At 40.0% G+C, this 105,003-nt stretch overlaps 4 protein-coding genes across 4 annotated transcripts; 1 reads left to right on the top strand and 3 right to left on the bottom strand.

Annotated features, from left to right (window-relative positions):
* The first annotated feature begins 17,773 nt into the window (after nt 1–17,773).
* On the top strand, nt 17,774–20,310 carry LOC135467461 (germ cell nuclear acidic protein-like). Its single transcript, XM_064745235.1, has 3 exons — nt 17,774–17,827; nt 18,901–19,194; nt 19,372–20,310. Exons 1-3 carry the CDS (start codon nt 17,774–17,776, stop codon nt 20,308–20,310), a joined length of 1,287 nt encoding a protein of 428 aa, XP_064601305.1.
* A 6,416-nt stretch (nt 20,311–26,726) lies between these two features.
* LOC135468029 (uncharacterized) lies at nt 26,727–49,223 on the bottom strand. The gene is made up of 10 exons (XM_064746036.1): nt 49,109–49,223; nt 47,177–47,402; nt 42,478–42,683; nt 38,164–38,320; nt 33,766–33,919; nt 32,853–33,050; nt 31,069–31,183; nt 30,042–30,236; nt 29,701–29,843; nt 26,727–28,249 (listed from the first exon to the last, which is right to left on the bottom strand). The coding sequence occupies exons 1-10, from the start codon at nt 49,161–49,163 to the stop codon at nt 28,013–28,015; spliced, it is 1,686 nt and encodes a 561-aa protein (XP_064602106.1). The 5' UTR covers nt 49,164–49,223; the 3' UTR covers nt 26,727–28,012.
* A 4,707-nt stretch (nt 49,224–53,930) lies between these two features.
* LOC135467920 (uncharacterized) lies at nt 53,931–69,312 on the bottom strand. The gene is made up of 10 exons (XM_064745849.1): nt 69,141–69,312; nt 64,304–64,511; nt 60,790–60,989; nt 59,919–60,075; nt 58,669–58,822; nt 57,911–58,108; nt 57,260–57,374; nt 56,636–56,830; nt 55,921–56,063; nt 53,931–55,099 (listed from the first exon to the last, which is right to left on the bottom strand). Exons 1-10 carry the CDS (start codon nt 69,196–69,198, stop codon nt 54,890–54,892), a joined length of 1,638 nt encoding a protein of 545 aa, XP_064601919.1. The 5' UTR covers nt 69,199–69,312; the 3' UTR covers nt 53,931–54,889.
* A 7,191-nt stretch (nt 69,313–76,503) lies between these two features.
* On the bottom strand, nt 76,504–99,319 carry LOC135467752 (uncharacterized). The gene is made up of 10 exons (XM_064745587.1): nt 99,181–99,319; nt 88,674–88,926; nt 87,822–88,018; nt 85,151–85,301; nt 82,660–82,810; nt 81,261–81,461; nt 80,933–81,047; nt 79,668–79,859; nt 78,793–78,935; nt 76,504–78,419 (listed from the first exon to the last, which is right to left on the bottom strand). The coding sequence occupies exons 1-10, from the start codon at nt 99,230–99,232 to the stop codon at nt 78,231–78,233; spliced, it is 1,644 nt and encodes a 547-aa protein (XP_064601657.1). The 5' UTR covers nt 99,233–99,319; the 3' UTR covers nt 76,504–78,230.
* Nucleotides 99,320–105,003: the final 5,684 nt, after the last annotated feature.

Raw genomic sequence — 105,003 nt, 5'->3', positions numbered from 1 at the left:
AATGGAAAATAAGATTCCGGTGGACTTGGGGTAGTAAAAAGACACGTACACCGAGAAGTCTGTCATGGAGAGTTGAATCATCCAATAAGCCAAGCGGGTGGGCCCCGTGACTGAGTTGGTTAGCGCGCTAGGGCAGCGTATTGACCCAGGAGCCTCTCACCATTGCTATGAGTTCAGGTCCAGCTCATACTGGCTTCCTCTCCCCTGTGCCTGTGCCCGGTTTCCACCCACCATAATGCTGGCCGCCATCATATATGTGAAATATTCTCGAGTGCGGCGTAAAACATCAATCAAATATTTATTTATTTGAGTGGTGTTTTTTAAAAGACCTTCCCAGGTACGGCCGGAGAGGAAGCCAGCATGACCTGGACTTGAACCCCAATCAAATAAATAAATAAAATAAAGTAAGGGAAGCATTTTCTCCACCTGTCTTTAAGTAAAGCAGAGTAAACAATTCTGCATATTTGGTCGTATATAATTCTACTTCTCCAGCAAAGACATGTACATCATTCTTCTTCTTTCTCTCTAACCAAAAATGTTTATATTTTTTTAATAAAATGTTTGCTATTGCATGCCCAGAATACTTCTAACCCATTCATTTGATCAAAATGTCTACATCTTACATCGAGGGATTGATCGATTGCTTGATTGTTTGACTCAGCTTGTACGTCTGGGACGACGGGAGTCAGCCACCCGGGGTGGTGGTATCTCATGTGCTTTGCCAATTTTATCCTACCGTAAACCTAACAAACGGTGTATAAACGTGATATCCGTGAGTAAACCACCCTGCTCAGAAGAATCGGAGCATAACCTGGGAGGCTTTACAATAAAGTGACAAGTATCTTCAGCGCAACTTGTCATTGTAAGGTGTCTCGCTGACAACTGAGATAACAGCAATTCATACGATGTTTGCTTTATACCATACCGGTACTCAAGAATGTTTCACGCAAATGACCGACATTTTGATTTGTGGGAAGGATATACACAAATGTAAATCAGCGGCGGTTGGATGACTTAACCTTGTCGCGACCTGAACTAAGTTCTTTTTCGTCATCTGTGCAGCTGGCTACGGGCATGTTATATAATTTATGCTTCGGTATACGCCAATCATTCGGTAAGGCGTCTCAGTGAAGCAGCACTGTGTGAAAGAGCGCTGGAAATCCGCCCTGCAACCAGGAAGCACATTACAGGCACTTCATGGATTCTTTCGTAGTCATATGACTGGGAAATTGTTGAGTACGACTTTAAACCCCAAGCAATCCCTCACTCACCTACCGACAACCTTGAAAACAAAACGATTGAAACTGAAACAATGGGCTATTCGTGACTGTTTCAATGGTTAGGGATATCTGAATGCGCATAAATGTCAATAATGTTTTCAAAAATTTTGAAGATACATCACCGCATCTCCCGATGTCATCTGTGAATGACCTTAATTGTGTTGCTTGTTTCATGATAAGCGTAATTCATAGCATGTCTTATTTGAAATGATACCGGTACCGTATTAAACTAAGTCTCCTGCTTTGAACTAACTCAGGTTTACCATGTGAAACCTCCTATATACGTTTCCTATTTCTTTAGGACCTAACACAAAAATGCTGGAGCAATCAATAATAGAAGCAATTTTCCAAGATATTAATGTAAGATACAAGATAAGAACAAAACATTAGATCAGAAATATCAAAACATTAGATCAGAAGTCATGGCAGAGATTTTATGGAACGTATTTGACTATTACATATTTGGGGATGGATAGATATTGAGAAGTAAAAAGTATCTGTGATCAAATGTAAAGCTCGCTTCAGTAAAAGGCAAGTGAACTGTCTTGTGCTCGTTATATTGGACCCCGCTCTCCACTACTGTCTTCTCGTTGTGAATATCCTTCTACGACCACTGTAAAAATTGTCCTTTTTTTCTTTCATGTTTACTTCTAAGAAAAGCGTCTCACCGTCCGATAAAACTATAGTATATACGGGATATTGCTGGCTAGCTGTGTAATCAGTATTGCAATGATAAAATGTAGTGAAAATAAGACATAAAATAATCTACACTAGTATTAGGCTTAATACGGTTTTAGGCTTCAGTGAATCAGTTAGTCCGGCAATTTGAGCGAATGAATTTATCGTCATAGCCATTCTATGTTTGGTCCCAACAACGTATATGCAAAGTCGTCCCTGTAACACATTTCTCTGAAATAGTTGCTTTACTCTCATGAAAAATCTGTTTTGACTTTAAAATGACATGGTTAGAAAACTACGGTTACATGGTTACTAAATCTATATACATACGTAACATGACAACTGCGCAGAGGTTTGGGAAAATAATAAGCCGCTGATAACCAGGTTCCACCACCGCCACATCATCTTTGTCTTCACGGCCAGTCCCTTTGGCCTATAAGGGGTAACATCACTCCCATTTATACAGTCCCCTTATCTTTTCCTGTTGTCTCAACCAATCAAATCGCATGCACGTATGTACACCGCTTGGCACACCGCGTGGCACAGAAGAATACCCCATTTATCTAAACTTTGTAACAATGTTACAAGAGTATACTAGTTCTTCAGGGTTGTGTATGCCAAAACCATTATGGTTTCAAATGACAAATCCCTTTGTTCAGGATTAACACCTGGGAACTTCACAAATGTCGCATACAATGCAATACCTTAATACGCACACAAAATACATATACCTAATCTAATCTAAAAGAAAAATAAATGCCTCCTGTTAACCATATGTTCCTATGTGGCAGATGAATATTTTCCTTTATTATGGCAAAATAAGGTGGACCTATATTTTATACTTGTTCGAAAGTAAAATGTTTGCATCATCCACATTGAATTTAGTGGATGTTAAAAAGTCTAAATTTATGCGCCGAAACAGACATTGGTATACGAGCCGTCAATCATTACCGACTCTCCAGGTCAATAATCGCAAGGCCAATTCGCAGACTTCACATATGCTTGGCTAATATTTATCAAGGAAACAGTTATTAAACAAAGATTCGGACATATTACTGCACAATGAGTTGTCTCAGAGTGCATCCCCTGTGAGTTAGGTCCAGCTCATAACAGTGTAGGGAATAAAATGTGATTATGTATGTTGCATGTGTACTAGGGGTTTAACGTTTAAACTTTCCATGTATGACGAGGATACTGTGTCTTCCCAGAGCAGGGCGAGGTCTATGCCACCAAAGTGCTGTCGCAACATCATGCCGAAGATACCAAACAAGATACCTCACCCAGCTATATTATACTGACACCGGCCAACCAGTCATGTTCCTTGCTCTATTCTCTCAGTGCTGAACACCCAGTGAGGCAGTAGATAGTATCATCTGCAAAGTGTTTGGTATGACCTGACCAGGATTTGTTCCCTGATATCCTGATTTCGAGGCGAAAGCTCCTAAGCATTAGACCACCGATGGGGTAAATAAAATGTTGTGTAAGCGGTAATCCTAGACCATATTGTAGTGTAGAGAAATATTCATTTATTTATATGAGATATGAGCAGATATCCACGCTAAACTATGGTCAGACATACTCAAGAATATTTATACATAAGGACATCAGTTAATACAAGAATTTTCACTCAAAAAAATTAACCTTTTCATTTTAACAGGAAGTCTGTTGTCTGACTGATGCTAGAATGTATTCCTGCTATCGCAACAGATTATTCTGTTACATATAACACACCCGTTCTTTTAATTCAACATAAAAATCATGTTAGACTAACAGAATATTATGTTGACACATAATTATGTAGATCGATACGATGTAGGCAAGACAGACATTGGTATACTAGTCAAGCTAAACTGATTTCCGGATAGGTAACTACAAGATTAGTTTCCAACATAACGTTTACTACAAACCACCCAAAAAAATTTTAAAAAAGTATGTAAAGAACAATAATATAAGTTCTGCTAAAATTCTACCTAACCGTAAGATTTCTTGCGGGGTTAGCTCTCATTTCGGGACCACAGAACACAGGACATGGGGAATATTGGGGTTCATGGCCATAAGAAAAAGGAGAATATGTTTCAGTAAGAACCCACACAGTATCAAACACATTTATCAGATGTTCAACTTGCCTTTTGGGGCTACACAGCCCTCTGCCTCAGCTTTAGCTTCAATATAACAGTTATTGCCGTAGGAAGCAAATGAAAAGTGGCACTATACCAATCAATGTTTAATGTTGTTTTAGGGGGAAAGTATCCATCCTCAAGGTTGTTATTAAGTTTACTGCTTAATCAAACAACAAACTTCATTGGAAGTCTACAATTAATAATCTTTATAAGGCGTGGCCCATATTATACTGCTTAGAGCTATATATGTACAAAGGCCCAAACCGTTTTTGATTGGTGTTTTACGCCGTACTCAAGAATATTTCACTTATACGGCGGTGGTCAGCATTATGATGAAAGGAAACCGGACAGAGCACTGCTGAAACCCACGACCATCTGCAGGTTGCTGCAAGACCTTCCCACGTATTGGTGAGAGGCTCCTGGGTCATCACGATGCGCTAGCGCGCTAACCAAATGAGCCACGGAGGCACCTTGTGGCAGTGAGCCACTGACTATATGAAGCGCCAGTCTTAACACGCCGTATTCTTGAGTACGGTGTAAAACCCCAATCAAAAAAAAATAAATAAAATCTTAACACACTGGATAGACAGTTATGTTCTGCTCTGAAGACACAGACGAAAAGTCGCCAAAACGGGGTCTCAAAAATTAAACCACGGTACATTAAGCATCACGAGACTTGCGAACGCTTCCTTGCCTTCTCAGAAAACGATCATTCAGTTACAATTGATGGCATGAAACTACTCCCCTCGTAATGTTTAAGGTAACAAAGAAGGATATATGATCTGTGCACAAAGGTCAGACATTCTCACCAAAATTTCCTTCTTCTATACATTTTCTTAAGGTAATGACTCGGAAACGATTCTTGAGTTACAGTTTTATAGCACGAAGCTGATCTTTTTTTTTCAAACATTTTCACATTCATCACACGTTCACTTATAGACAAATGAACAATACTGAGCTAAAATGTCTTTTTGCTTTACTGTCACAAAAGAGATTTGAAGGACGCCTTCCAATTCTAGGAAATCGTCTCAGGCAAGGTGACGCGGATGTGAGGAGTAATTTTTTTCCTGTGAGAAGGCAGGACAATCTTACTTGAGTCTAAAGTACAATTAGTACACTGTCAAAAGACGAAAGTTAGGTCTATAACAAATTTCGCCGGTTTAATTATTTCATTTATTTATTTCATTGGAGTCGTTCTCGAGAATATTTCACTTATACGACGGCGACCAGCATTTTGGTGGGATAGCAATTATCAAGTTCGAGTGGTGTGAACCCTTCCAAATCATGTTTTCAGACACCCCCGCCTCCAGCCAAAAAATAATTCATAATAACTGTATCCCTTTCAACATCTTTTATCTAAGGGTCGAAACAGATATATATTGTGACATATGGCCCAGAAGTAACCTGTGCTGCTTTACAGTCAAGTCTGCACAGGACAAGACGATTTCGATTCCTATCACTGGTGGCACCTATTCTCAATGTTTAAACAAGGTTACGGAAAAATTATTTAAACCAAACAAAGCTAATTTTCTTGTTTATATTTTGCAAAGCTATATATATATATATATGTATATATATATATATATATATATATATATATATATATATAATATATATATATATATATATATATATATATATATATATATATATATATATATAATGTGTGTGTGTGTGTGTGTGTCATAAGTAATGTCAAAATTAAACCAGAAAGTTGTAGAAAGTCTGGAGAATACAAATCTTAATGAATGTTTCTGGAACAAAACAACAGCCTACTGCACGAAAGGATTTTATATCAAGAACGCTACAGTAAATTGCACAATCTTCGATTCGGGGGCATCGCGGAAACAGACGGTGAAAATGTAAATGACATTGTACAGAACATTATCACGGAATAGTTGAATCTGCCCTAAGCCTTTTATTCAGAATGCACACAGAGTTGGCCCTCATAGACAGGACCGCATACCTCCACAAGGTTTTGTGCACAAACCTGAACGTCGGCAAATACTAATCACCGGCCGTTAAGTCCTATTAAATGACCGAGCGTTTGTCATGGAAGATCTTATTACGGAAGACAAAAAAGCAAGACTTTCTTTAAGGCCTACATGAATAAACGCTACCATGAGGGGTAAAAAAGCTCGATTTGTGAACAGCAAGTGATATGTGAATGATAGGGAAGTGAAACAGTGTGATGTGTGATTTTTTCAGTGCAACCCGCAAAAGTATTTCTCTTACATGATCTTTGAACCCCTCCCACCCCGCTGCATATAAAACTACGTTCACGGACAACAATGCCCTATGTACATTTCAATTCATCCATATGTGACACTATTCTATGCAGAAACTCAGTGGAGAATACACAAAATGTGTACTATTACGTGTGCCAAATATTTAACTCATGCCTAACCGGGAAGCGCTGGCGGTCTGTGTATAAACTGACGGCCAAAAGAAACTTTACAAATCAATTTATTTTGCCAAAGCAAAAAACAAGATGACTGAAGTTTAATATATTGAAAAGACCAATGACTTTAAATATTGGATGTCTTGAGTAAGAACGGACAATATTGCCCTCAAATCATTTTACAAGTGAACAAACTGAGCAGGGGTAGGAAAATAGCCATTTCATCTTGGTTAACAATGGGAAAAGTATGCAAAAAGTTGGTTATTTTTAAAATCATGTCAAAACCAGTCAATGTCATGGGTGGCCACCCCTTGCTTGAATGCATGCAAAAACTCTCCGACGCACAGAAAAAGTCAGTCGTCCGATGAGATGATGTGGGATTCGTTGCCATTCATCTTGGAGAGCGAACGCCAGTTCTTGTTGGTTGGCAAGGTGTCGACGACCCATAATATCGCTAATGGCGCATATTCCCATGTGCGCTTTTCGGACATGGGAATATGCTTCGTTCAATGTTTTCCTACAATAATTTGGTATTAATTTGCTGAAAAGGCTGAAAATTTAACTCACGGAGTCGTTTTGGGCCGTCAGTTTATATCATGCTTTGTAAACCCAGCCTTAATTGTGTTAAATGTATTTTCTTGTTTTTATGCACCTTACGCACGGGGCTCACTTCCCATATTACATTCTTGTTACAATCATGTAACTGTTTTGCCCCAACCTTAAGCACCGAACTATGCACTAAATTGTTATTTATTGTCTACTCTGGATGTTCTCAAACTGTGTTATATAACCAACTGGCTTCCGCTGCCTCAAACACTACATAATTCCCATGCATGTAATATCCCTGCCGATTTACCTGATATCAAGCTTGTGTACTTATTTTGATATCTACATTGCCTCATTTGCATATGTTTTTGGTGTACTATTCTATCCACGAATGTATACACAGTTAACGGAAATATCACTTGGACTTGTAATGATAGATGATGACATAAGCGATCCATTCCTGGGGCTAGCCTCACATTTAGCTTTCTATTTGCATGAATGTGTGAATAATACTTATCAAGACAAACAAACCCTGTCAGCTGACACTTTTGATCTTAACGTTCTGGATAACATGTGTTTTGATTCACTGGACGTAAGTGATACACCTGCCACCCACACCAGTACTGACGAAAATGATTATGAATTGGCCCATTGGCAGAAAGTACAAAATACTAATTGTAATTACTACTCGCCTTCATCCTTTATATCTGAATCTGTTCTACAAATCCTTGATACCAGCTACATTTCTTGCCTACATATGAAAGCAAGAAGCGTTAACAAGCATTTGGCGAAATAGTCAGCTTTATTCATAATCTAAATTTTCCCTTCACCGTCCTTTGAGTTCTCTGAAAGCTGGGTCTCTGATAGGATTTCATCACTTTTTAAACTGCCTGGTTATAAGTCCATTTTTATGTCACGGCCTTGTTTTATATGTGAATCACAAGATAAGTACTTGATATCTCAAAGAAGACTTGAGCGGTATCGATGGAAATGGTATTTTGAATGTCTATTTATTCAGGGTGTCATATGTGGAATTAGTTATCTGGTTGGAAATATATATAGCACCCCCCCCCCCCCCCCCGGTACAGATGTCAATATTTTTAATGAACATTTATTGTCTGTTAACAAAATATGCGGAAAAGAAAGGAAAAATGTATTATCATGGGTGACTATAATATAGACCTTTTTTAAAGCTGATATGCATCACCCAAATAAATCCTTTCTGTAAGTAACAAAATCCTGTTATTTCTTCCCTCAGATATCTAAACCAAAAAGGGTCCAGTCTCGATCTGCCACTTTAACTGACAATTTTTTTTCTAATATTCATGATTCAAATCTTCTATCAGGAATTTTACTAACGGATATTACAGATCACTGTCCAGTTTTATATATAAATAAAGCTGACCAGCATAAATTGATGTCAGCACAGCAATATGTATGCTACCAATACAAAACAGGAACGCTTTTACTAGCAAATTAGCAGAGCCACAAACTCTGCTAATCAAGATACAAATTCGGCACTCTCTAACTTTTCGGATCAATTTACTTCAATATACGACGGATGTTTTCCAGTAACAACCATGACTTCCAAAAAAAAAAATAACATAATTAAACCTTGGATTTCTCGTGCCTTGCTAGTATTAATCCACGAGAAAAACAGGCTATACAGACAACAACTTAAACATAGGACAAGTGATAGTCGTCAGCAATTTAAAATTTATCGTAATAAAGTTAACAGTCTGCTCCGTCTTACAAGGAAACAATATGTCGAACGTCAGTTCAACAAAGTAAATCAAGACATAAAAAAGAACTGGCAAATTATTAATGAACTAAGGGGCCTCCGTAGCTCTGTTGGTCAGCGCGCTAGCGCAGCGTAATAACCCAGAAGCCTCTCACCAATGCGGTCGCTGGGAGTTCAAGTCCAGCTCATGCTGGCTTTCTCTCCGGCCGTAAGTGGGAAGATTTGACAGCAACCTGCGGGTGGTCGTAGGTTTCCCCCGGGCTGTGCCCGGTTTCCTCCCACCATAATGCTGGCCGCCGTCGTATAAGTGAAAGATTATTGAGTACAGCGTAAAACACCAATCAAATAAAATAAATAAATAAATTAATGAACTACTGTGTCGAAATAAAAAAAAACATTTGTGATGAGACCGTGATTGCTATGAACTTTAATGAGTACTTCAGGACAATAGCAGACAAACTAGTGAGCAACATGGACTCCGCAAATGAACTGGATCAGAGTTCAATTCTTGGCATGTCTCTTCAAATTTTATTCATTCTGTGATCGGTCAGCTGAAATGTAATTCCTCATCTGGGTTAGATGGAATACGTACATCTCTCGTGAAGTTAGTGCCAGATGTAATATCTACACCTCTACACCTCACATTGAAAATCATAGACCTATTTCTGTCCTGCCTTGTTTCAGCAAAATCCTTGAGAAAACTGTATCAATAATGTTGCTCGAATATCTAGAAGAGGAATCTATAATTAATGCAAATCAGTTTGGTTTCAGGGCCAATCATTCTACCATTCACACTGCCTATAGTCTTTACAAAAAACTAGTAAATGCGAAAGAGAATAAACAATACAGTACTGTAACATTCTTGCACCTGTCAAAGGCATTTCACATTGTAAACCATGATATCCTCCTTATTAAACTTTCTCATTATGGTATTCTCAACTGTCCAGATAAATGGTTTAAAAACTATCTGTCATTTAGATCAAATGTATCAATAAAATGTCCGACATGAAGCTTAATTTTATTTTTTTTAGGTTGCAGAACCGACACTGATGTGTTAAATCTATGGTTAATAATGGATATATTTTTTGTTGGCCGTCCTGTTTCACTTGGCTGCACTAGTTACATAACGTCTTGTTATATAACGTCTTATATAACCACATTCCATGGAAGTCACGTGTCCTTCCCGTGGGACTGATAATCGTCTTGGTGATCAGCGTGGGAAAGATTAGAACGACGATTTCCCATCTACAGTTACACTTTTGGGGCGTTTAGTGCACGGGCTTACAAAAGTTGATATAATACCAGTTTTACGTCCAATAGGCATTGGACTACTTTCGCCAACTATATGATCCAAGACTTAAGAGTGTTTCGCTTAATTAATTACTTGTCATGGATTATAAACTGATCCCGTTCCATTTTGTTTTATATATGGGTGAAAAAAACTGGGTGAAAACAGAAAGATCAGTCTTGGCGACTAATTGACACCCACAATTGTCAAACTTATGCAGGGGACAGTTTCACTTAGTAATGCTTACCTGTTAGATATGTATTTATTTGATCAGTAATTAAAGCTATATTCAGGAAATTGTTTAGTTCTGTCGTCGAGGATGGTTAGTCTCACTGGCGGAGGAAGCCTAACGTGTTGCGTGAACGAGGTTAGAAGCATACTTGGCGTGGGGTAGTGGCTTTCTCCATGCTCTGCTTGGCTTTTTCCACGTGTCAATCGTTGAATAACTCAATTTTTTTTTATTTTCCTACTTTCACAGTAGGAGACAGAAATAGGAAACCATTGCATTCGTCGCTGCTTACACAGACTCTCCGGCATGATTCCGGCCTAATTTCGTACTTTCTTAGTTCTTTGGTGGTTTGTGTTTTGTGTCGATTTGGGAATTGATATTGTCATTACGGACCTGGAACGGCCTTATTGGTTCACATTTTACAAATGCAGCCAATGATAAAAAACAAGGAAAGCACAAATATATCAACAACAACAACAACGTCCTACCGTAGAGATTCTCGCCGCAATTTGTTAAAAGTTCATTCAATTTTTATAATTTCTCTCCTTGTCCCTAATTCTCTAATAAAGTACTGAGATTTTATTTTCGTATTCAATTGCAAAGAAACAATACGTGTTTGATCCTCCCATGGGTAACTTATGTAGAAGCTGGAGAGCGGAACTTTGGAAGGGGTTCTCCTTTTCAATCTAGCAGAGGTAACCTGGGCATGATGTTCTGCTTGAGTTAATCGGAATGAATGACATTTTATGTCTGAGTCAATGTTACATATTATTGCCAAAAACTCCTCTTGGTCTGTCTTGGTGCCAAAATAAGTGAGGACACTTTTTATTAAGTATATATCGCCTCGAAATAAGACAAAAATAATAATCTTTTGAAGATAGCCATTGGGTCAACAAGCAATTTTTGTGAAGGTATGTATATGTATACTTCGACCTGTGCCTACTGTTTCCCTCGCCTGACTATCGCAAGCAAGTTCGGTGTTTAGTAACAATGGCCCAGGACCCAGGACGTGTGGTGTGCTGTGCTCATTTAACGTCCATCTAACCATGGAGGTACCATATATCTGAGTTCGCATGTTTCAGGTGGAGGGGCGCTCTTTTGAAACCGAATACTTAACTGGCCCGACCTACAACCGTAAACGAGGGAGTTCGGTTAGCTATTCGTAGAACGGCTCTTTAAGTTTGGGAAGATTACATGATCAAGTTTTGTTTTCGTTATTCTTAAGATAAAGAATAAACAAGAAGTTATTGTTTAGTTAGTGCATTTTGCAAAGTGCGTAGTGGCTTAAGCTATGAGAGCTAGTTGGGGTTTCCTTGAACTATCTAATCACAGTTCTGTAAAGAATCTGCCAAGGCTTGACGATAAACGTCATTGAGTCTATACATGTAATAGATAGATATTGTCGTCAGTCAAAAATTGATACCCCAACAAAGGGCTAAGGGCCAGCTACGTGTAAATCTTTCGTTGACACCTGAAAAATTATTCGACCCCTGCCTCCCTCTATCACTCACCCTTTTGGTTCCCGCCTCCCGGTGCAGGATTTTAATACTAATCACGTAATATGCCTTGTCTAGAGATACAAAGATAATCTCTTCTCTGAAACGTTGAGAGGTAACTAGTGGCTACAGGCGTGATGTCCGCCATTTTTGAAATGTCGCGCAAGTCTATAGAGAGTCTATCACCGGTAGCCCTTACTTACGCAATAGGAAAATAACATAAAATAACATTCCAAGCGGTTGGAGATTGTAATTTCAGACATTATAGTGGGAATTAATTCACACAAAGTGAAAATGAAGATTAATCTGGCTGAAAATCAATTTCAGCCTGAGCGAAAATCAATTTACACACGAGTGACAATCAAGTTCAACCTGGCTGAAAAAAATTTACTTCATGCAATGGCTATAGGGCTGAAGAGCAGTATAAAAATATACAGTTGGAATGTGTGGGAAAATTGCAGGGGCTTGTAAAACGTAACGGCAAAATACACTTGCGTGTCATAGGTGCGTCACGGCTTTAAGTCAGGGGATTTATCCAGTTACCTCCAGAGGTGCGGCGGTTTCTTTTTGCCCTGTGTTTATTCCACTGATATAAAGTCTATGGCCCACCCTAATGCTGACCGCCGTCGTATAAGTGAAACATCCTTGAGTGCGACGTAAAACACCAATCAAATAAATAAACCTGATGACAGTCAGATTATTGATATATCTACAAATCCATAAAATGTCATTCAAATAGAAAAGTAATAAAATAAAGACTGACACATATGTACACGACTGCATGCATGTACAATGCGTGCTTCTAAATGATCGCTGACAATAAACTTGGAGTGCCTAGTCCTTTAATTAAGTGCTACATAAACATCGGTCTGTGCAACCGGCATTATTTTGGTACACTCAAAAAATTAATCAGTTGAATTTAACAGAAATTCTCTTGTCTGAGTGATGCTAGAAAACATTCTGTTATTATAACATAATATTTTGTCATATTCAACCTATTGTCCTGCTAGTCTAATAGAAGGGTTATGTTGAAGTAATAGAATATGTGTGTTATATTTAACAGAACAATCTGCTGCAATAACACTCAGATAACAGACTTTGTGTTAAATTTAACAAACTATTTTTTTTTAGTGTAACGACATAGAAAGCAACATGTATAACTGTGAAAAAAGTCCGGATATCTCATGTTAATACCTTTTGTTTGGATATCATATGCTACTGGCAATGACCCGGATATTACATGTTATTGGCAATGACCCGGATATCACATATTACTGGTGATGGTCCGTATATCACATGTTACTGGGAATTCCCCGGATATCACATGTTACGGGGAATGGCCTGGATATCACATTTTACTTGCAATGGCCCGGATGTCACATGTGACTGACAACGGCTAACATGGTAATATGTTGAAGCTAAGACAGTATTATATTATAGTAACAGAATATATTCTAGCGTCAAACAGACAACATACTTTCTGCTGAAATTTTTATTTATTTATTTATTTATTTATTTATTTGGTGTTTTACTCCGTACTCAAGAATATTCTGAAATTTTTAAAAAGTATTCTTTTTAGTGTGGTCGGTTAAGCTTAAAGGAAAGACATCTAAAAATCGAAGTAAGCATCACTTAATAGACCACATAAAACTATACATAATTTTTTTTAGATTTGTTTTGAAGAGAGTTAAAGGCGTTCAAACATTTGAATTCTAAGGCAGGCTTTATGGACCATACTCTCAAAGTTTAGGAACTCTGACGTCTCAGGAAGTTTTTCCAATTTTAATCATGACACTGAATGTTAGAATAACACTTTTTAACCCATGAGAAAAACATTACTGACGAAAGATTCCAAAAAACTCCTTCCTTGTGGTGAACATCATTGAAATGATGTGACGTCAAGGTTCCTGGATACCGTCAATATGGCTCATTAAGTCCAACATGCCTTTCAACACTCTTAAAAAACAAAAACTGAAAACATAAATGAAAGTTTTTTTCGCACAGTTTTCAGTTGTCTGTATGATGAAGACTGGGTGGCACTCCGGTTAGGAATGTTCCATTAAAGCAAACGGATAAAAACATTAAAGACTGAAAGTTCTTCCAGTTGAAGGTATTTGTGAAGTATGTTATTCCTCTACACTAGGCCACCTTAGGCCTAGACCAGGCTACACTAGGCAGTCATCGTTACTGTTTGTCACGGTCCTCTTTTGTGCACCAAATCTTAATGCCATTATTAACAGCCGTACGCGTAAACGGTAGCAGTCATCGTTACTGTTTGTCACGGTCCTCTTTTGTGCACCAAAGCTTAATGCCATTATTAACAGCCGTACGCGTAAACGGTAGCAGTCATCGTTACTGTTTGTCATGGTCCTCTTTTGTGCACCAAAGCTTAATGCCATTATTAACAGCCGTACGCGTAAACGGTAGCAGTCATCGTTACTGTTTGTCACGGTCCTCTTTTGTGCACCAAAGCTCAATGCCATTATTAACAGCCGTACGCGTAAACGGTAGCAGTCATCGCTACTGTTTGTCACTGTTCTCTTTTGTGCACCAAAGCATAATGCCATTATTAACAGTTTTTCGCGTAAACGGTACCAATTATTATTATTGTTTGTGACTGTCCTCTTTTGTGCACCCAAAGTTTAATGCCATTATTAACAGCACGACGCGCAATCGTTACTGTTGTTACTATCCTAGGTTCTTGCAATTATAACCAATAGTTCGCGAAATCGTCACGACTGATTACTACATGTATATCCTTTCACCTTATTCCAGGAGCTCAGTTGTTTCCCATGAATGTGGTACAGTATCTGGGACAGACACCACGGTAAGTTGCTGTATGTGTGACAGCAGCAGAGCATCCTGGTAAAAGACCACGTTCCCGAACTCAAAACAAAACTACATTTCCGAAGACAGGCCATGGAGGTTCGAAGACAACACAGTTTCCTGGGATAGAATTTGTCAGTGAGTATTATGTAACGTATCTGTATGTGTAAACGGGAATCGTGTTTGAATTTAGCTGATTTTTGATCACGACAGCAGCCATTTTTTGGGGGGGGGGGGAACCGGACAGAGCCCGAAAGAAACCCACGACCACCCGCAGGTTACTGCGAGACCTCCCCACGTATGACTATTATCTTTGTTATGTGTAAGAATGTATAGGCTTAAAGGCAAAGACCACTTTAAACAGTGTTACCATCAAGAGAAGAGCCGTTTGCGTAATGTACTTTATTCTTTGAATGTGTCACCAATATTATTACTCCTTAATGCACTGACCACCAATGTCTTGTGTGTATATACCAGTGCTTCACACGTAGGAAAGTTTGACAGTAGCTTAACAAAGGTAGGTGGTTTACACAGGGCACTCCGACTTCTTCTATCCACAGTCATAAAAATTCACGCATTATGCGTTAAACAATCAAATAAATAAATATGTTGGCTGAAATTAAATTAAAGTGAATTTAAATCACCAAAATAATGATATGGGATTTAATATTTTATTCAAACACTTTTTCGAAGTACAGTTCTAAAGATGACTGGACAATAGGTTCCATCATCGGGGCCCAGAGCCGTAAAAGGACAGTTCTGATCTACGAATGGTGTAAACTATTAAAATATTGTCTAGTGATATATTAATGAACATAACAAGTTTTCTGAAAATATGGTCTAAACTGTAAGGCATCTGGTACGAATGACGAAAAAAAATTGTAAAGAAATATAACAAGTACTAGACATTTGTTTAAGCTTTGAATTGGTAGAAGATCTTATTGTCTAAAGAGTTAATAGCTGTTTGCACGACCACGATTATAATATTTCAGGTGGGCCACAGGTTTGGCGACGTGTAAGGCGACGGCACTACCCAGCTGTGGCGCTGACATTGGGGAAGGGCTACTTAGGAATCCGCGAGCATACTCATTAACCTATGTGATTTATGTCATTTTTGTGGAAACGACTTTTCCCTATATCTTTAATCCGCGCTTACCCAAAGTACTGGACTTTTACAGACGTACTTGCAGCAAGGAGCAAGTCAAACCTCAGTCGTTTGCAGTATTAGTTTTTGCATTTAAATGAGCGGAGAAGAATAATCAATATGGCGTTTTCTAGCCGGTTATATCACCTGGGCTTCCATATGTAAGTTTTCTGCGTGATGAATTTGTAAAAAAGTTTACTGTTTTTTAGGGTTTATGTGCAACAGGTATAATGTGTAGATCCCCTTTATGGCTGGTGCCTTGTATTTGTATACATGTATGCATGTAGTAGTCCCAGGTGTATATAGTATAATTTCCCCTGTATCGTTAGGGTTTGTACTTGTATATGTATGTAGTGGTCCCAGGTATATATAGTATAAATTCCTCTCCATCGCTATGGGTTTGTACTTATATATGCACGTAGTAGTCCCAGGTATATATAGTGTAAATTCCTGTTTATCGTTATGGGATTGTACTTGTATATGCACGTAGTAGTCCCAGTGATATATAGTGTAAATTCCTCTTTATCGCTATGGTTTCGTACTTGTATATGCACGTAGTAGTTACAGGTATATATAGTGTAAAGTCCTGTTTATCGTTATGGGATTGTACTTGTATATGCATGTAGTGGTCCCAGGCATTTGTAGTGTAAATTCCCCGTTTATTTGCACATTTTGTATATATTGGTCCCCGGTATAGTAGAACTTAACTATTTCCGTTGGAATCAGGCCCAGCTTCCCCTGCGGGTCTGCACGTAGGCAGGTCTTGCAACAACCTGTGGATGATTGTGGGTTTCCCCCACTCTCTTCCTGGTTTTCTGCCCACCTGGTTTCCCACCGACTAATGCTGGCCGTGAAATAAGTGAAATATCCTTGAGTAAATCGTAAAACACCATTCAAATAAATAAATAAAGAAACATAGTTTGTAATACTACAGATTCTGAAAGATATTCCAGTGTGACTGGAGTAGGCTAACACGAATATAGACTTGAGTCAGCGCATGTCTGCAGCTTTAAGCAGCAGCCTTGTCATATAAAGAGCAAACGAGAAGTAAAGCAAACTGAAAAGAGAAGTGGCCTTACGAAGGCGTTAACTGCTGTCAGTCACAGCTATAGTCACTTTGGCTTCTGGGGGCTGCTTGGAGTGGGACCGATTCTGCTTTGTATCTCACAACAAGTATACGGTTTGACGCACTGTTATAACGAGGCTTTCTCTGACTAACGACACGTTTTCAGGTTCCATGACATGTTATCAATTTGACCCACGTTCCGTTCCAATTTTGAATTTCTCACCACTGTGCACAGTGCATGCACTTTAAACAAAGACATTTTCAAGTGGCACAACAAATGGTTCACTTGTTTAGCAGTTGAAAACTCTGGTTATTGCTTGCTTATGTTTTTATAATTACCAGTGTTGGATGACACATCGTTCGATCCGAGTTTCCAGAGTCTGAATGGAGTACTACGCCGTAACATGTACCGATGTTTGCGCTCCTTGAGCGAGGACTTTGCAGCCAATTCTAACAACTTTGACGTGTCTCAAATGGAACAAATTTCAGCTCTGAGCGGGTAAATTATAAAGTTAAATAAAATTAACGTGGTATATAATGATAGATTTGATGACATTTTCCAGACTCGAACACATAAAGCGCGACCAAAGGCTTTCGTGAGTCTATGATACCGGTACTAGCAATATTTATTCACATCACCTATGTGAAATTACCAGCTGAATTACTTAAGTTTGGAAAACAAAAAAAAATCAGCTGTGGTTTGAAACTTCATTATAATACTCCTGGGGTTGGGCAGGGTGGAGATTAAGATGGTGGGGTAAACACGGGATTCAACCTCTTGCATTTAGGTTTTAAGATACAATGTTTTTCATACGTAGGTCTTTTCATATGTAGAGTTTTTTTTCCTTCTAACATCAGTCTTGCAGGTGATATTTTAAGGTGCATCTACAGCGTGGTGAACCAATCACCTTGTAACCAAGCCACCCGTAATGTCTTCTACCACACCATTAACCTGTAAATGTCGGGCTTCATCGATGAGACCCAGTTGTCCGTGGACAGGAAAACTACTCAGGTAACATCCACCCCCTCTCCCCTCCCTGCCCTCCCCGTATTAAGCCTGTTTGATATTTCACATTCATATGTGAGGCTTCCTGTTATAATTATTCTCATTTTGAAGCCCAGCTTACGCTGGCCCTTCTGTCCGTCTGTCAGCAGCCCGCGGTTGGTCGTGGATTCTCCCGGGCTCTGTCTAATTTCCTTCCACAATAATGACAGCCATCGTCGTATTAGTGAAATATTCTTGAGAACGGCGTAAATCACCTTGCAATCGCATAAGTAAATAATTATAAGCACATTTAGTTAGTTGAATTAGCTCGCTTCAGTCCGTTGACCACTGACAAGAAGATTGCGCATGCATCTCAATACATCCCTGTAAAATTTATGTCGTAGAGGAGAGCCTGGTACCTGGTACCGGTAGCTGGTGTCAAGTGGTTCACTTGCTTTTGCCCTAGTCACGTACATCACAAGGTAAAGTGATCTTTTTCGTCATCCCAACGCTGCAGTGTGGGTGTATTCGGAGACCCTCATCTGAGGACTTCTTGGTCTGATAATCTAGTCTCCTGCTCGGCGCCAGGAGAACAGACTTATATACAGAACAAGCACTTTACAATCACAGGAGTTAACGAGGAAATTGGCAGAGTGATCACGTTTGGTGTTTGGCCAGCGTGGCCGGTGGGCCAGCCCGCGCGGCTTGGCTCGGGCACCGGTTGTCGTGGCCTGTGTTGGAGGCCTATACAGGTTACAGCATAGGACAGTGAACAAGGTCAGCTTGCCTGGTCGAGCTCCATTCATCCCGGGCTAGCAGGGCACACAAAGGCTTGTGTCACTAACAGGCAGCAAATTCGTGCACTCTTGCACGAAGTTCATTCGCCACTGTCACTTGACAGTTGATCAGTCAAAGGGTTGAGAACGCAGTGGAGTACCTGACTGGCCGTCCACACAGTTGGACGTGTCAGCCGGGTAGCTCCTTTGGGCGAGGTTTTTTTTTTTACCACCAGAATGGCTTTCCGCATTAAAAGGCCTCTTAGCCTTAAATTGCGAATTAAAGGCAATGTAAAAGCGATTGACGTGTATCATGGGTTGCAGGAACGCATCGGCAACGGATCCAAAGTGTTGAGGGGTTTGGTCCACGTTACTGGGGATCTGTGGAATGTCACTGTCGCCAATGAGGAGGTCAAGCAAAAACTACTTAATGAAGATCTGGTGCTTAATGGAGTAAACTGTGCGGTTTATGAAGTTGAGCAATCCAGAACTTTGGTTAAGGTGAAGAGCCCCTATGAGATTCCGGATGAACGGATAGGAGCTGCTCTCAAACAGTTTGGAACGGTGCACTCTGTCGAACGAGAATGCTACCTGTTCGACAGAACCTTGCAAAATGGGGTTAGGAGAGTATGGATGAGCAACATTTCGTCCACCATTCCTGAAGCCATATGGGTGGGAGCATCTTTTCGGTCACCAGTCTGGTACAGAGGGCAGGTGCGAGCTTGTCACCTGTGCCATGCGACAGACCACCTCAAAAATGATTGCCCACTGAAAAACAAATGTTTGATTTGCAAGCAAGAAGGTCATTTCCAAAAGAATTGTCCTCAAAATCTGGACACTGAGAGTAGCGACAATGGGATAAGTAGTGGAGATGAAGATGACATAGCAGTTGCGATGGATGATAATGGTAATGATAAGGACGATGGTAATAAGGACGACGAGGATTTGAATAATGATGATCATGAGCACGAAGATAATGACGGAATGGATGACAGTGATGATAACACGGATGATAGTAATGAGGCTGAGGATGATTGTGAAATGGTTAATGGGGATACGGATGGTGGACAGGAGAGTAGCAATGATGTAGTGGGTAATGATGATAAAAATGAGGTGAATGAGGCAGAGGACGGGAAGGATAAAGATGCTATGGATAATGGTAAGGACGGGCAGGAGGGTGGTAGGAATGAAGGGGGTAAAGAGGAGGAAAATGATGTGGACAAAAATGCAGATGATGGTATTTCATCAGCTTCTAGCCAGGTCAAACAGGAGGAAGTATCGTTGGGTTTCACTGAACCGTTGGTTCCGTACAGCTCGACCGGTCAGTCTGCCGAGCAAGACTCTTCACAAGACTTGTGGAGTCAGCCATTTACCTGTTCCCAGCCAATTGCAAAACAAGATGTAAATGAGTCCTTATGGAGCACCCCAAAAGACCAAGTTAGCGGCATTGAAGCCTCTGGATCGGTTATCCCCATGGACGACACGACGTCGGAAATGGATGATTCCCTTCCGGGAGAAGACCTAGACGAGTCAATGCCGACATACGCTAACGATCAAGGCGAGGTTTTAGTCCCTGTCTCCACTTCTTTAGGAGTCCATTATCGGACCATGCGCCGCAACTCAAAAATTGAGAAAGTCAGGAAGCAGAGGAAAGTAATTTACCTGTCCCAGGAGGACTTTGCTGCACGCAAGGCTGCCCTGTACAAAAAGTCGAGAAAAACAAAACTTAAATAGATCTATAGTGGCTCTGAATGTTGTCTCACTAAATTGTCAGGGTTTGCTTTCGGACTGGAAGCAATTTTCCCTTGGCCATACCTTCAGGTCATTAAAAGCAGATGTTGCTTTTCTACAAGAGACGGACTTTACTGACGTCAATGACGTAACCCGGTTTGAAACAGCTGTGAAAGGGAAAGTATTTTCCTCTTCCGGCTCGAATCATAGAGCCGGCACGGCTATTGTGTTTCTTGCTTCTTTCCTCGCCTCGGGGACCATAGTGCCATCTGTCACTGATCCCGGTGGTCGTTGGGTCAAGGTTGAGGCGGAGTATTCAGGCTTTGATTTTACGTTTGTCGCCGTACATGCACCAACATATGTTCCTGACCGTCGTCGGTTTTTCCAAAGTCTAGAAAGTGTTCTGGGTGATTCAAACACCAATGTCTTCCTGGCCGGCGATTTCAATTGCTTCGTAGATCCCCTAATAGATAGGCGAAGCACGGCCGCGGTAGCTTCTGATTCGTCTACTGCTCCCTTGGCAACTTTGATAAAAACATATTCTCTGTCGGATACTTTTAGGTTCCTTCATCCTGATGCCCATGAATACACTTGGACCTCGCCAACTGGTGCGCACTCTTCGCGTCTGGATAGAGTGTATTGTAGCAAGGATCCCCTTGGACATCTGGTTCATGCAGGTCATGAACCCACTGCCATGTCTGATCATACTATGGTCACAGCCAAATTTGATTCAGGGGATTGGGTAGAGAAAGGTCGGGGTTCTGGAAGCTCAACGTCAGCCTTTTGAATGACGAAGAGTTTCACAAGAACATGCAAGATTATTTTGCCGCTTGGATGTCAGAGAGGGATTCTTTTAGGTCCGCGGCTGAATTCTGGGAGGAGGGTAAATCTGGGCTTAAGCGGGTGGCTAGGGCACGTCGCCGTAAACGGGCTCAACGTAAACTTCTGAAGGATTACAACAAGGCCTCTAAAAGAGTTAGTGATGGGGAGACCCATCTAGTTGACCTGTTGGAAGGTCTAAAACGTAAAGTGCGGGCTGGTGAGCAACAGGCTTATAAAGCAGCCGCGGTTCGTGCCAGAGTCAAGTGGCAGTTGGAAGGCGAGAACCCCACTCGCTATTTCTGTTCTTTGAAGAAGTCGCGTGCTACTGAAAAACTTATCCGCGAAGTAGCAACTCCTGATGGCCGTTCAGTCCGGTCCACCAAGGATTTATTGCAGGCCACATGCGATTTCTACCAGAGGCTCTTCACCTCAGAGGGAGTTGAGAGAAATTGCATGGAGGAGTTGATCTCCCAGATCTCCCAGATCTTGCCTCCTCAGGAGGCCGCGATCTGTGAACAGCCATTCATTTTGGATGAGCTGCATTCTGCAGCAAAATCCATGACGCTGAACAAGTCCCCCGGTATCGATGGTCTTCCTGTGGAACTGTATTTGGCTTTCTGGGATGTGCTAGGCCCTATCCTGCTGGACGTTGCCAACGAGGCTTTTGAGCAGGGTGAGTTGACCGATTCAATGCAGCAGGCTCTTGTCAGGTTCGTTCACAAGCGGGGGCCAAAAGAGGACCTGCGGAATTGGAGGCCGATTTCACTCTTGTGTGCCGATTATAAGATCATCACAAAGGCGCTAACCCGCAGACTTGGATCCGTGATGGGCCTTCTTGTTCACAGTGATCAGACCTGTTCTGTGCCAGGGAGGTCAATCCTCACCAATAGCTTCCTATTGGATCCGGCTTCTTTACAAGTCCCCTGTAAGTCGTGTAATGGTGAATGGTTTTATTGGTGACCCTGTTCTCCTCGAGCGTGGAGTTCACCAGGGCTGTACTCTGTCTCCTCTGCTTTACGTTCTGGCCGCAGAGGTTCTTGGGGTGGTTGTGAGGTCTTCTGACATGAAGGGAGTGAGAGTCCCTGATGTCCAAGAACAGATCAAAATCTCCCAGTATGCCGACGACGCATCTCTCTTCGTGGGAGATGATGAAAACTTCCACATTGCCGAGACGATCTTGAACAAGTACCAGAAAGCGTCTGGCTGCAAAGTCAACAGATCCAAGTCAAAAGGGTTATTCTTGGGTGCTTGGAAGGGTCGTGCTGATACTGCTTTGGGTATTGAATGGTCACAGGATCACGTCAAACTCTTGGTGGTAAAACTAGGTGCAGAAACTCGGCTTCTGTTAACTGGAATGACCGCATCCAGAAGGTCGACAGAACCCTCAAGGGGTGGAGCAAGAGAGGCCTAAGCATTGTTGGGCGAGTCCTTGTATTAAACTTGCTGGCAATGTCGAAATTGTGTTGCCTCAGTTTTTGACTTGCCGGCGGATAAGGAGCACACATTAGTTGGGATGTGTCGGGAATTTTTGTGGAAGAGTAAAAAGCCTCTGGTCTCTTCCAAAGTTTGTACCCTCCCCAAGGCAAGTGGAGGTCTAGGCCTCGTAGATATCCCCAAGAAGGTTCAGTCCTTAAAACTGGCTTTTTTGGAGCGGCTTATGTTGAGTTCGTCTCGGTGGGCTCAGGTAGGCCGGAGGCTTGTGGCGTCGAAAAGTGAACCCCACGCTGTGGGGTTGCTTAAAGCTCCAACGCGTTTCAGTTTTCTTCCTCGGTGGTACTTCGACCATCTGAAAACCTTCTTTAAGCTGAAACGGACTGAGGCTGATCCGGCTTCGTGGCAGGAAGCTCTGGATCAGCCTTTGTATGGAAATCCCCTAATTTTGGGAGAGAGTGGAAGACCCTTGATGCCTGGTAAGACGGCCACACCCAGTATCCGGCGATTGTCGGATATTGTGGATGGAGGCACCAGAGTGTGGCTGGTCCTGGAGTCGGTCAATTGGCGTCACCTAGCAGCTGTGCGAAGGGCAATACCGAAGGCATGGTTCAATCTGCCGGATACTGTCACGAATCCCAGCCGGACAAGGTATCAAGTTAATCAACAGGACCTTTCTCAGCTTTCCTCCAGGAGATGGTATCGGATCCTTCTAGTGGACAAAAACGACTCCGCCGGAGTCCAGAAGTGGCAACAGTTGGGTTCGGTGCCATCGTCCTGGAGGAACTTATTTTTATCGCTCTGGAAGTCTGGGGTAGACGACCGAGCTAAGGCGGCTGTTTGGCTGCTGTGGCACAGACAGTGGTGGGTCGGGCATAAGTTAGTCCGAGCAGGACTGTCTGCATCTGCCGACTGTCCTTTGTGCTCGTCTCAGGACGAGACCGTAGAACACCTTGTGTGGCATTGCCCGGTTGCGTCCAGCATGTGGCAGATGTTGGAACGGACAATTTGGCGTCTCCTTGGACGAGGGTTCTCGTTCAGCCTGGAAGATGTGTTGTTGAGGGACTTGAGACAAGTGCCGCCTTCACTGAAACCGGTCGTCAGAGGACGTGTGAGTTGACATTTTGAGCAATTATACGATTTCACCTGTTAGGTGTGACCATTTGCCAACTGTCACATTGTCGTTGCTGCTCTAGCTTTATCGCCATGCTGTATTCCATATTATGGAAGTGTTAAGATAACCACTTTGTAGGAATTATACAGAGATAAAATATTAACATTCAACATACTCAAAAGAGAAATATAATATAAATGAATTTAAAAAAGCAAAATTGTTTCAGACGGAATATTTCATTATTATTTTGGCATATGACAACAGAAAAGAAAGCCAGAGAAACTTCTCCCAAAATAAAAGACTAGCATTTATACAATTATTATGTCAATGACCAATTTGAAGGATTTTTTGGCTCTTCTCGTCTTGCTCTTTTTTGGAAAAATGGTTTCAATCAAAATTTTAACGTGAAAGTGTTCATACAGTATATTACTTTTTGACTGCTTGTTTTTTGTAATTGTTTCTTTCATTATTTCCACATTGCTTCCCTGAGTTTTATGTTTGTTGTCAAATGGAAAAGTGATTTTTATGATAATCTTTATTTCACGTGACTCCGATCCATGCTGAATTCACAAATGTTCTCTACCAGTGAATGAGTAAGACTTTAGCAGTTTGCCCACAAAATATAATCACATTGGCAGAAATGAACCAGTGTTCATAAACACCTTAGATCCAAATCTTTCCACACTGGTGAGACAATGCAGTTCATCCAATTAGAAAGAGCTTTACATTTACGTTGGGCATGCTTCTCCATTACAATATTTCTTAGACAAAATGCTTGGGTGGAAGAGACACAGGATATCATCAAACATTCTCCTCAACTGTTTCCCTGAGGTAAAGAACAGTTTTAACTCCTTCGACGGTAGCACGTTGGTGGGCGTCTGTGACGTGTCGGGTGGAAATCCCCCAGCTGTATTTAACAACAACATGAATGTGGCAGGTTCAGGTATGTATTTCGTACATGTGTTTTGAAAAAGGGAAATATATAAAACTGCAAAATTGATTAAACACATAAGGTAAGGGCTCTATCTCTGCGTCCTCGTGGCTTGCATCACCCTATGAATACATAACTGACACTCGTGTCTATAGAGCCCCTTCCTTTGTCATCTTTCTTCATCTACAAACTAGTTATTTCCGTTGATGTATAACTTGGGTTAATGTCTGATGTGTGCCGTATATGCTGTCAGAGTTCAGCTACACGACGACCCCTACAACAGAATGCGTTTTGTCCAGTCCTCCACCGGCATCGTAATTGTCCTGCGGCTGTGGGGAGGTAACTACTACTTCACGGCCCGAGTGGCCGAGAGCCTCATTCTGACGTCCACAGGCCTGTTTCCCGATGGTTGCCCAAATGACAAGGTTATCACGTTGGGTACGTTTCTCAACCAGATTTGTGTTTTTCCATTTTGTTTTTGGTTCATTATCTTGTTCAGAAGTATTAAACCGTAATCCATTATAACAAAGTTTCAATATTCCTCAGAATTAGTTTATACATTTTGTAACTGTTTCATCCTGACGATATCTTCAAAAATAGATGAATAGTTCTTAGTGACATTATGGTAAACTTTCAAAACGCCTTAATATAACGACCCTCTTCTAAAATTAGAGAACGTCATCGACCTGTCGTCTTACATAACTCTCAGAATGTACTGAGGGGAAATCAGCAGTTGTAGAACCTGTACGCACCCGGTCTTATATACATATGCTATTTGACTGCTGTGTCTCAGACCAGTTTATGCCTGTTCGAGTGAAGAGAGCTGTCAGTCACTTGGAATGTTCCACAGCCTGTAACACCACTCTCTCCAATCCAGCTTTCGTTACCGCCTGCATCCTTGACTGCCTTGCCAAAGAGGATGTGGAGCTGGGTTTTGTACTCTGATTTAAACTGTTTGTCAACCTGTCAGTTATCTACCCCATCCTTATTCTAACTGCATTTTCCTTGCCATAATACAGACGTACAACATCGTTGAGTAGATCTTGAGGTGTTACGCGTAACTAACGAAAGCCAATTTGGTAGCAAGTATATTGGAGACTGGCTAAAAGAAAAATACAATAATCCTTGCGATAAACATTAATTTTTCTTAAATTTTTGCCCCTTTCCAGCTGGCCAAGAACAGCGTGGGAGCTTTGTCTGACGAGATATTGATGTATGACACACTACTCCGCCAGGGGCGTATCAAGGGTCATCACCTACCTTCACGGCGGTCTGTCTCTTCACAGTGACGTCTGCTCTTCTTTCAATCGTATCAATATCTCACTATAACCCGGTCCTTCACATAACGGAGCAATCACATATTCATACCACAGTTCTCTACCGAATTTCGAAATATCCGCTTACTCACATAAACTGCCCAGTCTTCCGTTTGCAACATTTATCTGCACTGCTTTTGTATTGTTTTGCATCGCCATGATTGCATGTTGTTCTGTTCTAGAAAAATATTTGATATCGAGCTTCGAGCTCCAATCAGACACCTTTTCAGCTGTAGCCTATATTAACCTTCTTACAATATATTCGCCATGCCACAAGAAAACACAATATATATACACACCGAATGACTTCTCGTCGTTATTTGACTGAAAAATTGTTAATTACGACGTAAAGCTCCAAACATGCATACATACATACCTACATACGCACGCACACACACACACACACACACTCACACACGCATGCACGCACGCACACACACACACACCCGCAGGCATACGCGCATTCCCATAGATATCAGTGCCAGTTCAGCCAATTTTCAGTAGGCTGCCTTAATCGGCGTGATAATTCACATTGTAATGAGTGTACTACCATACCACTCCATCAAGCGCACGACAAACGGCGTGACGATAAACCCTCAGTCGAGACTGACGTGAGGTAGTTTCCAATCTGCGACTTCGCTGGACAAGGCCTAAATAAATCCCATCAGATCACACTACTCTCTGGAAAGACATGTTCCATACTGTTATCAACTATACATTTCTTTAATACAACGTGGAATGCCCTGCTTGCAACACGTCCATCTGATAAAAATATTTGAAAAACAATATTTGAAAAGAAGTTACGATATCAGTAGTTTTATTGCATGAAACTTTAACCAACATTTAGATCAAAGAATATCAAGGAAATTGCACTTACATATTCATGTGAGCGAAATGACGATATTAAACTTTTAAAATATACAAAATTACGAAAGTAAACGGGCTAAAATGTTAAATTCAGATATACCATGTGTTTCATTCTAAAGCTTGAAACATATTAAAGATTTTAAAAACGTTATAAGATTTATAAAGAATTGCACCGACATAAATATCTGAACTGTTTCGTTGAGCAATTAAGAAATGACAGAATATACAAAATAAATGAAAACTAATATAACAACCGTTCGCTATCAGCCATAAGGCGTCATTTCGGTTGGATAAATCAGTGAATCTGAAAGGATCTGTTACTTTTATGTACACAAGAGACACCTAGAGAAGGTGGACAGTTATAGTTCAGTTCATTTATTTAACTTCATAGCGTTGAACATTATGACTGCATTGCCATTTGTCCTCAGCACACAATTTGCACTAATTTGACAAGCATGCACGCCATAGGAGGAGATAGCAGAAGTTGTCTCCAGTGGAAACTTTGTTCCACGAGAGTGATCTCCCCTTTCGTTCCAATCACAGCCAGTCTCAGCCAGCCTAGCGGGAACAGGATTATACTGACGACAGTTCACACAGAAAAGTTTTGCAGATATAAGCACAGGTCTCATAATGGATGGTATCATTAACAAATGCAAATATCTTTAATTGAGATCGTTAAAGTAAACATAAAGTCTGCCACTGTATATACATAGGGAAAAAAAGAAGTAGCCCGCAGGTATCGACGCAAATTCTTTTTTTTCCAAATTCAATAACGTTTGAAAACCGAGGAGATGAAATTCACCACTGGTGATATGATAATGCTGACTCCAGTAGGACGAAAAGGACTATTAATTGCGCTAGGACATACTGCCAAACCGTGTTTTTATTTGAATGTCCTTCCGTCAAATTTTCTTGCCTCATCACGTATAGGTATTTTCAGAACCGCAAAACCTCATTAAATATCGATGGTACAGGAGAGCTCCTATGTGACGTCACACCAGATAGCTAACATGGCAGAATGGCTTAACGAAATGAGTGGTAGGTAGTTACGATCCAGTATGCTATTTATTCTGTTGACCAGCAATGTAGAATTCTTTAAACATTTTTCGAAAAGTCTTTTGTGAATCATTTCAGACTTAAGGGTTGAATTTATATTCACTTTAACAACTTAACGCTGCCAAAATCAACGAGGTACCTCTGTGTGGCAATATGAGGAATAGGGGATTACTTTGTTACTCCAAAAACTTTAAGGGCAACGAATCCCAAAATGGCCGTCAAAAGAACACTGTAAGACACGTGGCTATGTGGTGCCGAGTCCTTGGCTGTCGTGGTTTTTGGCGCTGGTGTTGTTTTCGCTGGCGTTGTGGGTTTGGGAGTGATGGCCTTAGCGATGATCTCCTCATCCATCTCAAGTACTATCCTGATGTCCTCTTCAGCGGACGCAGTCATGTTTGTGCCAGCCTGGGAACGAGAGGGGAAATATACATTCCAATAAGTAGTTTAAAAAGAGAAATGACATATAATCAAAATCACTCCCTACAGCCTGCTGAGAAATCTTGAGACTAATAACTCTTCTAGCTTGGTGACTATTTGACAGCTTCAGCGATCTAATGGCCAGAGCAGTCGGGATTGGGATCAAACCGGGTCGGGTCATACCAAAAGGGTTTCAAAATGGTACTTATTGCCTCCTCGCTCGACGCTCAACACCAAGAGGTTAAGACAAGGCAACATGACTGAATGGCTCTGGTGTCAGTATAATGTGACCGCGTTGGGTGTTATGTCTGGTGTCTTCGGCATGATGCTTAAGTTGTGGCAGCACTTTGCCCGGCATGGACTCCTAATGACTCTTCGTCGCCAGATGACTGAAAAATTGCTAAGTACGACGTAAAATTACAAGCATTCATTTATTCATTCCTTAGTCAATAAGCTATGCTAGGGGAGGTTTGAATCGAACTCTCGGTCAGCTTTAAGCCAGTATGTTTACAAGCGCTCTTGATTTTCCCTCGGGCTTTCTTTAACACATAAACCTGACCGCTACCAATTAAGTGAATAATTACTGAGCACGACGTTAAACAACAATTAGATAATATATCGATATATACGAATAAAACTAATTAACATTTTATCTCTACCCACATGCAGGAAAGGACACGTTGAGTCATTAATGCTGAACACAGTCAGTGGCTTTATTTGTCGCCGAGGGTATTGGACGAAGCCCACTGCAGTATTAGACACAGCCATTGAACTGGCAGTACTAGCCTCAGTAATTTAGACGAGTGGACACAGTAGTCCAGACGCATTATTTACCATATTCAGGAACATTTTTACACCCGGATAGTGATATTTTTAGGCACAGTCATGCAATCATGCCTGGCCTATTTAATTAGGTGTAATTAATTTTATTTATCTGTTTCTATCGGTGTGATGACACGCAAGGTGGTGCCTCAACATGTATGCGACGTAAAGTTATTCCATCAGTTTTTTTGTTTTTTGTTTTTTCCTTTTTTGGTACCAAAAAGTAAAACATAATATTTTCATCGGCAACGGATTTAAACTTCTTTTTGCAATAAAGGGGCCTCTGTGGCCGAGGGAGTTAGCACGCCAACTGGGCGCAATGAAGCCTCCCACCAATGCAGTCGGTGTGAGTTCAAGTCCAGTTCATGCTGGCTTCCTATCTGGCCGTACGCGGGAAGGTCTGCCAGAAGCCCACGGATGGTCGTGGGTTTCCCAGGGGCTCTGCCGTCTTGTTCGGAAAGCGCATTTAGGCATTATTACTTTGGATAAAAAGCATTACCAGTATGCCGACATATTTGTGACGTACACAATGAATAACTGAGCACATAGCTCTCTACCTGAGTTACATTGTCACGCTGTTAGCGGGTGACACGTGATATGGGTAGTGCTAAACTTACGTCAATGTCGTCCATGGCATAGCAGTCAAACTTGCAGGTCTGCCGGAAGTAGGGGTCAGTCACTGTAGCGTTACACGCATTCTCGCACTCATCCTCTGTGGCTCGCTTCCGCCTCGTTAGCATCGGGCGCCGGAACAGAGAAGCTTGTAACATTTACGAAACAAAAATGAATGAATCCACTGGAACATTTGGAGAAAAGCACAAATTCACAATAGCTGCGACGTGAGGCAAATAGTAAATGTTATATTGTAGTCAGGCTGCTTGATGCTTCCTAGGAAGCACACGATAACTTAAAAAAAATGTCATGTGACCAGACATATGAAACGGTTGTTAATACTTACATCTGCTTATTGTCTCCGACTCTGGACAACCAGTAACCAGTAAACCGTGGGACTTTTTGATGACATTCTGGGCCACCCTCAACGTGAAGAAATAATTACCAGACCACTGTCGTAGGTTGAGGACCATACCGGTGGATTCTTGGACAAACATTACCTGACGGTAATTGTTCAGGCTCAACGTCACTTTGTCATTCCCTAAACAACAACATTCAAAAATTACTTATGAATCCTCTTCGTTCTAATATATCTTTCAAAACTTGATTTGAGAAATTCGATTGGAAGATCACCGTTACCCTAAAAGGTCAGGTTCTTGACCTTCAAGAACACGACATCATATAAGTCTCCGGCTTTTTAGGACGAAGAGATTCTGACCTCTGATATGGTTCATTAGGAGATGTTAAAATCAGGCTCTGATCTCCTCTGGCATGGCGCACAAGGAGATGTTAAAATGGGATTCTGACCTCCTCTGATATGGCTGATAAAGAGATGTTAAAATTAGACTCTGATCTTCTCTTATATGGCTCATAAGGATGTGTTAGAATGAGATTCTGACCTCCTCCGACGTGGCCCATGAGGAGATGTTAAAATGAGATTCAGACCATCTCTGATATGGCTCATAAGGATGTGTTAAAATGATATATTGACCTCTATTATGGTGGTATTGAAAGGGGATTCTGACCTCCTCTAATGTGAGATGTTAAAATGAGAGCGACCTTCTCTAATATGGCTCATTAGGAGATGTTAAAATGAGACATTGGCTTTCCCTGATATGGGTTACAATGAGCTGTTAAAATGAGACTCTGACCTTCTCGGATATGGCTCACAAGGAGATGTTAAAATGGGACTCTGACCTTCGCTAATATCTTTCATAAAAAGGTCTTAAAATGAGACTCTAACCGACTCTGATATGGCTCATAAAGGGATGTTAAAGTGAGAAAATCTTCTACACTGTGAAACAAGAAACATAATGGAATGTGCTACATGTATATTAACGTGAATCTTTCAAGTCAGTGAAAGTTGTCTTTACCTTCACCCAGAGATGTCATGTTTGTGTTGTCAAACACCGTCGGTAAGTTGGCATTGGATCCAGAGTACGTGGCCACAGTCTCACCAGAGTCCAGAGAGTGGAAAGTGATTTCGACCTGGAAAATTACCAAATTTTGCAAGTAGACCCCAAAAGCGACATTTATCATACGTTATTTTTAAATGAATACTGATACCTTAAATGCCATTGAAAGAAGTAATACATATCTTTAAGGTCCACGAACTAAATGCTGTGAGTTCACGTCCAGCCCATGCTGGCTTCTTCTTCGGCTTATATGTGCGAAGGCCTTCCAGCAACCTGTGAGTGATCGTGGTTTTCACCCAGGCTCTGTCAGTTTTTCTTCCCATTATGGTGGCCGGTGTCGTATAAGCGAAATATTCTTGAGTACGGCGTAAAACACGAGTCAAATAAATAAATCAACAAACTAGGTTGATTTGTTACGTTCAGCACAAACCTGGAAATAAAATACACAAGAGGACAAAGTCTTGCACCCAGTAATACTTCCACACAGCCACCTTTTTTTCACATTTTTTCTGATCAAAAGATGTAGAAAGTTGGAAATTTTGTCAGCCTTGTCACCTACCAGCATTAAAGTTATTTCAAGTCTTGTAGCATAGTTTCTCCCTATGCTTATTAATACAATCTGTTATCTAATATTAATAATTTAAACTTGCCGTCAAGGCAGCAAACTTCAGGTTGAAATCTACAAAGCGCTAAATGTTCCCCCATTACATTACGTCCACTGTGCAAATTGGCAAGGAGACTTAAAACTTGTCATATAACAAGAACAGGCAGTGCCTCAAAGTGACAACACTGAACTTGACTATAATTCTAGGACAATCTAAACCAATTTAGGTGATCGTAGATTTTGGGTTAGATTTTGCGTAAAGAGCGCAGCTTATGAACGCAGTTCATGTAGCATCAGTATTTGGTTGGTGCTATGTATATGGGTAACAGTTCCCTTATGAATGCAAACATGTCCGCTTTACAAACGTGCCACGGATATAGGGTAAACAACTGAAAATTAAAAACATAAGCTGTTACAAAAAGCTGAATCGGTCAGTTTCGTGTTCGAGCCTTTTTATCGCCAAAAATAAGAACGTCGTGCTGTATTATGGGGCCTCCGTGGCTCAGTTGGTTAGCACGCTAGCGCAGCGTAATGACCCAGGAGCCTTTCACTAAAGCGGTCGCTGTGAGCTCAAGCCCAGCTCATGCTGGCTTCCTCTCCGGCCGTAAGTGGGAAAGTCTGCGGCAACCTGCGGATGCTCGTGGGTTTCCCACACCATAATGCTGGCCGCAATCATATAAGTGAAATATTCTTCAGTGCGGCGTAAAACACCAATCAAATAAATAAATAAATATTATGTGACTCATAAATGTTATACACTTTTTGTTTTCATTTATTTATACCCATTACCTGTCTTACACTGTTCCAGGGGTACAAATGATAACTTTTTACCTCAGGAACTTCTCAACTTTATAAGCTTTCAGCTCCTCAGATTTATCCACCATTAGGCTGCTCTAAATAAATTTTTGTGAAACTTTTTCCAGACGCCCATGTTTTACTAAATTTAATAAAAAATGACTGCTTTTTTACCTTTAGTAATCAGGGAGTTTGAACGTGAAACTTTTCTCTTGTTGTTCACGGAACGCATAGAAAAAATTAACGCAGAGCCGTTCATTTTGAGTCGAATATCCTTAGATTACCCGACTAGATGTACACCTGGACATGCCAATCAATTAATCGCCCGTGACCTTGAACTTACCGATCTCATAGATGTAATAGGTGGGTTGTTGGACCGGACTCCAACTCTGACGTTATTTCCTGTCACGGTGAACCAATCGTTCTTGATGTAGGTTTGCTGTCCCTGTGCAGAACACGTGACTAAACCATCGAACTCGCACAGTTTTAAATGGGGATCTCCGTAGACCCCGACTGTACAGCGGATAATAGAAGAAAAGTCCTGGAAGCAAATATATAACAGGGAGTGCGCAACTAAGTCGTAAGAAAGTCAAAACGTTGTACTTTACTAACAGTACATCTTATAATCAATTCCGTGTAAATCATAGGCGTTACATACATGCCACATATTGTAATTCCAGGAATTTAGATTATTTAACTGTCGAACTTCGACATATTGCAATCTGGTAAATCGTAAATTTAGCGCTGTAATTTATATTAAAGTTAAGGCTGCGTCTGTCTTCAGAGTAAGACAGCTTCGTGATATGAGAGCCTGCACCCAGTGTTTCGAAAGTGTATTAGCTAATACTGGAATTAAGTATTATTTTATATTGAAAATTTTAGCCAAATCAGTTGCCATTACTGGTGCCCAAAGTCAAAGTATAACAGGAGTAGATTTAATTAATATTTAATATACTATTGCGCAATTATTATTAGCTAAGTACAAATTGAAGCCTTGGCTTACAGATATATTTGGTATTAAGTCTTAAAATACTTTTGAACAGCCGGGCCCAGAAGAAATACCAGATTTCAGCTCGTCAATCCCTGGTCCAGTTGAATTCTTGCTCAAAACGTATTTTCAGTTAAAACGACAAATCTGATCGGTTTTAAGGTTTGACCTCTGTGTAGAAATGACAGATATCAGATCTAGTTAATATATCTAGCGCTTCCAGATCTATCCGAATTCCGTTAAATCAGTGACTTAGTTGTGTACGTACGGCTGTGGTTGTTTCATCCAATTCCAATTCTGTTTCGTCGATAAAACTGGGCAGTTGTAGCTTAGCAACGAGATACATCACGTTCTTCGTTGCTTGGTTACATGGGGAGCGGTTTATAGAGCTGAACATGCAGTTGACGGCAGCAGTAGCAAACCTGCAGAAATTGAACGGTGACGTAAGTGTTTGGTGGCTTTGCTTGCTCTATGTATTTGTTAATTGTCTGCTGGGATTACACGCACATGTAGGTAAGTAACAAAATCAAAACATCGCGACTCTGCAGTTTGTCACAATACCCCTGCCACAAAATGGTTCCATTAATTATTACATAGCATGAAATTTCCTAGACACTGTGCTGAATACGAACTATGATGTATTTAAGAACTCCGACAAAGTAAATATCACACACTGTTTTTCCTGCATGTCCGTTTGTAATCCTGTTGTTTAGTAGTGACCTACGGCGTAATTAAAAAATTGCCTACAGAGCTGTTTAGTAATGGCCTACAGTGTACTTTAAACATGGCCAACAACATTGTTTAAGAATGGCCTAAAGTGTAGTTTACAAATGGCCTACAATGTTGTTTAGTAATGACATACAGTGTAGTTTACAAATGGCCTACAATGTTGTTTAGTAATGGCGTACAGTATAGTTTAAAAATGGCCTACAATGTTGTTTTGTAAGGGCGTACAGTGTAGTTTAACAAAGGCCTGCAATGTCAATTAATAATTGCCTAGAGTGTAGTTTAAAAATGGCTTACAGCGTAGTGTAGTAATAACTTACAGTATAGTTTGAAAATGGCCTACAGCGTAGTATAGTAATGACCTACAGTGTAGTTCACAAATGGCCTACAGCGTAGTGTAGTAATGACCTGCAGTGTGGTTTACAAATGGCCTACAGCGTGTTTTAGTAATGACCTACGGTGTAATTTACAAATTGCCTACAGCGCAGTGTAGTAATGACCTACAGTGTAGTTTACAAATGGCTTACAGCGTGTTGTAGTAATGACTTTCAGTGTAATTTACAAATGGCATACAGCGTAGTGTAATAATGACCTGCAGTGTAGTTTACAAATGGCTTACAGCGTGTTGTAGTAATGACCTACAGTGTAGTTTACAAATGGCCTACAGCACAGGGTAGTAATGACCTACAGTGTAGTTTACAAATGGTCTACAGTGTGTTTTAGTAATGACCTACAGTGTAATTTACAAATGGCCTACAGCGCAGTGTAGTAATGACCTACAGTGTAGTTTACAAATGGCTTACAGCGTGTTGTAGTAATGACTTTCAGTGTAATTTACAAATGGCATACAGCGTAGTGTAATAATGACCTGCAGTGTAGTTTACAAATGGCTTACAGCGTGTTGTAATAATGACCTACAGTGTAGTTTACAAATGGCCTACAGCACAGGGTAGTAATGACCTACAGTGTAGCTTATAAATGGGCTACAGCGTAGTGTAGTAATGACCTACAATATAGTTTATAAATGGCCTACAGCGTGTTTTACGGACTACGAATGGTATAGGAATGTCAGACTTGACGCTTATATTTAGTAATGACCTACAGTGTAGTTTACAAATTGCCTACAGCGCAGTGTAGTAATGACCTACGGTGTTGTTTACAAATGGCCTACAGTGTGTTGTAGTAATGACTTTCAGTGTAATTTGCAAATGGCATACAGCGTAGTGTAGTAATGACCTGCAGTGTAGTTTACAAATGGCTTACAGCGAAGTGTAGCAATGACCTGCAGTGTAGTTTACAAATGGCCTACAGCGTAGTGTAGTAATGACATACAGTGTGGTTTACAAATGGCCTACAGCGTAGTGTAGTTATGACATACAGTGTAGTTTACAAATGGCTTACAGCGTAGTGTAGTAATGACATACAGTGTAGTTCACAAATGGCCTTCAGCGTAGTGTAGTAATGACCTACAGTGTAGTTTACAAATGGCCCACAGCGTGTTTTAGTAACGACCTACAGTGTAATTTACAAATTGCCTACAGCGCAGGGTAGTAATATCCTACAGTGTTGTTTACAAATGGCATACAGCGTAGTGTAGTAATGACCTACAGTGTAGTTTACAAATGGCCTACAGGGTGTTGTAGTAATGACCAATAGTGTAGTTTATAAATGGCCTACAGCGCAGTGTAGTAATGACCTACAGTTTAGTTTACAAATGGCCTACAGGGTAGTGTAATAATGACCTGCAGTGTAGTTTACAAATGGCCTACAGCGTAGTGTAGTTATGACCTACAGTGTAGTTTGTAAATCGCCTACAGCGCAGTGTAGTGATGACCTGCAGTGTAGTTTATAACTTGCCTACGGCGTAGTGTAGTAATGACCTGCAGTGTAGCTTACGAATTGCCTACAGCGTAGTGTAGTAATGACCTGCAGTGTAGTTTACGAATGGCCTACAGTGTAGTGTAGTAATCACCCACAGTGTAGTTTACAAATGGCCTACAGCGTAATGTAGTAATGACCGTCAGTGTAGTTTACAAATGGCCTACATGGTAATGTAGTAATGGCCTACAGCGTAGTGTAGTAATGACCTACAGTGTTGTTTATAAATCGCCCACAGCGTAGTGTAGTAATGACCTAGAGTGTAGTTCACAAATGGCCTACAGCGCAGTGTAGTAAAGACCTACAATGTAGTTTACAAATGGCCCACAGCGTGTTTTAGTAACGACCTACAGTGTGATTTACAAATTGCCCACAGCGCAGTGTAGTAATGACCTACAGTGTTGTTTACAAATGACCTACAGTGTGTTGTAGTAATGAATTTCATTGTAATTTACAAGTGGCATACAGCGTAGTGTAGTAATGACCTACAGTGTAGTTTACAAATGGCCTGCAGCGTGTTGTAGTAATGACCTACAGTGTAGTTTATAAATCGCCCACAGCGTAGTGTAGTAATGACCTACAGTGTAGTTTATAAATCGCCCACAGCGTAGTGTAGTAATGACCTACAGTGTAGTTTACAAATGCCCTGCATCGTAGTGTAGTAATGACCGACAGTGTGGTTTACAAATGGCCTACAAAGTAGTGTAGTTATGACCTACCGTGTAATTTACAAATTGCCTACAGCACAGGGTAGTAATGACCTACAGTGTTGTTTACAAATGGCCTACAGCGTGATGTAGTAATAACTTTCAGTGTAATTTACAAATGGCATACAGCGTAGTGTAGTAATGACCCACAGTGTAGTTTACAAATGGCCTACAACGGTGCACGATGTTTGTATACCTGCTATCCGGTAATAAGTGTGTGCGTGTGGAGGTGGGGTGGTGGGGTTCGGGTAGGGTGGTCGTGTATGTGTACCTGTTATTTACTAAAGGCTCATGAGTTCTGTTTGTATACATGTTGTTTTTAATGACTAATACACTGTGTATAAGTAATGTGGTAACAGTGTCTATCCTTAATGCAGCTATTTAGCTCACGATGTCTGTCTGTTTACTGCAAGTTAGTTGTGGCCTATGGCGTAGGTTGTATCTTGTTATTAAGTTATAGCTCACGGATCTGTTTTGTTGCAGTTATTGTAGTATTTCGTAATGGCTCACAGTGTCTGTTTGTAATCCTGTCATTTAGTAGTGGCTTACCATGTGTGTTGGTAATACAGCTGTTTAGTAATGGCTGTTTTTATTAATATGCTTAATACGGCGTTTTCTTGCAAACCTTCTTTTTAGTAATGGTTTGGGATACACGTTTGTAATACTATTATTTAGTAATAGCTTGTGGTGCCTGTTTGTAATACTAATATTAAGTAATGGCTTAGTGTCCGTTAGTATCTGCTATTTAGTTATGAATCAGCCTCTATTTGTGACTCTGTTATTAATTAATTGCTTAAATAAAATGTCTGTTTGTATCCCTAGTATTTACATAGTAATGACTTAGAGTTTTCGTTGGTATACCTGTTATTTTTATGACTTAGAGACTCCGTTGGTATACCTGTTATTTTAAGTCTGGCAGATGCGGATGATCGTGGGTTTGCCGCGAGCTCTGTCCGGTTTCCTCCCACCATAATACTGACCACGGTCGTATAAGTGAAATATTCTTGAGTACGGCGTAAAACACCGATAAAATAAATAAATATGTAAATATGGATTACAGTGTCTGTTATTCTGTAATTTGTTCATAATTTTTCACTGTATGTTTGCATGCCCGTTATTTAGTTATGTTTTTACATATCAGTTTTATGACTAATCATTCAAGAGTGGATGAAGCACAATCATTTGGCATATTTACTACTTACTAGCGTGAAGGATAAATGTCAATCTTTTAACAACGGAGAAAACTTGAACGTTTACTTCAATCAAATAAACAAATGACCATAATGTCTAGCAGATCGACAAAAATTTATGAAGATGGTTGATGTCCATATTGATCTTTTTCATGAATGTTTTACCTGTTGATGGACTTCCGGAAAACATCGGACGCCTGGTACTGTCGTTCGGAGTGGAATTGAATTTCGTCATTCAGTATATCCATGCATCGGAACAACTCTATTTGATGTGTACTGTTGAGACACATTGTGGTATTATCAAAGCTGACGTCGTCCAGACCTGTGAAACATCGTATCTTCCCTTTTAAGCCTTACTCATCACATGTAAAGACATTGGTTGAAAATACATTGCCACAGTCACTTGGCTAGCAATTGGTTAGGAAACTATCTAAAGCTTCTTATAAATACAATGTTTACAGTTGTTTTGGCCTTGCTGCTCTTGCAACTTACTTAAAGGAACAATATTCAATAACCCACCATCACCACGCAGGGCCCGCGGAGCGATTTGAGAAGTGGGGGGGCTAACTGCAGGCCCGGCACGATTATCCCTGCCCTACAGGCGAGGGTCCAGGGGCCGCCTAGGCCCCGGAAGCTCTGAAACCCTAGATGGCCGGAGACGCGATTTCGGCGATTTACGGCGCTAAAAAGAGAAGGATGAATGAGCGAGAAAAGTGACTTAATTGCAATAACTTGAAACACCAATGGTGTTGTTGGATTTTGAAAACAATTAAGGAACTACAAAATTTCGGATCTTAATCTTTCATTAAGATTGATTAAAACGACTATTACAAACATTAACGTTGGCAGTAACTTGAATATACCGCTGAGACTATATCTCTGTGGTAACAACTCCTGTGGTGGTAACAACAAAGTGGCTAATGTCTCCCCGCCATCATATAGGACAGAAATAGATTGCTGAATACACGGAAACCCTAATTCGACCAAGCAACCATCACAACAAGGTTGTAATGACTAATCGGTATATACGGTAACTTTTTAAACGGCAGTTCTGTATATTCGCTAATTAGAGATTGAAGAATTTCAATGGTAAATATGCAAGTGCTGAGAACAGCTTAAGTGACAAGCATGCTGATATTGTGAGTTTCCTCCAAAACAAGCACCATAACAGCCTAAAACTAGAGTCACAATTCAAAGTCGCCATTCTCATCTGGGTTACGCAGCAGATCTAGGCCTAATGAGCTCTGTCAAAGTCTCCCTTTTTGAAGGTTCCAAAAGTGGCTACTCGATTCTCATTTAAGGAGCTGAACTGATTAGCTACGGATACTAAATCTATGGCATCAGTGCGCTCCTTGTGGACAGTCAGAATTGCCAAATTGTTGAATCGACACTGGTTCATTGACGATCTAAGCCAGCTCTTTAAGCCAGCTGTAGAAAAGGATCTTTCACCCACAGCATCGGTGGCTGGATTGACCAAAATGAGTCTCATCAAAACTTCAACTTCTGAAACCAAACATTTATTCCCCAGGCTGAGTTGAATATAAGCTGAGTAGATATCTCGAAAACAGGCGTAAGTCTCATTTGGCAACATTGCCTTGAACAGTGTCAGCTGGGACTCAAATTGGAAGAGGTCAATATCGCCACTATACTCACTCTCAACGAAAGCCAACTCTGCCGCATAGTCCTCTCCGTTTAGGCAATTCATGAGCAAACTCTCCATCTCTGCATAGGCCTTGAACCCTGGCTGCTCAAAGCGGCTTTTGATAGCATTAACAGAGAGGTCAATCGCTTCAAAATATATCCTGCGGTATCGATCTTCGCATGTTCTGGGAAACGTTGCTTCCCCTTCACCAACTTCAAATCTACGTGGGGCCGACCGGTTTCTTGGTAGCGATGGTTTAGCTATTTCGTGCTCAGTAGCTTTGCTGTTGACAACAGCGTAGAATGCACTGAAATTGTCATCAGTTCTCATATTCTGTAGAACACTAGCGACAAGCTCTGCGTTACGCTGACCATCTACTGCCGAGAGTTTGCCCTGCTGCAATGTTTTGGACAAATTGTCAGTATGACTGTATATCCTCTGTCCCAAGTTCAATGCAAAAAAATAATCAAAACTCTCCATTTGAGCCTTCACGCCTATTATTCTGGCTCGCATTTCAGAATCTAGTTTGCCCTCCAAACATTCATCCCATTCTAACTGAAGCGCATCATAGTTTTCTAGGATGCGTTTGTAACTTTCAGCTCGGATTGTCCATCTAGTTGGACACAAAACTTTGAGCCCAGGTGTGTCCAGTTGCATCTCGGCCTTGAGTTGTTCCAGTTTTTCCTGGCGTTTAGGAGAAAGCTTTATTAGTTTACAGATTTCTCTGGTTGTGTCCATGGCATCGCGTAGCAGCTTGCAGCCACTAGTTGTATCCTTTACGGCCAAACTAAGTGCGTGCCCATGACAGTGAGTGAAATGTGCATTCACTGATTGAGCCTTGATTTGAGCAGCCACACCATTTTTCCACCCGGCCATAGGTCCCCCAGCATCGTAGCACTGCCCCCTGCAGTTATTGAGAGACAGATCCAGTCTTGTTAAGGTGTCTTTAATAGCGCCGACAATAGTGTCTGCGTTTATGTTAGGGATGTGGTAAAACCCGACAAAGTCTTCATGTGGCTCTAAGGCTTTGTCAATCCACCTCAGACAGACTGTTAATTGCTCCTTGTTTGATATATCTGTGCATTCATCTGAGAGAATAGCGAAAAATCCAGCAGACTTTATCGATGTTGCAATATCTTTCACTATGATGTTGGCCATGATTTTGAGTAACTCATTTTGGATATCATGGGAGGTATATTTGCCAGTTTTTTTTCTAACCATTTCAAAATAGATGGGTCATCGATTGCCCTGAGTTTCAAAATCTGTATAAAATTGGAGTCTTCGTCTGTGCTGCCTTGCAGTGAAAGCCCCTGTCTCCCCATCAGCCTAAGGTTCTCTAAAATCTTCACTAAAATGGAGCGGTTCCACTTTTTTTCAGCTGCTAGTGCAGTATCCAACCGCTCTCCGATATCTCCACATTGTTGTGGTAACTCAACGCTCTGAACAGCCAGTTTGTGGCACTGGGATTTCTGATGATCACGGAATTTTTCAAGGGCTTTTTTCCAGTTGGAAAATCCATTTATGAGAAATGCCTTCTCAGCATATTTGGCGTTACCAAGTTTGCGCTGCTCGTCAGCAGTGACACAAGTGTGACATAATACAGTGTCATTATATTCCAGATAATGCAGCCAAGAAAAGGCTTTGAACCACTGAGGTTGAAAAGATCGCTGCTGTTTCCCGAACATCCTGTTTGGGAAATTAAAATTTGACGGCTGGTTAGGCGAAGTAGAGACTGGCTCACGCATAGCCATACCATCCAACGAATGGGGACTATCGGCATTAGGACCAGATTTTTGGGTGGCAGGTGTTGTTTCTGAAAGCTCACCGGCCGTAGTGGACTCGGTCTTCTCCGCAGTTTGCCCGTGTGAGGTACATGGCTGGCTCTCATCATCAGCGAGTGTCGGAATTTCGTCAACACGCTGTGATTTTGAGGCGAAAAAAGAAGCTATATCAGGCTGTAAGCTTCGCTTTTTTTTGCTCCTGCGTTTTGTGACATATTTAAATGTTGGTGCGTTTTTGAAAGCGACACTGATACACTCAGTCTATCTATAGACCTGACATAGACTACGTCAAAGCTGCATGTATGGGTAATACAACCATATAGCTGCCGGAACGCCTCTGAAGTTCACCTTGGCTCAGAACACTTCACTAGGTATTTTTGGGGTTTGACCTGCAGTGCCATCTATACATCCGGTAAAATGCTTATTTGCACAAAAACAGTTCAAACTAGATAAATGGCAACATCAGTGTTACGCTGTCTGTTAAAAGAGCGAGGCCTGCATGTTATGATGCCAACTTTATAGTTTACTTCCGTGAAAACTAAAGCTCAAAAGAGAGATAAAGAGTGATTGGTGTTGTTGTCTTAACGTACCGGTATCGAAATCCGGTACCTCTGCAATCCCACTGTTTATCAGATCGCGACGCAAAGCCTCCATGGAAAATGGAGTCATGTTAAACGTTACGGTACAGTACTGACTATGTGGCCCTGGCCCCGTAAAATATCAGATCAATAATAATGCCGCAACTAAATTTTAATTTCATTGAACTTGGAATGTTTGTGGACATTTTTAAAAAACATTTGGTTAGGAAAAAGTGGGGGGGCTTCAGCCCCCCCAGCCCCCCCGGTTCCGCGGCCCCTGCCACGCCCTCTCAACTACCCTAATACACACTTCCAAAACAAAGAATGTCGTTTGAACTGTATAATATATCGTGAAAGCCTATAAATCAGTATTGAAAGACTACCATTTCCCCCAAGTTTTAAGCCAGTTATACATACTGAAGCTTCATTCCCAAATCCTTGTAAATGTCGCTTTATGAAAATCTGAAGGACTACTCACTTTGTTGAATGTCGGGTTTAACTGTTGTGCCTTGGCACGTTCTGCGGTAGAAAGCCTGTAACGATGACCAACGCGGTCTCCCCTCAGTAAAACAGCGTGATCTCTTTAGAGGGATGAAACTGGGGTTGTTGAGAAGCTCAGTCCCAATACCGGCCTCACACTGGGGAAGGAGGCTGTCGTAACATTCTCCTACGGTGTGCCCCCACCTTAACAAAAACAACACTAACGTATTTGAATGTGTAAACAGCAATCGTTCATCTACTTATTTGACTGATGTTTTACATCGTACTCAAGAGTATTCCACTTACAGGACGGTGGCCAGCAATATGCTGGCGGAAATCAACATCAGCGTGAATTCTGTTAGGGCAGGTTTAGAAAAGCAACTGTGATAAGCCATAACATAACACTCACAGAGAAAAAATGGCCTTAAACACAACGAACTGAACTTTTCATAAACAACCAGTAGCCAATAGCAACATGACTACCCTAATAGAAGACAGCCTTACCAATACCACAACACGACTGACCTAACAGAAGACAGCCCCTCACCAATACCACAACACGACTACCCTAATAGAAGACAGCCCCCTCATCAATACCACAACACGATTACCCTAATAGAAGACAGCCTCTTACCAATACCACAACACGACTACCCTAATGGAAGACAGCCTCTTACCAATACCACAACACGACTACCCTAATGGAAGACAGCCTCTTACCAATACAACAACACGACTACCCTAATGGAAGACAGCCTCTTACCAATACCACAACACGACTACCCTAACAGAAGATAGCCCTTCACCAATACCACAACACGACTACCCTAATAGAAGATAGCCCCCTCATCAATACCACAACACGACTACCCTAATGGAAGACAGCCTCTTACCAAAACCACATCACGACTACTTTAATAGAAGATAGACCCTCACCAATACCACAACACGACTACCATAATAGAAGACAGACTCTTACCAATACCACAACACGACTACTTTAATAGAAGACAGCCTCTCACCAATACCACAACACGACTACCCTAATAGAAGACAGCCCCTCGCCAATACCACAACACGACTGACCTAATAGCAGACAGCCTCTTACCAATATCACAACACGACCACCCTAATAGACGATAGCCCCTCACCAATACCACAACACGACAACCCTAATAGAAGACAGCCCCATCATCAATACCACAACACGACTACTCTAATAGAAGACAGCCCCTCACCACTACCACAACACGACTACCCTAACAGAAGACAGCCCCCTCATCAATACCATAACACGACTACCCTAACAGAAGATAGCCTTCACCAATACCACAACACGACTACCCTAATAGAAGATAGCCCCTCATCAATACCACAACACGACTACCCTAATAGAAGACAGTCCCTTACCTATACCACAACACGACTATCTTAATAGAAGACAGCCCCTTACCAATACCACAACATGACTACCCTAATAGAAGACAGCCCCCTCATCAATACCACAACACGACTACCCTAATAGAAAACAGCCAATACCACAACACTACTACTCTAATAGAAGACAACCCCTCAAAAATACCAAAACACGACTAGTCTAATCAAAGACAACTCCTTACCAATACCACAACACGACTACCCTAATCGAACAGAATTACTGACACCACAACACGACTGAAGATCAATACCAATACCACAACACGACTGGTCTAATCGAAGACAACCCCTCAGCAGTACCACAACTCTGCTAGTCTAATCGATGACAAACCGTCAACAATATCACAACACGACTTGCCTAATCGAAGACAGCCCCTGAGCAATACCACAACACGACTGGTCTAATCGAAGACAACCACTCACCAATACCTTAACACGATTGGCCTAATCGAAGACAGCCCCTGACCACTACCACAACACGACAGGCCTAATCGCAGAAAACCCCTGACCAATACCACAACACGACTGGCCTAATCGAAGAGAGTCCCTGACCAATACCTAATTGAAGACAACCCCTGACCAATACCACAACACGACTGGCCTAATCGAAGACAACTCCTGACCAATACCACAACACGACAGGCCTAATCGAAGACAGCCCCTGACATATACCACAACACGACTGGTCTAATCGAAGACAACCCCTGACATATACCACAACACGACTGGTCTAATCGAAGACAACCCCTGACATATACCACAGCACGCCTAACATTTTCACAGACAAACAAACCAGCCTCAGCACAACAGGCCTTACCTCTTCATAAACAAACAGTGATCAACAACACAACGTACACAACTAGCATCTTCACAAACAACCAGTGATCAATAACACAACGTACACAGCTAACATCTTCACAAACAATCAGTTATCAATAACACAACGTACACAACTAAGATCTTCACAAACTAAGTGATCAATAACACAACGTACACAACTAACCTCTTTAGAAACAACCAGTGATCAATAACACAACGCAGGGGCGTAGGAAGCGGGGGGGCTTTTAAAAGTGGAGGGGAGGCAGCATATATTTTGCCCCCCCCCCCAACTTTTCACGTTCCGGAAATTATATATACTCGTAACACAAACAGGCCCCTTCGCCGAATAAAACATCACACTATTGCAAATATATTTTCTCGGTAAACTAAACATGGTAAACTTTCCCAGTGCACATTACTATTAATATAGGGCCTACATGTTTTTTCCTTCCTTGGGCCTACATATTTATGTATGTTTATGAGTTAACTCCCTCAAATGGGACTCGTCAGTCGATTGAAATGGAGCCGCCTGACAAACTTCGTGGAGTGCAACTTTAAAATAAATCCAACCACCTGGACATTTTTCATGGAGTTTGACATATAGTTCATTTTATTGTTTTCCTTTTTCATGAGAGTTACTCATGTAGGCGTTTTTTTTTTTTGTAGTACAAATGTCCATGCCACATGTACTGAAATAATGATCTTTTTAAAATAACAATTTTTCTGCAGTGTCGTTTTTATATTTTCTGCATCCATACAACCATAGATGCAATTGTCGTAAGGTTTTAATTTTGATTATTTCTCAAAGATTTTGCTTTTCCAGGTCACATGATATTGTGTCACGAAGTTATATATACCTGTTTTTCCAAACTGATAATGTGCCTAAATTACATAGGTTCATGTAGGGTTGCTTGCTTTTAACTTTCAGTACACACATAGAAGTAGCATATATTAATATATACAATTCTCCCATGGAAGCGCAAATCATCTACGGTGTATTTTGAGAAAAAAAGTGGACTAATTTGTCTCCAAACACAATCTTATTTTCTAATTTAGTGACTGTGTATCAATGCGATGACGTTGCAGTTCTTTTTAGCCCAAAAAGCAGAATAATTAATATATTTATACAATATATGCACTCATCGGTGTTGAGTTATTTATTTCATTATGGTTTATCGTCATTCCAAAATCATTTCACTTAGGACGGGTTGCAAGATTTATCAGTGAAGAAAAGATAAGCAAACCACCGACTTTGGCGCGTTACTGACAATTCCCCTAAATCAGACGCACGCCTTTTTTCTGAGCCAAAGGCTTGATCAAAAAGTGTATGTGACATTGATTTCAATCAAAAGCAAGCCAGCGCTAAAAGGCCGGCAAGGTTACCACCAAGGCCCAGCAAAAACATGGATGTTTCTTTCCACCGATTCTACTCCATACGAGTTAAATGCTTGTATTAGTCAATCTACACCAACCTTTCTCCAGCCTGCATAAATTTAATGTTGAATTCTGGATAAATTGTTACAATGTCCTTTGTTGACCCGTGGTTCTCCACGTAAAAGCCTCAATAACTGAGCTAGACGTCAATAACACTTCAATTAGCATATCTAAGACAAGGCAAATCGTCTCTAAGGCGATAACGCTCCTTCAGAGCTTCCGAGGCCTTGGCGGCCCCTGGACCCTCGCCTTTTTTGTTGGAACTCCTCCACACTACCCCCACCTCCCCCTGCCCCATATTGAAATTGCTTCCTTCGCCCCTGCAACGTACACAACTAACAAACAACCAGTTATCAATAACACAACGTACACAGCTAACATCTTCACAAACAGTGATCAGTAACACAACGTACACAGCTAACATCTTTACAAATAAATCTTCCAAAACAACCATTGAAAACTCAAGATAATATGCAGTTTCGAACATGTTTTGCGTGGTGTGTATCACTTCTTAATATTTATATACTTAGTTTATATTTATTATTTGGATATAATCAGTTATCAAAATACAATCAAACAGACAGGAAGTAATCTTTGATTGAAAACCCACTGGAAACTATATGCCAACTAAACTGGGATCCACCATTGTCAACATGGTCCATATGGACCACCGTATTATTGAAGCATGTGACACAATATCACTCACTACAAAACAAGTTCGTGGGGGATCTGCTAGCATTCTGCGGATGGTCATGGGTTTCTCCCGGGTTCTGCCCGGTTTCCACCCACCATAATGCTGGCCGCCGTCGTATGAGTGACCTATTCTTGAGTGCGGCGTAAAACACCAATCAATAAATAAATAAACAAAACAAGGTTTTAAAACATAACTAATGTAGTTTCTGATATACTTTAATGTTCTTTCCGCTTATTATTACTTTCATTCTAATTTCACAACAAATATCTTCAAGAATTATTGACGTTCATTGTGCTGCAAATTCGTCACTTACTTGCAAATTTTGCCCCAAAAATAACGTGTGGCAAGATCCTGGTACTCCAAAGGTCGTCTTTGGTTCGTAAAGCTGAAGGACGGTCTGACTGAGTCTTCATACCAGACCTCAAGGAGTTCTTGACACACCCCTCCATAGCGCCAGGCGTTGATCAATAATGAGCTGTTCCCGCAGCTCGTTGTAAAACTTCTTTCGCCATTCAAGATTAGGTTTTGACTTCGGACTCCTAATCCAAAAGAAATGTTCTCAAAAGTTAGCTTGATAAAACATTTTTGAAATTTTTTTATACGAATAACATCATTAAAAGCTTGATGCCGCTTCCTAAACACTTCTCACATCCCCCATCCCCCACCCCACCATACCGCTGATCCATTCTGCCCCTTCTATCGGAAAATATATAACGGCTTAGTTATAAGCCATTATCTTTTATTTTGCAGATGTTGACATGCACAGGGCCACTGTATGATTTTATACCTAGTCCTTAACTACCGCCAAACCTCTAGCCACACATGGTTCATAAGGTTATAGTCACAAGGGACACTAAATGTAGACCTATTTATCTGTTTAAACTTAAAAATCAAATAAACCAAACCTACGCTGTATCAAGTGCATGCGACATAAAACAAACCTAAAGGCATTTTAACTACGATGATAAGCAACAATTCGCCAATAACGCATACGGCGCCCTCGCTGGTTGGTTGTACTATACAAAGAGGAAGAAGTGTATCTGAAAATTGCACTTACATATATATGGTTCCATAGCAGCGAATCGAAGAGTGAAAGATGCGCTGTGCATATATACTTATATTGAAATGAATCACACACTTCTCGCAGCGTATGGGCCGCTCGCTACATTGGCTTTACATGACCTTGGCGGCTGTTAAACATTTTTTATCCAAAATTTGCTACCTCTAATCAATAATGTAGACCGAGGGTACAGAGTGGTGTTTAGTGAGGAGTATGGTAGCATGACCCTAAATTGTTGTGGTTTAGACCTGAAAAAAGGAAAAGGGAAAGACAAAATGTTTAAACATTGTGTCAACTAGGAAGAATGAAAAATTAACACATTGAAAGCCTTCCAAACTGACGTTAATGAGATGTATGACCGTGTGCATCTGAACAGCGTGAACTCGTTCTCGTAACATTTTGCAACACTGCCTGGGGTAAGGCACTGCACGGCCTGCTGATTACAGAAAATTATGTGTGACTCAGAGTCTAGCGGTTCGGCAGAGCAAAGCTTCTTTCACCAGCACAACGACGGAGGAAAACTGCACTTAATTACATCAGAGCAACCGGCCTATCCCGATGTTCTAAATAGGATGTGTAGAGCCAGCTTGGCTTTGATACGAACCCGGGAGAGTTTCCGGATGAGTCTTTCCCGATCACGTGCATGCAGTATAGGAGCCTGTTTACTTCACACACAGATGCATGCATCTCTCAGTCCGCCATTTTTGCATAAATACTTGTAGATATCCATGCGTTGTATTCTGGGTGTTGCATGGAGTGAACACAACTATAGTTTGTTTCCTTTAGCTAGTCGCCTATATTCAGCTGTTCGTGAAATCAGTCAGACTTGCTGCCAAAATTGTCTTTAGTCACTGTCCCTAAACAGCGCAGAGTCTACGCATGGATATATGTTTAAAGTTCATTTTCTTGCTAGGAAAATAAAATTAGAACACTGTTTCTAGTTCATAATGTTAAAGTCCATAGTTCGATCATATTTAAAAAACCAATTTGAAGCTGTGTATTGAGCGAAGTTCAACATGATCTGAAGGAGGGTGACACCAGTTACCTGAACTGCTGTTGACTTTACTATAAAGCCTGTTTCTGACACTGCCATACTTGAAATCGTTCGCGCGTTTTAATATAATATAATAAAACCTTAATAAATCAATTTCTTTGAAGATAAAAATAAATGGAGAAAACACTCACCATTTGCCAGTAAGCACGTCAGTATAATCCCAAATATAAAGCCCATTATATGCATTCTCTTGTAATGGCCCTTTGTACAGCTTGTGTCAGTTACTTTTGCTCCGTCAATGCTGTTGTAATCTGACTCAGTCCTGAACAATCCTTACGCTATATACCCTTGATTTTTCTGAGTCAAAAGACGCCACACCTTTAGCTTGTTAACTGTGTGACGTAGTATTCACTACTTGTACACATGTCCGGTTTGCCATCGTTGCAGTCATCTCTTAATATAGGTTATGCGGTATCTCTCAATATACTGTAGGTTATGTGGTATTTTTTACGCCTAAAGTTTGTTTTTTCTTGCCTTGTTTATGATTACTTTAACTAAAAACACACCAATGAGTTTTCAATGCGGCGAAGCTTTGCTGTGTGCCTTCCTAGTAGTATTAATTGGTAAAAAAAAGGCCGCATTTAAGGGGTCTCCGAAGTACATAATATTGACGGTTTCTCCTCAGCTGGGGGCTACAATTATCCAGACAAAAACGGGCGGGTGTTGCGACCGATAATGTAGTTAATACTTGTAATGTAATAACCAATCCATAATGTTTGACCGATAATGTTACAAAAACAAACAGTGTTTTACAGACGGCCGATACTGAAGTCATTTTGTACTGATAATGTTTTTTAACTGGTTCTGTAGCAAAGTTTTACCGATTTAATGTACTAACTTGTCTTAACCTATGTTGTCGTAAATATTGACCCATAATGTAGTGATCTTGGGTTAGTGATTTTTATCGTTTAGTGTTAAAAAGACCTCTAAAAGATTATTGTCATCCATGCCAACATAACGGTCATTATTGGAATTACTGTGTACTGTGAAAAAACACAGAGCGACTAACGTTTAATCGTGACTTAAAATTAAAGAAAATTTTAAAATAAGTACATATCAGATAGAAAACTGTTATGGTATTTTTCATAGTTTTGTTCGTCCGAGTAAGCTGCATTTAAATCTAAGAAGGTCTGTTCGGGTAAGGTTCATAGATTTAGAATTCCACGAAGGCATTTATATCTCCATATGTATATGTATTATAGAATGCAGAAGTTTACGTGGTGAGTGCATGGTATATAAAAACCTGACGTGACACCACTGATCACAACAATCCAACAGTCCACCGTAGAATTCGAGATTTTACCCCATTGGAACAATTAGCCATAAGTGCTTGTGCCTCCATTACCTTATTTAGGCGTACTATAGTACCTCGACAAGTGTGCCTTAATGGCCGAGGGACATAATAATGATTTCCACGGTATTTGTCTTTGTATGCTACCAGTATACACTGTTGAAAAAATGAAACCCATTGGGATTAAAAATGATTTGGGTGGTTAAATAGAAATTAGATAGATCCAGTTCCAGTAATTTTTGCATGAAGGCTGAATTACATGGTCATGGTGCAAAACTTCCATATAGTTTATAAGCTACCCAAGTAACTCAAAATCGTGAATTGTAGTGTCTGACGGTGGATGGAAAGCCATGGCTTATTTGATTGGTGTTTTACGCCGAACACAAAAATATTTTACTTATATGACGGCGGCCAGCATGACGGTTAATAAGAGTTAATTATTGTGAAAAATACATTTTTAAACACATATTGTGTCAGGCAAGACACAATAAGTATATTTAGGCATGTAGAGGGTTATTTTGTACAGTTGTTGCCTTTTACCTGTTTTATCTTTTATTTTATCTTTGTATACTGAAGTATCATGCCGAAAACACCAAAAATAACTCTCCACCCAGTCATATTATACTGACACCGACCAACCAATCATGTTTCCTTGCTCTAGCCTCTGAGTGCTGAGCACCAAGCGAGGCAGCAGCAAGTATCATTTTTACAGTTTTTGGTATGATCTGACAGGAGTTTGATCTAGGGGTCTCAAACTTCAAGGCGGACGCTCTAAGCACTTGGACATCGAAGCGGTCCTATTTATGTTGGATAGCGTAATAAACCTACACAGATTCGTTCACTATCGTTAGTCTCAGAAGCTTGAGTATTTATGCTGAGCAATATATAAACCTTCAAATTTTCTACTTTCTACAGGAAGGACATAGAAAAGCAATGTTTCAGCATTACAATGTATTTGCTCAACATGCAGTTGCTACTTTTACTGCATAATTATTTATTTGATTGCTGTTTTACGTCCCACTCAAAAACTATGTCTGTTATACGCCGGCGACTTTTAATGCATACATTATAACAAGACTTCCGTTTTTATACATGTGAAGAGGGTTAAAAAATTTAAGACACCTATGATGTAAAAACTGCATCTTCCTAACATCGTTAACGATATAGATGGTGGATGACTCCAAACATATATATGTATAAATTTTGAATGGAATTTGACAATTCAAGTATCATTCTGGTCTTCAGGGAAACGTAATTTTGCCATTACGGACGGAGCGGTCGGTCCTGCGGTTTTTGTAAAAAAAAAAAGCGCTCGTAACAGCTAAGCTGAACGCATCATAGACGAAAACTAAGATTATTTCCCATATTTTGAAGACATTATATATTGCTGTATTATATAATCTACAAGACATATATAGACTGAGAAGACCATCGCTTTCACACATCGCAAAGGAATGGAGTAGTATCTCCCGCCATGGATTCATCGTCAGCTGAGAGCTTTGTTACTAGCTCTGAAAACAGCCCCTAACAACATTATATAAGTATACATGTTACTTTTAGTTTAGCTGGTGAAGTGCTTGTTGTGGCTGTTATCTTCATACGTGTTTTTTTATTTAATAAAAAATACATGCACAGCACACATCGAATTCAAGTGACCCTGAGTCTCGGCGAGTGAGTGTGGCTGCTGATCGTCAGCTGGTCTTAAAGACAACGGAAACAACAATATGAGGTCAAATACTAGATGAACGACCATTATACATATTCATTTTTAGACAAAGTAAAATGTTTCCTCGGATTCTATTTACAGTAGGCCTGCTAGAACAGAATGTGACCATTGACGTCATGTAGAGTTCATCGGAATGGACAATTTAAAAATAATTCCAGGCAACAAATAACGATTTAGCATCTTTAAAATCCTTGCACTTGACCCTTACTCAGATGTTTTTTCCCAGATTTTTTCTCGGGCGGAAGAATAACTATAAGTTTATTTATTTATTTATTTCATTAGCACTTACAGTGTACTCAAGAATATTTCACTTATAACACGGGGACTAGTTGTTGTAGTGTACGTATATAATTCATTTTGGGGTTTTCTTCGTTGTTAATCCACATCTATCTTTCTACAGTTCACTCTTCCGATCTCTGTTGGTGGTTGTCTAAGTATGAGGCGCATCTATCGTATTTAGCTTACGTTTCACTTAAGATGTTCTTTATGTTCAAGTCAGTATGGTGGTGGGTTTCCACCGAGCTCTGTCCGATTTCCTCATGGTCATTTTAATGACTGGCGAAAACATGTGTACTTGGAATAAACCATTGTCCTGTGGCAAATTAATGACGAGCTTTCCCATCTGTGACTGACGCACAAATTTCCAATCTCAGAGCGAGCTCATTATGTATACCATCCTGACAGAAGATTTACTTTATTTATTTATTTATTTATGTATTTATTTTTATAGTGTTTTACGCAGTACTCAAGAATATTCCACTTGTTCGACGGCGACCAGCATTATGGTGTGAGGCAACCGAGAAGAATCCGGGGGAAACCGAGGACCATCCGCAGGTTGCTGGCAGACCTTCCCACGTAAGGCTACTGAAGTGATCATTAAGGAAGAGCACTTAAAACGGCCTTATATAGAAGAGTTGTCGACCAGCTTTAGGCATCACAGTCTCGCAATACCAGAGGTCATCAAGAGCTTCATCTTTTCGGAGTTGACTCTGGCATCTTTGGGGGACAGTTTGAGGTCAGTTGAAATAATTGTAGTACATTTTGACCAGGGATGTGCAAAACCGAGGAGCTGTTGATACATGTAGCCTACCAAACAGCGTGCCCGTCTTAAGTATGCAAGTCAGACATGTCATGGTTACATGATTACAAAACATCGATTTACAACAAGAAGATATGTGCTCGGAGACTCATTGTTATCACCCAGTTAACCCTACCATGTTACTGGATTGATGTAGTTGTAGTACTGGAAGCACAAAGTTGTAATAGTGGAAGCTTCCAATGAAATGCCTATAGTGAGGCGACTAAGATTCCGTTGATGTTGTAAAGGTGTAGCCCCAAGGCAGTGAGGACAGTTCAAGAACCTTGACCCAAATTTAATTAAATTACTTTGCCTGTAGGAGAGTCGTGTGTATCACCCTGGATTATTCTGGCCTTTATGTGGTCATTGTGACCCCTCTCACATCCTAACCTTGGAGCATTATTTCAAGAAGTCTTATCTTTTATAAACCGTGTTGCGAATGCTGAAAGATGCTGAGATGCTGAAAGACACGTAAGCGATACAGAAGAAAACGATATGTGTGGTTGTTACTGCGATTTGGACCGCTTTCTGTGGCCTGTTGGAGTGCTCCACGGGGCTAAGGCATGCGCATGTATCTGAGTGGTGTTGCAAGTATTACTCATTGTGGGCAGAGTTCAAAGAAAACCCCACAAAAGCGCCCGATAGACCCTTAGTCGAGATTAACTGAGGGAGACTTGAACCTCTGACCTGACTGGTCAATACCAAGACAAAACCCATCAGACGGCTCTACTATATGGAATCCCCTGTCGCATCCTATTGTCAAGTGTACATTACGTTAATGCAACCTTATACGTCTTCCTTACAAAAGCAGGTAAGTCTGATAAAAATATTAAAAAAAAAAACAATGAAGACACGCTCTTAAAATTAAAAAGAAGTCCTCATTTCAGTCATTTTATTGTACAAAACATGTACAGCAAAGAGGATAAATGTAATATTCAATGAAATTACTTACAAATTTATGTGAATGGAATGGCGATATTTAACTTTCACAATACACAAAAATACGAAAGTTAATGGATTAAAATGCTAAATTCATACACAAAACGATATACATCTATAACTTGAAATACACAGGGTGGTATCGACATACATATATTGAACTCTTCAATAGTTGAGCAACTAAGAAATACCAGAATGTGGAAGAAGATGAAAAATATAACAACCGTTCATTATCAGCCATGAGGCATCATTTCGGTTGAATGAATCGATGGGTCTAGAAAGAACATGGGAGAATTATGAACACGCGAGAAAGAGCGAGACTCAAAATCTTGTAGTTAATAGTGTAATCTCACAGCGATTTGCTATTCCATAAGCTGACAACTTCTTAAAGATATTCTTTTTTATACCTACGAAGGTTAACACTTCAGTGTGCTTTACATACCGGTATATGACAGCATTGCCAGTTTTTTAACAATTCGCGATTTGCTCCAGTGGTTCAAGACCAAGTGGTCGTGGGGCAAGAATAAATGTAAAAGTTGTCTCCCTTATAAACCTTCTCCAACTTGAGCAACCATGCACCATCAGTCTCGGTCAGTCTTCCGGGAAATGAAGCCTTCATGAGCAAAAATTTTTTATATATTCGTGACGTTTCGGTCAAGTTTGTGTTGTAGAGGGGAAATTCTATTTTTCGGAATAGAAATATTTTTCGGTTTGCCACGAGATGTGGATCATTAACAGGCGCAGATGCTTCTGCTTAAAGATTACAGTGACTTTAAGAGCCACAATTGATGTCGTGTCTCACGGGAAATAAATCTCACGGTAAACGGTAAGATAAAATAGATATTTCAAACGTTTTTCTTTTACTCTTTACTGATTATTTAGTTTGTTGCTCCAAAAATTGTAACGACCACAAGTCCTAAAATGGACGTCCAAACAGACAAATGATTCTGTGGTGCAGAGTTAGGGTTCTTCGTTGTGGGCGCTGGCGTTGTGGGTTTGGGAGTGATGGCCTTAGCGATGATCTCCTCATCCATCTCAAGTACTATCCTGATGTCCTCTTCAGCGGACGCAGTCATGTTCGTACCAGCCTGGGAAAGGAAAGCAAGGTTATGTTCATTCCAATTAGTAGTGTAAACAGAGAAACGACCCAAAGCACTCCTTACAGGCTAATGGGTGTCATCCTTGTTCGAGGAGTTTTCTTTAACAAATAAACCTAACCACCATCATGTAAGTAAACAATTACTGACAACGACGTTAAACATTAACTAGAAAACAAGAAGATGTTTACAAATACTAAATATAAAATAAAAATAAAATTTGATCGGTAATGGTATACAGAAATACCAGTTTTGCTCAAAGTCAGTGAAAGTATTTGGATAAAGCCAGGAAAAGTACTGAGCACAACCACTGAGTGCATTGGGCACTACCGCTGAGTGCACTGGGCGCAACCGCTGAGTACATTGGGCACAGTCACTGACATTACTTGTTTCATCCAAATACGTTCGACAGTACAGTTATGGAGAGTCGCTATAGGTCATAGTCAAAATCAGTATTGGACACACCTATGCATTATTAGACATTGGCATAAAATTATGGCCCCTGGCATAATTTGGAAATTAAGTGTAATTATTTGTTAGTTTCTGTTTGTTATTTCGGTGCAACGCCAAGCAAGGTGGAATCCCCACATGTATGCAGCGTACCATTAAAGGATTCAATCAAAGGTTTTTGATACAAGTTAAATACAATACCCACATGGACAATGAGTGTAGACACCAATGTTTTCAAAATCACAGTCCAGTCTTTTGTAAGAAAAAAAAAGATTTATGTTTTACAAGTATTACCATATCATAACTTGAGTTAGTTACCCAATTAGCGGTTGACAACATAATATAAGCCCTACTAAACTTACCTCAACGCTGTCCAATGCATAACAGTCAAACTTGCAGGTCTCCCGTAAGTAGGGATCAGTCACGGCATCGTTACACTCAGTCTCACACTGAGCAACAGTGGCTCGCTTCCGTCTTAAGGCCGCCGGACGCCCGAACAGGGAAGCTAGTAACAGTTATAAAACAAAACTAAATGAACCTATTGGAATATTTAGAGAAAAGCACAAATTCACAATAGCTGCGACTTCCCCCCAAAAAAACAATGCTATCTTGCGCCCAGACCCCACGGGATAGTTTAAAGAAGATCGAATATTCTCAACATCATTGTAACAACACCATTATTGTGCATACAATGCAATTTTCTCACCGAAATATTACAAAAAACGTGCTTACAATATACAAAATCAAAGCGATATAACGGAAGAGTATTTATGTGCTTGTTTGTCTGTTTGTTTGTTTGTTTGATGTTTTACGCTGTGCTCAAGAATATTTGACTTATACGACGGCGGCCAGCATTATGGTGGCAAGAAACCGAGCAGAGCCCTGGGAAATCCCACGACCCTCCGCAGGCTGCTGTCAGACCCATTTATATGCACGTACATGTAAACACATATACACGTGAGTATAACCATGAGTGGTTCTTTTATTGGGGTGGGCACTGGAGAGGGATAGGGGAAGGGAGGTAAAAAGGCGCAACAATCACGGGAATAAACATTTGAAACGGTTGCTAATACTTACATCTGCTTATTATCTGCGTTTTTGGACAACCACTAGCCAGTAAACCGTGGGACTTCTTGATGACATTCTGGGCCACCCTCAACGTGAAGAAATAATTACCAGACCACTGTCGTAGGTTGAGGACCATACCGGTGGACTCTTGGACAAACATCACCTGACGGTAATTGTTCAGTCTCAACGTCACTTTGTCATTCCCTAAAGAGCAACATTCCAAATTTACTGACAAACTCTACTGTGGCGATTCTAATATATCAATATTCAAAGCGCTGAAAGGTCAAGAGTTTGTGATCTTCTAAGATTCTTATACGGCGACGTTACAATGAGTCTGACCTTTTGGGAATTTTGTATGATTCAAAATGGGATGACATAGTGAGTCTTTGGTATGGCTCATAAGGAGATGACATCGTTAGCCTGACCTTCTGGGACCCTCATAAGGCTAGAACGAGATGCTATAATGACCCGGTCTGACCTTCTGGAACTATAACTTTGTGTCATCGATCATCCGAAAAATGGCAGTATTTATACTACATTTAACTGAAATCGTCTCAACTTACAAGAAAGATCATCCGTATTTGTACTTTCAAATTAACCTGATGGTTACATGTCGGTGAAAGTTGTCTTTACCTTGACCCAGAGTCGTCTCGTTTGTGTTGTCAAACACCGTGGGTAATGTGGCGTTAGATGCAGTGTACATTGCCACAGCGTTGCCAGTGTCCAGAGAATGAAAAGTGATTTTGACCTGGAAAATTACCAAAATGTTACAAGAACGCAAATGCGGCATTTATCATCGTCACAACATTCAAAGCGTACAAAAACAATATAAAATAAGATACCATATTATACGTTATTTCTCCATAAATATTGTTTTTTTTTTAAATTTATCGAACCAAGCTGGTTTGTGGCGTTCCTCAGAATCTTGGATACAAGCCTGTGAACATGGATAATACACTAGACCGAAAAGTATCTTGACATGTCCAAAATGATATACGTATATAGCTGGAACATTGACCAGACATGTTACTCATCAACTTAAAATCATTCCCAGGCTTGCAGCATACGCCTAATTCCTCTATATACTTATTATAAAAAGCCTCTTTTACCCCAATAATTTGGACCTGCGTCGAATTTCATGTTAAAAACTCTGAATTATTGGTGGAAGAAAATATTATACCATTTATTTTGAAGGAGAAGGAAGTTAACACAGAGCCTTTAGTTTTCAGTCATTTACCCTAGAGCAATAGGGTTGCATTGAATTGCCCATGACCTTGAACGTACCGATCTCATAGATGTAATAGGTGGATTGGTGGACCGGACTCCAACTCTGACGTTACTTCCCGCCACTGTGAACCAATCGTTTTTGAGGTAGGTTTGCTGCCCCACTGCAGAACACGTAACTAAGCCCTCGCCCTCGCACATTTTTAAATGGGGATCGCCGTAAACTCCGACAGTACAGCGGATAATAGAAGAAAAGTCCTGTAAGCAAATACATACAAAATGGTTGATCCGTAAAGTAGTCGTATGGAAATCGTAACTGTAAGTTAGCTCTTTACTTACCACATTTTACATTTAATTCTCAGTCAACCATACAGCCTAAATACTTACTTCCAAGAGCTTAGATTTCAACATAGCTAATTTCCCAGTTTGTTAATATTAACAATTAGACAATCGTATAAACATTAAAATACAAAGACCGAAGGTAAATCACAATTTTAGCTCAGTGAACTGTTTGGAAGTTGAAGTCTCACAATTTAAGACAGCTTCGTGATTTTGGAGCCTTAGGAAATAACAAATTTCAGGGCGACATTTGTTTGACCACTTTAGTTCTTGTTTAAAGTGTGATTTTGGTTAGTTTTTTCACCCATTCTGATGGGAACTGAGATTTGACTTCTCTAAGCAAATGTTCAGAGGTCATCAAACAGACGCAGAGAGGCGTATTTGTCTTTCTTCAGTTCTAGTTACCGACAAGTCAGTATAGCTAGCGGTATTAGATCTATCCGAATTCCGTCAGATCAGTGACTTGGTTGTGTACGTACGGCTGTGGTTGTTTCATCCAGATCCAATTCCGTTTCGTCGATAAAACTGGGCAGTTGTAACTTAGCAACGTGATACATCACGTTCTTCGTTGCTTGGTTACACGGGGAGCGGTTAATGGCACTGAACATGCAGTTGACGGCAGCAGTAGCAAACCTAAAAAAACAGATTGAACGGAGCCGTCAGTTATTAGTGGGACGGGAAGCGTGGTCCAGTAGTTAATGGAGCACACCATTCAATCGCTAGGACACGCGGTGCAGGTTCAAGACCGGCCTTGGCCTGAGATTCTCCTATTGTCACTGCTTGTGGGGGCCTTCATCATTTTTTTGTGCCAATGAGCGGTCGACGACGCTTTTGGCACCTTTTAGCTTTCTAACTTTCGTTGAGGACCACTTGACTTCCACCGATATGGTGGGCATGTCCGTACGTTTCATGTGGTAAAGTAAATCGCCAAAGATCCATGGTTTACCCTTGGAACTCCCAGTTCCTCGAACTGCCATCGTATAAGTGAAAAAGTCTTAAAAATCAAGGAAACAAATTGTTATTGATGGGTGGCAAATTGTAGATTAGCTGTTGGATGACTGATTTCCTGACCGATGCTGATACTTAAACAGAGTGTGATAAAGTAAGAAAAAAACCGTGAGGATAGCGTGAGGATATATGTTCACACTTTACAATCATCTCACCTTGTAGTGTTGATATACATTAAATAATAATAGTACCTGGTCTGCCAGTAACCTGTGGTTACTGGATGGTCGTGGGTTTCCCCCGGTTTACGCCCACCATAATGCTGGCGGCCGTCGTATAAGTGAAATATTCTTGAGTACGGCGTAAAACATCAATCACGTAAATAAATAAATAAATAAATAGTATCTGATGAGTTTGTCACATTATCTAGATCAGGCAGTACAGCTACTTAAATAATTTAGTAATTCACAACAAACGCACACCAAAGAAAGGAAAAAGACGTATATGCCTTTTCACTGTATATTTATAATGAGATGTTTATCCTCAGCCTAGGGGTTGAAGCCCGCTAGGTCATATGAGCGATGAAACATACTGGTGTGTATATCAACAGCCCAGCCTCTTTGTGACGACACGTGAAAGTTCGTCAGTAACTTGTCAGAGGTCGGTGGTTTACGTCAGGTACTCCGCTTTCACCAATAAAATATGCACTACTGTTTGAAGACTATGATGTCTAGAAGTTTAAGACGGTTTATATCCATATTGATCCTGCTAAAGAGTGTCTTACCTGTTGATGGACGTCCTGAGAGCAGCTGACTCCTGGTATAGTCGTTCGGAGTCAAAGCGGATTTCTTCATTGAGAGAATTTTGGCACATGAACAACTCTGTGTGATGTGTTTCGTTCAGACATGTCGTGTTTTTATCAAAGTTAGCGTCGTTTATTCCTAAAAAACATAATTTATCTTTCTTGATGAACACAATACTCAGCCCATGCAGGGAGAGAAGACCAGTGGTTAAAAAAGAAACGGTGTAGTTATGTTAAGTCTGCCACTAAAAATAGTACTGATTGGTTTTATATAATCTCTTTCATACAGGCCTATATATGTTATTATCTCATTACTACATGATATCAAACTATTTAGAATCTGTATTAAATACCTCCGGTAGATAAAGACAATTGTTCCTGTTGTAGGTTATTATGCTCTAATATTATGCGGTTTCTGTCCCCACCAAAGAATACTCTTTGATTTCAGTACTCGTTAAAACTTTTTAACCTCTAGTGGTAGAGTCTAGAAACGGCAAAACTCGTTTTGTTTCTTCTGTATACATGTTTTGATAAAATAAATGAAATGAAAAAATGATAGACAGAAACTATACAAGTGTTTTATCATAAGTTTTCTTACAAATATTGTTGTACTGGTCTTGCAACTTTGTATCCTTGCGTGTAGAAACAGTATCCCACCCTATCACACAACCCCAGTACAATCTAGTCGGTTGACATGAAATAAATCGTGATTTTCATTAAAAACAGGTTTCATGCAAGATGGCTGGTCCCCAAGGTTTAATCTAATTATATGTTGTTTCATTTCCAAATTCTTCTGGTAAAAATTGGTAAAATAAAAGAAAGTTAGGTTATGGAAGGTTGAAAAAATACTCACTTCGTTGAATATCAGGTTTAACGGTTGTCCCTTGGCACGTTCTGCGGTAGAAAGCCGACAGCGACGAAATGTCTCTATTTCTTTCACATTGAAACCTCTCCAAAGATCCCAACTTCGGGTTGTTGAGAAGTTCAAGACCTATACCGGCCTGACATTGCGGAAGCAGGTTTTGGTAACATTCTCCCACGCCTCTACCCCACCTATACAAACAGCAGTACATGAATTCCACGTAAAATGAGCCACTGAAGCCAAATTTCAAAATAACATTTTTGGAACTCTTGTAGTAAATCCAAACAGAGCACTACCTAAAGTCCTGAAATTGACTGTAGCTTTTGAATATGCATGAGGTATTTGTCTTTCGCGTGCTGAAAACTTCAACCGGAAATTGTAGGCCTTTGTCACGAGGCCGGCGTACGCATGGTGAGATTTTACAGTCGCTAATCTGGACCCATCTTCAGCAAGGTAAGAGTTTTCAGCCCTAATTTATGGCTCATTTTGTAGATAAATTCACACTTTATAAAACACAGCCAGTTTTTTTGTCAAACATTCGTTCAAAAAGCAACTTAGCTAGCCAAAAGTTTACGTGAATATCCTTGTTTATTCGTACGATTTTGGTGATTCCGTCACGAAAAGTGCTACTTTTTAAATATTGCAGTTCATGCAGTAGTCTTACTAAAGGGAGGATTAAAATACAAAGGCAAGTCGGTGTTAAGGGTCTTTTACATAAAAAATCGAGAGTTTAACGACAAATACAAATCCCACATAACCGTGACGGAATCACGAAAACCGTGTGACGGAATCACTACCAATATGTGATTCCGTCACTTTCGCTTTACAATGCGAAGGACTTAATTAGAATATAAATACGGTATTGTTGTGCAATTTTAAAAAGCTCCGTTTAGCATATATGATGACAAAAGTACACATTGAACAAATCTGAGGTTAAAAAATAGGCCTGTTTGATTAATACAAACAAACTATAACAACAATTATGTATCTGTTCAAAGCTCAATCTTGTTATATTGCAGCATGCCTAAATCAGCCGCAGAACGACAGAGGGATAGAAGAAACCGATTGAAAAGTGATGCTGAAGCATTGGAATTGTACCAAGAGAATGACAGGCTACGGAAGCAGGCACGGATGACAACTGCTGAGTTGGAAACTCTGCGAAATAAAACAATGCTGAATACCCGAGCATGGAGGGAAAGGAATATGGACACCACTGTGACTAGTACAGAGACACCGTCAGGTTCAGGCACACCTTACAGCTGTCCCCAAACGTTTGGCAAGGCAAAACGTAAAGTCGAAAGGTCACTCCCCATCAGTCCACATAAACGACTGGCAGTGATTAAAGGCCTGGCTTCACGGTATTTATCAGTGAAGTTTACAACACCTCGAAGCACGGGAATAGATGTCAGAACTAAAGCTACTGTATCAGAATATTATCAAAGCGATTCCATTTCGAGAATGACCCCAGGTAAAGCTGACGTCATCATTGTCAGAGACGACAACGGATTCAAAGTGAAGCAGCAAAAGCGACATATGAGTATGACGATCTCAGAAGCATTCCAACTATTCAAAGCCGACCATCCTGAATGTGAAGTGGGGAAATCGTCATTTGCTTCTCTTCGACCACAATTTGTGTTACTTAGCTAATCGCGATATTGTCCAAACTAATTTTATTCCCATAGTTATGATAAAATCGTACTCGTGATTCCGTCACGATAATTTTGTGATTCCGTCACAGCGGTATACTCAGTTTTTTTTTTCTTGTTTGGTCTGTTTTCTATACAAAAAAGCTTCTAATACCTCGGCAGTTCATTGGCGCCTGCAAATAATACTTTGTTTGCATGATTCCTGGTCACAGCTCGCACATTTTGGGTGAAATGTACTAGTGGTACAGAATGCACTTCCAAGTCATGTGATTCCGTCACGGAGATTTCAGAACTCCGGCCTATAAAAAAAATCCGGTATATGACACTGGTTTCTCAATAAAATGTTGGGAATTTCACTGTCGTTGTTAAAAACAGTAAGTTTCTGTTCTGATCAGTGTGCGGTAACGTTGTAGCGCATATCAAAGAACCGCGACACCTTTGCAAATGTGATTCCGTCACGCTGGAATTCATGAGTAACGTATTTGTAGATAAATTCATCAGGTTTTCACAGACAAAAATCCAAGGGCTGGGTGTAGCATGATATGAACATTCTATAAGAGGACCAAACAAGAAAATATCTGACTTCGTAAAGCATTTGATTTGGCCTTATTTGAATTTTCAAGCCAAAAGATGTGCAACACAACAACCCTCGCCAAATAACTAATGACCAATAAAATAATTCGCCTCAAATCCTCCCAAACAACCAATGAACGATAACACAGCACGCCTTACTTACTCAAAGACAAACAATAGCCAATAACACATCTAGCTTCCTCGCTGACAACCAATAGCAAATAACACAACATACCTAGCATCCTCACAACCAACCAACGATAACACAACATGTCTAATATCTGCACATACAACCAATATGCAATAACACATCTAACATCCTCAAAAACAACCAGTAGCAAATAACACAACATATCTAGCATCCTTTAAGACAACCAATGACCTATAATACAACACGTCTAACATCCTCACAGACAACCAATGACCTATAATACAACACGTCTAACATCCTCACAGACAACCAATGACCTATAATACAACACGTCTAACATCCTCACAGACAACCAAAAGCTAATAATACAACACCCTCACAGAAGACACCATGTGGTAAAAACATGAATGCCTGCTAACGTCGGCTAAATAATGACCTTGTATGCACAAATAGTCCTGTAGCAAAGATACAATTTGTCATTCAATTGCAGGACCCAGCCCTATCCCCACATCAGTACCAACCTTAATTCTCTTCTACTTACTGATTTTGTTCTCAAACAGGCAATCAAAGATTTCGTGTGGTGGATTTTTTTCTCTTGCTATTTGCGGTTGTTTACACTTTGCTAGATAGCTTTTCTTAGTGCAAACTACGTGTTTTTATGCGGTAGATATAGTAACAGCGAGACAAATCGCTTTAAAGATGACCCATTTAGTTCTGGCTGAGTGCGGTACGTGCAGAATGATAATTAAAACGAGAATTACAAAAAACATACATTATCCTTAAGAATACACGTTTGTTAAACTACCGCCAGACAATGAAAGGTACTGTAGTCATATAACCACGTGACATTGACTAAAAACCTGCCTCCAGCAATCAAATGGAATTTCGCGATCATTTTAAAGAACGCATATCCCTGTGTTAAGTACCTATACACTATAATCCCGGTGAGGCTCAACCTATCATATCTAAAACTAAGCTGGCAAAGAAAGTTTCTGATACAGCTTTCCGTGGACGTGGCTGCCGCAATTCCATTTTATTTTTTTTCTTCTGTAATTGTTATTTACATTACAATCTTCTAACAATATGTTCATCTAACATGTCCAGCCCTCTGTTGTGTAATGATTGCATGACTCACCTACAAATGTCGCCCCAAGATGCGGTCGTGTTTTGGTACTCCAAAGGTGTTTCCGGTCCACGGTAATAGTAAAACGGTGTGATTGTGTCCCTATACCAGGAACTAAGGATTGCTTGACACAAACCCCCATAGCGCCAGGCGTTCGTCAACAATGAACTGTTCCCACAACTCGTTGTAAAGCTTGTCTCTACGTTTTGACTTCGGACTCCTGATCATAGAGAGATGTTTTAGAAGTTAGCTTTCATCTTACTGAATTTTTAAAAAAAACATGGATTATAAGCACTATGTCCACTTCGGCTACCCCTCCTATATCCCTGCCCCAAACCGCATTCAGTGATATTTCTTTGAATTTATTACCGGAAGAAACTGTGTGGTTAACGTTATGCGCCCCTAATTACTTTTTAATTCACCGATGTCCTCGCTTTCACTGCTGATCATATGCATAGGTGACCATAATCAGTTAAGGTTGATGACGCTGGTGTAATCGTTTGTGCAGTCTAATGTTGCCTCACAGAAATATGGTGTGCATATCTGTACGTCACAGGTAAGGAAGTTCGTCAGTAATGGTTTATGCCTAGCTCTCCGGTTGCATCCATCCATAAAACTGACAGACATCGTATATATGAAAGCAAATCATGAGTGTGGCACTAAGTAACAATCAAGAGGTGTAAACAAACAAATAAATAAATAAATAAATAAACAAATTTCGTAGATGTTGATATGGACATGCACGATATAGTACGGATCCGTAAAGGTATTTTTGAACTATCGTTAAAATATTATATACAGCTGTATATATGGAAGGTGTAAAATGTTTTGGAGAACGTCATACACGCACACAACCATCAACGAGTTGTAAGACCTTATGCGGAGTGAATGTAGGCCACTATATACATATACGCGTTCGTTGCAGCGTGTGAACCATGGGTAAAAGTGAGTGCGAGTGCTTGGGGTTTAACGTCGTACTCAACAATTTTTCAGTCATATGACGACGAAGGAATCATTAGGGTGCATGTACGTATAATGTGCCTCCTTGTTGCAGGACGGATTTCCACCGCTCTTTTATTTAGTGCTGCTTCACTGAGACAACTTACCGAAGGCAAGTAAGCCGCCCCGCCAGAGCCATTATACTGATACGGGTCAACCAGTCGTTGCACTATCCCCTTCATGCTGAACGCCAAGCGAGGAAGTTACAACTTCCTCTTTTAAAGTCTTAGGTGTGACTCGATCAAGGATTGATCCTGGATCTACCGGTCCCGAAGCGGACGCTCTACCATGGGTAAAAAGCCAATTACCTCATGTTGTTTGAGAGCGTGTCAACCGGGACAACGAGTAGAAGAAGTTTTTGTTTTTGGAAAACTCATTATCGTTCGACAAAGCTCATATGCATATCAATAACAGTCATTTCTCTCTCGTAATATTGATGACATAGCTTGAGGTAACGCACTGTGTGAACTGTAGCTTACACAGTTAAAAAAAGAAAACAAACTGATACAGATGCCTGGGAAGCGTTACTTTATTTTTATGCTGGTGTTTATTTCTTTCCGTAAACGTGCAGCTCATTGGATGATTAAGTAGCAGATGTATTAACACAATAGCAGAAAGGCAGTAGTTCGACTTTAACAAAAAACACCACACAAATGAGATAATATGACAGTCAGATGCTGGAGGAGGTAACAATTTTTCTGAATTTACCTGCAGCAAATAAATATTTCCCCAATTTTAATAATACAGATACATTATTACTGGTTAAAAGCTGTACTAACTTAAAGACGGATGGTTTGCACTAGTAATACGGGTTGATTCAACTTTTTCTAAGGTTCATATATGTAGGACAAATAAGGATTAAGTGAAATTCATCTTCGATAACATGAGGCTCACACTTTTTACACAACAGGTTGCATTGAAATACCTACCCTCGTGTATGATATGTCTATGTGCCGAAATACGAGATGCTGATATATATTTTAAATATTTAAAAAGAACAAATTTAACTGGAGCGTAAAGCTATCAACCAAGTGTGGGTAAAGAAAACATTTTGACATGTCTTCCATTTTAGAACGTGATTCTTATAGAATTGATCTATCAAAATTTGGCAGTTGGGCCTACAGTGGTAAAAAAAAATGTGGCACACTTGCGACAAATTGGTTGTCCCAATATTCATTCATTCCACATTTAAATAACACATGCTTAATGTTATTTAGCCAGTAACACTTACTACGAGATTCGTTGCAAGAAGAGTACATGTTCTTATACAGGTTTTGTAAAATGCAATTATAAGAGTCTAATAACTCCACCCAGTACTTCATAATCATAAGTTTTCTTGTTAATGTAAGCGAGTTTCGACCAAGTTCAAAGTTTACCATAATATTAGGCGATTTATTACTAACTCCAAGATCCCATTTACAAACAATTAAGATAACCATAACCATAGTTTACAATAACTCCAATACATGTATTGAATAATTCCAGGTTTGTTGACCAACTAAAATCCAAAATCGAAATTATGCTTTTAAGACCAAACATGACTCGTTTACCCAGTGCAACCAGACGTGTTGACATTCTGAAAATTTTTCATTATATGTAAAACATATACCTAAGTATACAAAATCATCCACAACTTCAACAACCTCATTACCTACATATAACTGATCACGTGTACATTGCCAGTCGTGTCGGAATATCACCACTTTAGTGTTATTTACGTTAATATTTAGTTCCCATTGTTTGCAATAACCATATAACCCGTTCAACATAGCTTGCAACTGCTCAGCTGATTATCCTGGAAGAACTGTCACCTGCATGCATCAACAGGAACATGTAAATGTCCATGGTTTCAAGAGTTGGGCAGTTTTCACTTAACAAAGTATCGGTAAAAGACTTTGCCCCTGCATTATACCTAGCTTATAGTCGAATGTATCTGACCAAACACCTTTCCATGTTACACGCACATTAATACATTCATACTACGACTTTAGTCAGTAAGCATTTTCCCCCCATTTTCACAAGGGAGATAACATGTTTGAATTGTTTATTTATTTATTTGATTGGTGGTTTACGCCGTACTCATGAATATTTCACTTATACGACGGCGGCCAGCATTATAGTGGGAAGAAACCGTGCAGAGCCCGCGGGAAAGCCATCATGAGCTGGACTTGAATACACAGCGACCGCATTGTTGAGCGACTCATGGGTCAGTGCGCCGCTCTGGCGTGCTAACTCACTCGACCACGGAGGCGCCTATAGCATTTCTGAGGTACAGGTTAGCGCACGAGTTAACAGGTCACTGTGCCCAAGAGCTCCCCATGGTCGTCCCATGATGTCCCGAGGGTTGTGAGACGGAAGAGGTGGGTGAAGGTGATGTGAACCTTGCTTGGAGGCCAACCGATGTCCGGCGGACGTTCCGGCCTTACTTTGCCCGATGTACAATTTGAGCATATTTACCCACAGCTGCGTGTATACATATATTTAATAAATATTGTAAACACCTGTGTTTGTATCCATTCTATGCTGGCTATTTATCCAGTCATATCACACATAGCCCTGCTGCATGCGTTATAGCTGCCGGTATGGTGGGGAATGTGTAACCAAGCCATAACTGGTCTAGTCTCTCTCATATTTTTGCTCATATATATATATATATATATATATTCCCAATACTACTTAGGAACAGTTAATTTACGGTAAAATGCCCCCCCCCCCCCCAAACTGCCCGCAACATATCTTCGTTTACTTAATTGTTACTTGGATTTAGGGCTATTATTACTTGTCTGTCTTTATTACAGGATTTTCTCACCAAATTTGCAGAATCTCTAAATTGCGCACCACATATTTAACTGATTTTTTATTTGTTTCTTTGTTTAGGGTTTAAATGTCGCTTTCAACAGTATTTAAACAATATCAAAATGGTGATCTTTTCCATTTCGTGAAATCTATAAATTGGGCACCATTTTTGTTTGCTTACTTGTTTATTTGTTTGGGGTTTAATGTCGCTGGGGTTTAATGTTGACATTATTATTTGCGATGGTGTCCAGCTGTTACAGTCTATTACAGTGGTTCTGCGAGTTCGCGGAATCTCTCAATTGCGTGCCGCATTTGTATGTTAGGTTTAAAGTCCTTTTCCACATGACTTCAGACAGGCCACGATAGGGTGTGCGTCCAATAGGATGATATAAATACCTTTCATGTGCAGTCTCGTGCAATGGCCACACCTTACAACGACACCCTATACGACTCCACACCCTTTCATGGTTTATTGACCCTGTATGACAAGACTGTATCTGGCCTAAACACTAAGCCAGTAGTTATAATTTGTGGTGACGGCCGGATGATAAAATACATGCACCAACACTGCATCCGTTAAAGTTTTCATCATAAACAGATTTTAATATTACGAGTCAAGTACCTGTATCTACGATAATACATATTTTCAATTCGACTCCTTTGATTGGTTGGTGTTTTACTTTTTTTATATCACCGGTCACCAACAAAAGTGATCACCAACAAAACATAATTAACATTGACACCGATTATCTGTGAAAACCTCTCTTGAAAAAAGATGTTTCCAGCTTGCTTTTGGTTTGTTTACTTCTAGGATTTATCCCAGGATTAAAATTCAAAGTTAACACGTTTAGAGTTTAACTTCCGTTGAAAAGGGAAAAATAGACTTATTAGGGATAGCATATTAAGGTGTCTTCCATGTATACCGTTTCCCGTACGGACATTTCATGTGAAACTTGGAATCTCTCTGAAACTCAATGATGATGTAAAAATGGACAAATCATAGAACTTTAGAACACCAAGAGAAGGTAAGCAAAACAGTAGAGAAAAAACTCACCATGTGCCAAAAGTAACGTAAGTGTAATCCCAAAGATAAAGCGCATTATATGCATCATCTTACAGTAATCCTTCTATAGCTTGTATCAGCTACTTTTACTCAATCGGGTGATGCTGTCGCAGTCTGACTCAGTCCAGAACTTTCCCTGTGCTATATAGCCTTATTTCTCCCGTTGCGAAAGACGCCACACCTGTAGGGTTTTGACCCCGCCGATGAGCGTGTGCGTAGCAGTCTGTACATATCCGCTTTGAGATCACCACCTCCCAATATAGGTCACGCGCGCTTTGTTTCATATTCGTAACTGGATCATGCCTGACTGTTGACTATGTGGTTGAAAGGACGCTCCCTTTTTAATGTTTCTTTTTTTTTTTTTTTGTATCGTTTATACTACATTTCCACCAATGGCGGTGTGTCGATGGTATTCACTGCGGGCAAGTCCGTGTCGCGACCCTCTCGTTGCCTCTGTCGTTCGGACCGATTGACCGGGCCTTTAAACGTGTTTACATTTCGCACAATAACACGACCAGCCTGCGTGACTGAACCAGCTGGTCAATGACCTGGCAGAATCTTGAAAAGAAAAGACTTTCTGCACTTAGACGTGAAAATAGAGTAGATCCAGCTGGTACGCAAAGGGTATATATGGTACAGAAAAGTTTGATTAACTTAAACAGTATTCTTTTACTATCATATGGATAATAAAACTAAACATTTACGGCTTATACTGTCTTTTTAAATGTTGTATTACATTGGGTGATTTATTACATTTGTATTTGTATGTATTTATATTCTTATTGTTATTGATAACCAGTATCGGTCCATCTTCCCATAACCAGTGAGGGTATCCATTCCCATTATAGGGACGACCAATGATCGACGGTTCTCATTTATGTTAAAGGAGCGACCATTGAGAGTCGTCATTCCGTTTAAAGGAATAACCGATTTGGGTTTCCATTGACGACTAGTGATGGTACCCATTCCTCTTAAAGGTCTTATCTGTATATGCTCCCATTCCCGTTACAGGACATACTCCGCATGTGCCGCTCTCTACGCTCACTTTACCTCACTGCCGCCACTAAACAAATTTGTATATTCGGCTTGTTTAGGCTTAGCCTCGTCACCGTTGTTCTCGCGCGGAACTATTTTATCAGCATTCAGCTATAAAATTGTTTCAGGTATTGGTTAGAATTATGTTGTGCATACTTTACTTAGATAAAGAGAATGTATGTGTACATTATTATGTGTGCAAGCATTATGACAAACAACGCCTGAGACCTAGTTTTTGCGTTTTCGGACATCACTTCCTGCCTCATCACTGTTCCCTAGTGACCTTGGCGTTGTTCAAGATTTCTGGACTAAATTTGCAATTGGTGGCAGTTATGTAAAGAGAAGGTAGATGGTAACGCACGCACTGTAGGGGATATGGTTAAAGGAAAGACATGTGAGGGACCCAGTTTCTGCTAATAGGACAAACAATGAAGGTCTCCATTCCTGTTAAACGCACAACCAACATAGTTCCCATTCTTGTGAAAGGAAAGGCCTGTGAGGGTCTCAATTCTTGTTTTACGGACGGATGGTGAAAATCCCAATTCCTGCTTGTGGGACAATGAATGAGGGTACCTAGTCCTCTTTTATGAACAATTAGTGACCGTCTCTTTCCCCATTCGCCATTCTCCAAACACAATCGATTTGCATAATACATTATTCAAGCCACGTGTTTTCATATGGCTTTCTTGCTTGTCTTGCTGCATACATTTTGATCAGTTATAAAATGAAGAGATTTAATTAATGAAATCTTACCGTACGTTAAATAGTACTGTTTTATATTTATCACTTATCATATGTTAAACTGAGTTTACGCCCACTTGAAAACGCTCTCTTACAATGTCACCAGAATGTTCCAACATTTACGATATAGTTTCTGTTATTCCCCTAATTGTCACCCAAGTCTATATCCGTTTCTTTCAAACACTCCTGACATGCACCAATGCACGTATTTTTATCGTTAAACCGGCACTACCCAGTTATATATAGCTTCATGCCATTAAGGGTAACCAAGTGCACCGTCCGGGATTTGTACATACGGATATAGCACATGAATGTATATTCTGAACTGAGGAGTCTAACCGAAATCTACAGGTTGCCCTACCCACATGTCTTTCCGTATGACCATTGGTTACCTCTAAAATTACCTGCGGCTTTATCTGACAAGTCGCTGTGAGTTCAAGTCCAGCTCATGCTGGCTTCCTCTCCGGCCGTACGTGGGAAGGTCTTCCAGCAGCCTGCGAATGGTCTTGGGTTTCCCCCACCATAATGCTGACCGCCGTGGTATAAGTGAAATATTCTTGAGTACGGCGTAAAACTCTAAGCAAATCAAAAAATAAATAAATTAAACGGAGATCTTGCAGCTGCTACAGATGTTGATTCGTCGATGACCAGGCTCTGCCCGGTTTCCACCCACCACAATGCTGGTCGCCGTCGTATAAGTGAAATATTCTTGAGTACGGCGTAAAACACCAATCAAATAAATAAATAAATAAATTATCTGACAAGAATGAAAGGGTTGCAGATGTTTATAAAAAATATGACAAACTCTCGGTCAAAACAGTTACAATCTAGATAATGGATATATGGTCTTCCATGCCCTACCATACATCTTTAACGTGTTGAGTATGTGTATCACTGATTTTCAAGTTTAATTATAGTTTTAGAAATGGTGAGAAGGTGATAGCATTCATCGTGAGAACAAATACTATGGTAAGAAAAATGGGAGTCGTCAGAATACTTTTATGTTTAATTAGCATTTTAAAATGCCTTCATATGGGCGAAATTTGTATTTATAACAACTATATACAGTATATGAGACATAAAAAATTTGCTTCACTTCAAACACTCGATTTGCTTAAACTGATTTAAAACTCATCATTGAAAGGGAAAACAAAAAAAAGATATTAAAGAAACTTTTCTCCAAACGCACCAAATTTTCTCAACTGAATGAAAAGTCATCGTCAGAACGATAAATATCAAATAAAAATTGGGGTCGTCCAGCTATACTCTTCGTCTATTCGTTGTACAAATTAAAAGCTTTCCTTGGAGAGAAAGGTACACAGGTTTTTTTGATAAATTGGGCTACAGGCCCTCGCAATACCGATCTGGCAAAACCAATCTCTAACAAGACGTCACAAAACTTTGACGTTCATATTCTTGTAACGACCCGCTAAAAAGTTAATCTTTTAGGATAACTGTCTACAAATTCGGTGAAGATTTGCATGTTTACATACTCGGTTAAGTATTTAACATTTTCAGGGTAACAAAAATTTTAAATATCCGGGTGCTGCTTTTACAACCAAGACGTGCACATTTTGCTTCTGAAGCCTAGTCTTGCTATAGGATACGTGAAAGGTAGAGAAAACACAAAAAATGACATAAAGTTCAGATGGAAGAGAGCAAAAAGTTATTCCTAAATGTGGTCTTCAATATTTTTCCGATCTTTCCTTTAGGAGAAAAAGACAGTTGAAAATAACCGTTGTACGGTGGGTATTTGGGACCACTTTTTGGTATTTATAGTTTTTGTTTAATAATGTCATAAATCATGATATAACACAGGTTTAATAAATATTTTTGCGCTAGAATTTCTTCTTTTCAGCTAACAAATGTATGAAACCTCAATTTGGATCATATTTATAATTTTGAAAGTTTGAAATTCTGGGCGAGAGGACACAAGGAGACAGGTGGTGATGAGGCTGCGAGTGACGTCCCCTTGGCGTTGCTAGTCACCCCTCCCAGCTGCAGGCATAGAAAGGTCCAGATTTTGACGGTCAACCTATGTCAAGACTTTTATGGCTTCTTTCTCACAGGCTGGGCCAGGTATGCACCAAAGCTTACTGGTCATGGATGTTGGGACTGAGCTACAGCGCTAAACGTTAACATTGTCGCTTATTGAAAACTAAAGGGGGTGTGTGCCATGTAAACAATTGCACGTGATGGTGAACGTACCGAACTGTTGAGCAGTGTGTTATTTACAGGCGTTCGTCGGTATTATTATGATCTCTGTGTGTGCTCAAGCTGAATCATTGTGACTTAAGTATATTGTACACTCTTACGACTTGATTTTGCATAACAGAATTTAGAGAAGATACAACAATAATTATCGTGAGTTCCTCACTGTGTTCTCGACGCTGTATGACCCAAGGCATAAGCTGATATACAAGACTTTCACCATACCCAGTCAACTAGACTGCATTGTCATCTTTTTTCTTACATGTCGCACGAAGAGCGGTGACCTGCTTTGCTTTCAACTCTACAGAAACGCAACCGCTTGGCTTGGCATACGCGATTACTTCTTCGAACTCTCTTTTCATACCGTCTTTCGTGGACGCCGCTATGTTGAATAATAATTTAATATTCATTAGCTAATAGGTGCGTAAATAGTTCATTTTTATTTTATTTTTTGATTAATTCAGATAGAGGCAGATGCTTGATTTTTATATCATTGGTAGAAATTTAGACACAAGAAATCTGAAAATACTTATTCAGTATCTGATACTCCTCTAAGATCAATCCCCAAATTTGGGGGTAAATCACTGCGCTGATGGCGCCCATCTATACACGATCCTCGTCTCAGTATCGTAGGATCACGTACAAAGGCGCGTGATCTCGAATGCCAGCATGAGCTGGATTTGAAGTCACAGCGACGGGATTAGTGTGAGGCTCCTGCAAACCCTCCTCAGCCACGGTGGCCCCCTAACTCTTAAAGCCATAACCTAAATTCTCTCGACATCTGCTGATGCACTACTTGGATGAAACGATTGGACTTACCACAAGCAGAAGAAGAAAGCTCCCCTTTTTGTTTTATTCTCATTTTTATTGAAAATAAAAGTAACATGTACTGACATACCATACGGTTGAGCTTAATACCCCAAGCTCACGAACTGGGCAATGGAATGCGTTGTCAATGAAGGAACAAGTGAGTATACATATCTGGGATATTCCTTCCGCACGGAAAGTTGAAATGTCATAGGTAAACTGTTTTCATGGAAGGATAAAGCACGTGCATGCAACAGTTGGAAGGGTACTCTTTCAAAAAATTGGAATACGTGTAGTTGGTTTCTGACAAACGTTCTACAATTGAGTGGAAAGGGATGCAGAAGGTTCAGAATTTTCAATCATAATAAAATAATTGATTTTAGTGCGTATTCGTTAATGGTTTGACTCTGAATAAACTAGTATGGGATCAGTAAGTTTAATACCTGAAGATAAAGAGAAGTTTAGATGTTCAAATTGTGGGGATCAAGCATGCAAATTTCAGATGGCAACAATATTTCATATCGTCACAACATTTTCAGAAAAGGACCTTACGCATAAAAATTGAGGAATATTATGGTTAAACCTTGCCACAGCTTTAGTGTTTAAACTCAGAATAGGCTGGCATCAAAATAACCCAGTACCCCAAAAGAATGTCACAGCGTGTGGAGACGATACACAAAAAATATGGCAGGAAATACACAGATAATAATACAGAATTAAATACATTAAATTTCACTCGAGGGACAATTCTATAAATACAAGAATAGATACACATTCAATGTAATCAATAAAATACTCCATTGAATACACATATTACAGAGATCATACAAATGTCATTCAGTAGGTCTAATGTACAGTACTCTGGGTCAAGTTGAAACGAACAAATCAAACGGTACCGAATACAGACAAGGGGTCTTGGTTAAAGATAACAGAGTTCAAAAAATAAATGAAAAATACACAATTTTACCCTTCAGCTGTGTAACATGTTATTTTACACAAACGTGCTAACTAAAGGGACAGAAAATTCTTTACACAAAAAATATATGGACCTATGTTTGTAAACACACGACACAATGATTATTTGTAATGATACCACGAAGTTTGTAAACATACGTAGCTGCGACGTTTATAAATATAAGGTACCATTGAGTCTGGTAACATACGGTTATTCTTAAGAGTAAAAACAAAAGGTACCATAAATGTTTGTAAACACATGGCAACATGATCGTTTGTCAATATAACAGTACCATGAACGTTTTCAAAAACATGTGGTACTCTGAAGTTTGTAACCACACAGACTATTGTAAACATTAGGTTCCATGATTCTTTGAAAAGAAACGTTACCATAAACGTTTGTGAACATCCGTGGACATGAACTTCTGTAAACATACAATACCATAAACGTTTGTAAACATATATGATATTATGCACGTTGGTGAACATACGGTACCACGGATGTATGTAGACTTACCGTACCATGAAGGTGTGTGAATACGGCATCGTGATTGATGACAAGGTATCATGGATATTTGCTGATGTACTGTATCATGGATGTTTGTATGCACGGTATCATGAAATATTTGTAAGCATATGTTATCATAAATTTAAAAACATAATATAATGTCACAAGCAACACTTTAACACATTTAGGTGGGCAATGAGCAAATTACATACGAATAAAATAATAACATTTAAGACACTAATGAGCTGCCATTTCATTGCTTTTAACAGGACAAAGCTTCATAGCATCATGTATCTTTATTTATAAATCTTCGTTTGATGTTGCTAACGAATTTCATCGGACGAAACAAAAATCTCGATGCGCAAGATCGTCCCGTGATAAAGACGAACAACTCATTTCAGTGAACGACATTCTTCCAGAACAGCAAGGATAAACTATAAAAACATGTATGATGAAGTTATAACCCCTGTGTCATGGAATGAAATGTCGGATGAAAAAACTGTACAGGAGCAAATGAAATCCTTTTGTTCAGTCTCTACAATCACAAATTTAAGGACTAAACAAACAACGAGGTTTTAAGCTGGATTCATCTTTGTCTTAAAATCACTATCTTTGTACATCTGTATTTATAAGCAGAATTTGAAAAAAAAAATGCACAATGAACCAAAACAATGCACTGACTTTACAAGTAGGTATAGCGATTATATATATTAGGAAATATCGAGTTAAGCACACGCACAAAGTTTTCTTTTTATTTTCACACTCCTTTTAACAGTATGCTGAGTGTATTTCAGCATTGTCATGCATTTGGCCAAAAAAAAAAAGAGATAATCTTCTGTACAAGTCCCAAATGCAGACCTTGAAATGACAGGGACATGGGTGTCAACAGCTGGCTACAAATTTATTGTTACACAGACAAAACAAATTCTTGTCCCACTTAAGTTTTCACACATTAGTGACGTTCAACCTAACAATATGTTACAAACATGTACCATGTTACAAATACGCAAAACTGATCGTGAAGACAAAACATAACCTTTAGACAACAAGGACATCAGCACCAAGATATTGTAACAAAGCACTCCAAAGGAACTAAATTTGAATAATTAGCAGTTTTGTATATAAATATAATTTACTTTATACCACAGTTCGCTCCTCCAACACATAACCTTAACACCGTATAGGGAATGTCTTTATATATGTCATCACTGCATACAAACGTTCGTGTGGCTTCTTATAGCTGCCGAGTCCAATCCAGACTGGCTTACCTCCCCTAGTTCAAACCTCTCCATACATTTAGCGCTCAATGACGCTACAGGTGGTTTTCTAAAAGCCTAGGGTATACCAATTGACACAATGGTTAAGAGGTTATACCGGAGATTTGGTGCAACAAAATCCATAATCGGTAGTCAATTCAAATTCTCTTTATTTAACCAGAATTATGGCTTAAATTATTCCCTTTTAGTAAGCATCAGTTTCGTACCTATAGGCCTACTATTTATAGTATTAAAATCATTCTAAAATTGAAAAAGTTACAATGCGATCCGCATTATAAATTTTAGAAAGTTATTGCTAATTTTGAACGGTAACACGAGCACGGATGACATTTTATGAAAGTTAATTATTTGGGCTATTTTAAAATAAGAGAAAAAATTCTATTTCATTTGGGCTGATCGATTTCTTGCGAAATATCCCCGGTATAGCCTTTGCGACGTTTAGCGAGTTATAAATGCAGGCAAAATAAATTACTTTTACATTACAAACAGGTCTGTAGGACTTTTTCAACATAGGTTTCGGACTTAAGAAAGACAACTTTTTCATTTCTGCTCCATTTTGTCCCAAAGTAAAGGGCACAACAGTTGTAATCCTGACTTAAAACCCTCTAGTGACACGGTCAGCTTTTGACAAAAATTTCCTTTATGAGAGAGAAAAGTTATTTCCCACTACTTAACCACTGGCTTTGTTGCAGTCATACTGTTTATATACAACCTTGTGTCACATCCACTTATAGGCTATATCAACCTATAGTCTAAATTCTATTGGTTGGAAGAGGTATTATTATTCATGAACTATCTGCCTCATGAATACGCACGTGTCGCCAAAGGCCTTGACATTGTGAGATGATGGCTCGTCAGCTGTAATCACATCGTCCTGACATCACAATCACATTTAATGCTATAAGTTTAAGCTCAATGCCATTAGTCAGATCAAGTAGCCGCTCCATACATACTGACTTGTTGCTAACGAAATCTGAAGTACCAACTAATTCAAGTTATCACGATGACCTCTCTTCACTTGATGAAATCAAATCAGTACCAATCCGAATGGTCAATCCATCCAATAAACACATGAGCAGATAATTGACTTAAAAACGAAAATTCGAACAATGGACGAAAAGGGAGTAGGCTTTCTTTCAGATCTGGTCATCGACGAATCAACATCTGTAGCAGCTGCAAGATCTCCGTTTAATTTATTTATTTTTTGATTTGCTTAGAGTTTTACGCCGTACTCAAGAATATTTCACTTATACCACGGCGGTCAGCATTATGGTGGGGGAAACCCACAACCATCCGCAGGATGCTGACAGACCTTCCCACTTACGGCCGGAGAGGAAGCCAGCATGAGCTGGACTTGAACTCACAGCGACTGTATTGGTGAGAGGCTTCTAAATCATTACGCTGTGCTAGCGCGCTAACCAACTCTCCGTTTAATGACACTGTGTCTATGTGAATAACTTTTTTTCAATATATGTACATTAAATAAACTGCCGACAGTCTGACTGTAATCAAATATATACACATTAGGTTTTACACATTAAGTGGACGCTATCGACTCAAGAGGACAGTAATTATTGAGAAAAGTACAACTAAGAAAAAACAAGAGGAATGAAAGCAAGCACTGGATGACCCGCCTCGTTCTCTTATCCAACTCTTGATCGCCTGTTTCCGTAAATAATCGTCTCGCGTCCCAACAGCAACCATATCCTTCCACGCGTCCATGGACATGTTGACAAACTACAGGGACAAGATATAAAAATTCAGTCAAGTAACAGAGCAAGTTACATCACCATATGTAAGTAAAGGAAGAGAGAAAAAAATGTAAATTAAAAAACCATTATGGCATGAAATGGGCCAAGCAATGAAACAACTCATGACAAAAATAGGCTGAACAATAAATCAAAATATATACAGTGAATCGTGTGGATAACTACATAAAAAGAAGAAAAAAGACTTCATCCAAGAAATTCATAATCACGTATGATTTCATATAGCATATATCATTCAAAAAATTATCATGTATCCTACTTAATGCTGACTTTTTCTGAAGTTTACACTTCATTTATTGGATAAAAATGGTGTGTATTAAGCCTGTTTCTAACAAGTTTACCATAGCGTTGCCTGTTACCCCACAGTCAAAGGCGCATGCTTTCTGAAGACCAAACTCGGTTGCCACTGGATTACACTGGTCTATACAGTGGTCCACGTTCACATCACGCTTCATACGAGAGCGATGGTTCTGTATCCAACCATCTGAAACAAAAAACACGTGTAAGTGGATGCTGGTTATCTGCTAAAAGCCAAGAAATATTAACTCATTGGTGCAGTCTCACTATTTACCAGCGGTCATCTGTTCATCCCTTCAGGCTTGGAGTTGGTATCTTTAGTGGTTGCTTTTGAGTTTAGTTCATGTGTCGACCAAAGAAGTGACTGGGCGAGGGAGATGTTGTGACTAGTCAAGATGTGTGTCCTTAATGGGCACGGTATTTACAACTTGATGATATCGGTACTGAACAATGACAAGAATATGCAAGGGAGACCTCTCTTGAAGGAAAAACACACATCATTCCAATTCAAGCACAACTTATTGCACAATAAGCTCGCCAAGAAAAAACATCATATGTATTACTACACGATTCGTGATTTAATCTCAACACGGCGATTTAATCAACAATACCTTCTTCATTTCCACAAAATATAACAAAGTCCAGGAGGCAACATAACTTTAATACGATTTACTTTTGCGACAGGAAAAAAGGTCATCTACATTTGCTGCTGCTGGTCATTAACTTGCCAAAGGTGGATGGTTTATCATGGGCACTACAGTTCCTGCCTCCTATAATTCTGACCCACATCAAGTAAGTAATCAATTCTTATTGAGAATGGGTTTGAACTGCAATCAGGTAAATAAATAAAAAGTCAAAAAGTAAATACGTAAATAAATAAACAGAAATCATGTTGTGTCAGACTTCACACTACACTTACTGGTGTTTATCTTCTGTAACATAGTACATCCGGTCAATAGCACGCCGTAAGAGTCGTTGATGACTTTTTCCGACATTCTCAAGGTAAAATGGAAGAAGTCTCCCCACTTCCGGATAATTATGATTGTGCCAGTTCCAGCTTGAATGAAAGTCCTTTTGTTGCCCATGGCTGATAGCGTAACAGCATCGTCACCTGTGAGTCAACAGCAAGATATGTCTGACTTTGTAGAAGATACACGTGAAATCGTATGAACTCCCCATACGAGATATAAATCCCACACATGCAGAAAGAAAACAAGCACAAATTCGCAATTGCTGTGACAACTTATCGACAAAGAGTTCATGTCGTCTTGCACCCAGCCCCCTTGTTAAGTACACGACACGTTTTTGCGTGTTATAAATGCATAGTGCGAAAAACTTGACCAAGCGATCACAGAGAGAGCTACTTATAAAGCTGCTTATCGCGGCTAAAATACTTCTTCGATCTATCGGGTTTGATTTCTGTTACTAAAGTATAGATCATTTATTTGACAGTTTATGGAACACGGTTTACAAAGATGTAAGTGTGTTTTCATGAAAATTGCAATCAACTTTGAAAACTTTAGGGAACCGCTTCTAATTCTATATTTATTTACTCGACTGGTGCTTTACGCCGTACTCAAATATATTTCACTTATGCGAAGGATAAGCATTATGGTGGGAGGAAATCGGGCAGAGCCCGGGGGTATCCCACGACCATCCGCAGGTGCTGCTAGACCTTCCCATGTACGGCCAGAGAGGAAGTCAGCCTCAGCTGGACTTGAACTAACAGCGATCGCATTGGCCAGGGAGGCCATTCTATAACAGGAATATCGAAGTGCAAGTATTTGGATAATAATTTAAACTTAAGTTATTTTAAAAACTATAAACACATGGTAAATACTGGGTTATGTTAACATTCACCTCAAGTGGCAGTTCAAACCTGTATATTTGGAAGCCAATAACCTAGGACAGTCGCAAGCCTTACTGTGAATCTGAGGCTAAACCATTTCCTACGTAAGTAAAAACTTCTGTACGCTTAATTTGTTGGCAACGTTACATTACAGTTTTGTCTCATTATATATCACTTTGGGCTGCTAAATGGTAAGCGAACAATCAAAATCATAGTTCAGTCTGTTAACCGATAAAACAAAATCCAATGTCAAATTTCCAAAAATCAAGAACGTTTCAAATAATCAAGCTATTATTGTGGAATATTGTTTTTCAGGGATATAGCGCTATAGTTACCGTGTCCAATCTTGTTGGGGGAAAATCCGTTGAATGTTTCAGGCAGGTTACCACTTTCAGCTATGTACATTCCGACTGATTCTGAAGTCTTCACAGATTTAAACGTAATTTGAATCTGACGAAAACAAGAAACAAGATTCATTCCACACTTATTGCAAAAACAAAAAACATTTCAACTCAGTATATAAATCACTAAAGGACATATGAAGCTCAAATACTTAATACTAAAAGAGATTTTAATATAATTTATTAATTCCACCAGAAATTGTAATCCTCGCTTCATAGAGTAATTATTCAAATCAAGTTTTTCATTCAGATTTCTGCTTACCCTTGTTATGGCCGTGGCTTCCGGTCGGACCATACCAGATGTTGGAATTTTACTGTTGGTTGCCCGGATCTCTACAAAGTGATTGGAAAGAAAGATGTGTTGCCCTGGCAACGAGCACGTGAGTAATTTAGATTTCGAGCACAGCCGGAAATGAGGGTCTCCATACGCTCCTACAGTGCATCGGGCTGGCTCGGAAAAATCCTACAAAGACAAAAAGCAAATTATTAATGACAAATACTATTCTTTAAACTTTTTGCGAAACTGAAACTAAATCCGTGCGCCAAAGTGCTAGTCCGAACTCTGGAGTTATAAAAGTTTGACACTCATTGGCGGAGGGAACCGCCACGTCAAACTAAAGGGATTGTAAAGCTAATGGGCCATAAAAGGTAGTGTGAGTTGGTATACATTAAACAGATTGTTATCAGAATTACTTCTTCTACTGTCACTGTCCCTAATTTCTATTGTGGGGAATGAAAATCAAAGTAGTGCCTATTTTAAGCTGTCCATGCAAAGTTCTAATTTGGTTCGCATTGTAAAAAAAAGCATTCAACAGTATGATGAGGGATATTTGTAAAAACCTACTTTCTTCTATACAACCGGAATTTCTCATATTAAACGGATATCAGGTTGTATGCATATCACACAGTATCCCCTGCAGGTTTGCACAAGATGTTCCGTTATCCCAATCTCATTACAACCGTTATCATATCTATCCCACTTTCCGTAAGCATGATTCTTGTTTTCAGCAAAGATCCTGAAACTAACTCCTTGCACATGTCTACTAAGTACAATATCTTGTTTATTATAGATACATTTATATGTTTTTGTGTACACATTTGCTTTTGGATTTGCAAGCAGACATACATATACATGTATGCGTCTACAAACAAATACATACATATCACAATATGAACAAAGTAGATCATAGAACATGAAGGGTTGAAAAAAACGCAGATTATATAGGGAGGGCCTACATATTACTCATCGTGGTTATAAAATGGATACATACATACATACATACATACATACATACATACATACATAGATACATACATACGGAAACAATTTCAAAACATATACACAACCCACGAAGGCAATATAACACGGTTGTATAGCATGACAACAACAAAGGCACAAAAGTTCAGAATGAGAATTTATATATTAAATTCCAACAGATGTACACAGGCGTACAAATGAGTACATTGCATACATCATCTTTGTGTATCTACACTTTACAAGTGTACGCAAACATGTAGCCTACATCTGGTACACACACCCGTTTACATCGCGACCTACACAGTCACGTGTGTACAAAACAGTACACCTTTGCCTTTGGAGAGTGAGATATTAAAAAGCAAGACCTTGTAGAGGACGTTAGTATGTAACAGTGACAACTTACGTAACTAGATGGTAGTTCAACGTCAGGTGGGTTGACGAAGAAGGCGGGCAGATTTACAATCCCTATGTGTGCCCAAATCTTCTGGCTGACTGTGTTACATGTGCTCATGTCCAGCATGTTCCGTATACAGCGTAGGACGGATCCACTCATGCTGAAAAACAGACAGGTGACATATTACCCTCCCTCCAAATGAAGACCTGCGTTAATACATTGACGTAGTGATATCTAACGAAGACAGATCGGAATGACCAGAGTGTGTTTCATAGACGACGAGGTAGGCTTCCCCGTAAATTTCTTTAATTTTATATATTGTGATCGGTTCACATCATCTCTGTATGTTATGATTAATAATGAAGATACATCTCCACTTCAACCAGTAGAAACTTGTAGTTTTGGCCAAGGCTAATGCTTTGTGTGGAGCATTCATTGGCTATAACACTGATTACTCGTGTCAGAAAGCCAGGCGTTTCGAGTTATCTCTGTTTTCGAAATATCTGCCATGGCGAGTGAATGATAACATAATGGTAATAAACTTTCAAAGTATTTTGTTCTAATGGTTATGTTTCGTCATGCGTCTGGGAAACTTTGAAACAGTAACTCAACCTGATCAAACCCAAAATGAGACTGAGGACTGCATATGGCAGACTGAGAGAATGTCTGATACACTCGAAAAATTGACCTGTTAATCTTAACAGGAAGCCTGTTGTTCCGAGTGATCCTGAGTGAATGAATTCTGTTATTATACCATAATACTGTGTTATATTCAACATAATATCATGTTAGTCCCACAGAGCCTTAATGTTGAATTAATAGAATGCGTGTGTTATATTTAACAGAATAATCTGTTTCAACAGTTGAACACATTCTAGCATCACTCAGACAACAGACTTAATGTTAAAATTTACAGATAAATTTTTGGAGTGTAGAGAATAGGGGAATAATCAACATAATTCCTTATACAAAGGAAAACATGATTGTATAAAATAAATTTGGTCACACGCAGAAGTGAGACATGTCAGACAACGCCAGTCCAAACTACATGTAAAGGCTTGAAATCAGATATTCAAATCAAGCAGTCGATTTTTACTTAGTTTCACTGAATGACTATTACACAGAAAATATCTGCACATTAAATAAAAAGCAAGGTGGAATTCTTAAAATGAAAATTCCATGGCCGTTGATTGGATAAAACCATGTTATTAGACTGAAAGCCCAGCTGATAACAACTTGGTATATCTAAACTATATATACATAAATATATTAGAATTCGTCACAACTCGTAACCCATGTAGAACGGCGGTCATATGGAACTAAGAGCTAAACTACTTCTCACAGTGGACATTTTAGAACTGGACTTACGTGTAGCTGTGTGTGAACTTTGCTTATCAGAAACTGCACGACCCAAAGTTCATTGACTTTTTACATCGAAATATGACACGGTGACCTTTACATGAACTTCATTTGATAAGTATAATATTATCAGAGGATTCGAGCGCATTTGAACAATTTTAACAATAGACAATGACAGATTAGTTTTGCGAATGTTTGCTGCAGTGACAAAAAATCGCTACGTCACTGTGTATGTGTAGACACATGTGACTCGGCATAGAATGAATTCAGTGGTTGCATATGAAATCTGAATGGAGTTAATAAGGTATATCATGGTATTTGTGTCCTTTCTCTAATATCATTAAAGAAAATGTAGGGCTGTCGGCTTTGGCTGGCACTTTTCTTTCCAGGACAAACTTGTCAGCTTTCCCGGGCATTAAACTTTCCAGGACAATTTTGTCAGCTTGATATAGGCCCTAAATTTTCCAGGAAAATCTTGTCAACTTTGATAGGCACTAATCTTTTTAGGACAATCTTGTCAGCTTTCAAAGGCACTAACCTTTCAACGGCAATCTTTTCACCTCTGTTATAGGTACTACATATACTTCATAAACAATCTTGCCAGCTTTGACAGTCACTAACTTTTCCAGGAAAATCTTGTCAGCTTTGATAAGCACTAACATTTTCAAGACAATCTTGTCAGCTTTGATAAGCACTTACCCTTTCAAGACAATCTTGTCCTCTTTGATACGCACTTACCTTTCAAGACAATCTTGTCAGCTTTGATAAGCACTTACCTTTCAAGACAATCTTGTCAGCTTTGATAGGCACTTACCTTTCAAGACAATCTTGTCAGCTTTGATAAGCACTTACCTTTCAAGACAATCTTGTCAGCTTTGATAGGCACTGAACTTTCGAGGACAATCTTGTCAGCTTTGATAGGCACTGAACTTTCGAGGACAATCTTGTTGACATTAATAGCTCAGATACATGTATGTATTAACCTCTCAAGCCTTTTATAAGCACTAACCTATGCTGACTTTAATAGGCACTAACCTCTTCCAGATAATGTTGTCGCCAATGATGTGTACTAACCGTCCAATGACATTTTTGTCAGGAATTAGGCACTAAGCTATTCACCACAATCTTGATATGTACTTACCTATCCAAAACAGTCTTGTCCGAAACTGAGGAATAAATAGACTTCATTTCGTGGGCTTTCACTTCGGCAATCAGCGGGTTCACACATTGCTTGAATTGAATTCTCTGCTCATGAGTCAGACAAGAAAGGTCCAGCTCAGGGTTGTCCAAGTCTGCAACAGCCATCAGTAACACGGATTGAATGAGGACGTTGTGTGGGAAGCGTGGGGTGGGGGAAGAATTCTTATTGTATTATCACTGCAAAGGGAAATGTTTATGTATATCCAGTTTGCACATTACCCCACTCTCATTTGTTCGTGGTCAGTGATAAACCACCGGCAATCCGGTTTCTTCCATTCATGAAACTTACCGCCGCCTACGTACGTGGTCAGATCTTCCAGCAAACTGCGGATTGTCGTGAGACTCCTCCGTGATCTGCCCGGTTTCCAACCACCATAATGCTGGCCGCCGTCGTGTAAGTGAAATATTCTTGACTATGGCGTAAAACACCAATCAAATAAATAAAATAAATAAATACTGGCGTCTGTTGAAAGGGAAAAAGTCTTGAGTATTACGTTAAACAACGTTCAGATCAATATCCTTACGAATCCGAACGTAAATTTTTACTCCTCGATTGATATTGCTCACAGTGAGATTAGTTTGAGATACTGAGTGTTATGTGGATATGTACCAGAAAGTAGGACACTTGCCTCTTTTTCTTTGTCAGATCAAAGAAAATTAAATGAGCTTCACACTCCTGCATGGGAGTTGCTACAATTTTAACAAAGGCAGCGTCAAAACGAAACTTTCACAATTCGTAAAGACAGGCGACAACTGAAGTCATGTAGACTGTCTTGGCGTCACGTATCACCTTCCCCTAGCGAATGAACACCCAGATGTCACGTATGAATTACAATTAGCCGACCGTATACAAACTCCCTCTCCGTGTTCCCTCAATGCCGCTAGATTGTGGTGACTTATCGCTCTAAGGGTAATATGATAACCTAACCACTTTCTAAGACAAACAGTAGTAGCCCGCTTTCCTCCCTCCATAATGATGGCCGCCGTCGTATAAGTTAAATATTCTTGAGTACGGCGTAAAACACCAATCAAATAAATAAATCAATCAATCAAAATCCCTGACGATAATGCACAGCCTACATCCAAGAAGAGCCGCCTCAATGGCCAAGATCAGGTTTCTAGAGAAAACTCCTTATACCACACGCCCATGGAAAACCCTGAAAGGCGACATACGATAGACTGTGGGCCTAACTGATGGTTGTCGATAAAGAATGGAGATGATATTTAGTCCAGAACAATACTTGAAAGCTTAGGTTAGATTTAGCAAAGCCTGATGAAGATATATCACCTGCTGAAAGTTATGTTAGAAAAAACAATAATATGTACTTGTGCAACCACATTCCTGATTTATAGCACACGTACGCGTCCTTATACAGTTAAGCAATCTGCTCCAACAGTAACACTCGCTGTGTACGTATATGATGTGTAAGGAATGCATGTCTATTTATAACTCCGGGGAATTCCAAATTCATCGGCTCTCACCACACCGGTACATAGACAGCCAGCAGGTTTATAAACCTGATATACCCCTAGCATTCCTACTCCCCAGATTTAGGGGACGCCTAGCGTACAAAACGGATGGAGAAAGTGATTAAAGTCGTAAAATATACAACTAGGGTAACATTACAGGCGAAAACCTGTTAGTGGAAGGATGAATAGGTTTGCACTGATTTTCTTTTTTTACCCATTTGCACTAACTTTAAACTACTATAAAGCTATAAAGTTCTCTTTTTTCGAACAGCAGGCCGAAACTGACATATTAACGTCTAGCATATTAATGTCTAAGTCATGGAGATAACCCTTGAAATGTATCTGTTACGGCTAACTGCAGAGTTCTCTGAGCTCCGCTAGATTTGTGACGTCTTTGCGTCATTGCAGGGACACCGTCGCCACCATATATATCACACAGTCAACCGAGAGAACGTGAGCGGTGACGCGACAGTTAGCATAGATACCGGAGGTTTTCTCTTGAGTTTACGACAACAACTGCACACAACTGATATATCCAATAGCAACAGGTGTTGCGTAATCAAATGGAAATACAAGTATTCCATCCAAAAAGAAACGATGTCAAACTTTAATGCAGTATGCATGACATCTACACATCGTTAAGAATATTAACAAGGCATGCATGGGGCAGCCTTCTCAAACAGCATGGGTCGTTATCAACACACCAAAACCAAAGTATTGTCAAATTCTAGACTCCATCCACTCACCATTTACATGTAGTCACACATATTACAAGCCATACCCATCCATACGTCTTTCCCCTAGTGTTCGAACATACACCCGATCATATGCCCCAAACCATCCCCGGTCCATACCGTATACTGACGTATATGCACCATCTAGCTATACATTCACTCATTCCACAGTTATCCATCAACCACAAATCATCCAATACAGACATATATCTATCATCCACTTGTGTTCGCCCTTACATCTTCCCTCAAATCATTCATCATCCATACACATCGTTATATGTATATTCACATATATTCACCATCCAGCGATAGTCTACATGTACTCACACACCCGCCCACCTATACTGCAAAGCATCCATACTCACACATATGCGAAACCACATCCATCACATCGTCAGAGTTACACACCTTTTTGTAGATCGGCCCTGACTTTTCCACTCTCGCACGTCCTCTCCGAGAAGGCGTATTCCGGAGCCAGATACTGGGGCTTAGACTTGTCACTAAACTGGAAGGCGTACAAGCGATCCTGAAGAAGTTTGAAAGCCAAAGCGATACCGCAGTCCATGACGGCGGGTTCCAAGCATTCGGCAGCTTGTACCCATAGCCTGTAAAGATATGAAAGATCACGCTCTATTGACTAAAACTGATTGCTGTTTATAACCAATGTGCCTGTAGAGGATATGATCTTGATATTGCTATAGCCTTGTGGATGACATCTTGGGAGATTTTTCACACCTTTCTGGAGGTGGAAAATTCAAGCCAAGAAATCTATATACAGCATAATATTTTTAAAAAATTGCAGAACAGAGTGTACAACCAGAGCGGCAATTGGCAAATGGTCACACGTAATCACGTTTCTCTTGATTTGCAGGCCTCAAATTATTAAACATTACTTTAGCTTCTATCAGAGAAGGTTAATAGAAAAAAAAAAGATCATCCATTTCATTCCATCTTTCCTGACCAATCAAATGCAGGATCGTACTCTTCAAATTTGAAATCGCTGCGCGTGTATGACGTAATTGTTTACGGGAACTCCTTATTTGGAAAAAAAAGACGGCCATACAAAATGTTTGGGTCGCCATCTTAGCGAAGTCGGTATAAGGTTGTTCATATTCCAGGATAACTGATTGCCTATGTGGTTGACATGAATAATGAATCACTTTGCCGTGGAAGTTTTCTTGTTATACTGCGACATCTAATTCGAAATCTAACAACAGGTTGTCTGACCAGGAATTTGGTCGCCTGCCAAGACATACTCACTGACATATCTCTCCCCAGTTGGATGTATTGGAGAAGAAAATACTGTCTCCTACGGAGGAGTATTTCAGAGATACTGGAGCTGAGAGGGATCGGGGAGGTTGTATCTCCACAGCCTTCATGAACTGCTCTGCCGTGGGGTAGTAGGCCTGTAAGTTCTGGTGGAACTGTTCGGAGCACGCCCGGATATCCGTCTGTATTCTGTGACTGAACAACTCCGTCTTCATATTGCAGTCATCTATCTGTGCTACACAGACTGCAAAAATAAAGCAAATATTGATGGGCGGTCCATTTTAATTAATCTGATATTAAAAAAAAACCTTCGCAAGGCTTTACTTGCATGCACCTAAGTTTCTTGGAGGAAAGAAACTGGGAAATAACGCAAACTGGTCAAGATTCGAAACGCGACATCATTGTCCTAGGGCTGTAGCAATATGTAACGATGGCTCTCATCCACTAATGAAGGTCTAATCCTTAATTTAGCTATTCGACCGACGCCTTTCATCCCTCCAAAGACGATTTAAGCCAATATACTTGGATATTGCGCACGTTTTAATGCACAACAGACTAATCGGCTATACTTGGGGTTGGTACAGGTTATAATCTTGTAATGAAATTATAATATAAGCTTTACTAAGATCTTAAAAGCCAGTTACAATTGTATCAGTGTAACGAAATTCCGTCTAGTCGTAAACACACATGCATTGTACATAGCAATACATTCCTAATTGGAGACGAAGTGCGCACTACGGCTTGAAGTTCGCCGGGGATTTGATAGACACCTTGCCAAAGGCGCAGTGGTTTCCAGTGTGCTCTACAGCCGTACCTACCCTGTTTCCTCTGTCCATTCACCTGAATGTATCAGCTTTTTAAGTAATTCATATACCGTTAAATTCATTAAATAAATGAAAACATGAGTACATACCCCTCTACAGCAAACATGTGATGTCAAAGAATGGTGTTTCACTTTAATATCATCTTGTAAGCATGGAGTGCATTTTAAAAGCATATAACCTGCCTCATCATTTCAGGGTGTCCCCAGCATGTGGCAACAATACTGTTCCTTGTAATGTTCACAACGAACGGCGGTTATAAGTGGTAACCCCTGTATTTATTGTATTATTATACACATAGCACAGTATACGAGTGTAGCAGACTAACAGTAAATTGGGTATACGGACTAACAATAAATCGGGTACAGCAGGAATAGACGAGTCAGCATAGTGAATACATAGTGGGCGATCCATCCTCAGCTGTCGAGAAAACTTGTGCCAATTAGTTACGACCAGGTTCTACTAACTGTCGGTAAAACATTCCAGATTTACCGGTATCCTATCTAACAGTCCGGTTTTGGGCTACATTTTGAACTTTCAGTGTCTGCTCCAAGACAGTAACGTCAGGTTGATCTTCCAAACGTATTCCTCTATATGTACGGTAGACCTATATACACTTGGAGCAGCGATTTGTCCCCATTAATCATAAACTTTCCCAGTTCAGGACATTCAGACGTGGCAAGGTATTCCTAAAAGCCACCGCCTTCAAATATAATGATAGCGTAAAGATCTGTGCAGGAGTGATCTTTACATTTCACTCACAGAAAGAGAAAGTCATACATCTGGAGGACAAATAAACTTGTTCAAGTCTGCCCTGAACGAACATATTTCGCGGACTGGTCGTGGGTTCCCCCAGGCTCTGTCCGCCTTTCTCTCACCACAATGCTGGGCGCCTTCGTGTTGGTGAAATATCTTTGTGCACAGCGTAAAACATCGATCAAATGAAATAAAATCAAAATATCACGTGGACATCAATATCACAATATAGTACCTGTACATATAATGCAACGTTTAAGTTCTGCTCACGCGACGTTTTAGTGCACACTTGCAGCAAACAACCAGATCGTAACTTTGCTATGCGATTTTAGTCGAACGTAACAAATCAAACAAAATACATTATGTCCTATTTTCATGCGACCAGTCGCTTACGAAGTTGTTGTGACAAATCATATCACCATCCATGACTTCCCGCCATAACTTTACCAATAAAGAGAATGCCACCATGGGAACACAAAATGATATAATATTTAAATTATTGACATTCTTCTCAAGTTGTATCCGTGCCTAGAATTGTATACGTGCCTAGAATAATGAATGTATCTTCAGTCAATAGTTTGGACAGCTTAATGTATTAAATATGTACACAAATAATTCTGTTAGAATGGTTTGTTAGGGGAAATGGCTGTATCATCTAATGATCCGTTAGACACGGCATTTTTATTCTATTAAATAACACTTTTGATATAAATAATTATAACATTGAATTTTAAGGGCGGCTTTTACCCTGAGCAAGAGAATTCTGATTTTATTTTTGTCTAAATTATACAACATAAGAATGGATTTACACATACATAATGTATCTTCTTGGGATGGTCCAAAGTAGCCCTATGTGTATGTGCGGTGAAACGGCATTCAAAGGATCGGCCCACACGTGCATATGTGTAGTAGGCCAGCGCAAGAAGGTTTAATTTGCAGTTTAATTTGTTTAACTTTCAGAATTAGTTCCTCGCAATGGTCTGGCTGACCCAGACACCTTGTCTTCCTATCATATCAGTTAACCTTGCGAACCTTCACACTGATGACTAGTACAAAAGTATACCAACGACAATCAAGGTTAAGGCTTGAGTGAGTGAGTGCTTGGGGTTTAACGTCGTACTCAACAATTTTTCAGTCATATGACGACGAAGGAATCATTAGGGTGCATGTACGTGTAATGTGCCTCCTTGTTGCAGGACGGATTTCCACCGCTCTTTTATTTAGTGCTGCTTCACTGAGACGACATACCGAAGGCAAGTAAGCCGCCCTGCCCGAGCCATTATACTGATACGGGTCAACCTGTCGTTGCACTATCCCCTTCATGCTGAACGCCAAGCGAGGAAGTTACAACTTCCTCTTTTAAAGTCTTAGGTGTGACTCGATCAAGGATTGATCCTGGATCTACCGGTCCCGAAGCGGACGCTCTACCAACTGTGCTATCCGGGCCGGTCAGGTTAAGGCTTGAGGCCAGAAGAACGTGATGATGGTTGCTACAGTTTTCATCAACTAATGATAACGACGGGGAACGAGGTCAGAGGTGACCATATTAGTCATATATATACGAGTGTGTGTTTAACCAATGCACTGGTGCACAAATACTTGTCTGATACCCATCAACTGTTTATTCAGTCCTGGTGCATAATTATACAAACGTATATGTAGCCCAGGGGAGATAATCTAGTAGCTAATTACCCAGGTGAAGCAAATGTAACACGTTCGTTGTCTGCACATTGCCGTATGGCTGACGAACTTACCGGACGGCTGAACGGGTCATTGCACAACTGCGTTTTACGACATTATCAGATAAAAAATTATTGCATATAAATTAAAGATTAAGTGCACGTGCAAAATATATAATCAATCTTTTTTCTGTTTTTCATTAATTATGCCTGACATACTGTACTGAATTAAACTAAAAGTAATCGTCGTACACATCTTCCTTATGAAACAGATAATTATGGATAAATTGATAAACAAAGTCAGGACGTTTTAATTCTCCGTTATATTATTTAACTGGAAGTCACACACTGATAAAAGGTTTTCCAAACGTATGACCACATACCATGAACCTCACAGGCTCACCTCTAACATATTCCTGGGCCATTGAGGTTAAATGATTCGGCCCAGATTCGGCGGTGGTTTTATGTCAAGTTTTTCACCAGGCTCTGGAGCAGTTGTCTGAGTTCTACACTTTTACTGCTTTAACATCGGGCTATAAATATATCTTCAAATATAATGAGAGTGGTTTCGCTTTCACAGTTGAGTTCTTGCCAGCATTTGTGAGGAATGGTCTGACTGACCTATAGGCACCACCTTGCACTCCCACAAAATATCAAGTTTACCGCGCAGCCTTTCGCACTGACCAACAGGCCAAAAATACCAACAGGGAGGTTAGTTTATCTAGTGTAATGTGAATACGTGAAACTCACAGGAACTGTCTGGTATGTTCGCGAATCGAGGTTATGGACGAGGTCAAACGATTACAAATACACCATCGGTATTCGCCCACTCAACATACACGCACACGTATACAGTTCTATACAGGTGATAAGTGAATATGTTGAACGCCTATAATTACGACAAGCGTCAGCAATTATGTGGCAATGTACTGGATGCCGCTTACCGCAGTATATTGTAATTGTGTATTACAAGCTGAGGCTTAGTCGTGAACGCAGTTGAGTCACCATATATATTTGTATAGTTTATATGTATGAATTTGGTTGTTTTCTCATCGATTATGATATACATGCATATATTTAACACATGTAAAACCACAATTATAACATCATTTCCAAAAAAGCCCCAGGATGTGCAAAAAGGGATAAAAAAAAAAGCTAGCTTCCACCAAAGCATCGCTTACGCTGCAGTAACCTCGTCCTAGATAACTCAGGTCGCGTGTTCAACTCCAACTCCTGGCGGGATGTCCTAAGAATATTTCATTTTCGCGATGACTGTAGTAATGAAAGATGACGGGGCCGGGTAGAAATCGGATGGAAATCACCGTCGATTCGCCGCTGAACTCTTTGCCGACAGGGGAAATTACAGTCATGGAAAACACTGATGGACAGATAGCATTGACCTCAGAGGTCATTACAAGTGGTTAAATACGTCTTGCAACCATGGGAATGTGTGGTCAAACAATGCCAAATACAAATTTTATTGTGAAGTGCAAATATAATTCCTGACATCAAACAAGATGGGTCGAGTGGCTTCATTTATCTGACATCATATTTGTACCTGGACAAACCTTGGTATTCTTCACGGTAGAGCCATGTGCCTGACATCAGGGATAACTAAGACGTCAGTTTCCATCATAGTTTTACAGCGATCCATAATACGCGATGGTCATACGCGATCGCCATAATAAGATGGACAAGGCATAGAAAACTTCGCTGGGTCATGTGCCTTCAAAGTAAGCCAGCAGTCCTTTTTAAAATTCACCTTTGCGACTTATTCATTACATAACGTTATTATATTATACGGCTATGATAAAAATTGATCACTATAGCCAATTGCCCTCCAGCCTACCACTGTGTAGTACACGTCACTGGGATAATAGCTTAACAGCAGCTGCCAGATAACCCTACCATTTATCATTATTGTTGGTGAATAATAAAAGACTACCTTCAGGGTACTGTATAATAAACGCAGGTAATTTACCCATGTGTGTCAAATTCGATACAACATGTACACGTATACTGGCTCAATACAGCCTATGCATAACCGTATTCAATATTCACTTTCAGGGCCGGAATTTACACGCATGCCAGATCTATTATAGTTGCAACATACTAACAAGTTATAGCTTTTTGGTTAGCCAGGCACAATCCGAAGAATTTAACATTTGACTACCTTTTGTGAAAATTCTGTGCAGCCTGTACTTGTATAAAACTACTAGAGATAGGCCTACTACTGTGTCCCTTATTCAGGCTTGCATGACCCAGACGAAGCTGTCATATATGAAGATGTACACTGCTTTAGAATGAGGTTCCTTCTATCCTAGGCATATAGGTTTGCAATCAGACCAAGCAAGGCTGACCCTCTCGTGCTGCACAACTAAATTAATTAGTCACCTGAATAGGGGAGTTTCAAGTTTCGAACTGGAAATAGAAAACTGTTGATAAAGGTAACATAAATTCATATTTCCACCCTCCTGTTAGGCAACTTTTGTTGTCATTTATTTACCGATCACTTGTATGACTGTGTTCCGGAAGTACAAATGACACTTCTTTCCTTCGGAAATTTCTTAAGTTCACAAAGGTTAAGCTACTCAGTTTTCTTCATGACTCGTCTATTCTTAATAACTCTGTGGAACATTTTCAGATGCAAGGCTAAATGTATTCAAACAGAGTTGCCTAACACTTTGATTGGTCATATGATACAGTATAAACATTTTTACCTTTACGGATAAAAGACTTGGAACTGCAAAGGACCATAACTAGTCCATTATATCACCACTTCACAGTTTCACAACAGGAATATTACCCACTGGTAGGAAAAGCAACTTTACAAAAAGTTGGCGCACGTATTACTGACAGTCAAGAAATTATGGCACTATTAGGCCTACTCTATTACCGGTCCGGTTGCCTGTATAAAGGAGGAGAGTGGACAATCCACAACAAATCTGGATACGATATTAACTTTGCAACTTTGAGTTGAAGGGCTAGACATTTGAAATGTCCAGAGGCAAGAGAGCCTTTCTGTACGATTGCTGAATCAACAGATTTTCTGAAGTATTTCCACTTAGTTCTCGTCTGTGAGGAAGAAGCTATGAGGAATTCCAACAATATGAAGATGTCAAGTCTTTGGGCCTATCCAGCTAGGCAGTAAACTAAGAAACATGGTTACATACATGTAATGGCCTGGAGCAATTCTCACCAAAACTCCTTACACTGAATTTCTGCCGTAAGTGAGGTCAGATTCTATTTGACGTTACGTTATGGAAATACCATAGCAGCTATCGCTGTGATATTAGACTAAAAGGTTGCGTAAGCATCGGTCCTTGCATGTTTGTAGCATTGGCGAATAACGTGTTATAGAGTTCAATGATATTTTCAATAGCTCAATAGGTCAGCTAAATCCAATTTTTTCTATGCCTTGATTGTACAACAGTAGGCCACGCGCGGCACATAAATATCTCCTGTATATTTAAGAAAGAAAAAATCGCCTTACTAAGCTTCGTGAAAGTGACTCTTAAACCTTACGCCAGTGCCCATCTCTCCTAACAAACTCTTTTCGTATACCCAACAGGCATGTTCTGGAGTAGTAGGGAAAAGGTATAAATATACTAAGTGTGGTTTGCCGCTGTGGTTTATGTACATTCTACACACGACATAAGCAGTTATCCTCACGTTAAACACAGGGCTAGTCCAGGACTAGTGTGTGTACATAAAGGTATACATTAGCAAGGACCTTGAATAGAAGGAGAGGTCGGGCTGGGGTGGGGGAAAGGGTGGTTATTTACGGAAACCCTCAGCGGTCAATGGTTCTGTATTTATGGGGCCCACGGTGTACTGACCACCCTGTACATCAGGGTCACTGTCTGTGGCCGAAACAAGGTCGGATTCTATTGTTAACAGTGTATACTAACTGGTACATAGGAAATACCACACATGATTATCACAATGTATTACGGTCAGGGGGGTATTTTCACAGCCCTGAGACCGCTGGGTGGGATGGAATGATGCGAGAGCCAATATAGTTTAGACAGACTACACCAGTGGCTTAATAAGCCTTATTAACCTGCCTTAAAGTATTGTTATAGTGCTAGACCTACATGCGCTACTGGATCATATCGGAACCCCCATCACCTCAATCAACTGAGGGCAACAACAAAAAACAAAACAAAAAACAACGCTTGTTATCACTTGTTATCATTGATGTAGAGGCTGGAAATGCATTCACTGCAACATTACCCTACATTATACCGACAGTCAAAGTTCCCTCAAGCTTTCCCAAACGATTTCTAAATCGCATCCTAACTCAAATACCCGTAACGTATATAGACTAAAACTTCACTGTCTTCGTAAGCCTTATACCGGTATGATCCGTGGTGCGAGTGGACTAACAACAATACGCTCACAGCAACGAATTCTGAAGAACGAATGGCTTACACGGGGTTTTAATTGTCTCAGAAAATTACCGTAAGTACCTGGCTTGTGTTTTTTTTTTTCAGACTTTATCTCAGAAAGTTTCCGCAGGTGCCTGGTTTATGGTTTCTTTCAGACTTTGTCTCAGAAAGTTACCCTAAGTACCTGGTTTATGGTTTCTTTCTGGCAATGTCTCAGAAAGTTACCGCAAATAATTTGAAGTAGTGCAGTAGTTTCTGACAATTCGTTGTATGTGCAATTAGGTGAGCATTATCAGTACACAGCTAAGAGCATGCCTTGCAACCTTTCCATTAGCACCCGTAGTGTACACAAATATTTATTTATTTTAATATGTATTTAACAGTGTTTCCCAATGTGCTGCCAGGTTTATTGGCGCAGGAAATCACCGCATCGCACTAGGTGCCTGGCAAACTTTCAGATGTATATCAACACAGCCAATAACTGGATTTTGAACCACCGCAACAGTGCTCTAACCTGGCATAGTCTTGTGAACCGCTCTGTCGATCAGGAATCAAGGAGCCTCCATTGCTAGCCAATTCGTTACGGTAACCGCGGTATGATACAAATGGATTCAGCTAGCATGACTACTGCAAATATCACTGAACTATTTCACACCTTATATTCATTGAAATGAATGAATAAATGAATACTTGGGGTTTAACGTGGTACTTAATTTTTCAGTCATATGACTACGAGGAGTCATTAGGTGTGCGGTACATATACTGTGTCTTTATGCGCCAACGTGAGCCAATGCCGCCCAAGTGTTTCCGCCACTAATATATCATGCCGAAGACACCAGACATGACACCCGACCCAGTCACATTACAGCGACGTTTCCTTGTTCTAAAACATTTCAGCGCTGAGCGCTGAGCGCTGAGCGAGGTAGCAACGAGGACCATTTGTAAAGTATTTAGTCTGACCGACACGTGAATGATCTCAAGCCTCCCGACGTCGTATATCCATTAAAATTACATTCGTGTAAGAACGCATGTTTGCATAAGCGATTTCGGCTGATACCACTGCGACGGACACCGTTGCTTAAACTAAAGAAATGCAGTACCATATATCATTACCGTGATACAGGCATGTCAATCCACTGTGTTCTTAAAGCATAGTCTGAGGCAGACCACTCAGTGAATGGAATTAACATATATCACTCAACAGTTGACAGCTATTAATCACATTGCGCTGCAAGGGGCAAGCATACATGCAGTAGAAAAAACGATGAACAATTCGGTCAGGATAATTAGTTTAAAATCCTATAGAGACTGATTTCACCCCAAAATAATTCCGCCCTCTTCATTGCCTCGATATTTTAGTGATCTAACCACAGGCATAATGTCGTAAACAACTGTTTTATTTTCAAAATGATGTTTTTTTTTTTTTTTTTACTGTTTTATAATGAATTGTGGCCAAACAAGTTGGGTGGCTGTCGGTGTGGTATGAAGCCTACCGCTGCCGACTTTACACATGCCCCCAGCCTGTTCTACACTCCCCCGGCCTTGAACCTCCCTCTCACATCGTACCCGCTAGTATTTAGTCACATCGACAAATTCTCAAATGCTGTAACTGCTGCTAACGTCCAATATATGAATTCTTAAGGCATTATACTTTTGCACGGATCTGAAATTCTAGGCTGCAAACAGTACCGGTATAAGACAATGCAGCTACATGTACATTTAACTAATTGTATATGCCTAGAAAAGACATGCAGTCACCACTAAATATAACACGGGTGTTGGTGGTAAGGTGTTTGGTGTATTTGGTATCATTCTCAGTATACTCTGCTGAGAGAGATGTAGCTTTGATGCCTCATGTATTTGCTTTTCATTATTTCAGTCTCGGATGACTATATGCCGACAGGATAAATCAATTACTTGACACAAACACACACACATATGTACATACATGTATATACATGTATATACACTCACAACACCTATACGGGAATCAATTCAAACGACGTACGTCAACATGTCAAACTTTAAGAGAAAAAAGTCGTCTAGTCGAAACGGTTAATATTTCGGCGTTAACAATCTAAACATGTGTGTGTTCTTATGCCGGTGTCACGTGGCCGTCTAAGTAAACATTTGACTCTCAGCTTGCAGTCTGAACCGGTAAGTATACGGTCCGGTTTGACGAGCTCACGTAACTCCCGTGTGTCGTATCTAATGATGCGAAATCCACTTCATATCCTCAGTCCTCGCTCCACATAATTACATGCTTCAGTTCGGAAGATTTTCTTTCCCTCTGAAGTGTTGACAGCCGAATCTATCACCCTTAACCTGACTGATAATTAACTATAATCAGCCTGCTATACACCCTGGTCTATAGAGTACACATACTTAAATCCATAGCGTTGGACAGCGGAATGAGCACGCAAGGAGTTCCGTATATAACTGTATAATAACGCTTACAGGTACTAATACCTGAATATACACAGGCTATACAGGTATATACCGCACAAAAGTACATTATAACACCGATCAGCAAGTGCAAGTTTATATTAATTGCAATGTACATGGATAATAAGGTTAAAATTTACTTATGCACATTTCTTTTCAGTCATGTATAGACATATAAATATGCTCATGTATATATAATGTATATGTCATATAGAGCTGCACAGGCCTCGAACCCATGTATATTAGACACATACATGCACACTTACAGAAGTTTGAAGTCTTACCTTTCCTCTGCAGGCTAACGGCCACATGCGTATGCCCTCGTGCCGGAGCATAATAAAACGTATTTGCTCTAATACCAGTAACAAATGTGGACCAATTAGCAGGACTAACAAATTGTACATACCGCTGATCAGCAGTGTAAAGATTATCCACGTCGCCGGCTGCCGGGCCTCCATTCTGGCGGTTTAACACTCCACGCTCTCTCTGCGTCTCGCACAACTCACCACTTGTTACGCCGCTACCGTACAGCTGTATTGCCACACACTCTATACACGCAGAAGGCAGTGCCACAATGCCACACAACGTCTACCTCGTATACAAGCGCTTGTGGGCTTTTTTGTTTTGCATATACACCTATGCGTATCGGAGTGGGAGTGAGGCTCGGAGTCGATGAGAAGCTGCACCAGTCTAACGGGTGAATGAACGGATGAGCAATAGGACGTCACTAAAAATACCCTCGCTTAGAATTGGAGGAGGAGAGAGTGAGATCGACCATGGGAACGGAACTATCCTACTGGCACTCTGATTGGAAAGAAAATAGTCACCCATCGTCGCTATATGCCCTCGTCCATATATATATATATATATATATATATATATATATATATATATATATATCGTCCCGACATCTGACACCCTCCAGATCAAGTGTCTGCAATTTGAAATGTCCCGGAACATATAATGCAAGATTGGGTCAGAGACAATAATAACTCACCCTGTTTATTTTAATTAACAATTATTAAGTGTTGAAGAGCACATGGTTGGAAATCGTGCAGAGCTCGGAGGAATCCAAAGACCATCCGCAGGTTGTTGAAAGGCTTTCCCACGTACGACCGGGGACTAAGCCAACAACAGCTGGATTTGAACTCACACCAATCACATTAGTGCATGATGCATGTTACATAGAGCTATAGAGCGTGTCTGTATAAAAAGTTAATATTTAAGAAAAAATCTTCCCATCACTTTAAAACACTTCTGATTATTGATGGAAAGGCAGTTTAAATTCAAAGGGGTACATACATGTATATGTATACAACAATCAACTTAAAAAATCCAGCCAACAAAACTATTAATTTTTTCCCACTTTCTTTGGACAAATCGCGTAGATGTCTGTATTAGATACGCCTGGATGAAGTGAAAAGGTTTCGTGAATGCAGCGTTTATCATAAAAATGTCCCCAAGAAAAGTCACCATTTCGTTTAGGCTGCAAGTTTTTACAAGAATAACTGGTTTAGACTAAAATTTCTTATTAAGTTTTTCACCCCACAACATAATGTTTACGGATAAATGGCTACATGTGGAGTTTTTCATGCCGCCAAGCACCCTCCATGCAATTTGCAGACCTAAGTATTTCTAACATCACAGTATTACTCCATGCAGGCAGACAACGCTGCGATAACTTCGTGATCTTTTTTGTACATTCTTTAGCGTAACACGAGACGGACTCAGAAGTGGTTATATGACTTTTTTAAATAGTTCCTGCCTAAAACCTTTTTGAAGCAATAGTGTGTATGTGCTGTGTGCCTATGACAACCCTTGTCAAAATGATGAGTATACACCATGGAGTAATTAACGATAGGTGTACTGAAAATTTACCCTCTCCTTCAGCTACCTTATGCCCCACCCCCTACTCCCGCTACTGTGATGGAGAGAACTGTACTGTACATGATGCCGAGATCAAGGGCATGTCGACCTTTGAGCCCAGGGGAGCCACAGTTATGTTCAACGGCACGGTTTCTCCTGTCAGTGTTTTTGTCAGTTCGGCTTGTCTGTCTTCAGATACTGTGTTACGCGCGGATGACGAGCCGAACCGGCTTGATATGTAGGTACTTTCAATTCTGACTAACCCTTTCTGTATACAGACAGGAGCGGTGTAGGTGGCCCGTATCGGTTTGCCCCTAACTTGTCTGCGTTTAGCTGCCTCGGGCTATTGCAATTGCGTTGGAAACCTTCAACAAAGCCGAGTCAGGGACGGTTTCGGTGTACTATTTAGACCTGTCACTTGCTCAATTACAGATACACAAATGAAAATACTTTGTCATAGTATAAATGATATCGTGAAAACTTCAAAGACGTGTAATAGGAAATCAGTGGAGCTGAACGGACGGACAGAGCTTGTCGGGGCTTGTACACGGACGTCCACCAACGGGAATTCCGATGTCTTGGCTAACAAATATTTTTGCCTCACCCCTTATGGGCACGCCACATAACGCTATTTATATTCTTCAGAATTTCATAAAATAAATCTTAGCCAATTTTTGTGAAGCTGCCTGAGCGTGTGAAATGCTCTGGTAATGAAGTGTCACATCCATGTTCTTCTGTTACGTCCGCGTCTGGGATGGTTGAGTAAGGATAAGGCGTTTACAGTTCTAGACTGGCTCGTGAGAATGGATACTCTTCTAATAGACTCACTGTATAAACACTGAGCTCTGGGATGATATACATGGCGATTAGCGCGGGAATCGCTGACGCACTCTGGAAGATGTCTCATGGAGAAATCATGCTATTTCAGCGAAAATGCTAGAGCACTGGGTGGAAGTTGGACCGTTCCGCTTTGCTCGCATGACTTCAGAGAAAGTTACATAGCTTTCCACACAAGTTAGGGACCAGTAGGAATTCCATACATAAACAAACACGGAGTAGATCGTTTTACGGATATTCAAGATAAAATCAACTAGGAGTGGAGTGGAAAGAGGTAAAATGTATTCCCAGTGACGTTTGTATGACACTTCACTTATATAGAATTATATACACAAGCTTTTTTTAGGGAACCCTCGTCTTTTTCATTAAAAAATATTTATGGTAAAACCAGATGCAGTTTCTCCAAGTATATATACCATTTCATCTATACTCGTGTCATTTTAAAACGTTACGGAACCCAGACAGAAAATAGGGTTTGACTGACGTTGAATACCATATAGGGCGTTCGTAAGAAGACTGTTTATCTCGCATATAGATGGCATATAAAATAGAAGATAATACTAGGGCAGATTAACGGACGCCATGCAACATGCAACGTTAAAAATACACCCCCAACACAAGATTACCAGATTGCCGTGGATGATTACTCATCACATCACAACGTCGCTTATACATGCACATGGGGCCACCGTGGCCGAGGTGGTTAGCGCGCCAGCGAGGCGTAATGATCCAGGAGCTCCCCACCAGTGCGGTCGTTGTGAGTTCATGTCCTGCTCATGCCCGCTTCCTCACCCGCCGTACACTATAAGATCTGCCAGCAGCATGCAGATGGTCGTGAGTTTCCCCCGGGCTCTGCCAATCAACACCAATCAAATAAATAAATAAATAAATACATGTATATATATATATATATATATATATATATTCCTTGTCAATTTCTGTCACCAATTAATTTAGTCATGTATAGTCCTGCCGCTGCTAAGAATCCAGTATGAGAATATGTCCTCGCAAACACAGAATAAAACTTTCAGAAATGTGATTAACTTTGACGAAAATAGTGTTTCATTTATGCATTACTACAATATTCATTTATTGATTTGATTGGTGTTTTACGTCGTACTCAAGAATAATTCTCTTATATGATGGCGGCCAGCATTATGATGGGAGTAATGTCGAAATCGGGATCGCTTACTGTGGAGCTAAGCCTATAGGATATTACTATTATTCTAAAAAAATACGTACAGTGTATTTCAAAAAGAGCCTGTAATATAAAATACACAAGAATAAAATTCTGTTAATTTTTGCACAGTTAAGTACTTTTTATACAGAAAATTCCCACGGTACACAGGACTATACCATGCACCGTGTTAAGAATACCTGTACAGTCAGTATTGAAGACCGGAAATACTGCCATCTAACCACATGTATTTTTCAACGCGTTACTCACGCATTGAAACAACAGTCCATTATATAAATAATCATCACGCTTTGAGACAACAGTCCATTATATATATAACCATCCTCTATCAACACAATGTATACGCGTCATTTATAACGCCCTGCCTGTGCGTAGGCGTACCCGACACAGGACTCATCGTCTGTCACATCAAGGAGCATTGTCAAAGTCTCTCGCTTGTAATTTACTTAACCTAACATATCTCGCGAGATTACATATTTATGTAGTTATTACATAAATACGTAATATGATATAAATAAACCTATTGCAATGACTGATGTATAAGAAATAGCCAGATTATTAAAATTCACACAAAGCATTTCATTTATTTATCTATTTATTTACCTATTTACTTGTTTGTTTGTGTATTTGTTTAAGACTTGTTTAATGCTATGGGTGTGAATTATTCACTTAAAAGATTGAGGTCAATTTTCAACCAATGCTCAACGAACAATACCAGAAGAGTGAATCTACAAATTCCCCGTCCAAGGCCGGGATTGAACCTCGTGCTCGTGTGTCCTCACCGTGTTACATACATCGAGAAAAAGTTGCATATAAGCATATGTATACTTACCACACAGAACAAGGTATACCAACGACACTTATCGTCTTTTTCAGGAATACTCGTCTATAGAACATTAAATGAAAGAAAAACACATTTCTTTCCTGAAGGCCGCTGAAGGCGGGCTGCTCAGAGAAATAATATGTATTTTTAACGAAGATTGTTAAGCGTTTCATATATATCTGCAATTCATGTAGTATATAAATTCCATGCGGTAGACAACAAAATTTTCCTTTTAAACAAACGGTTACATTATTAATAAATAATAAGCATATGTGTAAAAAAAAATTAAAGTAAATGCAGGGATCTTTTCAGAAAGCGTTAAGTTTAATTTCACATTCCATGGAGGCTTTACAGAATTAGAATCAACTAACCCTAAACTCAAAAACTTAAACAGTGCACATAGAGATGTATATTACTAAAAATCCACATAAACAGCTGTGAATCTTAATTAACAAATGTCGATTTTGAGTGGACTAAAATTTCGGCTATATTGGTCCAGCATGTACGTCCTATTTTTACTTGACAAAGCGCGTCATACCGGCACGCGGTTGTGATGTCCTGAAGCTGACTGCAGTCCAACTTAACGCCTTGAGCACGAATTGTTGGACTGGATATAAAGATAATCCTGTTAAATGATACCGCAGGCGCATGCCAGAAAAACTGGTTGTGGACGTTTGTTCAAATCATGGAGTAACGGCTCTTAAACAAATAGGGTGGAAAGCTGACATACTCTCTGTACACGCTATAATAATGGACTATACTGATAACACAAGCCGAACGGTTCGCACAACTACACAGCACAGCTGTTGGCGGCATCTTGTAAAGAAGACCTGCCTTCAGAAAACACTACAGATGCACCGAGATTTGATCGCTCCTCGTCAGTTGTACGCTCGTCTACGACGAGTTGATTGGGTAATGTGATACAGAAAGCATGATTCTATCAACCGATGCTATATCGACGGAACCTCACGATCGTACAAAAAGGCGGGAAAACGCAGATGTAGGAAGTGCAGGGAAGACAATCGGCTACACCTTGCAACAATGTAAATGTAAAAATAAACCAGATAAAATCACGCCAGTGTGTGTGTATATATACACATATATAAAGGTAATGTTTTATTCACAGATTGCATATGGTCCCGTTATGTAACTTACGGTCTTCCTCGCCGCCATAATTACTCTACGCAACTTTTTTTTTAATGGTATGCATCGTGTATATCCTGCATGATATAAGTGCTAGGGCCATACTATATATACCTAAAAGTTTACAGAACAGCCCTGGAATGAGAACTCTCTCGTTATTTACTCGTATATACTCTATACGACCACAATCCCACCACATCTATAGGACACCCCACGACGCTGACGCAAATCTAAGGCCATCAGTCAGCTATAGCAGCACGTGGCCACCACGCGACAGGACACATTTCGCCCGTGTGTTGGCTAGCTAGATCGCTGATAGCGTGAAAATCTCAAGTAGGCATCTATGTACAGGAAAGGAGTAC

Source organism: Liolophura sinensis, chromosome 6 (assembly GCF_032854445.1).
Source record: "Liolophura sinensis isolate JHLJ2023 chromosome 6, CUHK_Ljap_v2, whole genome shotgun sequence".
NCBI classification, from domain to species: Eukaryota; Metazoa; Mollusca; class Polyplacophora; order Chitonida; family Chitonidae; genus Liolophura; species Liolophura sinensis.
The sequence above is the reverse complement of the archived record's forward strand: the minus strand, read 5'-3'. Positions and strand labels throughout refer to the sequence as shown.

Excerpts from the sequence above, each read along its gene's own strand:
- LOC135467461 (XM_064745235.1), top strand. The coding sequence starts at position 17,774 with ATGTCGGGCTTCATCGATGAGACCCAGTTGTCCGTGGACAGGAAAACT. Across the intron at positions 17,828-18,900 it reads TGGACAGGAAAACTACTCAG|GAACGCATCGGCAACGGATC; the intron begins GTAACATCCACC and ends CATGGGTTGCAG. Across the intron at positions 19,195-19,371 it reads ACAGAACCTTGCAAAATGGG|CAAGAAGGTCATTTCCAAAA; the intron begins GTTAGGAGAGTA and ends TTGATTTGCAAG.
- LOC135468029 (XM_064746036.1), bottom strand. The coding sequence starts at position 49,163 with ATGCATATAATGGGCTTTATATTTGGGATTATACTGACGTGCTTACTG. Across the intron at positions 29,844-30,041 it reads GTCGGAGACAATAAGCAGAT|CTTCTCTGTTCCGGCGCCCG; the intron begins GTAAGTATTAAC and ends AAATGTTACAAG. Across the intron at positions 28,250-29,700 it reads ATGCCATGGACGACATTGAC|GCTGGCACAAACATGACTGC; the intron begins GTAAGTTTAGCA and ends TCTCGTTCCCAG.
- LOC135467920 (XM_064745849.1), bottom strand. The coding sequence starts at position 69,198 with ATGATGCATATAATGCGCTTTATCTTTGGGATTACACTTACGTTACTT. Across the intron at positions 64,512-69,140 it reads TACGTTACTTTTGGCACATG|GAGTCCGAAGTCAAAACGTA; the intron begins GTGAGTTTTTTC and ends CTCTATGATCAG. Across the intron at positions 56,064-56,635 it reads AACGCAGATAATAAGCAGAT|CTTCCCTGTTCGGGCGTCCG; the intron begins GTAAGTATTAGC and ends AACTGTTACTAG.
- LOC135467752 (XM_064745587.1), bottom strand. The coding sequence starts at position 99,232 with ATGGAGGCCCGGCAGCCGGCGACGTGGATAATCTTTACACTGCTGATC. Across the intron at positions 88,927-99,180 it reads CTTTACACTGCTGATCAGCG|TCTGTGTAGCACAGATAGAT; the intron begins GTATGTACAATT and ends TTATTTTTGCAG. Across the intron at positions 79,860-80,932 it reads CCCCAACAAGATTGGACACG|GTGACGATGCTGTTACGCTA; the intron begins GTAACTATAGCG and ends GTTGACTCACAG.